General features: G+C 44.7%; 1 protein-coding gene and 1 long non-coding RNA gene across 4 annotated transcripts; both read right to left on the bottom strand.

Annotated features, from left to right (window-relative positions):
• Positions 1–6553: 6553 nt before the first annotated feature.
• Positions 6554–93174, bottom strand: LOC129697009 (ankycorbin-like). Of its 3 annotated transcripts, XM_055635194.1 has the most exons (10): positions 93116–93174; positions 89106–89202; positions 74776–74838; positions 45755–45905; positions 40641–40802; positions 39518–39627; positions 34031–34124; positions 12669–12697; positions 10460–10551; positions 6554–8196 (listed from the first exon to the last, which is right to left on the bottom strand). In XM_055635194.1, exons 2-10 carry the CDS (start codon positions 89142–89144, stop codon positions 8034–8036), a joined length of 903 nt encoding a protein of 300 aa, XP_055491169.1. In that variant the 5' UTR covers positions 89145–89202; positions 93116–93174; the 3' UTR covers positions 6554–8033. The 3 variants fall into 3 exon arrangements, with proteins under 3 accessions (XP_055491169.1, XP_055491170.1, XP_055491171.1); XM_055635195.1 differs by lacking the exon at positions 6554–8196 and having other exon boundaries at positions 10378–10551; XM_055635196.1 differs by lacking the exons at positions 6554–8196; positions 10460–10551 and adding an exon at positions 10562–12521.
• A 1635-nt stretch (positions 93175–94809) lies between these two features.
• Positions 94810–96446, bottom strand: LOC129697011 (uncharacterized). Its single transcript, XR_008723433.1, has 2 exons — positions 96223–96446; positions 94810–95157 (listed from the first exon to the last, which is right to left on the bottom strand). It is a non-coding gene; the product is annotated as an uncharacterized LOC129697011 (long non-coding RNA).
• Between the last annotated feature and the right edge of the window lie 14795 nt (positions 96447–111241).

Genomic DNA, 111241 nt, shown 5'->3' with positions numbered 1-111241 from the left:
CTGCCGCGATCGCGTGGCCCGGCTCTTACACATGGACGGCCTCGGCGATTGTAAGCCGTCTGTGTTAATGAACGAGATGCTGTAGCTCATGGATGGCCACCAGCCTTGCTACCTGTTTGAGTAGGCTTTCCTGGAGCAGATGCCCGACGACATCCACCTGCTCCTCACCTAGTGTGACCGCTGACCCCCTGCAGCTTGCCAACCGGGTAGACGAGCTGTGGCTCGCCAAGCAGCAGGACGGTGTTTTCATCAGCCGGGTGTCTGCGCCTCCGCAGCAGCCTCGACAGATCGTTCCACCATCGGCCAACAGCGCCGCACCATGACGCAGCCGAAATGCATCGGCCGATCGCCAGTAGAGGCGATTGCAGCCGACCAGAAACATTGCCTCTACGTCCGGGACTGCAAATCCGGGCTCCGATTTCTAGTGGACACTGGGGCTGAGCTCAGCATCTTACCTCCGTCCGGTAAGAGTGGCCCCACCCTGATCGTCGTCAACGGCAGCCCCTTCCACACGTATGCTACTTGCACCATTTCCCTTGTCTTTGACTCTCGGCGTTACTCGTGGCCCTTCATGATCGCGAATGTTTCCCAGCCGCTGCTAGGTACCGATTTATCCCTCCTGGCTGACGTCCGGGGCCAGTGCCTCATTCCTCCGGAGTCCCTCCAGCATGCGTCACCGTAGCCCGTGGTTTCCTCCAGCCCGCATCTCGGATTGGTGTCGGACGCTCCGATTCTGGCCGAGTTTCGGGAGATCCTGACACCTCAGTTTCATTCGGCCGCCCCTAAGCATGGGATCGTCCATCACATCCTTACCAGTGGCCCTCCGCTTCATGCACAGGCACGCAGGTCTCCCGCCCGACAAGCTGCGTTTGGCTAAGGAGGAGTTTCAAAGGATGGAGGACATGGGTATTGTGCGGCGCTCCGCAAACCCATGGGCTTCTCCACTCCTTATGGTTCCCAAGTCGTCCGGTGGGTAGAGGCCTTGTGGGGACTACCGCCACCGTAACACCGTCATGACCGCTGACCCAGTCCTGCACATCCAGTACTTCACGGCCCATTTGGACGGAGCTACAATATTCTCCAAGGTTGATCCGGTTCGCGGATACCACCAGATCCCCGACTACTCTGATGATGTGCCCAAGACCGCCATCATCACACCGTTCGGCCTGTTTGAGTGGCTGAAGATGCCATTCGGTCTTAAGAATGTCGCGCAAGCCTTTCAGCGGCTTATAGACATGGTTGGCCGGGGGTTGGACTTTGTCTTCGTTTACCTGGATGACATTCTGGTCACCAGCTGCTCCTGCCAGGAGAACTGTGCGCACCTCCGGGCGCTGTTCCAGCGCCTCCTGGACCACGGGCTCGTTATTAATGCCGCAAAGTGCCAGTTCGGTCTCTGCTCCATTTCCTTCCTCGAACACCACATTACCCCACAAGGCGCTACTCCTCTCCCCGGCAAAGTGGAGGCGATTCGGCAGTTTCCTTGGGCGTACACCATTAAAGGTTTCCAGGAGTTCGAGAGGATGATTAACTTTTATCATCATTTTGTGCCAACGGCGGCCCGGGTCATGCCTTTGTTCCAGCCTGGCCAGCAAGCAGTGGGACCTGGTGAGGGACGCCGAGACTACGGCCACCATTGACGGTGCCAAGGAGGAGCTGGCCAACACCACAATCCAAGATTGCGGCGCTGCCTTAGCAGCTGCAGCTCGCCTGCAATCCGTTGGTTTTTTCTTTTTTTGTTTGTTCTTTTGTCCTGTTTTAGTTCATTTTTCGCTTTATTATGTTGTGTATGTGTGTGGGTGGGGGGGGGGGGAGAAAACGTGTGTTTTGGTCTCTTCCTTCGGGGGGGGGATGCGACTTCTCTTGTCGTATCCCCATCTCAGTTTGCGCCGAGGCCTAATAGCGGAGCTGGCAGCCTCGGAGCTGGGGCAACGTTCCAGCGGCAGCGGCAGCGACGACCTGACCCGACCTCGGAGCTGTGGCATTCCGGCGGCAGCGGCGACCCGACCTCGGAGCTGTGGCGGCGACCCGGCGGCAGCGGAGCTGTGGTGTTCCGGCGGCAGCGGAGGCCCCATCTCGGAGGATTGGCCACGGGCCCGGTGGACGACATCGTCAGGAGCTCGCAGGTCACAGGTTGGTGACCTGTTTTCCGGAGCTCCCGCAACAACAGCTTCGTCCCCTGGACTAGAGGACGGCAGCTTTGGCAGCTTCGACCACCCCGGGCCGTGGAGTTTGAACCGGCCCGTTCACGGCGTTTGGATTCAGCCGCGGGACTGACATCACCCGGCGGGGGTCACAACATCCGAAGCCTGGATCGCCTCGGCGCAGAGGGAGAACTAGGAGGGAGGAGACTAGGACTTTAAGATTTTTGTCTTCCATCACAGTGAGGAGGTGCCTGGTGAACTCACTGTGGTGGATGTTAAATTTGTGTTTATTGTGTGTTTGTGTCATTTTTATTATATGTATGACTGCAACAAAATTTCGTTCAGACCGAAAGGTCTGAATGACAATAAACGCTACTTTGACTTTGACTTTGAATGCTCGTACACCCGTGGGCTGCTGCCCCAACCGCCCTCACTGTTGACGCTTCGGATACTGCCGTCTGGAAGATCCTCGAGCAGTTTATCGATGCTCGCTGGCAGCTGCTTGCCTTTTTCAGCCGGCATCTGCGCCCCCTGAACGGAACTAGCGTTCGACCTTGAGCTCCTGGCTTTTTATTTGGTATTTCCTGGAGGGCAGGCCCTTCACAGCGTTTACTGATCACAAGCCCCTCACTTTTGCATTGACGAAGGTGTCCGACCCCTGGTCTGCTCACCAACAGCGGCACCTGGGTTCGTCTCTGAGTTTACCACCAATGTCCAGCGCATGGCGGGCAAACTTAACCAGGTCACTGACGCTTTACCTCGTCCTGCGGTCCATGGCCCCGAGCTTTGATTATTCTGGGTTGGCTGCTGCGCAACGATATGGGGACGAGATGATTGCCTACCATAATGCTGTTTTGGGGTTGGTGTTGGAAGATGTCCCGCTCGGACCCTCGCGTGTGATGGTCCTGTGTGATGTCTCCACCGGGCAGCCGCGGCTCATCGTCCCTGCGGGTTGGCAGTGGCGTGTGTTCGACTCCATTCACGGGCTGGCCCACTCTTGCATTCGGGCGACTACTGCGTTGGTGGCGGCCAAGTTCATCTGGCATGGCCTCCACAAGCAGGTTGGGGCCTGGGCCAGGGCCTGCATTCCCTGCTAGACGTCCAAGATCCAGCAGTATGTACGTGCGCCACTCCAGAATTTTGTTGTCCCTCAACACCAATTCGAGCACATTAATGTCAACCTGGTGGGTCCTCTGCTGACGTTCCAAGGTGCCACCCATCTGCTCATGATTGTGGAACATTTCACGAGGTGGCCCGAGGCCATTCTGCTGCCTGACACCTCCGCCACGACTTGTGCTCGGGCCCTCACGGCCCACTGGATAGCACGTTTTAATGTTTCCTCTGACATCTCTATGGACCATGGTGCTCTGTTCACCTCTGCCCTGTGGTCGGCCATGGTTCAGCTGTACGGCGCTCAGCTGCATTATGTGACTGCGTACCATCCTCAGGCCAACAGGTTGGTTGAGCGGTTTCACCGGCATCTAAAGTCCGCATTGAAAGCGCGGCTCACAGGCCCGGGTTGGGTGGAGGAGTTGCCATGGGTGTTGCTGGGTATCTGCACAGCCTAAGGCGGATTTGGACACGTCTTCTGCAGAACTGGTTTACGGCTCCCCGCTGAAGGTGCCTGGTGATTTCCTTCCTGCGGCTCGGGGGATGCAGGAGCTCACTTTGTCTGTGCTGGCGCACCTTCGCGGGAAAGTGGGTCACTGGCTCCTGTTCCGACCTCTCGCCACGACGTTGCTCCTTCTTACGTGCCTGCGCTCAAGGAGTGCCTTTTTGTTTTCATCCGCAGGGACTCACACTGGACTCCGCTGCAGCGGCCCTATGAGGGTCCTTTCCAGGTGTTGCGGCCCGGCGTCGCGACTTTTGCTTTGGATGTCGGTGGCCGGGAGATCATTTTGGTGGCCAGCCTCAAGCCCACCCATCTGGATGTCGACAGCCCATTGTTGGGGCCCAACCCCGGAGTAGAGATCATCCGCTGGCCATCCCGGTTTCGCCGGTTGCACCTGTTGTGCCTGTTCCGCCTGTTCCGCCTGTTGTGCCTGCTCCGCCTGTTATGCCGTTTTCCCTTGTCTCCACTCGGTCTGGCCGCCTGATTCGAACTCCCGCTCGTTTTCTTTCCTCTGGTTGTGGGGGGGGGGGTTGGGGGGGGGGGGGGGGGGGGGGGGGGTGGGAGGTGCTGTAGTGGCACATAGTGGTGGGGCTGGGAAGTCAGAACCCTCATCATTGGTCGGCACGGTCACGTGACCGCGGGGGTTCATTTGCGGGCTTTTAGCCAGTTATCAGCCCCCCCAGCGACAGGAGCTGTGTTTGTAAGCTCAGCTAGGCACGCGGTTTTTACGAGTTTTGTTTTTGTTTTCTGTGAATAAAAACTATTTCACTCAACCTGCCTCGCTTCAATCTAGCTAGTTCAAGATGATAATGGTCCTCACACAGACCTATAGCTGGACCTGTAGTCTCTAAAGTTTAAAAATTTGTATCAGCATTAACCAGAAAAACCTTGGTTCTGGAGACAGTGTTCCTCAGGAAGGCTGATCTCGGATGGCAGTTCCTTCAATATACTCTTGGTGGGTAGGATTTCCAGACACCAGCTCCTTTAATTTCTGTTTTTTCAGGTCTCTGAGCATAGCACAGCTAGTGACACATGAAATTTAGATCTAATTCATGAAGAACACCCAGCAAGATCATCACAGATGTACTTATGGCAGTGCAGCTTACCCAAAATCTCTGTAGTTAGTGTTCACAATCGATAGTCGGTCTCTAGATTGTTTTGCAAAATGTATGGCTGATCCTTTAGAATGTACTGCTGCTTGCAATACAGAGTTATAAAAACATACTTTGTTGTGACTGGCCAACAAATCAAAGAAACGTGATACGCTGGCTCTTGAAACAAGGACTGACATAATTCAACGAGGGTCACGCATGCAAAAAGATCACTTGTGCAAGACACATTTTGTAATGGGAAATAACTAACCTAAATATGTAAAATATCAAGCTTCAAATCAGGGTAATATGAGGTAAAACAATTTTGGGGCTCTTTCCTCTGGATGAAGAATTTAGAACAAACTTTAATTTTAAAACTAGTTTTTTGGGAATAGAATCAAGAAACATTTCTTCACATTAAGGGTGATGGAAAATCAGAGCTTTCTCAATCAATAAGGAGGCAGATGCTGAGTCATCCAAAAACATTTTAAATAATTAAATTCTCTTAGCTATCAAAATTCAAAGAAATTGTAGGTCATACTTTTCCAAAACCCGCTACAATCAGGAACAGTAACTTTGGTTTGGAAATTTATGACCATCACTGTATTCTTTAAAAATATAAAGAAGGAGAAAGAAGGGAACTATAGATCTATCTGTTCAAGATCAGTCATGAAAGAATCACTGGGATCTGTCATCAAGCAAGGAGCAAATGGATACGTGGGTAACTACGAACTAATCAAAGAGAATCAAATTTAGATTTGTGCAAGTAGATCATGTCTGACCAATCAATTCATAATTTTTAAGAAATCTTCAACATGGAAAATAGAGATGTTATTTATACAAATTTCCAGAAGATTTGAAAATAGTTACAATACATAAAATTGGATGTGGCGTTAAGAAATGATTTAGTATTCCAAAATATTTTTTCAAAAAAACTAGATTCCACTATCACTAATTTTATATGGGACTACAGAACACATAGAATTCAACGAAAGCATTTGTGCAAATCTAAAGAAGTTGGGGGTTTATCATTACCTAACTTTATGTATTACTACTGGGCAGTGCATATTAAGAACATAATGTACTGGCTGGATAGTTCCACTCAGCAGTTGGAGTGGATAAGAATGGAGAAAGAGGAGTGCTATGCGCACGATATAGGAACGATCCTGCTCTCACCGATAAAATTGAATAGTATAATATATAAGAAGAACCCAATTATTCACAATATAATAAGAATTTGGAAACAAATAAAAGTATCCTTGAAATTAAATAATTTATCAGTACTAACCCCACTATTGAACAACCCCGCATTCAAACCTTCTCTCATCGACAACACATATCAACAATGGTTAACGTTGATATGTGTTGTCTGAAGAAGTGTTTCGGCCCGAAACGTTGCCTATCTCCTTCGCTCCATAGATGCTGCTGCACCCGCTGAGTTTCTCCAGCTTTTTTGTGTAACCAACATATCAACAATGGGATAGATTGGGGATTAGGAAAGTAGGGGATATGTATGAAGTGGGCAAACTGTTAACATTTCAACAATTAAAATTAAAATTTAAATTGAAGGATAATCAATATTTTAAATATATACAGGTATGTGACTTTATGAAGAAATATACACATAGATTTCAAACTATATTTTTAGATCCTTTAAAAGAAGCAATGAATATTAAGGCTGATTCACAAAAATTAATATCATACTTTTATAATAATATATTAAATAGAGAATCACCCTCAACAGAAGCATTAAGGGAAGATTGGGAACATGAGCTAATGATAAAGATCTCGAAGGATAGATGGGAAAAGTATTTGATGAATACACATAACTGTTCTATTAATGCAAGACATAATTTAATTCAATTCAAATTATTACATAGACTATATTAATCAAAAACAAGGTTGAATAAATTTTATCCAAATGTCTCTCCCAGATGCGATAAATGTTTGTTTCAAAACGCTAATATAACACATTCATTTGTAGGATGTACAAAGTTGAATAAATTTTGGAGTGATATATATTTGATATATTTACAAAGCTTTTCAAGTCAAGAATAGAACCCAAAACGGAATGGATTATATTTGGAATAATAGGAGAAGATACCAATTTAAATAAAGATCAAAATGTTTTTTTTAATTATGGGTTAATAATTGGAAAGAAATTGATACTTAAATTTTGGAAAAATACAACCATACCAACTGTTAAAATGTGGATTAGGAATATGATGGACATAGCACGCCTTGAAGAAATGAGACTCCGACTAATAGATAAATATGACCAATTCTTAAGGAGTTGGTCTCCTTTCATCGACTTTTTGGAATCATGTGATGCAGCGGTACCGTAAAGATTGCTGATTTCAGTTCATGACGCGGATAGATCTACATCTCCGAATACAGATTTGAAAAATTCTCTTTTAAGGGGCCTTCTCTTCTATTTCTACTTTCCACTTTCTCTTTCTTTTTTATTTTTTATATACACACTTCATGTTTTTCTACTCTCTACCATCTATTTTTCCACTTTTTCCTCTTTCTATTGTTTTCTTTTTCTTGTCTTGCTTACTTCCTTCTTATAACATAAAACTAGAGGTTGTACATAGAATGGATTACGGTATTACATAGTTGGCACCTAAAATTAGGTTCCACTGTACTGTTTTGTGCTGTATTAACTTCTAATAAAATAAACAAAACAAAAACAAAAAAAAGAAATGATTTAGTAATTGGTTGAAGAGTAAATGTGTGTACATACATATCTGTGTGTCTACAATTAATTGCAACAGATTATGCACCTCAACTATTTTGGATCTAAGAAGTTAAATCAGAATATTTTTTAATGTTGGGAGATAAGATGATAGAGAGGAGCTGGTTCTTGGTTTCTTGGTCCTCCAAAATATTCCAAATGGAATTTATTCTGGTCCATTTGACATATCACTAAAAGGCAGGTTTTAAATCTTATTCATATGGAACTTGATCAGATCCTATATCATGTCCAATGGGGCATTATCGAAAACATGTACTGACCTTGAAATGGATTTGGTGCATTGCATACATACCAAACTAAAACTCACAATAAAATAATTAATTTATGAAGATGTTGCATGGGTTTTATTCCCCAGAATTCAGAGAATTCATGATAATTTAATCAAAACGTTGAAAACGATACATGGACTTGACATGGACTGTTTAAATGCTTTAAGGTTTTAAAATGTTAATCATATTAGCATACCAAATGTTATTGTTACTTGCCTGTCTAAAATTAGTCAATCTGGATTTGTCCCTGGAGAACAAATGCAATAAAGTACTCCAGGTCACAAGGAATACAGTATTTGCCAGAATAAGAGTCAACGCTTGTGTACTATAAAATATAAATGTGAAATATTTCAACATTGAGCTGTCCTTGCTTGCTTTTTTAATGCAAAACAATATCACATTTTTACAAGTTATAGGAGAAAAATAAGGCCATTTGGTCCAATGAGTCTACTCCACCATTCAATTATGGCTGATCTCTGCCTCCTAATCCCATTTCCCTGCCTTCTCCCAGAACCCTTGACATCCGTTCTAATCAAGAATTTGTCTATCTCTGTCTTAAAAATATTAACTGACTTGGCCCTCTGTGGCAATGAGTTCCACAGATTAACCACCCTCTGACTAAAGAAGTTCCTCCTCACCTTTCTAAAAGAGCACCCTTTAATTCTGAGGCTATGACCTTTGGTCCTTGACTCTCCCACCAGTGGAAACATCATTTCCACATTCATTCTATCTATGCCTTTCATTATTCTGCAAGTTTCAATTAGGTCCCCCCTCAACCATTTAAACACTAATCATATGCTAACCCACTCATTCCTGGAATCATTCTTGTAAACCTCCTCTGGATCCTCTCTTGAGCCAGCACATCCTTCCTCAGATATGGGCCCACATTTCAGATTCAGATTCAGATTCAACTTTAATTGTCATTGTCAGTGTACAGTACAGAGACAACAAAATACATTTGCTCACAGTATCCTGGAGGACTGAGGGACAAATGCAGACAAATGGGAATAGCCCAGAATGTCAACCTCATCAGCAAGGTGGGCTGAAGAGTCTTCAAAGGAGAAAGCCTTCAAAGGAGAGAGACTGTTGCCATGCTGCATAGCTCTATGATTATATAAGCTACTGTATATTCATGAGGTCTCAAGATAATTACTTTTCCAGTTAAATGACTGTTTATAATTATTCTAAATATAGGAAAAAGACCACTTACATCCAAAAATGATTGTTTCAAAGCTCCACATAAAACTTTTGTGGAAAATTGTACTAAAAAAAGTGGAGGGTCATTCTATTCAAAAACATAGTCATAAATTTATCTCATAAAATCGTTGGCGTTTTGTGATACACACTGTGAGACATCAATATTCAGCTGACAAAATTATTTCTTGCCCTTTCCACAAATAAGAAAGACAATCCAGTGTTACAGATTCAGAAAAAAAAACTGCTGGAGGAACAGTGGGTCAGATAGCATCCATGGAGGAGAATGTAGCCCAATGCTCCTCAAATTCAGGCATATTATTCATCATCAGTTTTAATTGCCTTGCCAGTGCCATGCATGCCTTCAGTCATCTGGCTCCTAGGCTTTGGAATTAATCCCCTAAACCTCTCCATGTCTCTCACTCTCTCTCCTTTGAAGAAGCTTGCAAGGGAAGAAGGGGAAACCACAATTGGGACCGTGAAAAGAGAGATCGCAATGAGAAAGAAATAGAAGAGAAGCAAGGGAGAAAGTGAGAGGGGAAGGATATTTAATTAGGAAGAGGGACTACTGAATGTGGCAATGTAAGAGGCTGCTATTTGGAAGAGGTTAGGAGGGAAAATTGCAATGGGTTAAAAGGCTATGACCCAAGGTAATAAAGACAAGTTGTTATAAGGTAGGGGGAGGTTGGGTGTGTGGAGAGGAAGAATGAATTCTATCGCAGCCAGGAATTAGCAAAGCAGTGAGTGGGTTGGAAGTGAGGCCGTGACTGTTTGCAGGTTAATTGAGGGGGTGGGGGATATTCAGTGATAAGAAAAGGCACCGCATTAGGAGCACGAAGAGAGACAGCAATCTGGAGCAAGAAATTGGGACATAATAATGCTGTGCTGAATATAAAGAAGCTAACAATCCAAAGGATGGGGATAAAAGATGTGATTGGGAGGCTAGAAGAAAAGCAATGATTGGGGGGGGGGGGGGGGGGGGGGGGGTTCACAAGGAAGGTAGTAGTACAGCCCTCATTTGGAATGATGGTGAAAGGGAGCCACAACAAGGAGACAGGAAAAAGATTAGTAAATGACGATTGGAGAACCCATAGATTTCCTTTCTGTATGGCTATTTCAGCAGGCCAACCGAATGTTTTAAAATTTTGTCTGCTCCAACGAAACAACTTTTCAACTCACTTTGTGCAACCAACCATACTGGGCAGTTGGTAGTAAGGGCAAAATCTGAATAAAGTTTTCTTTAATCCTTGGATACAATTTCATGCTCTTACAAGAATAAATAAATATTTTTTTTTTCTGTGACAGTGGATTATAGGAAAACATTAATATAGTGTATAAATTGGTTTAGTGTAAAACTCAACAAAATTGCCAAAACATTAAATTAAAAAACTTACTATCCATAAGTGTTCCATTTGATCTCCACAAATTTCTTAATGACAGGATGTCTCACTAAATTGGTCAAATTGAACCAAACAATGAACTGCATCTGGTTGAATCAAAAAAGCTTACTTCAATATATGAAACAACTATAAAGCATTAATTTCAAAGTTCACATTAACAATCGTGATTCTATTCACCACAAGACTGTGATTGCCATTATGATACTTTGAAATTCCTTATGATTGTGATTCCAGTGGATGCATTTTTTGAATTGGAACTGCATTAGAAGTAGATAGAATTGGAAGTGCATTGGAAGTAAATTGTTGGAGTCTCAAACCAAAATGTCACCTATTCCTTTTCTCCACAGATGCTGCGTGACCTGCTGAGTTACTCCAGCATTTTTAGTCTATCTTCGGAGTAAACCAGCATCTGCAATTCCTTCCTGCACATGCCTTGGAAGTATGGCAGATAAAGCCAGGGACTAGAGGGGAAACTGGCCAGAAAGAAAAAAGTTGGCAGATATACAGGGAAGTAGATGTGTGTGCATTATTGATGTACAGGAACCCATTCTCCTATTTCTGACACTGATTATTGTGTGGTTGTTAATGAGTCTCCACACTGATTGTACTGCTCTTGCTCATAAGTCTCTTCACAATCACTGTTGTGTTTCTTCTTCTTGTTTTCTGTCATTGTCTTGGTTTTATTCCTGTTGTTCATGTATTTTGTCCCAATTAAATAATCTCTCTTGTACAGTATAAATCCTGTCTAGCAAGTATTGAAATGTAGTCCTTCCAATGTTTTCATTGTGCATCTGGGTGGCAACGAATCAAAATGTTTTCTCTTTAGCGAGTACCCTTTTATGCCACTTACATCAATGGGGAACTGAGCACAATCTAAATTCACAGAGAGTGATGTTCAGAAGGATCATATTGGTCCCCTTTCTCAAAGATGCTCACAATGACTTGGTTTAAAATTGCCTGGTATGTTCTTACTGTTAAATGAAACATACAAGAAAAATGGCCCTACACTAAAGATCTGTAAAGTAAATTACTTATACTATCCGACACCAACAAATTAAAGGCCATTAACTGACTGGAGAATGTGTACTATTCTCAGTTTCTCAGGAGCCAACCTTCAATGAGGCAGACATAAATGATAAAGTTTACCATCCATCACCTACCAACATACTCTTGGTTGAATGAAGAATTATTAATGATCCCCATTCTCCTTATATCACCTATATTCTCTCTACAAAATCCACTGACAGGATAAATGAACTGATATCATAAACTGCCAGATTAGTATCCCCAGATTTGAGATGCTAATTATATTCAACTGGCTCTGATGGTCTGGTCATATTGATCTAAAGCCAAAAGAAGGTAGTTATACAGTTCCTTCTTCTGAAAGACAAATCAGAAGAACTACTTATTCAAAGGATGGGATTGCCATCACGAACAAACAGCTCAGGCATAACAGTGATTCTCTCTGTTGTGATATACAAATGTCTCAAGTCCTTTTGGCTTCCGTAAGTGGCGACACTGTTAACAGCTGCAGCTCGCCTGCAGTCCGTTTGTTTTTACTTTTTTCTGTTGGTTTTTTTTGTCTTGTTTTGGTTAAGTTTTAGTTTGTTGGGTTGTGTTAGAGGGGGGGTGAAACATCTGTCTCTTCCTTCAGGGGAATGCAACTTTTTCGTGTCGTATCCCCCTTCTCTGCCTCCGTCTGCGCTGAGGCCTAATGGCGGAGCTGGCGGCCTCCAGCCTGCGACCGACCCCGAGGCTCCGGAGGCAGAGCCAGCCAGGACTCACCAACGAGAGGCTGGCCTTCTTCGGGGCTGAGGCAGCGGTGCCCGACTTGCTGGTGCGGCATTCTGGCTTTCGGCGGCGGCCTGGAGCTGATGCAGCGGGGCTCGGAGCTGAGACTGCGGGACCCGGAGCGGAGACTGTGGGACCCGGAGCGGAGACTGCGGGACCTGGAGCTGGGGCAGCGGCTCGGAGCGGAGACTGTATCTCTTTCCAAAGATTCTGCCAGACCTGCTAAGTTTTTCCAGTATTTTCTGTTTTAATTTCAGATTTCCAGCTGGAATTAGGTTAAATTTTGACTGTTTAGTTTGTCAAAACCGTATCAAGGTAACTGAAAATATATCAACTTGTGTTAATGAAACAAGAGACAGTTAGATCATTTTGTAACAATATCTATTGACAGTCTTGATCAAATGTTACTTACAGGCTTCTTTGAATGTTCACTTCTTATATCTGTTTGAAGTGGGAAAATGGTAAGATTGCATAACTTTATTAGTTTCCTCTTATCAAAGTAATTCACTTTTCTGTACACCTACTCTCACTGTTCACATTTTACAGATTCATAACATTAAAGACCAAAGCTAATAAAATCAAATCTAGAACACATTTCCATGCATCCCTTGTCAGTGATATCAAAATGGTACATTTTAACACTGATATACATGTTACTATAATGTTCTGTGCTCACAAGGGATGGAACCATGGACTTCCCATTGGATAACATAAAAGTGCTGATATGAAACGTATATGATCTCTGGATTGTGGCTCTGGCTTCAAACTTACTCATGTTCCCAATCCCAGTTCCAGCTGCACATGGATTATTAATATTTTACTACTTACTAACACAAGACTTCAACTACAATAAATCTCGTAGCCATCAGGATTCACCGGACAGGAGAGCAATCTAGAAAACACTATATGTTCCAATGTTCCCAGCAGCATATGCCAACTTTGTAAATACACTGACCCATGGATAATAAATCAACGAATAGCAATTTTTGTGATAACATGGATAAAATCAGACTAAATCAGTCGGCAGCTGCTTCTATAATGCTTTACTCTAGTTTGAACCACTACTTCACCACAAAGTAATTTTGTCATGTTTGATTTTTCTATATTAGGGATAAACTATACTTGACAAAGTTGCATTCTTAAACATCCAGTGGTATTTTATTTTGAGTTTCTGAACCCCTTTGTCTACAGAAATTAAGGCTGCTCAGATTACTATTTTTTCAAAAAAGGTGATTAATCACACATACCTTCAAGGAGCGGCAGGTGACGGAGTGAGATCCGGGATTGGCTGAGGAGGTAATCTCTTGGGGAGATTTTAAGTGTCTTTTCAGGAGCAGGTGATTTAAAAACCGGTCGGGGCCAGTCTGCAATACATACCTTCAAGGTCGGCAGAGGAGCGGCAGGTGAAGGAATAAGTGCGGGGATTGGCTGAAGAATTTAATTAACAAGTTGGTAAATTAGCTAATTAGTGAATTAGTCCGTTTATCAGCTAATATAATCCAGAGGATTGGGAAACTTTCATAGGACAACAGAAGGAAACAAAACGGGCTGAAAAGATGAAGTATGAGGTGAAGCTGGTCAGGAATATAAAGAAGGACTAAAATCTTTTGGGTAGGCTAATGGGACTGAAGAATGATAAATCCCCTGGGCCGGTTGGTCTGCATCCCAGGGTCCTCAGGGAGGTGGCTCGAGAAATAGTGGATGCATTGGTCTCCTAATTTGAGGAAGGACATCCTTGCTATTGAGAGAGTGCAGTGTAGGTTCACAAGGTTAATTCCCAGGATGGCTGGACTGTCATATGAGGAAAGATTGGAAAGACTGGGCTTGCATTCACTTGAATTTGGAAGGATGAGAGTAAATCCAAAGGGTTTCTACAGCTATATTAATAGCAAAAGGATAACGAGGGATAAAGTTGGTCCATTAGAGACTCAGAGTGGACAGCTATCTGCAGAGCCAAAAGAGAGGGGGGAGATATTGAACAATTTCTTTTCTTCGGTATTCACCAAGGAGAAGGATATTGAATTATGTGAGGTAAGGGAAACAAGTAGAGTAGCTATGGAAACTATGAGGATCAAAGAAGAGGAAATACTGACACTTTTGAGAAATATAAAAGTGGATAAGTCTCCAGGTCCGGACAGGATATTCCCTAGGACATTGAGGGAAGTTACTGTAGAAATAGCAGGGGCTATGACAGAAATATTTCAAATGTCATTAGAAATGGGAATAGTGCCGGAGGATTGGCGTACTGCGCATGTTGTTCCATTGTTTAAAAAGGGGTCCAAGAGTAAACCTAGCAATTATAGACCTGTTAGTTTGACGTCGGTGGTGGGCAAATTAATGGAAAGGATACTTAGAGATAATATATATAAGCATCTGGATAAACAGGGTCTGATTAGGAACAGTCAACATGGATTTGTGCCTGGAAGGTCATGTTTGACTAATCTTCTTGAATTTTTTGAAGAGGTTACTCGGGAAATTGATGAGGGTAAAGCAGTGGATATTGTATATATGGACTTCAGTAAGGCCTTTGACAAGGTTCCTCATGGAAGGTTGGTTAAGAAGGTTCAATGGTTGGGTATTAATGGTGGAGTAGCAAGATGGATTCAACAGTGGCTGAATGGGAGATGCCAGAGAGTAATGGTGGATGGTTGTTTGTCAGGTTGGAGGCCAATGACTAGTGGGGTGCCACAGGGATCTGTGTTGGGTCCACTGTTGTTTGTTATGTACATCAATGATCTGGATGATGGTGTGGTAAATTGGATTAGTAAGTATGCAGATGATACTAAGATAGGTGGGGTTGTGGATAATTAAGTAGATTTTCAAAGTCTACAGAGAGATTTATGCCAGTTGGAAGAGTGGGCTGAAAGATGGCAGATGGAGTTTAATGCTGATAAGTGTGAGGTGCTACATCTTGGCAGGACAAATCAAAATAGGACGTACATGCTAAATGGTAGGGAATTGAAGAATGCAGGTGAACAGAGGGATCTGGGAATAACTGTGCACAGTTCCTTGAAAGTGGAATCTCATGTAGATAGGGTGGTAAAGAAAGCTTTTGGTGTGCTGGCCTTTATAAATCAGAGCATTGAGTATAGAAGTTGGGATGTAATGTTAAAATTGTACAAGGCATTGGTGAGGCCAATTTTGGAGTATGGTGTAAAACTTTGGTCGCCTAATTATAGGAAGGATGTCAACAAAATAGAGAGAGTACAGAGGAGATTTACTAGAATGTTGCCTGGGTTTCAGCAACTAAGTTACAGAGAAAGGTTGAACAAGTGGGAAGGTGGGACCTGTACAGAAAGGATGGGTTGCACTTGAACCCGAGGGGGACCAATATCCTAGCGGGGAAATTTGCAAAGGCAGCTGGGGAGACTTTAAACTAGAATGGTTGGGGCGAGGGACTCAAATAGCGAAAGGTAGTAGACAGAATGGGAGGCAGGAAGCAGAAATGGGAAGCACTCGGACACAAGAGGAGAAAGGAAAAAAAGGAAATAAACAGAGAATAAGAGACAGGGGTTTTCTTAAATGTGCATATTTTAATGCTAGGAGCATTGTAAGAAAGGTGGATGAGCTTAGAGTCTGGATAGACACCTGGAAGTATGATGTTGTGGCGATCAGTGAAACGTGGTTGCAGGAGGGCTGTGATTGGAAACTAAATATTCCAGGATTTCGTTGCTTCAGGTGTGATAGAATTGGAGGGGCAAGAGGTGGAGGTGTTGCATTGCTAGTCAGGGAAGATATTACAGCAGTGCTTTGGCAGGATAGATTGGAGGGCTCATCTAGGGAGGCTATTTGGGTGGAATTGAGAAGTGGGAAAGGTGTAGCAACACTTATAGGGGTGTATTATAGACCGCCAAACGGGGAACGAGAATTGGAAGAGCAAATATGTAAGGAGATAGCAGAGATTAGTAGTAAGCACAAGGTAGTGATTGTGGGAGATTTCAACTTTCCACACATAGACTGGGAAACACATTCTGTAAATGGGCTGGATGGGTTGGAGTTTGTAAAATGTGTGCAGGATAGTTTTTTGCAGCAATACATAGAGGTACCTACTAGAGGAGGGGCAGTGCTGGACCTCCTGTTAGGAAATGAGACTGGACAGGTGGCGGAGGTATGCGTTGGGGAGCACTTCGGGTCCAGTGATCACAATACCATTAGTTTCAATATAACTATGGAGAGGGTCAGAACTGGACCTAGGGTTGAGATTTTTGATTGGAGAAAGGCTAACTTTGATGCGATGCGAGATGATTTAAAAGGAGTGAACTGGGACATTTTGTTTTATGGGAAAGATGTAGAAGAGAAATGGAGGACATTTAAAGGGGAAATTTTAAGAGTACAGAATCTTTATGTTCCTGTTCGGTTGAAAGGAAACAGTAAAAATTGGAAAGAGCCCTGGTTTTCAAGGGAAATTGGACATCTTGTTCGGAAAAAGAGGGAGATCTACAATAATTATAGGCAGCATGAAGTAAATGAGGTGCTTGAGGAGTATAAGGAATGTAAAAAGAATCTTAAGAAAGAAATTAGAAAAGCTAAAAGAAGATATGAGGTTGCTTTGGCAAGTAAGGTGAAAGTCAATCCAAAGGGTTTCTACAGCTATATTAATAGCAAAAGGATAAGGAGGGATAAAATTGGTCCATTGGAGAGACAGAGTGGACAGCTATCTGCAGAGCCAAAAGAGATGGGGGAGATATTGAACAATTTTTTTCTTCGGTATTCACCAAGGAGAAGGATATTGAATTATGTGAGGTAAGGGAAACTAGTAGAGTAGCTATGGATACTATGAGGTTCAAAGTAAAAGAAGTACTGACACTTTTGAAAAATATAAAAGTGGATAAGTCTCCAGGTCCTGACAGGATATTCCCTAGGACATTGAGGGAAGTTAGTGTAGAAATAGCCGGGGCTATGACAGAAATATTTCAAATGTCATTAGAAACGGGAATAGTCCCCGAGGATTGGTGTACTGCGCATGTTGTTCCATTGTTTAAAAAGGGTTCTAAGAGTAAACCTAGCAATTATAGACCTGTTAGTTTGACTTCAGTGGTGGGCAAATTAATGGAAAAGATACTTAGAGACAATATATATAAGCATCTAGATAAACAGGGTCTGATTAGGAACAGTCAACATGGATTTGTGCCTGGAAGGTCATGTTTGACTAATCTTCTTGAATTTTTTGAAGAGGTTACTAGGGAAATTGACGAGGGTAAAGCAGTGGATGTTGTCTATATGGACTTTAGTAAGGCCTTTGACAAGGTTCCTCATGGAAGGTTGGTTAAGAAGGTTCAACTGTTGGGTATAAATGCAGGAATAGCAAGATGGATTCAACAGTGGCTGAATGGGAGAAGCCAGAGGGTAATGGTGGATGGCTGTTTACCGGGTTGGAGGCAGGTGACTAGTGGGGTGCCTCAGGGATCTGTGTTGGGTCCTTTGTTGTTTGTCATGTACATCAATGATCTGGATGAAGGTGTGGTAAATTGGATTAGTAAGTATGCAGATGATACCAAGATAGGGGGTGTTGTGGATAATGAAGAGGATTTCCAAAGTCTACAGAGTGATTTAGGCCATTTGGAAAAAATGGGCTGAAAGATGGCAGATGGAGTTTAATGCTGATAAATGTGAGGTGCTACACCTTGGCAGGACAAATCAAAATAGGACGTACATGGTAAATGGTAGGGAATTGAAGAATACAGTTGAACAGAGGGATCTGGGTATAACCGTGCATAGTTCCTTGAAGGTGGAATCTCATATAGATAGGGTGGTAAAGAAAGCTTTTGGTATGCTAGCCTTTATAAATCAGAGCATTGAGTATAGAAGCTGGGATGTAATGTTAAAATTGTACAAGGCATTGGTGAGACCAAATCTGGAGTATGGTGTACAATTTTGGTCGCCAAATTATAGGAAGGATGTCAACAAAATAGAGAGAGTACAGAGGAGATTTACTAGAATGTTGCCTGGGTTTCAACAACTAAGTTACAGAGATAGGTTGAATAAGTTAGGACTTTATTCTCTGGAGCGCAGAAGGTTAAGGGGGGACCTGATAGAGGTCTTTAAAATGATGAGAGGGATAGACAGAGTTGATGTGGACAAGCTTTTCCCTTTGAGAATAGGGAAGATTCAAACAAGAGGACATGACTTCAGAATTAAGGGACAGAAGTTTAGGGGTAATATGAGGGGGAACTTCTTTACGCAGAGAGTGGTGGCGGTGTGGAATGAGCTCCCAGTGGAAGTGGTGGAGGCAGGTTCATTGGTATAATTTAAAAATAAATTGGATAGGCATATGGATGAGAAGGGAATGGAGGGTTATGGTACGAGTGCAGGCAGGTGGGACTAAGGGGAACAAAATTTGTTCGGCATGGACTTGTAGGGCCGAGATGGCCTGTTTCCATGCTGTAATTGTTATATGGTTATATGGTTAAGTTAGGGCTTTATTCTTTGGAGCGCAGAAGGTTAAGGGGGGACTTGATAGAGGTCTTTAAAATGATGAGAGGGATAGACAGAGTTGACGTGGATAAACTTTTCCCACTGAGAGTAGGGAAGATTCAAACAAGGGGACATGACTTGAGAATTAAGGGACAGAAGTTTAGGGGTAACATGAGGGGGAACTTCTTTACTCAGAGAGTGGTGGCTGTGTGGAATTAGCTTCCAGTGAAGGTGGTGGAGGCAGGTTCGTTTTTATCATTTAAAAATAAATTGGATAGTTATATGGACGGGAAAGGTATGGAGGGTTATGGTCTGAACGCAGGTGTATGGGACTAGGGGAGAATACGTGTTCGGCACGGACTAGAAGGGTCGAGATGGCCTGTTTCCGTGCTGTAATTGTTATATGGTTATATGGTTATATGAGAGGGATGAAAAACTTTTTCTCATAAGAGAGTTGTGAATTTGTGAAATTCTCTCCCACAGAAGGCAGTGGAGGCCAATTCACTGGACTAATTTAAAAAAGAGTTAGATAGAGCTCTTGGGGATAGCGGAATCAAGGGGTATGGGGGGAAGACAGGCATGAGTTACTGATCATGGGTGATCAGCCATGCTCACAATGAATGGCGGTGCTGGTTGGAAGGGCTGAATGGCCGCTTCCTGCACCTATTTTCTATGTTTCTACGATTAATCAATGAAAGTGATTACATTTCTAAAGTCTCCCTTCTCTAAAGCTAGTAAAGGATGGTATGAGAAATCCTTGTTTTGTAAATAAATGTTTGGTTGCTTTTCAGCCAGTTTATCCAGTAAAGCTTGGCAAAAGTAAACATAGTCAATCAGTTAAATGCGTTGAGAGCATTTCAAACGACAAAATGTTGAATAACTAGATTGATTTTCAAGGCAAGAAGTCGGATGTTTTGCACAACTTTCTTGTGAATGAAACGGATAGGAATTTAGTGAAGTCCAAGCATTCTGAAACAACTTTCAAATATCAGTCATCCCCGTTGTCATACAAATATCATCTGGAACACAAACATGCCTTTATATTTGATCCAATGTTTTCAAAAAAGTCAGTTGGAATTCCGTCCTGCACAAATCAAGGAACAATTATTTTGCATTTTAAGAAGAAATCAATAGAAACACCTAAAGACAGACACAAAAAAAGCTAGAGTAACTTAGCGGGACACACAGCATCTCTGGAGAAAAGGAATAAGTGACGTTTCGGGTCAAGACCCTTCTTCAGTCCCAGTTACTCCAGCTTTTTGTGTCTATTTTGGGTTTAAACCAGCGTCTGCAGTTCCTTCCGAAACACCCGAGTTTGTTATTGCACGTTTGACAACTTTGGAAAGTATTCCGTTTGCAACTTTGGCCAAATGAGTTGACAGCGAAAATGGCTGAAAAGCACAAGGTCTGAAAGTCCCAAGTACAAGAGACTGAATTTGTGATATGGTCATGAAGTTTGGAACACTGTTCCAGGAAGAAATGAAGCAGGTACAGAAAAATATACTGTAATCTGCGAACTGCTTCACACTCACTTCAGATGAGTGGACCTCAAAGAGAAATTGATGTTACATATGTCTTAATTTACATCACACTGACAAGCGTTTTGGCTCTGGGATGATACGAATCAATGGTTCAATGCCTGCTGAAAGAGCATAAAAACTGATCATTGATAAACTTGAAACTTTTGACATTGATTTGAAGAAACATGTAGTCAGGATGACCACTGATGAAGCCAATGTCATGAAGAAGCTCAATCAAAAATCTGATATTTTCCAGCAATTATGTAAGTTACATAGCATTCACTTAGCTGTAGTTGATGTGTTGTACAAATGGCCGCGTAACTCGTCTGCCAATGGTGATGAACATGAGAATGAAGAGGACGACGCCTGTGAAGAAAATAAAATTGAGGAGTCCGATGATGCGGACGAGAGCGATGATGACTCCATCGGTGAGGGAACAATGTGTGGATGCCGACGTTCAACTTGCAGGTAACATTGCTGAATTGATTTGAAATATCTGAAAAATGCTGTTTTTCTGCAAATCACCTGTGAGAAATTATTTACTTCAAAATCTAGTCAAACATGAAAAAGGAATTGAGATGGTATTGCAAAACACGTTGGAATTTAATGATGGTTATGCTAAGGTGGTTTTTAGAACTGTAAGATGTCATACTTAGTGAATTTATTTTCCTTTCTGGATTTGAATTGCAGCTGGCATCCGAATTAGGTGAAAGTTTGGATTTGATAGAAATCAGTGCCCTTGACCTTGGACGACGTGATTGCAATTCAGGCAAAGCTGACAAAATATTTGATTTCATGCTGACCAATCTGGAGCAGCAATCTGGTGATATTGGCAGAAAACTGTAAGAAGCTGTTTATGCCAGGATTATGCAAAGAAGAAACCCTGGACTTTTCAAGTACATGGATGATCCATTGGATTATGAGTCTGCCTAGAATTCCCAACATATTCCCACCAACGTCTTGCCTAAATTGCGAGAGATATTTACTTGTGGCTGTTCTCAACAAAAACGATGAATTATTTGATGACTCTGGTGAAGAAAGCTAATGGAATGTTAGAAACATAGAAACATAGAAAATAGATGCAGGAGTAGGCCATTCGACCCTTCGAGCCTGCACCGCCATTCAATATGATCATGGCTGATCATCCAACTCAGTATCCAGTACCTGCCTTCTCTCCATACCCCCTGATCCCTTTAGTCACAAGGGCCACATCCAACTCCCTCTTAAATATAGCCAATGAACTGGCCTCAACTACCTTCTGTGGCAGAGAATTCCAGAGATTCACCACTCTCTGTGAAAAATGTTTTCCTCATCTCGATCCTAAAAGATTTCCCCCTTATCCTTAAACTGTGACCCCTTGTTCTGGACTTCCCCAACATCGGGAACAATCTTCCTGCATAAACATAAAGCAGAAACAATTATTTTGAATGGATGTCCTCACTTGACCTTCATAACAAGAGGATTTCAATATGGGAATAAAGAGGTTCTTCTGCAGTCGTATAGGGCTCTGGTAAGACCACATCTGGATTATTGTGTGCAGTTTTGGTCTCCTAATTTGAGGAAGGACATCCTTGTGATTGAGGCAGTGCAGCGTAGGTTTACGAGATTGATCCCTGGGATGGTGGGACTGGTAGGGGAGGCCATTTAAGACTGAGGTGAGAAAATACTTTTTTGACCCAGAGAGTTGTGAATTTGTGGAATTCCCTGCCACAGAGGGCAGTGGAATCACTGGATGGATTTAATGGAGAGTTAGATTCAAGAAACACATCTCTCGCAATTTAGGCAAGACGTTGGTGGGAATATGGTGGGATACACAGTTCAAGATGGCTGCGCCGTTGTGTTTGGCTGCCCGTCGTCTCCCGCCTGGACAAAGCCCCAATCAAGGTAATCTCTACCGTTCGTATGGCCTGCAGTCAAAGCTGGCCTACGAACGGCAAACACTACTGCAAGGCCCCGGACTGAGCCCCGGACAAAGCCTCGGACCGAGCCCCGGACGAAGCCCCAGACAGAGCCGAGCCTCTGTCGTCGAGGTCTTCGTCCGAGTACCCGGACAAGACCCCAAACTGGGCCTCGGACTGAGCCCCGGACTGAGCCCCGGATTGAGCCCCGTACTGAGCCTCGGACTGGGCCTCCGACTGAGCCCCGGGCTGGGCCTCCGACTGAGCCCCCGACTGAGCCCCGGACTGGGCCCCCGACTGAGCCCCGGACAAGGCTTCCTTTACTGTTCGCTCCTCGCTCGGCTCCCGATGGATGTATGGGCTCGGCCTTGCGGCGGCTGCCGCATGCGCCGTGCCAGGAGGCGGGGTAAACGCGCGGGCGCCCTGGTAAGGTTGAAGAACCTCGCTCGCGCCCGTTTAACATCTGCTTACCTTGCCCAGCGCTGTGAGGACGGACTTGGTCGGCCCTACCGCACCATCCATCGGCAGTCCCTTGAGCCCAGGTATGCTTCTCTCCGGTCGATCTTCTCGGTCCCTGGTCTGTCGGCACGTGGGCTCCCAGCCAGGCCATGTGTGAAGCGCAGCGGCGTGGATTCCCTGGACCTCCGCCCGCTGGCGTGGGAGCCGCTACCGGACCACAATTCACCTGCAGTCCCTGCAAAAGTTGCCCTGATCAACGCGAGATCAGTGCTGAACAAAACCTTCATCCTCAATGACTTCTTCACCGCACGAGGATTGGACTTCCTACTGATCATGACAGGTAGTAGGTAGGGGGCGCTGCAGTGGCAGCAGCCTGTCAGCAGCGCGTTCGTTTTTTCAACTTTTTTTATTTTTTTAGTATGTTTTAAAGTATGGGGGGGTAAGGGGGAAACCGTTTCGGCCGCCTCCTCCACGGAGAGGCGACTTTTTCCAGGTCGCCTCCACCGTGGCCTAACAGCAAGGATCGGCGCAACCTTTCCCGGAGACGCGCCCGGGGCTTCAGCGACGGGTGCAGCGTGGACTCTCGGCGTGGAGCGGGTGAGTCCTCGCTGGGGCTCGCTGGAGGGGAGCGCTCCGTTTAGCTGGCCCGGTGGCAGCCAGCAGCCTGAAGCCGCGGTCTGCACAGCTCCAGCTGGCGCAGCGTCTACAGCCCGGGATCCCTCGTGGGGGACCCGGGGGAAGAAGAAGCCATCACTGCCGGCCCGCGGCCAACTTTTACCGCGGGTCCGGCATGGACTTACCATCACCCCTGGAGGGGAGCTTCGACCGCCGGCCCTGTGGTCTGCGGTGCTTCTGGCTGCGGCGCGGCGGGAACCTTAAATCTTCGACCGCCGGCCTGCGGCCTACACCAACCTGAAGCCGTGGTCTCTGGTGGGGAAGAGCCGATCCTGGACTTACCTTGCCTTTGACTTTGTCCCTTACCATCTGGACGCCCGCAGCAACGGCTGCGGAGGGTGGAGGTCCCGACCACGGGAGAAAATGGAGGAGGTCTGGCCAAGTTCTGTGCCTTCCACCACAGTGATGAATGCTGTGGTGGATGTTTATGTTAAATTTTTATTGTGGTTGTGTGTTCTTTATTATTGTATCGCTGCTGACAACCCAAAATTCCACTGACCCTGGTTGTGTGGCAGTAAATTCTATCAATCAATCAATCAATCAATCAATCAATCAATCAATCAATCAATCACACAGAAACCTGGCTAAATCCTGTGGAGCTTGCTCCACTCGTGGAACTCTGTCCTGATACCTATAACTTTTTCAGCTCACCTAGGATCTCAGGTCGCGGTGGGGGCCTAGCCACTGTGTTAAAGAAGCATTTCAACTGCCGCCTTCTGAACGCTGATCACGTCTCCAGTTTTGAACATCAACTAATCAGTTTGTCTAATCTGTCTGCTTTTAATTGTTCTTGTGTATCGCCCACCAAAAACGAATAAGGACAATTTGGTGATCTTATCGCTAGCTTGTTGCCAAAATTTGACCGGATCCTGATTCTTGGTGACTTTAACATTCATGTCTGCTTTCCCACAAAGCCTCTTGTGAGTGAATTTATGAACCTGGTTGAGTCCTTCAATCTGTCTCTACTCACCACTGGACCCACGCAGAAGCTTGGCCATACACTAGACCTAGTGCATTCGTCTGGTCTCCCAATTTGTAATACATAAATTATTGATGCCTGTCTGTCTGATCATAGTCCAATTATAGTCGATACATCTCTGCCTTACTCTCCCTCAAAATCCCATCTCCCTGCTCGCTACTCCCGCTACGTAAACTCCACGACAGCCAATAAGTTCTCCGAGGCTCTCATAGCCGCCCCCGACATCTCCACTATTAAGGCGTCTCCCCTCCATCTCAGCAGCGACGACCTCATTTCTTTATTCAATACTACTTGCTCCTCCATTCTGGATTCTGTTGTTCCTCTTAAAATGAAAAAGCCTAAGCCTAAAGGCTGGCCGTGGCTCAATGACACCACCAGAGCCCTAAGAAGAGAATGCAGGAAATCAGAACGGTACAAATCTGATGCTTTAAATTTCCTTTGAACTCCTGAAAAACAATCTTCACAAATACCAGGAAGCAGTAAAATCTGCAAGAAAAAAATACTTTTCCACCCTTATTTCCAAAACCACTCATAACTCCAAGGTGCTTTTTAGCACCATCACCTCCACCAAATGTCCTGCCCCCAGCACCAACCTAACTGGGTCCCCTGCTAAGTGCGAGGAATTTACTACATTTTAATGTACTACACCAGCAAAGTAAAGAACATCAGAACGAATATTTCCCCTCCCATCCGTAACCTGGCTGTCTCAATGGTCTGTTCAAAATTAGACTGTTTCCAACCCGTTACTCTACCCTCCCTTGTAAAACTGGTCACCACCATGAAATCTACCACCTGCCCCCTCGACACTATCCCCTCTGCCCTTCTAAAGGATGTCATTACAATAGCCGGTCCCAGCATCCTCACCATCTTCAACAGTTCTCTGGCCACTGGCCCTGTTCCTACCTGCTTCAAGCATGCGGTGGTCCAGCCCCTCCTGAAAAAACCTAACCTCGACCCCACCTTGCCAAGCAACTACAAACCCATTTCTGCCTTTCCTTTCAAAAGCCCTTGAAAAGGTAATTTTAAGTCAACTTATGCCTTACCTTCACCAAAATACTATCTTGGAAACTTTACAATCAGGTTTCAGGGCCCACCACAGCACAGAGTCTGCCTTGTTGAAGGTACATAATGACCTACTGCTCACCGTTGACTCCGCGACTGTGTAATCCTGCTCCTTCTTGACCTCAGCGCAACATTTGATACTGTCGACCACACCATCCTAATTGACTGTCTCTGGTACGGGGTTGGTATTGATGGCACTGCCCTGAGCTGGTTCATCTCCTACCTCAAAGGTAGGAGTTTCACTACTAACATAGGCAACTCTTTCTCCTCCCCAGCTAGCCTCTGCTGTGGGGTTCCACAAGGTTCCATCCTTGGCCCCATTCTCTTCTCCCTGTCTATGCTCCCCTTAGGTCAAGTCATTCAAAGGCACGGCATTTACTTCCATTGCTATGCAGACGATACACAACTCTATCTCCACCTGACGCCCAAAAACCAATCAAATCTGCTTAACCTTATCCGCTGCCTTGAGGATATAAAGTGTTGGATGGCCCAGACCTTCCTCCAACTAAACGAGAGTAAGTCTGAGGTCATCCTTTCCGGCCCTTCGGACTCAATCAAAATGATAGCAGGCAGTCTTGGAAGCCTTACCCCATCACTCAAACCTCACGTCAAAAACCTTGGCGTGATATTTGACTCAGCATTGAAATTTGACAAACAAGTCAATGCCGTGGTAAAAGCTAGCTTCTTCCAGCTTCGGACGATAGCTAAAATAAAACAATTCCTCCAGTTTACTGCAACTCCCTCTACACTGGCATCAGCCAATTTTCCGTCCCGCCTGCAAATGATCCAAAAAGCCGCAGCGAGACTCCTGACAGGCACCCGAATAAGGGATCACATCACCCCGATCCTGGCCTCTCTCTACTGGCTCCCTGTGCGGTTCCGAATAAATTTCAAGATCCTCCTTTATGTCTACAAAGCCCTAATGGGCTTGCCCCCACCTACATCAAAAGTCTGCTCACACACCACACCACCTCCAGGTCCCTCAGATCGGCCGACTTGGGGTTACTGAACATCCTGCGGTCTAGGCATTAGCTCAGGGGCAACCGCACCTTTGCAGTTGCAGCTCCTAGACTGTGGAACAGCATCCCTCTTCCCATCAGAACCCCTCCATCGACTCCTTTAAGTCGAGACTTAAAACTCATCTTTATTCTCAAGCCTTTCTTGACGTCCTCTGAGTGAGGGCTATATGTATGTATTTATGTATGTACTTAATCAACAAACCACTGTTGTATAATGTATAATGTTTCATAGCAAAAGGATTTGAGTATAGGAGCAGGGAGGTTCTACTGCAGTTGTACAGGGTCTTGGTGAGACCACACCTGGAGTATTGCGTACAGTTTTGGTCTCCAAATCTGAGGAAGGACATTATTGCCATAGAGGGAGTGTCAGAGAAGGTTCACCAGACTGATTCCTGGGATGTCAGGACTGTCTTATGAAGAAAGACTGGATAGACTTGGTTTATACTCTCTAGAACATCGCAGAGCCCTGGGATCTCTCGCCGAGGTCGCCAGCATTGAATCTCCGCCCAGCTCGGCCTGTGGACTTCGGAAGCTGTGCTCTCCGGTAGGAAGCGTCCAATTCGGAGGCTCCGGGCCACTGAGAGTGTTCAAGGGCCTGAAACATCGGGCCCGTAGCGGCGTCTGCAGAGGCCTCAATATGCCCCGGCCACAGGAGAACTGAGGAGGAGGACTGAACTTAGGTGCCTTCCCACACAGTGGGAAACGTTGATTCCACTGTGGGGGGATATTTTTTATGTCTATATAATTAAAAGTCTAAACATGACCGCTTCCTGTTTGCAATGCATATTGATTTTAGAAAAACATTACCACTTACGGCTGTGATTTTTAGCCACCTTACTCAGAGTCCCCCTCCAGCTGTCAGGGCAAGAGGGCTTTTCCCATCGATGAAAAATAAAAGAATTATTAAAGTTTAAAAAATGGTGAGATTCTCTCTCCTGTCAACCATGTCATGAAGGTCACGCCCCTTCCGGTGGGAGGGGGAGGTGCTATAAAACCAGTGGCTCAGTCTCTGCAAGCTGGGGGAGGGAGAGGGTCACGACTCTCAGTCTGAGCTGGAAATCTACAGAACACTGAGAATACTGACCTGTAAGTGCCCTTTATGTATTTTTAAACTGTGCCTTTTGCATCTGTGTGCCTCTTGCAACTGTGTGCCTCTTGCAACTGTGTGCCTCTTGCAACCGTGTGTCTCTTGCAACCGCGTGCCTTTTGCAACTGTGTGCCTTTTGCAACTGTAAAAGTGTTTTATGTCTATATAATCAGGAGTGGCGGCGCCTAAAGGCAGCGGCTCAACTACAGTCGTCTGTCTTTTTTTAATTTTTGTCTTGTTAAATGTATAGCTTGTCTTCAGTTAGTTTTTATTATCTTTTTAGCTGTGTATATTTGGGGGGTGGTGGGGGGGCTGTGGGGGAAACCGTTTTGAATCGCTTCCCTGTGCGGGGACCCGACTATTCCCTGTCAGGTCTCGGATATCGTTGGGCCTAACATCGTGGAGCCAGCGGCGACCTCCGGCCGGGACTAACCTGAGGGCTCCAGTTGCAGAGCCTGCGGAACTGACATCGCGGAGCTGGCCAACTTCGGAGCGGGAAGAGCTGTGGTGGCGTGCGGCTGCGACCCGACCTTTGGAGTTTGGAGGCACTGGCCGCAGACCCGGTGGACGGGAACATCGGGAGCTCGCAGGTCCCTGGTGGGAGACCGCTTTTCCGAGCTCCGCTACGGCGACTTCTCCCGCTGGAATCGCGGGTTTAAGGACATGGAGCCGGGGCCTAACATCTCCGGCATGGCTTAAATGGCCTCAGGACTTACCATCGCCCGCCGGGGGCTTTAACATCGGAGCCCCAGTTCGCCTCGACACTGCAGTTGGACTAAGGAACAAAGGGAAGAGATAAAGACTTTGCCTTCCATCACAGTGAGGAGATGTTGGAGACTCACTGTGATGGATGTTTATGTAAACTGTGTTAAGTGTGGGTCTTGGATTGTTCTGTATGTAAAAAACTGTAGAAATGATATTTCGTTCAAACCTAGGTTTGAATGACAATAAAGCATTCTATTCTATTCTATTCTATTCTATTCTATTCTATTCGAATCTATTCTAAAAAAAAATGAAAATGTCTAAAAATTCATTGTCCGCCCTCTCCCCCTTTTCTCTCAGTCTCTCACCTGCTTTCAGCAGAATTTCTGGCAGTTTCTGAGCTGCCAGCCTGCCAGGCCTGAGTGACTGAGCTGCCAGCCCAAGAATCCATTTGGCCCACAATGTCCATACTAGCCCTCTGGAAACCAGTCCCTTCAGCCCACAACACTGATGCTAGCGCTCCAGAATGCCCCCCCCCCCGCCGCACACTGGCCAGCAATTTAGGAATTTTCACGCAGAGAGTGGTGAATCTCTGGAACTCTCTGCCACAGAGGGTAGTTGAGGCCAGTTTATTGGCTATATTTAAGAGGGAGTTAGATGTGGCCCTTGTGGCTAAGGGGATCAGGGGGTATGGAGAGAAGGCAGGTACGGGATACTGAGTTGGATGATCAGCCATGATCATATTGAATGGCGGTGCAGGCTCAAAGGGCCGAATGGCCTACTCCTGCACCTAATTTCTATGTTTCTATATTTCTATGTTTCTAATTGGTGGACAGGTGGAATATTGCGTTGGGGGACCAACCCTCCCGTGTGAACATGGGACCCAACGGGTCCCACTTAGTGTAGTTATCTATATAATTAAAAGTCTAATCTTGACCACTTCCTGTTTGCGCTGTATATTGATTTTAGAAAAAACGCTACCACTTATGGCTGATTTTTGGCCATCTTACTCAGAGTCCCTCTCCGCTCATCAGGGCCAGAGGATTTTTCACATCGATGAAAAATAAAAGACTTATTAATGTTTAAAAAATGGTCAGATTCTCTCTCCTGTCAATCACGCCATGAAGGCCACGCCACTTCCGGTGGTAGGGGGAGGGACTATAAAACCCAGAAGTGTGGACGTGGCTCAGTCTCTGCAAGATCGTGGAGGGAAAGGTCACGACTCGCAGTCTGAGCTGTGAATCCACTGAACACACTGAATGTCTACTGAACTGTGAGTGTGGTTTTTTTGTGTTTCTTATGTGGTTTTATGGTAGTTTTACCCTGCCTCAAATGGTATGAAACTGCATTTGGATTTGGTGGCCTTGCACCCGGCTTGTTGTGGAATGAAACTGCATTTGAATTTGGTGGCCTTGAACCCTGCTTGAAATGTTACAAAATGGCGGCGGCGTGGGCACATCGCGATGTCCCGTGTCTCTCAAGAATTGGAGAAATAGCGACAATTCCCCTACCTGTCTCAAGGCTGCTCCATCACAGTGAGGAGCTATGTGGTTATGTAATGTTTTAAGTGTGGGCTCTGATTGTTCTGTATGGTAAAAAACGGTAGAAATGATATTTCGTCAAACCTAGTTTGAATGACAATATTCTATTCTATTCTATTCTATTCCTATTCTATTCTCTTTCGAATATGAAACACGGAGCAGTTTCTGAGCTGCCAGCCGGCCAGGCCTGAGTGACTGAGCTGCCAGCCCAAGAATCCATTTGGCCCACAATGTCCATACTAGCCCTCTGGAAACCAGTCCCTTCAGCCCACAACACTGATGCTAGCGCTTGTATCCCTTTCATACAGCCGACAGGAACTTCTGGACTATCTCGGCAATCTCCGTCTCGCTCCTGAGCTTGTCAGAGCGACGGAGCACCGGAGCCGCGAGGCTGGAGAACGCCACCGGAGCCGCGGGGCTGGAAAATGCCACCGGAGCCGCGGGGCTGGAGACCGCCAGCAGAGCCGCGGGGCTGGAGACCGCCAGCGGAGCCGCGGGGCGGCTGAACTCCACCAGAGCTGCGGGGCTGGAGAACGCCAGCAGAGCCGCGGGGCTGGAGAATGCCAGCGGAGCCGCGGGGCTGCAGAACGCCAGCGGAGCCGCGGGGCTGGAGAACGCCAGCGGAGCCGTGGGGCTGGAGAATGCCAGCGGAGCTGCGGAGCTGGAGAACGCCAGCGGAGCCGCGGGGCTGCAGAACGCCAGCGGAGCCGCGGGGCTGGAGAACGCCAGCGGAGCCGTGGGGCTGGAGAATGCCAGCGGAGCTGCGGAGCTGGAGAACGCCAGCGGAGCCACGGAGGCGCGGAGCAATGGAGCCGCTGAACACCAGCGCGCACCAAGCCAGCTCGGCCAACCGGAAGCACCAACAGACTGCGACGCGTACGAAAGCACCGCCGGGGACGCAGAGGTGGGTTAAAGACCAGGTTAGAGCTAGCCCCACACAGGCTGGCGATTTCTAGCCTTTTCCTCGCCAACTTGCGCTCACTGGCAGACAAAATGGACGAACTCCAGCTAGTGATCACCTCCCACAACTGGATCAAAGACTGCAACATCCTGATCTTCATGGAAACTTGGCTCAACATCGATGTTCCTGATAGCGCCATCCAGCTAACGGGGCGTCATTTACTCCGAGCGGACAGGACAACAGACTCCGGTAAGACCAGAGGTGGGGGTCTGTGCATTTATGTAAATAAAGCATGGTGCACGGACTCCACCATCATCGAGAGTCACTGCTCAGCTAACCTTGAGTTCCTCTTGGTTAGATGCAGATCGTTCTATCTGCCCAGAGAGTGTACCTCCACTGTTGTGACTGCAGCCATTATTCCTCCTGATGCTAATGCTAAGTTTGCAATGAAAGAGCTGCATACTGCCATTAGCAAACAACAGACTCACAACCCCGAGGCAGCCGTCATTGTTGTGGGTGACTTCAATCACTCCAACCTGAAGACTGTACTACCCAAATTCCACCAACATGTCTCCTTCGCCACTAGAGTAGACAAGACACTGGACAAAGTCTACACTAACATGGCTGAAGCTTACAAAGCCATCCCCCTCCCCCACCTTGGTCAGTCTGATCACCTCTCATTGTTCCCTCAAACGGGTGACCATATTCCCGAATCAGAAGCCGTGGATGAACAGCGAGGTCAGGCTACTGCTGAACGCACGGGACACCGCTTTCAGATCAGGCGATGCTCGAGCCTACAGTTCATCCAGGGCTAACCTGAAGAGGGGCATCAAGAAGGCCAAGCGCTGCCATAAGCTCAGGATTGAGGAGCACTTCAACAACAACTCCGACCCCCGATTCATGTGGCAAGGCATCCAGGCCATCACGGACTATAGACCCACCAACACCACCCCCACATCCAGCGACGCCTCCTTCCTTGAGGAGCTTAACCACTTCTATGGCCGCTTCGACAGGGACAATCTAGAGACAGCCATCAAGGCTGTTCTCCCTGCTGATCACCAACCCCTCACACTCACCCCCTACGACGCGTACGTGGCACTGTGTAGGACTAATGTACGTAAGGCTGCTGGCCCTGAGGGCATCCCCGGGTGCGTCCTCACGGCCTGTGCTGCGCAGCTGACAGACGTCTGGACTGACATCTTCAACCTGTCACTTGCCCAAGCAGTTGTCCCCACGTGCCTTAAAACCACCTCCATCGTGCCGGTGCCAAAACACTGCACTGCGGCAAGCCTCAACGACTTCCGCCCAGTTGCACTTACTCCCATCATCACCAAGTGCTTCGAGAGGCTGGTCCTGGCACACCTCAAAGGCTACCTACCCCCCACATTGGATCCCTATCAGTTTGCCTACTGCAAGAACAGGAGTACGGAGGATGCCGTCTCAACGGCACTTCACTCCGCCCTCTCCCACCTCGACAACAGAGACACACGTAAGAATGCTGTTCATCGATTACAGCTCAGCATTCAACACCATTATACCCTCTAAACTGATCACCAAACTCGGTGACCTGGGCGTCGACCCCTCCCTCTCCAACTGGATACTGGACTTTCTAACCAACAGACCCCAGTCTGTTAGGTTAGACAAGCACACCTCTTCAACCCTCACCCTGAACACCGGCGTTCCACAGGGCTGTGTGCTGAGCCCCCTCCTCTACTCCCTCTTCACCTACGACTGCACACCTGTACATGGTACTAACACCATCATCAAGTATGCAGATGATACAACGCTGATTGGCCTCATCAGCAACAACGCTGAGTCGGCTTATAGGGAGGAGATCCAGCTCCTAGCAGCATGGTGCACTGACAACAACCTGGCCCTTAACTCCAAGAAGTCCAAGGAGCTCATTGTAGACTTCAGGAAGTCTAGGGGCGGCACGCACACCCCCATCCACATCAACGGAACGGAGGTGGAACGTGTTTCCAGCTTCAGGTTCCAGGGGGTCAACATCTCTGACGACCTTTCTTGGACCCACAATACCTCAACTCTGGTCAAGAAGGTCCTCAGATTCTGGTGAACTTCTGGTGAACTTCTACCACTGCACCATCGAGAGCATCCTTACCAACTGTATCACAGTATGGTATGGCAACTGCTCTGTCTCTGACCGGAAAGCACTGCAGAGGGTGGTGAAAATTGCCCAACACATCACCGGTTCCTCGCTCCCCTCCATTGAGTCTGTCCAAAGCAAGCGTTGTCTGCGAAGGGCGCTCAGCATCGCCAAGAACTGCTCTCACCCCAACCATGGACTGCTCTCACCTCCTACCATCTGAGAGGCGCTACAGGTCTCTCCGTTGCCGGACCAGCAGGTCCAGGAACAGCTTCTTCCCTGCGGCTGTCACACTACTCAACACTGTACCTCAGTGACTGCCAATCACCCCCCCCCGGACGCTCCTCCCACAGGAAAAACACTATGACTGTATGCATGTAAATAGATTTATCTATTTTAATCATATTCTATGTCGCTCTTCCAGGGAGATGCTAACTGCATTTCGTTGTCTCTGTACTGTACACTGACAATGACAATTAAAGTTGAATCTGAATCTGAATCTGAAGTGGTATAAAACTGCATTGAAATTTTGTGGCCTTGCACCATGCTTGAAGTTGTATGAAACTGCATTTGAATTTGGTGGCCTTGCAACATGCTTGAAATGGTATGAAACTGCATTTGAATTTGGTGGCCTTGCACCCTGCTTGGAATGGTTGGAAACTGCATTTGAATTTGGTGGCTTTACACCCTGTTTGAAGTGGTAGGAAAATGCACTTGAATTTGGTGGCCTTGGACCCTGCTTGAAATGGAATTTCAAGGAATAGCCGTGACTCAACTGCCAGCCCACCAGCCATGAGTGAGCTGCCAGCACACCAGGCTTGAGTGACTGAGCTGCCAGCCCAAGAATCCATTCGGCCCACAATGCAATCTTATTTGTGTGCTGCATGGTAACTCAAATTTCACTGCACCAATTGGTGTATGTGACAATAAATGTCCTTTGTCCTTTGAAAAAGTGTACAGAGCACTCATGACAATTCCTCCCAGTTCAGTTGAATCTGAAAGATGTCATAGTGCTGCTGGCCTCTTTGTTGCAAAATTAGACACATCATTGAGTGATAAGGTCATTGATACCATAAGTTTTTTGAGAACTAATGACAGTCTAAAATAGGTTTACATTTGTGAAATAACAGTAACTTTGCCAAGAAAGAATGAGTTTTAATTTGAAAATCATGAAAATTAGATTTTGGAAAATAAATTATTTTAATTTGGGCAAAGTGATTAACGATTAATCACTTTTTCAAAATTAATCAATTAATCAGTTAATTGATTAATCACTTTTTCAAAATTAATCAGTTAATGAGAAAGCAGACTTAATAGGAATATAAATTGTGACAATCTTGTGGCATTTCAGCAATGACACATTTCCACTAGTAATGTTATGCATTTATGATTTTTTTTAAAACAATAACTTACTGTTGTTGTAAAATGGCTCCAAAGGCTTGAGATAAAAGTATGAGTACAGGTAGTCAGGACTGTATGAATAAAGCTGATTCAAGCCTTCCTCAACCTATGAAGAAATGTATTAAATATATAATAATTTTGCATACAGGAGGAGAGAACTTTGCTTAAGGAAATAGCAAATAGTTTACATATCACTTCACAGAAAAGCAATAACAAATCTTCCAATCAAACCCCCCTCTCCTGTATCCACCTATCACTTGCTAGGGTTTGTCCACCCCCACCTCTTCCAACTTTCTCTCCTCTACTACAATCAGTCTGCAGAAGGTTCCATTTTGAAGGGTACTCTACCATTTTATCCGTTACCACTTCAAACCGAAATCTTGGAACATTTTTTACATTTGAACCCTTATCAGAAAGGTTTAATAACGACTATTTATGAGTTGATTTTGAAATTACAAATAGATACATTTGATAAAATTAAGAATGACTGAGAAAGAGAACTCCAAATATCTCTACCTATAGAGAAATGGGAGAGGATGCTTCAATTAGTTAATACTTCCTCAATGTGTGGAAGACGCGCTCTGATACAATTCAAGGTGGTTCACAGAGCTCATATGTCAAAAGATAAATTAGCTTGTTTTTATGGTCATATAAATCCTACCTGTGACAGATGTAATTCTGAGGTGGCCTCATTGACTCGTATGTTTTGGTCCTGCCCACTTTTGGAAAAATATTGGAAAACATTTTTTGATACTATTTCCGCGGTTTTAGGTATTGATTTACAACCTCATCCTATTACTACAATTTTTGGGCTATCAATGTTAGATTCTAGTCATCTGTCCCATTCTGCCCATCGGCTGATTGCTTTTACTACATTAATTGGCAGAAGATCTATTTTATTTAAATGGAAAGACTCTAATCCTCCGACCACACTCCATTGGTATTCTGAAACGATATCATGTTTAAATTTAGAAAAAAACTAGGCTAAGTGGGTCCCGTTGGGTCCCATGTTCACACGAGGGCTGGTCCCCCGACGCAATATTCCATCTCTCCACCAATTCCAATATTGGTGGCCGGGGAAGGGGGTTTCTGGAGCACTGGGATGGGTGTTGTTGGCTGCAGGGACTACTGGTCTCCAGAGGGCTAGTATGGACATTGTGGGTCAAATGGATTCTTGGGGTGGCAGCTCAGTCCCTCAACCCTGATGTGCTGGCAGCTCACTCACGGCTGGTGGGCTGGCAGTTGACTAAGGCTATTCCTTGAAATTCCATTTCAAGCACAGTGCAAGGCCACCAAATTCAAATCCATTTCCTACCATTTCAAGCAGGGTGCAAGGCCACCAAATTCAAGTGCAGTTTCTTACCTCTTCGAGCAGGGTGCAAGGCCACAAAATTCAAGTGCAGTTTCTTACCTCTTCGAGCAGGGTGCAAGGCCACAAAATTCAAGTGCAGTTTCATACCACTTCAAGCAGGATACAAGGCCACCAAATTCAGGTTCAGTTTCCTACCACTTCAAGCAGGGTGCAAGGCCACCAAATTCAAGTGCAGTTTCCAACCACTTCAAGCAGGGTGCAAGGCCACCAAATTCAAGTGCAGTTTCCAAACACTTCAAGGAGGGAGCAAGGCCACCAAATTCAAATGCAGTTTCATATAATTTCATGCAGGGTGCAACTACACCACATCCAAATGCAGTTTCATACCATTTCATGCAGGGTGCAAGGCCACCACATTCAAATGCAGTTTCATACCATTTCAAGCAGGGTGAAACCACCATAACACCCACCATAAAACCATACAAAACACCACACTCACAGTTCAGTAGACATTCAGTGTGTTCAGTTGATTCACACCTCAGACAGTCGTGACCTCTCCCTCCCCCATCATGCAGAGACTGAGTCACACCCACACTTCCAGGTTTTATAATCCCTCCGCCTCCTACCGGAAAAGGTGTGGCCTTCATGGCGTGATTGACAGGAGAGAGATTTTTTAAACACTAATAACACTTTTATTTTTTATTGATGGGAAGAATCCTCTGCACCTGATGAGTGGAGGAGGATTGAGTAAGATGGCCAAAAATCACAGCCGTAAGTGGTAGCGTTTTATCTAAAATCAATATAGTGCAAACAGGAATTTGTCAAGTTTAGACAAACAACCATTTGCAGTGCCTTTTACTTCAACCCAAAACCCCCAAACAACCATTTGCAGTGTCTTTTCACTTTAACCCAAATCCCCCAAACAACCATTTGCAGTGCCTTTTTACTTCAACCCAAACCCCCCAAACAACCATTTGCAGTGCCTTTTTACTTCAACCCAAACCCCCCAAACAACCATTTGCAGTGCCTTTTTACTTCGACCCAAAACCCCCCAAACAACCATTTGCAGGGCCTTTTTACTTCAACCCAAAACCCCCAAACAACCATTTGCAGTGCCTTTTTACTTCAACCCAAAACCCTCAAACAATCATTTGCAGTGCCTTTTTACTTCAACCCCAAACCATTTGCAGTGCCTTTTTACTTCAACCCAAACCCCCCCAAACAACCATTTGCAGTGTCTTTTTACTTCAACCCAAAACCCCCAAACAACCATTTGCAGTGCCTTTTTACTTCAACCCCAAATCCCCAAACAACCATTTTCAGTGCCTTTTTACTTCAACCCCAAACCCCCAAACAACCATTTGCACTGCCTTTTTACTTCAACCCAAAACCTCTATACTACCATTTGCAATGCCTTTTTACTTCAACACAAAACCCCCAAACAACCATTTGCAGTGCCTTTTTACTTCAACCCAAACCCCACAAACAACCATTTGGAGTGCCTTTTTACTTCAACGCAAACCCCCCAAACAACCATTTGCAGTATCTTTTCCCTCTCTCACTCCAACTATTCTTAAATTCTGTCTTCTTGATCTTGCTTTCAAGTCCAGACATTTGTCAGACGTTTTGGCCAGTTGCCCGAAACACCTTCTAGCTCCTTCCCCAGTCTCTTAATCTCTTTAGACATTTCATTAATCGCAGATTCCATATCTTCCATAACCGTGTTGTATGCTTTAGTGGTCTTGAGAACAGAATCAAATTTCTTGTTGGAATCTTTTTCAACCCGTTTGATTTCTGTACTTAAATCATCCTCAATTTCTTCAACACGTTTCCTTAGAGTAGCGGTTTCCTGAATGACTTCCTCGTTACCATGCTTAATTTTTTTAGACAGACTTTTCTCCAGTGCAATATTCCCGTCTTGTATCATTTTAGCAAAGTCACTCATTATTGAGGTTCTTACCGATTGTTCCAGTTGCTCCATCTGTTTCTCCTTTGAAGCTATTTCAGTGGCTAATCTTTGAGATTCAGATTCCTTATCTGAACATTCTGCTGATGTATGCAGAGTTTTGCCCAGTTCTTTCAAATGGCGCCTTGTAGCAGGTCTTGTAGGTCTCTGGGGAAGATTCCTCTTTTGCATTTAAAACTGCCATTATTCTCCGTTATTTCACAGCGATTTCTGATGACATCACTTATGCGACATCAAGCTGCTCCGGTAAGTATTTTTAAATCGGTCCCGTCTTCCAAAACGTCTTTTTCAGCGATTTAACGGGAGCGGAGCTAAATGCTGTGCCTCTCACTGCTCCATGGCGCCACCGGAAGTCGTGTTTACTTCAACCCAAAACCTCCAAACAACCATTAGCAGTGCCTTTTTACTTCAACCCAAAACCCCCAAACAACCATTTGCAGTGCCTTTTTACTTCAACCCAAAACCCCCAAACAACCATTTGCAGTGCCTTTTTACTTCAACCCAAAACCGCCAAACTACCATTTGCAGTGCCTTTTTACTTCAACACAAAACCCCCAAACAACCATTTGCAGTGCCTTTTTACTTCAACCCAAAACCCCCTAACAACCATTTGTAGTGCCTTTTTACTTAAACGCAAACCCCCCCAAACAACCATTTGCAGTGCCTTTTTACTTCAACCCAAACCCCCCTAACAACCATTTGCAGTGCCTTTTTACGTCAAACCAACCATATTTTCATTTTTAAACCACATTAAGGGCACTCACAGTTGAGTAGACATGTGTTCAGTGTTATTCAGAGCTCAGAGAGACGTGACCCTCTCGCTTCCTCCATCTTGCAGAGACTGAGTGAGGCACATCACTTCCGGGTTTTATAGTCCCTCCCCCCTCCCACCAGCAGGGGCAGCAGAGAGAATGGCAAACATTTTTAAAACATTAATATCTCTTCGATTTTTCATCCTCTTTTCCAGTCTGGCAGAGGTGGGCTCTGAGCGAGGTGGCCTAAAATGATGGCCGGCAGTGGCGGTGTTCTCTTGGAAATCATATTGCAGTGAGTTAAAAGCGGTCAAGATCTTTAGTAATTTAGATATCACTTCACAGAAAAACAATAACAAATCTTCCAATCAAAACCCCCTCTCCTGTATCCACCTATCACTTGCTAGGGTTTGTCCACCCCCACCTCTTCCAATTTTCTCTCCTCTACTACAATTAGTCTGCAGAAGGTTCCCAACCCAAAACATTGCTCATCTATGTTCCCCAGAGATGCTGCCTGACCTGTTGAATAGCTCCATCACTTTGTGTCTTTTTTTAGTAAACCAACATCTGAAAACTTTGTGTCTCCAATGTTCAAAGTCCTGTTCATTGCTATGTGCTCCAGCACAACAATGTTTTCACAGCATGACTGCCACTGCAACAACACTATTTATTGAGGTGTCTAAAACAGGTCCTAGCCCAGTGTTAGAAACCTATCCCAGGTCAGTTAACTATATTGTTTTTCTGACATACCTGCTCTTCCCAAGTTACCTTGGACACTCCCAGTTCATAAATCTTGTCACCCCCACCAAGACCTGGATATCCAGGCCCCAGGTCACAATCTTTAGGCAACCATCTGATCAAAGACCCAATTCCTGAATGCCCATGTTCATACCCTAATCCCGATTTATTTTACTCATATTGTACTTTCACAACACCAAATTCCTTGAAGCCTAGGCTTAATCTCTGAGCACATTCTTGATCTCCAAGCAACATCGCCTGCACCCCTTTCACGGTCCCTGGACCATCTCTACTCACCCCAGGGCCTATTCTCCAGCCCCGGGTGTACATTTCTGGACAACCCCACAACAGGAGCCCTGACAATTAGTCACTTTGCTCCATGACTCCCTCTCCCCTTATTCTCTGGCTTTTGACTCATCGTATTTTCATTTGGGCATTCTTTAATATACACAGAAAAATTGCAATGAGCAAATAATTTCATCACACTCCGGGTCTCAAAAATCATGTTGTGGTAACCCCATGATCAAAGCTGCTGTTGCGGCAAAGATGCTTCAGCATTGAATTAAAGGTGAAGATTAATCTTTGGGCCACCAGCTTCATTATTATCTGTGGGATCATGCTATGAGCAAATCAAATATCTCTGCAATACTTTAAAAAAAAAACTAGCAGTGAAGCACCCTGTGAAGTCCACTGCTTAAAAAAAAAGAGTTAATAGTACTCAATATCCTTACCATAGCAGGCATATTCACCATCATAAGCGAGAAAATTGATTGACCTGAACTGTCACATGATTTAATATCAGCACCATAATCCATAAGTATTTTAGCTGACTCCTGGTGACCTGAGAAAAAATGATTACTTTCATTAAAGAATTAGTATAGTTTTAAGATGTTTTGATAAGCCAATTTGAATTTTATTATTCTATTGCCCTCCATTCAAACAATGCAACTTGCACGTTTTTGTAATGTTAATTTTTTCCTCCATCACTGTACAATTAAGGGAAAATTGTCAATTGCTACTGGATATTGGTTACAAATAAACTGTCATTCAAAATATAGTTACCAAACCTACCAAAATCCTATGGCAGTGGTTTTCCAAAAAATATAAGATAGTAAGGTGCACCAATAACAATATTAAACAATTGTTGATAATGATTGATAGTTTCCTTACATATAAAACCATTTACTTATAATTTTCCTAAAATTGTTTACAATGCAAAAAATATTGTTCCTTTCCCCAACCTCTGTTATTAACTTTATATATAATCTCTATCTATCTATCTATCTATCTATCTATCTATCTATTTATCTATCTATCTATCTATCTATCTATCTATCTATCTATCTATCTATCTATCTATCTATCTATCTATCTATCTATTTATCTAATCTTGACCACATCCTGTTGTTCTGTATATTGATTTTAGGAAAAATGCTGCCATTTACGGTGCTGCCTCCGCTGTGCAGGACAAGAGGATTTTTCCCATCGATGAAAAATAAAAGAGTTATTAGTGTTTAAAAAATGTTGAGATTCTCTCTCCTGAAGGCCACGCCCCTTCAGGAGGGACTATAAAACCCGGAAATGTTGAGTGAGTCAGTCAGTCTCTTCAAGATGGGGGAGCGAGAAGGTCACGTCTCACAGTCTCAGCTGTGAATAGCACTGAACACATGTCTACTAAACTGTAAGATGGCCAAAAATCGCAGCCGTACGTGGCAGCGTTTTTTCTAAAATCATTTTACAGAACAACAGGAAGTGGTCAAGATCAGACTTTTAGTAATATAGATTTTACCGAACAATTCATGATCCATATTTCGATCCTTAGTTTGGTTAATCAAATAAATAATCAAAACATACCATATTCTGCTGCTAAGAAAAGTGGTGTCCTTAATCGATAATCTCGAGATTGAATGTTGGCACCATGTTGGCACAGATATCGTAATGTTCTGGTTGCATTGTTCTTTGCAGCATGATGTATTGCTGTTTGGTCATCCCCAAAAGTTTTCTTATCAATAAGAACTGTGAAATATTATAAAGGCAAATGTTATACTGCAAAGGCAAAAGGCAAAGGCAAAAGGAAATCTCTAAAGCTGGTTGTGTAGGAAGGAAGTGCAGATGCTGGTTTACACCAAAGATAGACAAAAAATGTTGAAGTAACTCAGCGGGACAGCCAACATCTCTGGAGAGAAGGAATGGGTGGTGTTTCAGATCAAGATCTTTCTCAGTTACTCCAGCTTTTGTGTCTCTTGTCTAAAGCTGGTGCTTTGAACCAACAAGTATATTCTGCACTGATTAGATTTGGTCACCTAGTCTGGGTTGCAAGCTATCAGATATGTTTTAATTTTGTGAAATATAATTAATTCTGGTAATGTTATTAATCATGCAACTATTTTTTCCAGGTTTATATCACTGCTGCAATACTTTTCTATTCACTTCTTTTGAGATAACTTGTTACTCCAAAATCTGTATGCTTATTTAGATATAGTTTTGTTTTCATTATTTTTTTTAATTAAACCCCTCTAAGGATGCTGTACATCTACCTTGAACACTCCCACCACTTGTCATCTCTACTTATGGGGATAATTCTTATTTAGTTCTTTGACGATTGTGAAAATCAGGCAAATTAACATCATTTTAAGAATAAGGAGTAAGCCATTTAGAACGAAGACGAGGAAACACTTTTTCTCACAGAGAGTGGTGAGTCTGTGGAATTCTCTGCCTCAGATAGGCGGTGGAGACAGGTTCTCTGGATGCTTTCAAGAGAGAGCTAGATAGGGCTCTTATAAATAGCGGAGTCAGGAGATATGGGGGGAAGGCAGGAACAGGGTACTTATTGGGGATAATCAGCTATGATCACATTGAATGGCGGTGCTGGCTCGAAAGGCAAATGGCTTACTCCTGCACCTATTGTCTATTGTCTATTTCTATTGTCTATACCATAACTATTGGGGAAACTGGAATTATAAAGACAAAGTAAGATGTGAACATGTCAGACTGAAAACTGGGGAGAGCGGACATTTTTGTACAGATGAAAGATAAAGCAAATTACTCAAATAAAAATTGTTTTTCCACAGTTCATGATAATGTATAATAGTGAGGGTAAAACAGTTTATGGCCTGGATACCAACAATGAAAAGAAAAGGAAATTCAGATAATTTGTTATCTCAGGTTCGTCCGAGAAACGGAATCGTTCCTCGACAAGTCCTACAGCAAGATTGTTACACCTAAGGTACTGGAAGAGAGAAGGTGGGAGACGGTGAGAAAGGGAGGGAAGCATGGAATGCAAATATCCCCAGGTGTTGTACCTCTTGTGAACAGGTTCACCCACTTAGAAGCTGTCGGGACAGAAGACGTTGTTACACTGAGCGGCGGACTGGCTTGCGATGCGAATAGGGCTGTTGAGCCAAAACCAAAGAGGCCAAAGTCAGGCAACGCCATTGTAGTGGGAGACTCCATTGTGAGAGATACGGACAGGGGTTTCTGCGGCAACAGACGGGATTCGAGGATGGTGTGCTGCCTTCCTGGTGCCAGGATCCAGGATGTCACGGACAGAGTGCAGAAAATCCTCAAGGGCGAAGGTGAACAGCCGGAAGTCATAGTGCATGTCGGCACAAATGATGGCGGAAAGAAGGGGATGCAGCGTGACTTTAGAGAGCTCGGAAAAATGCTGAAAAGCAGGACCTCCAGGGTTGTTATCTCCGGTTTGCATCCAGTTCCTCATGCTGGCGAGAGCAGGAACAGGGAGATAAGGGACCTGAATGTGTGGCTAAGGAACTGGTGCATGGGGCAGGGATTTAGATTCTTAGATCACTGGGATCTGTTTTGGAGTGAGGGGGAACTGTACAAAAGGGACGGATTGCATCTTAACAGGTGGGGGACCAGCATTCTGGCAGGCAGGTTTCCCATTGGTACACGGGTGGTTTTAAACTGAATAAGGGGGGTGGGGTGTCAAATGGGATAGTTGAGGATGGAGTTAAAGGGAAAGGGTTTCTTAAATGTGTGAGTGGAGAGACAGAGTGGTGTCAAATGAGGGTAGAAGCAATAGGTAGCAAAGTGAAAAGTAAAAGTGGCAGGCAGACAAATCCAGGGCAAAAATCAAAAAGGGCCACTTTTCAACATAATTGTATAAGGGGTAAGAGTGTTGTAAAAACAAGCCTGAAGGCTTTGTGTCTCAATGCAAGGAGCATTCGTAATAAGGTGGATGAGTTGAATGTGCAGGTAGCTATTAATGACTATGATATAGTTGGGATCACGGAGACATGGCTCCAGGGTGACCAAGGCTGGGAGCTGAAAATCCAGGGATATTCAATATTCAGGAGGGATAGATAGAAAGGGAAAGGAGGTGGGGTAGCGTTGCTGGTTAGAGAACAGATTAACGCAATAGAAAGGAAGGACATTAGCTTGGAGGATGTGGAATCGATACACTAAGGGGCAGAAAACGCTAGTGGGAGTTGTGTACAGGCCACCCAACAGTAGTAACGGAGTTGGGGATGGCATCAAACAGGAAATTAGAAATGCGTGTAACAAAGGTAAAACAGTTATAATGAGTGACTTCAATCTACATATAGATTGGGTGAATCAAATTGGCAAGGGTGCTGAGGAAGAGGATTTCTTGGAATGTATGCGGAATAGTTTTCTAAACCAACATGTAGAAGAACCAACAAGAGAGCAGGCTATTCTAGACTGGGTATTGAGTAATGAGGAAGGGTTAGTTAGCTGTCTTGTTGTGCGTGGCCCCTTGGGCAAGAGTGACCATAATATGCAATGGAAGGCATTAAAGACTGCATGGATGAACTACAACAATTGTTCATCCCAGTTTGGCAAAAGAATAAATCAGGGAAGGTAGTGCATCCGTGGATAACAAGGGAAATCAGGGATAGTATCAAAACAAAAGATGAAGCATACAAATTAGCCAGAAAAAGTAGCCTACCAGAGGACTGGGAGAAATTCAGTCCAGCAGAGGAGGACAAAGGGCTTAATTAGGAAAGGGAAAATAGATTATGAAAGAAAACTGGCAGGAAACATAAAAACTGACTGCAAAAGCTTTTATAGATATGTGAAGAGAAAAAGATTAGTTAAAACAAATGTAGGTCCCTTGCAGTCAGAAACAGGTGAATTGATCATGGGGAACAAGGACATGGCAGACCAATTGAATAACTACTTTGGTTCTGTCTTCACTAAGGAAGACATAAATATCTGCCGGAAATAGCAGGGGACCGGGGGTCAAATGAGATGGAGGAACTGAGTGAAATCCAGGTTAGCTGGGACGTGGTGTTAGGTAAACTGAATGGATTAAAGGCTGATAAATCCCCAGGGCCAGATAGGCTGCATCCCAGAGTACTTAAGGAAGTAGCCCCAGAAATAGTGGATGCATTAGTGATAATTTTTCAAAACTCTTTAGATTCTGGAGTAGTTCCTGAGGATTGAAGGGTAGCTAATGTAACCCCACTTTTTAAAAAGGGAAGGAGAGAGAAACGGGGAATTACAGACCAGTTAGTGTAACGTCGCTAGTGGGGAAACTGCTAGAGTCAGTTATTAAAGATGGGATAGCAGCACATTTGGAAAGTGGTGAAATCATTGGACAAAGTCAGCATGGATTTACGAAAGGTAAATCATCTGACGAATCTTATAGAATTTTTAGAGGATGTAACTAGTAGAGTGGATAAGGGAGATCCAGTGGATGTGTTATATCGGGACTTTCAGAAGGCTTTCGACAAGGTCCCACATAAGAGATTAGCATACAAACTTAAAGCACACAGTGTTGGGGGTTCAGTATTGATGTGGATAGAGAACTGGCTGGCAGACAGGAAGCAAATAGTAGGTGTAAACGGGTCCTTTTCACAATGGCAGGCAGTGACTAGTGGGGTACCGCAAGGCTCAGTGCTGGGACCCCAGCTATTTACAATATATATTAATGATTTGGACGAGGGAATTAAATGCAACATCTCCAAATTTGCGGATGACACGAAGCTGGGGGGCAGTGTAAGCTCTATGGAGGATGCTAGGAGGATGCAAGGTGACTTGGATAGGCTGGGTGAGTGGGCAAATGCATGGCAGATGCAGTATAATGTGGATAAATGTGACGTTATCCACTTTGGTGGCAAAAACAGGAAAGTAGACTATAATCTGAATGGTGGCCGATTAGGAAAGGGGGAGATGCAACCAGACCTTGGTGTCATGGTACACCAGTCATTAAAAGTAGGCATGCAGGTGCAGCAGGCAGTGAAGAAGGCGATGGTATGTTAGCATCCATAGCAAAAGGAGTTGAGTATAGGAGCAGGGAGGTTCTACTGCAGTTGTACAGGGTCTTGGTGAGACCACACCTGGAGTATTGCGTACAGTTTTAGTCTCCTAATCTGAGGAAGGACATTCTTGCCGTAGAGGGAGTACAGAGAAGGTAACCAGACTGATTCCTGGGATGTCAGGACTTTCATATGAAGAAAGTCTGGATAGACTCGGTTTGTACTCGCTAGAATTTAGAAGATTGAGGGGGGATCTTATAGAAACTTCTTAAGGGGTTGGACAGGCTAGATGCAGGAAGATTGTTCCCGATGTTGGGGAAGTCCAGAACAAGGGGTCACAGTTTAAGGATAAGGGGGAAATCTTTTAGGACCGAGATGAGGAAAACATTTTTCACACAGAGAGTGGTGAATCTCTGGAATTCTCTGCCACAGAAGGTAGTTGAGGCCAGTTCATTTGCTATATTTAAGAGGGAGTTGGATGTGGCCCTTGTGGCTAACAGGATCAGGGGGTATGGAGAGAAGGCAGGTACAGGATACCGAGTTGGATGATCAGCCATGATCATATTGAATGGCGGTGCAGGCTCGAAGGGCCGAATGGCCTACTCCTGCACCTATTTTCTATGTGTATGTTTCTATGTTATGACCACAAAATCATATCAAAAATTCTAAACTACAAAAAATTCCATGCCTTTTGGAACTTTGGCATGAAGTTAATTTGATTTGCCTTACCATTTTTTTTCAATAACAATTCAACAGCATCCAAATTATTCATAGCAGCTGCAAAGTGAAGTATTGTTCGTCCCTGATTGTCAGTCTCTTTGAAATTAAATGTTTTTACGGACAACAAAGCTGTCAACTCCTCATTGCCTCCACGGACAGCCTGAAAGTACAGAAAATCAAAATGTGTACTTCTGTACTTCATAGGTGCTCTTTTATGCCAGTGCCATTTTACTGAACTAATCCCACACACCTTTACATTAAAAAAAAAATAGAAATTTCTGCCCCCCCCCCCCCCAATCTTTTCCACTTGTCACTTTAATTTCATGTTTCATGAACTGTATCTTGTGCTTAATAACTGTCGGCAAGTCAATTTCCCTCCTGGCATAAATAAAGTTCAACCGTATCGTACCCTAATATAATAACTGAGCCTCCACTGCTTTCTTGGGCAGAGAATTCAAAAAGTTTCTATCTATTAGATAAATAAATGTTCACTAATTTTAGTCCTGAATAGCCATCTGTATTATATTCCATGGTTTAGGTACCCCAACCAGGGGATACATTATCCCTGCATCAACTGTGTTACCTCTAAAATAATTTTACATGTATCAATAAGATCAATACTCATTCTTCTAAACTTTTTTAAAAGCCCCATTCTGTCTAATCAATCTTAATTGGGCAATTCCCTCATAAGAATCAATCTAACTAAATTCTATTACATAGTCTTTTTTTTCCAATATCCTTCCTTCGATAGGGAGACAGAACCTGTGCAAGCAATTGAAGAACTTTTAAATACTTTAAAACTAAACATAAATTATATTTTAAAAGCTCACCTTTTCTCTATCTTTAGAAATATGGGAAATCCTAAAAAGTTATGGAGTTTTTTGTGGCAGTAACAAGCAGGATAGTCAAAGGAGATGTTTTTTCGTTGGATTTTTTTATATACTCTTTTTAATATACTCTTTTATTGGCATTCCACAACAAACACATTTCCATAAAACGGGTTTCAGGTATAATACTATATGTATACATCATCCACTTATGTTTGTCTTGAATTGCCTCTTTTTGAGATTTGTACAAAACAAATACAGAAAAAAGAACACATTAAAAACTACGAACACATAGGGAGTGATCCTTTCTTTACCATATAATCAAACATTTGTAAAAATAAAGTCTGGCCTATGAGGCGTTACGTAGTTAACCCAATTTTCCCAGCGTGACACAAATAAATACAATTTAAAGTTAACATATGCTGTTATTTTCTCCATTTTATAAATGTCCTTCGTGATGTCCATCCATGCATTCAGTTGGAACATCCTGTGATAACCATTTCTTTGTGAGAGCTTATTTACCAGCTACCATCAATATATTCTGTAAGTCAAGTCAAGTCAAGTTTATTCGTCACATACACATACAAGATGTGCAGTGAAATGAAAGCGGCAATGCTCGCGGACTTTGTGCAAAAAGACAAACAAACAAACAACCAAACAAACTATAAACACAATCATAAACACATACATATTCTTTTATATATTAAATATTGGAAGGAAAAACGTTCAGTAAAGTTAGTCCCTGGTGAGATAGGAGTTTACAGTCCAAATGGCCTCTGGGAAGAAACTCCTTCTCAACCTCTCCGTTCTCACAGCATGGCAACGGAGGCGTTTGCCTGAGCCTAGCAGCTGGAACAGTCCGTTGCATGGATGGAAGGGGTCTCCCATGATTTTATTGGCTCTGGAGTTGCACCTCCTGATGTTTAGTTCCTGCAGGGGGGCGAGTGAAATTCCCATAGTGCGTTCGGCTGAACGCACTACTCTCTGCAGAGCCTTCTTGTCCTGGGCAGAGCAATTCCCAAACCAGATGGTAATATTTCCGGACAAGATGCTTTCCACAGCCGCTTTAGTCTTTTTTCCACCAGTCTTCAGGTATGTCCAAAAAACATGATCTTACTCTCCAGGGGCACGTGACATCTAAAAATGTCATGTAAGGCATCATGTAACTCTCTCCAAAAATCTTTAATAACAGGGCAAACCCAGAGAACATGGTAATAATCTGCCTTTAAATATCCACATTTCCTCCAACAAACTGGAGAGTTCCCACCACAATGGGATTTCTGAGAAGGCATAATAAAATACCGTATCAGGCTTTTCCAACTGAACTCCCTCCAGTTTTGTGAACTGGTACACTTCCATTGATACCTTCATATTGCAGTCCATTCTTCCTCGGATATGATTATCCCTCCTTCCTTCTCCCATTTCATCTATATATTACTAAAAGTCTCATCTTGACCACTTCCTGTTGCACTGTATATTGATATTAGAAAAAACGCTGCCACTTACGGCTGTGATTTTTGGCCATCTTACTCGGAGTCCCCCTCCGCTGCGCAGGACAAAAGGATTTTTCCCATCGATGAAAAATATAAGAGTTATTAGTGTTTATAAAATGTTGAGATTCTCTCTAATGAAGGCCACGCCCCTTCCGGAGTGACTATAAAACCTGGAAGTGTGAAGTTGCCTCAGTTCTCTGCAAGATGGGGGAGCCAGAGGTCGCAAATTATCACTAATGCATCCACTATTTCTGCGGGTTTTCTTCTCTGTTGTCAGCCGGGCAACCTTGGCAGCTTTTTAAGTTGCCAAATGACAGTTTGGATGGCCATTTAAGACGGCTTGCATGGTGCGTGCGATAATGTGCTTGGACGAAGCACGTAGTTACCAGTCGGAATTATGCTCAATGAAGCATTCACATATTATTTCTGCTTCAAATAATGCCACAAACTAAACATATTCACCACTCAATACATGATATATACCACAATGACATGCAGCAAAATTATAATACTGTATCTCAACACTTTTTACACGTTGCAATGAATACAATTTCTATTATTTCTTTCCACTTCCAAACAAAAATGTGGTTGGATTATTCAGCGTATGATCAACCTCGGTGAGACCAAGCGCCGGCTTGGCGATCGCTTTGCACGACACCTCCATTCAGTTCGAAATAACCAACATGATCTCCCGGTGGCTCAACAATTCAACTCCCCTTCCCATTCCGAATCCGACCTTTCTGTCCTGGGCCTCCTCCATGGCCAGAGTGCGGCCCACCGCATATTGGAGGGGCAGCACCTCATATTTGCTGGGGAGTTTACACCCCAGTGGTATGCACATTGGCTTCTCTAATTTCAGGTAGTCCTTGTTTTCTCCCTCCTTCCCCACCCATTCTCAGCTCTCCCACAGCCTACTGTCTCCGCCTCGTCCTTTCTTTTTCATGTCATCCCTTCCCCCCCCCCCCCCCCCCCCCGACATTAATCTGAAGAAGGGTCTCGACCCGAAACGTTGTCTATTCCTTTGCTCCACAGATGCTGCCTTACCAACTGATTTTCTCCAGTTTTTTTGTCTACCAATGGGATCCCACCACTGGCCACATCTTCCCATCTCCTCCCCTGTTGGCTTTCCACAGAGACCGCTCCCTCCGTAACTCCCTGGTCAATTCGTCCCTTCCCACCCAAACCACCCCCTCTCCTGGCACTTTCCCTTGCAACCGCAGGAAATGCTACACTTGTCGTTTTAATTAAGTTCAAGACTATGGGGCTGTACATTGGCCATAAAGTTGCTGCCTAAAAGTGCCAGAGACCCGGAATTGATCCTGAATATGGGTGCTGTCTGTATGGAGTTTGCTCCTTTTCCCTTTGATCACGGGTTTTCTCCGGGTGCTCTTGTTTCCTTCCACATTCCAAAGGTGTGCAGGAACCAATTTCAGACCCAACCCAAAACTTAATATTTTCCTTTTGTCCAGAGATTCTGTCTGACCTGCTGAGTTACTCCAGCTTTTTGTGTCTATCTTCAGTTTAAACCAGCATCTGCTGTTCCTTCCTACACACACAATACTATATGATAGAACTTTATTAATTCCAGGAGGGAAATTGTGTGTGTGGGTATATATATTACAATTACACACACACACATGCACACACACACATATATATATGTATTTATATAGTTATATATAAATATACACCACACACACACACATAAATGTACACAGTTTTGTTTTCTCATTTATAACATTGTTTACAGAGTACTATGTTTACATATTCTGTTGTGCTGCTGCAAGTAAGGATTTCATTGTTCTAACTAGGACGTGAGAGAATAAAACACTCTTGCTTTACACCGCTAATGTATGGGAAAGAACTAGTGTATGGGTGATCAGTGGTCGGCGTGGACTCGGTGGGCTGAAGTGCCTGTTGCCACGCTGTATCTTTAAATTAAACTAAAGATACTAAAACCAGAGGGAGTCTAAAGAAGGGTCTCTACCCGAAACGTCACCCAATTTCTTCTATCCTGAGTTGCTGGCTGCTCCATGGAGTTCCCCCGCACAATTAAAGCATGGAATATTCATCACCCTACCATAGTTACCCAACCAGACGCAACAGAATTTAAGGTACCTTTTTTTTCCCCAAGAACCGTTTTTTTGCTTAAGTCCAAGTCAAGAGTCAAGAGAGTTTTATTGTCATGTGTCCAAGATAGGACAACAAAATTCTTGCTTGCTGCAACACAACAGAATATGTGAACATAATACAGAACAGGACATAAAAGTTCAGTGTGTTTATATACCATAGACCATATATATACACAATAAATGAACAGATAAAATGCAATAGGCTGTTATTGTTCAGCCCTCTACCACCTCCAGTTTAAATTCCATTTAGAATATTTATGGAGGACCAGGAAACCAGAAGCAAGAGTTACTCCAGGGAGTTACTCCTGATCCAGGGTCAGGGAGTGATTCTGCGTTAGTTTTCAGCGGTTACGGGAATGCAGCGACCGGACAGCAATGGTGGCCAAATCTCCCACAATTCAAAGCGAGGGAGAAAGTACCCAGCACCGTCCAGTTGCCGTAGCAGTGCGCATGCGCAGGGCGGCCGATGATGTGCGGGTCGTGGTTGTGCGCATGTGCAGAAGGAGGACGTGCTGGCCGTAGCAGTGCGCATGTGCAAGGCGGCCTGCCAGGCTGGCCAAAGATTATAGAGGATCTTTGATGCTGGCGGATGAGGAGCGGGCAGAGAGCGGAGCCCGGCGGCCCGGACACAGATAGCGGGGGGAGATAGAGAGAGAGATAGAGAGACAGAGCTGGGGGCCGCCCAGAGTTGCACAACAGGTCCTGCCTTGGCAGGAGGCCCCCTAGATTTCGGCTCTGCGAGGCCACCCTAGACCTCGAGGCCCTAAACTGAAGCTTGTCCAGTTTATACGTAATCCGGCCCTGGCGTCCCTTCCCCTCCCCTTAGTGATGATATGACAAATAATTCAATTCAATTCAATGAAAACCAATGAAAATACAACCTGACAGGCTGGGGAGGGCGGGACGGTGGGGCCAGCAGACAGGCTGGGGGGGGCGGGGCCAGTTGGGCCAGGTGCAAAGGCATTGTGAGGTCAGCAGGCGAGGCCGTGGGGGTCCACCAGGCATGCTGGGGGGGGGGGGGGGGGCGGGGCCGGGTTGGGCCAGGTGCAAAGTCATTGTGAAAGGGAGGGAGTGGGAGAGATCTCCAACCCCTGTCCCATTGTGATTAGACATCTGTGAGATGGCACTCATGCAGAAGTTTGATTTTAGTGGGACCACGTGAAGGTTCCGATCTCCCACCCCTGTCCCATTGTGATGTCATATCATATGTAAATGAGATCCATTGTGATTGGACATCTGTGAGGTGGCACTGACTCATGCAGCAGTTTGATTTTAATAATTTTTGATGTTTTGTGAACAATTTAATTCAAAATCTGGGGAAATAATTGACCAAATCTAGAGAGGAGTGCATTCATAAAATCGGAAGTTAATTCCCGACCGAAATGGTAAAAATCTCCGCGTTTTTGCGTCTGGCTTTCGAGGAGATACGTTTCACATGCAAAATACCACACACACACACACGCACACAAACACACACACACACACACACAACACACACACAAACACACACACACACACAGAGTTTTAATAGATACTAGACCAAGTGCAGACCCGTTCATCCAACGCGGGGGGGGGGGGGGGGGGGGCGACATCACACACACACACACATACTAACCACCACTCCCCACCACACACACTCATCACACCCCTTGATATTATCTTAATTTTATTCATTGGCTTCTTTTAACCCATCCCCACCCTATCCACTGACGAATAGCCATCTAGCAGGTGCGTCTAGAGGGGGGAGGGGGGCTGAGAGAGGGTGCAGAGACAGAGAGGAAGAGAGAGAGAGAGTGCAGAGAAAGAGATAAAGATCAGAGAGAGAGAGAGAGAGGGGGGCAGAGAGAGAGCAGGTGACAGGCACTACAAGTGGAAAAGGGATTTATTAAATCTTAAAATGTAAATAACTTAAAATACAACAATTTAAATGCTAAAGATAAAATGTATTCAGTTACTGTGAGATTCAAAAATCACAAATGCTCTTGAGACAAATTCAGACAAAGAAGTGTTTTTATTAATTTCATATTCTGCAGAATAGGTGTCTCTCCTCTGATGTCCCCTGGAGGCACAAAGAAAATGGAGATGCTTTCTATCTTTATACCCTTCTTCACTGTGGTCACTACCTCAGGTCTCCCCATCGAGTTTCGTCCAATCATAACATAAAGCCCACATTCACACGAGAAAGTCCAGGAATGTCTCGGACCATTTCCTGACGTCAAGACTCCCAAGGCCTTCTGCTGAAGTTGTTATCTGTTTGCTACTTTTTATCTAGAATTTCTCTCTGTTCTGTATATTGTTACTACCAGCAGTCTGGCTTCTGCGGATAAGCTCATTTATTTCTAAGTTATATTTTTCACACTTCTAGTATAATTCAACCATCCCTATTAACCCTTCTCTCACAGTTACGTTCATTTTCGTTATGTCTCTTGTTCCCTGTTTTGTGTTCTTTCTCGTTGATCCTCGACATATTCAGTTATTTCTTGTTGGGTCTCTTGCTCCCCTCTGTTTTATGTTCTTTCTCATTGATCCTCGAGACATTGTTTCTCTTGTCACGGCTGTTCATTACTTTTGGCTTGAATTCCTTTTTTTGGAAACATTTCTAAAGGGCCTGTCCCACCAGCATGCGATTGCATGGGTCTAGCGCAACCAAACTCGGTCGCTTGAGGCCAGTCTCACTTCCAAGCGCGGAGGCATATGGAGTTGTGTGGGGCTTTTCCCGACATCGTGCGGGGCACCGTCGGCCCGCAGGCGCATTGACGGCGTACGCAGCCTCTCAACGGGCATACGCAGCATCTTGATGGCATACGCAGCATCTTGATGGCATACGCAGCGTCTTTACATCGTGCGCAGCGTCTTGACTGCGTACGCCTAGTGAGTGGCGTTGCGCGATAACGTCACCGCCCATCATGCCGTTGCGTGATGATGTCACCGCCCGACGCCGTGCGACGTCCAAATTCAGTCGGCCCGCCTCCTGCCCAGCTGATTGGTGAGTATGATGTCGGGACCAGCCCCACACAACTTCATACGCCTCCGCGGTGGTGCCGCGAGCGCAAGGGCATTGTGACGTCCGCAGCTGCTGATTTAAAGAAAACAGTAGGTTTTATGAAGGTTTTTATTGAAAATGTGTGCAGAAAAATGACCATATTTAATGAAGAGTAGATATGCGAATGTAAAAGTAAAATCGGTAGCGAAATGGTAAAAATCTCAGCGTTTTTGCGTCTGGTTTTCGCGGAGTAATGAATCAAAGGCAAAATGCCATACACCCACACACACACACACACACACACACAGTTTTAAAAGTATATAGATAGTCAAGTCAAGAGAGTCAAGAGTCAATTTAATTGTCATTTGGACCCCTGGAGGTCCAAACGAAATGCCGTTTCTGCAGCCATACATTACACACAAATAGACCCCAGACACAACATAATTACATTTTACATAAACATCCATCACATAGCTGTGATGGAAGGCCAAAAAAACTTATCTCTCCACTGCACTCTCCCCCCCCCCCCGATGTCAGAGTCAAAGTCAAAGCCCCCGGCTGGCGATGGCGATTGTCCCGCAGCCATTAAAGCCACGCCGGGTGGTGCGAGGTCGCACACCGGGTCTTGGTGTTGGAGCCCCCGGTGTGCGCTCGCAAAGTCCCGCGGCCATTCCAGCCGCGCGGGGCAGTGATGTCAGGCCCCGCTCCAGGAGCTCTTCAACCCCGCAACATGGGCGGGAGAATTCGCCATTGCAGGAGCCCCGAAAAGCGGTCTCCCTCTAGGGACCCGCGGGCTCCCGGTGCCGCCGTCCACAGACCTGTCGTTGGGGCCTCCGACTCTCCGGTCGGGCCGCAGCAGCAGCAGCAGCAGCAGCAGCGCTCCTCCACCGCTCCACCCGCTCCGGTCTCGGCCAGCTCCGCGACGGCAACGGTGAGTCGGCACCAGAGTCCCCGGCTTCTTCCCGTTGGAGGCCGCTCCTCGTTGCGGCCTCAACGACACCTGAGACCCGACGAGAAAAGGTCGGGTCTCCAGTGCAGGGAGAGATTCAAAACGTTTTCCCCCCCCTCCCAACCCCACCCCCATCCCCCCACACACACACCCCAACATAAAATAACAAAAACTACATAAAAACGCAGACAAAAAAATAATAAAACGCGGACAGGCTGCAGAGGCCGCTGCTGGCCAGAGCCGCGCCGCCTACCTAGATATGAAGGTTGAGTGTGATTTACGATTCAGTAACCTTTTATACATGCATGAAATAATTTTACTACCAGAATTTGAGTTACACGCTTTCCTAAATAATCCCATCAAACCTATACTTGACTCCATTTTATTTTTTACATTTTTATTAACATAGTTCCGCATCTGTAAGTATCGATAGAAGTCTTGTTTTTCTAACAGGGATTTTTCTTTAAGCATTTCAAAACTTAAGTGTTCCTTCTTTCATTATGTTACTAAGAGCAGTTATGCCTTTAACTGTCCACTCTTTAAACCTACTATCTAATTTATTAGGAGTAAAGTTTGTGTCATATGCGCACCATTTAAGAATTGTAATGTCTTCCTCTAAATTATACTCTGTTATAACTGTTTTCCATATTTTAAGTCAATTTTACCCAAGGATTTTCAATAGCATTTATATAGTCTTGTAGGTTGCTGTCAGTTATGATCACTTGTACAGGATGGCGAGTGTTCTCTCTTCAATATTTTTCCATTGGGCATCATATGATGGGTTGCACCAGCATATCATAGGTCTTAACTGTGCTGCTCGATATTAGTGTTGTGAGAGGGTAGACCCCATCACCCCTTTTCTTTTGTTAGCTGTAAAGTTTTGAGACGGATCTTAGGTCTTTTACCTTGCCATATATATCTTAACAATATTTTGTCCCATTTCTTAAATAGTTTTTGATTAATCTCTATTGGTAGAGTTTGAAATAAATATAACAGTCTTGGCAATATGTTCATTTTAATAGATTCAATTCTCGAGCAGAGACTTAAGAAAGGAATTAGATTTCACCAAGCGATATCCTCCTTAGAAAGAGATTAGTTAAAACAAATGTAGGTCCCTTGCAGTCAGAACAGGTGAGTTGATCATGGGGAACAAGGATATGGCGGACCAATTGATAAACTACTTTGGTTCCGTCTTCACTAAGGAAGACATAAATAATTTGCCGGAAATAGCAGGGGACCGCGGGTCAAAGGAGTTGGAGGAATTGAGTGAAATCCAGGTTAGCCGGGAAGTGGTGTTGGGTAAATTGAATGGATTAAAGGCCGATAAATCCCCAGGGCCAGATAGGCTGCATCCCAGAGTACTTAAGGAAGTAGCTCCAGAAATAGTGGATGCATTAGTAATAATCTTTCAAAACTCTTTAGATTCTGGAGTAGTTCCTGAGGATTGGCGGGTAGCAAACGTAACCCCACTTTTTAAGAAGGGTGGGAGAGAGAAAACAAGGAATTACAGACCAGTTAGTCTAACAACGGTACTGGGGAAACTGCTAGAGTCAGTTATTAAAGATGGGATAGCAGCACATTTGGAAAGTGGTGAAATCATTGGACAAAGTCAGCATAGATTTACGAAAGGTAACTCATGTGTGACGAATCTTATAGAATTTTTCGAGGATGTAACTAGTAGCGTGGATAGGGGAGAACCAGTGGATGTGGTGTATCTGGACTTCCAGAAGGCTTTCGACAAGGTCGCACATAAGAGATTAGTATACAAACTTAAAGTACACGGCATTGGGGGTTCAGTATTGATGTGGATAGAGACCTGGCTGGCAAACAGGAGGCAAAGAGTAGGAGTAAACGGGTCCTTTTCACAATGGCAGGCAGTGACTAGTGGGGTACCGCAAGGCTCAGTGCTGGGACCCCAGCTGTTTACAATATATATTAATGATCTGGATGAGGGAATTGAAGGCAATATCTCCAAGTTTGCGGATGACAATAAGCTGGGGGGCAGTGTTAGCTGTGAGGAGGATGCAAGGAGACTGCAAGGTGACTTGGATAGGCTGGGTGAGTGGGCAAATGTTTGGCAGATGCAGTATAATGTGGATAAATGTGAGGTTATCCATTTTGGTGGCAAAAACAGGAAAGCAGACTATTATCTAAATGGTGGCCGACTAGGAAAAGGGGAGATGCAGCGAGACCTGGGTGTCATGGTACACCAGTCATTGAAAGTAGGCATGCAGGTGCAGCAGGCAGTGAAGAAAGCGAATGGTATGTTAGCTTTCATAACAAAATGATTTGAGTATAGGAGCAGGGAGGTTCTACTGCAGTTGTACAGGGTCTTGGTGAGACCACACCTGGAGTATTGTGTACAGTTTTGGTCTCCAAATCTGAGGAAGGACATTATTGCCATAGAGGGAGTGCAGAGACGGTTCACCAGACTGATTCCTGGGATGTCAGGACTGTCTTATGAAGAAAGACTGGATAGACTTGGTTTATACTCTCTAGAATTTAGGAGATTGAGAGGGGATCTTATAGAAACTTACAAAATTCTTAAGGGGTTGGACAGGCTAGATGCAGGAAGATTGCTCCCGATGTTGGGGAAGCCCAGGACAAGGGGTCACAGCTTAAGGATAAGGCGGAAATCCTTTAAAACCGAGATGAGAAGAACTTTTTTCACACAGAGAGTGGTGAATCTCTGGAACCCTCTGCCGCAGAGGGTAGTCGAGGCCAGTTCATTGGCTATATTTAAGAGGGAGTTAGATGTGGCCCTTGTGGCTAAGGGGATCAGAGGGTATGGAGAGAAGGCAGGTATGGGATACTGAGTTGGATGATCAGCCATGATCATATTGAATGGCGGTGCAGGCTCGAAGGGCCGAATGCCTACTCCTGCACCTAATTTCTATGTTTCTATGTTTACTTTTTTGGTGTATAGGTGAATAGTTGCATTCGGATAATTCTGTAAGATCCCTTGGTATAATGATGCCCAAATATTTGAGATGTTCTGCTCGTCATGCCAGTGGGTACCTACTTCTGACCTCCTGATGGGCAATAGTTTTATGTAAGCTGTTGTGTTTTACCTATATTAATCGTGTATCCTGATAGTTTACTATATTGTTCGAGTGATTGCATCAATTTAGGTAGATAGTTTGTTGGTTGCCACAAATAAATCAAAATGTCATCCGCATAACAGGCCAATTTATGTTCAGTCCCCTGAATAGTAATACCTTTCATTTCTTCATTTTACATAGAGACGTAGAAAATTGGTGCAGGAGTAGGCCATTCGGCCCTTTGAGCCTGCATCACCATTCAATATGACCATGGCTGATCATCCAACTCAGTATCCTGTACCTGCCTTCTCTCCATACCCCCCTGATCTCTAGAGCCACAAGGGCCACATCTAACTCCCTCTTAAATATACCCAATGAACTGGCCTCATCTACCTTCTGTGGCAGAGAATTCCAGAGATTCACCAATCTGTGTGAAAAATGTTTTTCTCATCTCGGTCCTAAAAGATTTCCCCCTTGTCCTTAAACTGTGACCCCTTGTTCTGGACCTCCCCAACATCGGGAACAATCTTCCTGCATCTAGCCTGTCCAAGCCCTTAAGAATTTTGTAAGTTTCTATAAGATCCCCCCTCAATCTTCTAAATTCTAGCAAGTACAAGCCGAGTCTATCCAGTCTTTCTTCATATGAAAGTCCTGACATCCCAGGAATCCGTCTGGTGAACCTTCTCTGTACTCCCTCTATGGCAAGAATGTCTTTCCTCAGATTAGGAGACCAAAACTGTACGCAATACTCCAGGTGTGGTCTCACCAAGACCCTGTACAACTGCAGTAGAACCTCCCTGCTCCTATACAATTCAATTCAATTCAAATACTCAAATCCTTTTGCTATGAATGCTCACATACCATTCGCTTTCTTCACTGCCTGCTGTACCTGCATGCCTACTTTCAATGACTGGTGTACAGCCTATCCAAGTCGCCTTGCAGCCTCCTAGCATCCTGCTCACAGCTAACATTGCCCGCCAGTTTCATGTCATCCGCAAACTTGGGGAGATCCGCAAATTTTGTCTTATATATTGAGCTTGCAAAAAGTAATGGTGACCACGCACATCCCTGTCTTGAACCCCTTTCTAGAGAAAAACTCTTTGATAAATATCCGTTAACTTTATTTCTAGCTGTGGGCTTATTATATAGTGCCTGTATGGTTTTAATAATAGTGTCATGCAGGCCAAATCTATGAAGAACTTGATAGAGAAAGTTCCAGTTCACAGAGTCGAATGGCTTTTCAGCGTCCACACTTATCACTATTGCTTCAATTTTTTTTTTAATGTAGTCCACAATTTGTAGTGTCCGTTGTATATTGTCCTATGTTTGACGTTACCAAATAAACCCTGTCTGGTCATTGTGTATTAATTTAGGCAAGAACTGTTCTAACCGTTTGGCCATGATAGAAGTGAATAATTTATAATCTACATTAAGAACTGATATCGGTCTAAATGACCCACATTCTGTTTTATCTTTACCTTCTTTTGGTATAGCAGAGATAATTGCCTCCCTCCAGCTCGGTGGTGTTTTTGCATTTTTTTAAACCCAGTTTATTGTACTGAGTATAATAGGTGTTAATTCCTTGTACCATCAGATCCTGGTGACTTGTTCAGCATGAGCCTACTAATTGCAATTTAATTCACCCTCTGTTATGTCTCCAGTCATTATTTTGTTTTGTTCTTCATTTAAGATTGGCAAGTCTAAGGAATTCAAAAATGTGTCTGCTTGAGTTTGGCTGCCTAGAACTTCAGAATACAGAGTTCTGTAGAATACTTCAAAGGCTTCCTGAATTTCGCTTAATTTACTTTTTAATATTTTTGTTCTTGGGTCTCTGATTCTGTGAACAGTATTTTCAGCCATCTTTTTTTCAGTTTCCACGCCAATACTTTCATGGATTTAGAACCATTTTCATAGTGCCTCTGTTTAAGGAACATTAACTTTTTCTTGTGCAGCCAAATTGTTGATTTCATTTCTAGTATTTCTAATTTCCTCCAAAGTATTCCGCACCAGCATCATTTTGTGTTTCCTTTCTAATTCCTTCAGCAGTAAGTCCTCAAATGTTTTATTCCTGATTTTTTTCTTATATGAAGATATTGCTATAATTTTACCGCTTATAACAGCCTTCAAGGCATCCCACAAAATAGGGGGCGAGACCTCTCCGTTATCATTGAGTTCTAAATAGAGACTTATCTCCTTTTTAATTTGTTCCTAAAAATTAAGATAATTGAGTATGCTTGAGTTCAGTTGTAGCATTTTTTGGACGTAGTTCTAAATCAACAGATAGGTAAATAGGTGCATGGTCACTTAAATCTATTCTTCCAATTCCACAGGTGTGCATTTTATCTTTATCCTTTCCAAATGGTATAAAATAATCTATTCTTGTGTATAGAGAGTGTGGGGCCGAGTAATGTGTGTAATCCCTTCTATTAGGGAAAAGGTCCCGCCATATATCAATTAACCCGACCTCTTTAAAAATAATTTTGACTTTCTTATGTAAAGACTTTGTATCATGAGTTTTTCTACTGGATGAGTCTAGTTCTGGTTATAAATGTATATTTAGGTCTCCCCCATAGGTCTCCCCCCATTAATATCATGATAATGGAAACGGAAAGCCTTGTAAATAAGAAGGCTTTCCGTTTCCATTATCATGATATTAATAATTCTCTGGAAGAAATTAAAATCACTTCCAGGAGGTGCATATATATTCATCAACGTCGCTTGATTCCCATCTATGTTCCTCCTTACTAAAATAAATCTACCCTCCTTATCACTCCTTTCAAATACTTTCTCAAAATGTAACTTGCTTGAGATGAGAGTAGCAACTCCTCTCCTACGTCCCGATATATATGAGGAGAAAAAGAGGTTAGTGAAACCCATTCTTTTAAGTTTTTCGTGTTCTTTGTCATTTAGATGGGTTTCCTGTAAGTATACTATATGGGCTTGTTCTTTCCTCATTTTAGTTAGAATTTTGTTGCGTTTAATTAGGTTTAACAGTCCATTCACATTAAAAGAAATGAATTTTATCTTACCATTAGCCATTTGTATTTCACTTTTTATGTATCAGTAACATGGTAAAATTAGGCATAACAAATCTACTTCCTGAACATACAAAAACAAAAGAACATATGAAAAAACAAATGCGTGGTTCCAAGGTAGGGGTCTCCTGTGGATGACCCTGGGCTAGGCTTGAGGAAATGCCTAGTTGTGGGGGACAGCCTCTCTCATCTGTGAGCTGAGGGCCCCACTGCAACATCCAAAAAGAGAAAAAACTTGGATTACTTGGATTTTCAGAAGCCCTTTGATAAGGTGCCACATGTTGAACATGATAGGAGCCCATGGTATTAAAGGTAAGGTCCTAGCATGAATAGAAAATAGGTTGACTGGCAGAGGCAAAGAGTGGGAATAAAGGGGCCCTTTTTTGGTTAGCTGCTGCTGAGTAGTGGTGTTTTGCAGGGGTCGGTATTAGGTGTACTACTTTTCACGATATATGTTAATGATCTGGATGAGGGAATTGTTGGCACCCCTTGCTTCCTCTGCACTGCTTGCTTCTCAACCTATCTTAGCATCATCTGCAAACTTGGCCACAAAGCTTTCAATCCCCTTACTCAAATCATTAATATCCAATTCATTGCCAAATAATCCATTGCCACAGACAGTTGTGGAGGCCAAGACATTGGGTTTTTTAAAGTGAAGATTGATAGGTTCTTGATTAGAAAGGGTATCAAAGGTTTTGGGGAAAAGACGGGAGAATAGCGTTGAGAGGGAAAAATAGTCAACCATGATTGAATGGCATTGTAGACTCCATGGGATGAATGGCCTATTTGGGGCTCTTATGTTTTATGGGATTACTTCATAGTTCACTTTCTAATCTAATACATCGCACCCATAGATTTAATCAGAATTGCATACATAAATTAATTGCTTTGATCCAACATGCATAAATGTTGTTATTCCATATGAGAATTCTGCAGAGGAGAAGGCTAATATTTTCTGCTGTCATTTATACTGTGTTTAGTAGTAATTAGTTCTAAAAATGTTACTCTCCCATTCTCAATACAGTGTACTCTCAATCATCTGGCACCCAAGGGGAAACAGAGGGGTGCCCGTTGCATGAATATGCTGATTACATAAGAATTACTGAGAAAAAATATTTCTATACATCACTTACTATCATCAATGTTTATCAATGGCTCTATTTCCTTAGAAGATTGCAGAGATTTGGTATGTTGACGAACACTCCCCTGAACTTCTACAGGTGTATGGTAGAAAACATATTGACTGGTTGCATTATGGCTAGGTTTGGCAACTCATATGCCTATGAATGACAGATTACAAAAGGTGGTGGACACAGCCCAGTCCATAATGGGTACTGACCTCCCCAAAATCATAGGGATCTATAGAAGCACTGCCTCAGAAAGGCAGCCAACATTATCAAGGACCCACATCGCCCTGGCCATGGTCCCAATTCACTCCTGCCATCGGGAAGAAGATATAGGAGTATGAAATACGTGGCCTCTAGATTCTGAAACAGATTCATCCCAACAACCACTAGGCTATTGAAGGTCTCAATGCCCTCTAGTTCTACCTCAAACAGAAATCCAATCAATTTTCCTTTGCCTCCACTCTTCTCCACCTGGTGGAATGTCTTCACCCTCAAAAACCTCTACAACTTCTCTTTTTACTCCTCTCAATTTCTCCAAGTTAAAGATGCAGCCATGGGCAATCACATGGGCCCCAGTTATGGCTGCCTTGGTTGCATCAACAATCCTTGTTCCAAACATACACTGGCACCATCCCCCAACACTTTCTCTGCTGCTTCGATGACAGCATGCCTTTCTTCACATGCATAATTCGTTGATTTCATTAACTACACCATTAACCCACCTGCCCTCAAATTCACCTAAACTATCTCTGCTACCTCTCTCCCCTTTCTTAATCTGTCTCTGTCACACGGGACAGACTATTGACTGATGTCTGCTGCAAATCTACCAACTCCCACAGTTTCTTACTACATTTCCTCCCACCCTGCCATAATGTTGCTCTCCCCTACTCCCAATTCCTCCATCTCTGTGCATCTGTTCCCAAGATGAGGCTTTCCAATCTAGGACATCCGAGATGTCCTCTTTCTTTAGTAACCGTGGTTTTCCCCTTGCTGTCATAGATGGATCCCTCATTCGTGACTCCTATATGTTCCATAGTTCTAACTCCCCCTTCCCCCAGATGGAACAAGGATTGAGTTCCCTTGGTCCTTACCTTTCAATCCATAGCCTCCGCTTGATCCTCCTACATTCCCATCACCTCCAATGTGACCCGATGACCAGTCACGCCTTCCAACCACTCCTTTCCACCTTCTGCAGAGACTACTCCCTCAGCAACTCCTTACTTCACTCATTCCTTCCCACCCAAACTGCCAACTCCCCAGATATTTTCCCTTGCAACCGCAGGAGATGTAACACTTGTCCCTATACCTCCCCGCTTGCCTCCATCCGGAGACTCCAGGAATTCTTCCAGGTGAGACAAATGTTCACATGCACCTTCTCTAACCTCATCTACTGCATCTGGTGTTCCCAATGTTGCCTCCTCTACATCAGCGTGACCAAGTGTAGACTCGGCTACCACTTTGCCGGACACTTGCATTTGGTCCACCAAGGCTTACTGGATCTCCCAGTTGCTAACCATGTTAGCTCCCCTTCCCATTCCAATACTGACCTTTCTGTCCTGGGCCTCCTCCATTGCCAGAGTGAGGCCACTTATAAACTGGTGGAACTGGAGCACCTCATATTCCACTTGGGTAGCTTACAACCCAATGGTATGAACATTGAAATTTCCAATTTTAGGTCATCTCTAACCAACTCTGCCCACCTTCCTGCTCCCTTTATTCACCCACAACCTCCTTCTTCATCCCCCCTCCCACTACCCTCTACCTATGTCCATTCCTCTGGCTTCACAATTGACAACTCTTCAATCCTTTGATCTCACGCATTGATTTTTCATCTCTAGCCTTTCAAACCGTCAGCATTTCAAAAACCATCCTTGCCTATGTTTACCTATTTCCTGCAATGCTTTGATAGATGCCTGTAGATTTTACTTCGGAGTCACGTGAGTGACTACGTGAGAAGGCCGTCAGCCCGCATGCGCGCCATTTATGTCTAACGCAAGGCGCGCAACTGGCTGGCAGACGTGCTGCTCTTCCAGCGGTAAGTTTCAAACCTGAAGGTAAGTTTCAAACTTATTTTTCAGGTTGTGCTTTTACCTTGCAGGAAGCTCTCTACAAAGTTCCTGCTGGATGTCGTTCCGGGGAATCCTGGCTGCGGAGACCGCGGGAAATCCCGACTCCGCGAGGAGAACCCAGCTCGGGGACAACCCGGCTGCGAGACCGCGGGAAATCCCAGCACCGCGAGGGGAACCCAGCTCGGGGAGACCCGGAAGCGGAGATCGCGGGAAATCCCGGCTCCGCGAGGGGAACCCAGCTCGGGGACAACCCGGCTACGGGTGTCCCAGCTCCGTGAAGGAAAACTCGGCTCGGGGGGAAACAGGTTTCTTGCCTGTTTGGCTAGGTATCCTCCAAGGAGAAGATTCGGCGGCTGGACATTGCTGGCCTCGCGCTCCCCAGATAGCGCTGTTCACTGCCGGCACTCTGTAATGATGTGACGTGAGGTCATAGATGCTTACCAAGCTCCAGGTTTTCTGCCATAGGCTGGAAGCCAACTTTTCCTTGCAGCGGCTCCTCCGTTTGTGTGGATATCGCAATCCTTAATGCCATGACAGAATTCTGACAACACGCATGCAATCCAGTATGTTTCACGGACAGTCGGGCTGACAGCAGTGCCCAGACGGGAATGTCCAGTCGAAGTTCGTAGACGGACGACCTGGCCCGGCTGTAGAGGCTCGAGTGGTCTGCTGGAGCTGTTGTATGATCGTTTCTGGATGTTCTGCCCCTCTTGGAGACGTCTCTGGATAGTGGCAGGCTCCAACGCACGAGGAACCAGCTGCTGTTGTGCGGTGGGGACCGGAGACCTCGTCAATCTCAACATCAGGCGCTGTGCCGGCGATCCCAGGGTTCCGTCCCTGGCAATGTTTCTGAGATTCAGGAGATCGAGGTAGACGTCCTACTTTGAAATGCGTGCTCCCTCCAGCAAGTGCTTGGCACTTCTGACAGCGCATTCAGCGAGTTCATTACTCTGTGGATACTCGGGACTGCTCGTGACGTGCTGGAAGTTCTATCGGTCTGCGAAAAGTGGAACATGTGGCTGGTGAACTGCCGACCATTGTCGGTTCTCAGGCAAACAGGAACGCCATAGGCGGAGAAGTGTCTCTTCAGCTTCTTGATGACCATCTCAGACGTGAGGGAGGTCAGTTCGTCAAGTTCAAAACAGTTAGAAAAGGAATCGACCAGAACGAGGTAGTGCTTTCCGCACCATTCAAAAATGTTTGCCGCCAGCGACGTCCAGGACAGTGCTGGCGGTGGTTGTTGCAGAAGGGGCTGCCGCTGCTGCGGAGGCGCAAGGTTGTTGCAAGTGGGGCAGGAGGCTCTGCGGTCCTGAATGCACTCAGCCATCCCCGGCCAGTAGAACAGACCACCAGCGCGTGCCAGTGTGGAATGGGCCCCTGGGTGACCGCTGTGTGCTTCTTTGAAGTATTCATCTCGCAGTGACGACGGTATCACCACCTTGTGACCCTTAACCACAACACCATCCTGTACCACCAGTTCATCATGTACCAGGAAGTATGGCTGTGCCTCTGTAGGCGTGTCGGATCGTTTGTCAGGCCAGCCTGTTTTGATGATGGAGTAGAGGGTTTGAAGCGTATAATCAGTGGCAGTGTGCGCAGTGGCAGGGTACGCAGTTGTTTACTGGGGACGAGGTCGACACCGAGGACCATGAAATCCTCCTGTTCATGGGGGTGTTGTTCGCAAGATGCCCAAGGTGCACGAGAGAGAGTGTCAGCAACATGCATGTCCTTACCCTTCTTGTAGGTAATGGTGAAGTCGTACCGCTGCAGCATCATGCGCTGCAAGCAAACTGGCGCGGCATGGATGGGCTTGTTCAGGATTGTCACCAGCGGTTGGTGGTCCGTCTCGACCGTGAATGCATTGCCAAGGACGAAATCACGGAATTTGGTGCAGGCAAAAATGACAGCCAGTAGTTCCTTTTCGATTTGCGCGTAGTGCTGCTCCATGTCAGTCATGGTGCGGGAGGCTTACACGACAGGTAGTAGGGTGCCATCAGCAGATGGTTACATGCAGGCTGCGCCGAGCCCAAATTTCGAGGCATCGCATGTGATCGTCACCGGATGTTTCAGGTCGAGAAAAATCAGTGTCGGTGCACTGGTCAGTTTGGATTTTAAAACATCAAAGGCAACCTGATGTTGCGGGAACCATGACCATGCAGTGTCCTTTTTGGTCAGCTGCCGCAGTGTGAAGCATAATTCGCTGAGGTTTGGTATGAACTTTCCGAGATAGTTTACCATGCCCAGAAAACGTTGCAGGCCTTTTACGTCTGTGGGGGCAGGCATCTCTGTGATGGCAGCAGCTTTCTTCGGATCGGGTTTGATGTGGCCGACGTAGGAAACCGCTGGAACCCGGAACATACACTTGTCAGGATTGAGCTTGAGGTTGATCTTGCGAGCACGCTCCAAGATGAGCCTCAGATTGTGATTGTGTTCTGCTGCATCTTTGCCATATACAAGGATATCGTCAACAATGATAGCACAAGGTAAGCCCTCAATTAATTGCTCCATGGTTCTCTGGAAGACTTCACTGGCGGAGTTGATTCCAAATGGCATTCTCAGAAACTTATATCTACCGAATGGGGTGGCAAATGTAGTGAGGCTTGATGACTTCTTGTCCAGCGGGATCTGCCAGAAAGAGTTCTTTGCATCGAGGACAGAAAATAGGGTGGCCATTCCGACCTTTGCCGCAACATCCTCAACAGTCTTCATGGGATGGTGTGGGCGCTTAATGGCAGCGTTCAGGTCTTTCGGGTTGATGCACAGACGAATTTCGTTCTTTCCCTTCTTGAATGTGGCAATCATGGTCTATACCCAGGCAGTGGGGTCGCTGACTGCTTCAATTACGCCTATGGAGGCCATGTCCTTCAGCATAGAGTGAACCCTGTCAGTCATGGCAAATGACAATCAGTGCGGGGTTTGGATGACGGGCGTCACATCGAGGTCAGTAATAATCTTGTAAGTCACAGGCAACTTGCCTAGGTTGTTGTCGAAAAGATCAGGGAATTCACTCAGCGAGTCAAACGAAATTTGCAGCTTGTGGACAGTTTTGTCAAAGGAAATCAGCCCCAGCTCCTGACAGGCACGATTGCCAAGCAGGGTGGCTGAATCAAAGTTCAGGATATAAAAGTTAAATCCCTCGTGGATTTTTTCAGTACACATTTCAAGTTGGTTTTGCCCAGAGGAACCAATACCTCCCCTCCGAAACCAATACCTCCCCTCCGAAAACATGGATTTGTCCTTGATAAGAGGCTCCTTAGTTCTAATCTTGATGAAGAGATTGATTGACATTGTGTTTACCTTAGATCCAGTGTCTAATTTCGCGCCGAAGTCCACATTGTTTACAGATATCATCACGGTCAGTTCTGAGTTCTTGGCAGCAACATGCTGTAAAGAGTAAACAGTCGAGTCATCTTGGAAATTAATTGGGCTGTAGGCTGGAGCAGCTTCGAGTTGAAATTGGGGAGTAACACTGTTGCTGTCTAGTTGCAAAAAATTGAGATTAGACTTGGAGCTTGGCGAATTCCTCCCCCGTGACCGGATTGAGGCCCTACACACTGAAGCAAAGTGATTCAACTTTTTGCAATAATTGCATGCTTTCCCGAGGGCGGGGCAGGCTGACTGTCTGTTACATAGAAACATAGAAACATAGAAATTAGGTGCAGGAGTAGGCCATTCGGCCCTTCGAGCCTGCACCGCCATTTAATATGATCATGGCTGATCATCCAACTCAGTATCCCGTACCTGCCTTCTCTCCATACCCTCTGATCCCCTTGGCCACAAGGGCCACATCTAACTCCCTCTTAAATATAGCCAATGAACTGGCCTCAACTACCCTCTGTGGCAGAGAGTTCCAGAGATTCACCACTCTCTGTGTGAAAAAAGTTCTCCTCATCTCGGTTTTAAAGAATTTCCCCCTTATCCTTAAGCTGTGACCCCTTGTCCTGGACTTCCCCAACATCGGGAACAATCTTCCTGCATCTAGCCTGTCCAACCCCTTAAGAATTTTGTAAGTTTCTATAAGATCCCCCCTCAATCTCCTAAATTCTAGAGAGTATAAACCAAGTCTATCCAGTCTTTCTTCATAAGACAGTCCTGACATCCCAGGAATCAGTCTGGTGAACCTTCTCTGCACTCCCTCTAGGGCAATAATGTCCTTCCTCAGATTTGGAGACCAAAACTGCACGCAATACTCCAGGTGTGGTCTCACCAAGACCCTATACAACTGCAGTAGAACCTCCCTGCTCCTATACTCAAATCCTCTTGCTATGAAAGCCAACATGCCATTCGCTTTCTTTACTGCCTGCTGTACCTGCATGCCTACCTTCAATGACTGGTGTACCATGACACCCAGGTCTCGCTGCATCTCCCCCTTTCCCAATCGGCCACCGTTTAGATAATAATCTGCTTTCCCGTTTTTGCCACCAAAATGGATAACCTCACATTTATCCACATTAAACTGCATCTGCCAAACATTTGCCCACTCACCCAGCTTATCCAAGTCACCTTGCAGTCTCCTAGCATCCTCCTCACACCTAACACTGCCCCCCAGCTTAGTGTCATCCGCAAACTTGGAGATATTGCCTTCAATTCCCTCATCCAGATCATTAATATATATTGTAAATAGCTGGGGTCCCAGTACTGAGCCTTGCGGTACCCCACTAGTCACTGCCTGCCATTGTGAAAAGGACCCGTTTACTCCTACTCTTTGCTTCCTGTTTGCCAGCCAGTTCTCTATCCACATCAATACTGAACCCCCAATGCCATGTGCTTTAAGTTTGTATACTAATCTCTTATGTGGGACCTTGTCGAAAGCCTTCTGGAAGTCCAGATACACCACATCCACTGGTTCTCCCCCTATCCACGCTACTAGTTACATCCTCGAAAAATTCTATAAGATTCGTCAGACATGATTTACCTTTCGTAAATCCATGCTGACTTTGTCCAATGATTTCACCACTTTCCAAATGTGCTGCTATCCCATCTTTAATAACTGACTCTAGCAGTTTCCCCACTACCGATGTTAGACTAACTGGTCTGTAATTCCCCGTTTTCTCTCTCCCTCTCCCTTCTTAAAAAGTGGGGTTACGTTTGCTACCCGCCAATCCTCTGGAACTACTCCAGAATCTAAAGAGTTTTGAAAGATTATTACTAATGCATCCACTATTTCTGGAGCTACTTCCTTAAGTACTCTGGGATGCAGCCTATCTGGCCCTGGGGATTTATCGGCCTTTAATCCATTCAATTTACCCAACACCACTTCCTGACTAACCTGGATTTCACTCAATTCCTCCACCTCCTTTGACCCGCGGGCCCCTGCTATTTCCGGCAGATCATTTATGTCTTCCTTAGTGAAGACGGAACCAAAGTAGTTATTCAATTGGTCCGCCATATCCTGGTTCCCCATGATCAACTCACCTGTTTCTGACTGCAAGGGACCTACATTTGTTTTAACTAATCTCTTTCTTTTCACATATCTATAAAAACTTTTGCAGTCAGTTTTTATGTTCACTGCCAGTTTTCTTTCATAATCCATTTTTCCTTTTCTAATTAAGCCCTTCGTCCTCCTCTGCTGGTCTCTGAATTTCTCCCAGTCCTCCGGTATGCTGCTTTTTCTGGCTAGTTTGTACGCATCATCCTTTGCTTTGATACTATCCCTGATTTCCCTTGTTATCCATGGATGCACTACCTTCCCTGATTTATTCTTTTGCCAAACTGGGATGAACAATTTTTGTAGTTCATCCATGCAGTCTTTAAATGCCTTCCATTGCATATCCACCGTCAACCCTTTTAGAATTAATTGCCAGTCAATCTTGGCCAATTCACGTCTCATACCCTCAAAGTTACCTTTCTTTAAGTTCAAAACCATTGTTTCTGAATTAACAATGTCACTCTCCATCCTAATGAAGAACTCAACCATATTATGGTCACTCTTGCCCAAGGGGCCACGCACAACAAGACTACTAACTAACCCTTCCTCATTACTCAATCCCCAGTCTAAAATAGCCAGCTCTCTCGTTGGTTCCTCTACATGTTGGTTTAGATAACTATCCCGCATACATTCCAAGAAATCCTCTTCCTCAGCACCCCTGCCAGTTTGATTCACCCAATCTATATGTAGATTGAAGTCACCCATTATAACTGCTTTGCCTTTGTCGCAAGCATTTCTAATTTCTTGTTTGATGCCATCCCCAACTTCACTACTACTGTTAGGTGGCCTGTACACAACACCCACCAGCGTTTTCTGCCCCTTAGTGTTTTGCAGCTCTACCCATACCGATTCCACATCCTCCAAACTAATGTCCTTCCTTTCCATTGCGTTAATCTCCTCTCTAACCAGCAACACTACCCCACCTCCTTTTCCTTTCTCTCTATCCCTCCTGAATATTGAATATCCCGGGATGTTCAGCTCCCAGCCTTGGTCACCCTGGAGCCATGTCTCCGTGATCCCAACTATATCATAATCATTAATGGCTATCTGCACGTTCAACTCATCCACCTTATTACGAATACTCCTTGCATTGAGACACAAAGCCTTCTGTTGTGTAAGTAATTGTAGTTTGGACATCTCTGCTGTGAACTGCCTGACTAGCTCGGGTCGTAAATCGCCTGTTATCTGTGTTTGTTCGCTGCCTGGTGAGGCCCGTCTCATTGATGGTTTCTGTTTCATGCGAGCCGTCTATGGGGTCGGTGAATTCAGCAGTTCTGCACGCATCCACAGCTTCGTCCAGCGTCAAAGCTCTGATCTGAGCTTTAAATCGCTCATGCCATTCACTAAAATGTCCTTCGTTAGCTGATCAGTTAGCTGATCAATCGGCATGAGCTCGAACCTCCCCCCCTACGACGTATACGTGGCACTGAGTAGGACTAATGCACGTAAAGTTGCTGGCCCTGACGGCATCCCTGGGCGCGTGCTCAGGGCCTGTGCTGCGCAGCTGACAGACGTCTGGACTGACATCTTCAACCTGTCACTTGCCCAAGCAGTTGTCCCCACGTGCCTTAAAACCACCTCCATCGTGCCAGTGCCAAAACACTCCACTGCGGCAAGCCTCAACGACTTCCGCCCAGTTGCACTTACCTCCATCATCACCAAGTGCTTCGAGAGGCTGGTCCTGGCACACCTCAAAAGCTGCCTACCCCCCACACTGGATCCCTATCAGTTTGCCTACCGCAAGAACGGGAGTACGGAGGATGCCGTCTCAACGGCACTTCACTGCGCCCTCTCCCACCTCGACAACAGAGACACTTACGTAAGAATGCTGTTCATCGATTACAGCTCAGCATTCAACACCATTATACCATCAAAACTGATCACCAAACTAGGTAACCTGGGCATCGACCCCTCCCTCTGCAACTGGATACTCGACTTTCTAACCAACAGACCCCAGTCTGTGAGGTTAGACAAGCACACCTCTTCAACCCTCACCCTGAACACCGACGTTCCACAGGGCTGTGTGCTGAGCCCCCTCCTCTACTCCCTCTTCACCTATGACTGCACACCTGTACATGGTACTAACACCATCATCAAGTATGCAGATCATACAACGATGATTGGCCTCATCAGCAACAACGATGAGTTGGCCTACAGGGAGGAAGTCCAGCAATTAGCAGCATGGTGCGCTGACAACAACCTGGCCCTTAACTCCAAGAAGACCAAGGAGCTCATTGTAGACTTCAGGAAGTCCAGAGGCGGCACGCACACCCCCATCCACATTAACGGGACGGAGGTGGAACGTGTTTCTAGCTTCAGGTTCCTGGGAGTCAACATCTCCGATGACCTCTCTTGGACCCACAATACCTCTACTCTGATCAAGAAGGCTCATCAGCGTCTCTTCTTCCTGAGGAGACTGAAGAAGGTCCATCTGTCTCCTCAGATCCTGGTGAACTTCTACCGCTGCACCATCGAGAGCATCATTACCAACTGCATCACAGTATGGTATGGCAACTGCTCTGTCTCCGACCGGAAGGCATTGCAGAGGGTGGTGAAAATTGCCCAACGCATCACTGGTTCCACGCTCCCCTCCATTGAGTCTGTCCAAAGCAAGCGCTGTCTGCGGAGGGCGCTCAGCATCGCCAAGGACTGCTCTCACCCCAACCATGGACTGTTTACCCTCCTACCATCCGGGAGGCGCTACAGGTCTCTCCGTTGCCGAACCAGCAGGTCGAGGAACAGCTTCTTTCCGGCGGCTGTCACTCTACTCAACAACGTACCTCGGTGACTGCCAATCACCACCCCCCCCCCCCCCCCCCCCGACACTTATTATTTTTTATTCAAATCGTTTGCTATGTCGCTCTTCAAGGGAGATGCTAAATGCATTTTGTTGTCTCTGTACTGTACACTGACAATGACAATTAAAATTGAATCTGAATCTGAATCTGAGATATTGCCTTCAATTCCCTCATCCAGATCATTAATATATATTGTAAATAGCTGGGGTCCCAGCACTGAGCCTTGCGGTACCCCACTAGTCACTGCCTGCCATTGTGAAAAGGACCCGTTTACTCCTACTCTTTGCTTCCTGTTTGACAGCCAGTTCTCTATCCACATCAATACTGAACCCCCAATGCCTTGTGCTTTAAGTTTGTATACTAATCTCTTATGTGGGACCTTGTCGAAAGCCTTCTGGAAGTCCAGATACACCACATCCACTGGTACTCCCCTATCCACGCTACTAGTTACATCCTCGAAAAATTCTATAAGATTCGTCACACATGATTTACCTTTCGTAAATCCATGCTGACTTTGTCCAATGATTTCACCACTTTCCAAATGTGCTGCTATCCCATCTTTAATAACTGACTCTAGCAGTTTCCCCACTACCGATGTTGGACTAACTGGTCTGTAATTCCCCGTTTTCTCTCTCCCTCCCTTCTTAAAAAGTGGGGTTACGTTTGCTACCCGCCAATCTTCAGGAACTACTCCAGAATCTAAAGAGTTTTGAAAGATTATTACTAATGCATCCACTATTTCTGGAGCTACTTCCTTAAGTACTCTGGGATGCAGTCTATCTGGCCCTGGGGATTTATCGGCCTTTAATCCATTCAATTTACCCAACACCACTTCCCGGCTAACCTGGATTTCACTCAATTCCTCCAACTCCTTTGACCCGCGGTCCCCTGCTATTTCCAGCAAATTATTTATGTCTTCCTTAGTGAAGACGGAACCAAAGTAGTTATTCAATTGGTCCGCCATATCCTTGTTCCCCATGATCAACTCACCTGTTTCTGACTGCAAGGGACCTACATTTGTTTTAACTAATCTCTTTCTTTTCACATATCTATAAAAACTTTTGCAGTCAGTTTTTATGTTCCCTGCCAGTTTTCATTCATAATCTATTTTCCCTTTCCTAATTAAGCCCTTTGTCCTCCTCTGCTGGTCTTTGAATTTCTCCCAGTCCTCCGGTATGCTGCTTTTTCTGGCTAATTTGTACGCATCATCCTTCGCTTTGATACTATCCCTGATTTCCCTTGTTATCCATGGATGTACTACCTTCCCTGATTTATTCTTTTGCCAAACTGGTGTGAACAAGTTTTGTAGTTCATCCATGCAGCCTTTAAATGTCTTCCATTGCATATCCACCGTCAACCCTTTTAGAATTAATTGCCAGTCAATCTTGGCCAATTCACGTCTCATACCCTCAATGACATACCCTTACATTCCAAGAAATCTTCTTCCTCAGCACCCCTGCCAATTTGATTCACCCAATCTACATGTAGATTGGTCACCCATTATAACTGTTTTGCCTTTGTCGCACGCATTTCTATTTTCCTGTTTGATACCATCTCCAACTTCACTACTACTGTTAGGTGGCCTGTACACAACACCCACCAGCGTTTTCTGCCCCTTAGTGTTTCGATCATATTATTTGCAGCTGTAACCATCCTGTCCAGTCGTAGATGTCTTGGTATTCCTCTCAAAGCGATATTTCACGGGAGATGGAGTTATACATATTGTGCCAGTAGTGCCTTGTGGTCATACGTCCTGCTGGGGTCGGTACACCACGCTGTCGGGTCTCGATCTCTGGTATCCAGATTTATGAAGGGTATCTTCAACTCAAATTCCCCCCAGGCCCAGGTACTCAGAGATATGTGATGTTTATGTCCTGCTGACGCTGCGTCGCCGGTGGGCTCCAGCTACATTCCTGTCCCCGGTCTATTCACTTACAAAGTGGTTATCCTCATGGCACTAAGTTCAGCGCAACGGGCCCAGTCGCTGCATAAGCTACGACTGGACAGGATGGTTACAGCTGCAAATAATATGATACTTTATGTTCATGCCTTAGTCTTGCTGAGTAGACCGGGGGCGTCAAGTCTCAAACTAGTCTCATGGACCTTTGGTTGTGTGTGTGGTCACACATCTACAACAGTCATTATGTCACCTAAAGCCTTAGAGGCTCTGAACTAGCAATGGTTGTTAGTTACAAAAAACCTCATCATCAAACTATATTCAGTTCATCAACTGTTATCTATGATTTCACACCGCTGCTTTGAAGATTGATGCGCATGCGGGCTGACGGCCTTCTTCACTTAATCCCTCATCAATTACTCATAAAATAAAGATCAAACTTCAAACTGGTATGTTCTCATTTATCTTACTATTAATGCTACCCAATATTTTGCAGGTGTTACTTTAGCAAAAGAACTGCAATAATTCAATAAAATAGTTATGCTTGTTTCAAGGGCAGTTAGGGATGTTCAAAGAATATTTGAGGCAGCATCTGCCTTGAAAATGAATGAATAAATGAAAATCTCTAAAATTAAATAATGAACATTTAATCTTAAATTGTTCATACTTCAAGTCCCGGAAAAGTGTTCTTCCTTGTAAATGCTTTGTAATCGTTTAGGTATGATGGAAGTCATCAGTGTGATCAGATTTCGGAAGAGGACTAAAAGTGTTGGCTGCATAATCAACGTCCTTTGAATAAAAGTCATAGTTCATTTTAAATTACCTCTTTGGATACCCCTAACATATCCTGCAGTGTAAGAAACCAACACAAAGCTTATGGTTGGCTTAATAAAGTGCACTTCAATTAAAGAGATAAGAGGCAGGATTAAACAATCAATTTAATGTAATTTTCATCAGTGCTTCTGTCCCATACCTATAGCTACAAGTCTGCATTATTTTAAAAGGAACTTTTAGCCTTTTGAGCTCACCCATCTTGTAGAATAATCCCATATTTATGCATTGAAAATTTAAATAATATTTCATATGTCTAAAATGGTGTACAATACCAAACATTCTATCATCCAATGATCAGCATTGAAAAATCATGATTTAAAATGTATTCTTAGGGTAGAAATCATTTGCTGATAAAATGTAGAAATAATGCAAATCATAATTTCAACATGACCACAACTAATTCATTAGTAATCTTACCGTATGAAGTTCACTTTGAATGTATGATTCAATGGCAACAGGGTCAAATACTTTGATTGGTATCTGGAGATTTTTGGCAGAAACAAGTTTGAAAATATCAATTAGAACATAAAATATAGAATAGTTCATCACAGGAACAGACCCTTCACCCACAATGTCCATGCCAAATATGATGTCGATAAACTAATCTCCTTTGCCTGCACTTACGGCTGTGATTTTTGGCCATCTTACTCAGAGTCCCCCTCCAGCTGTCGGGGCCAAAGGATTTTTCCCATCGGTGAAAAATAAAAGACTTATTAATGTTTTATAAATGTTGAGATTCTCTCTCCTGTCAATCACGCCATGAATGCCACGCCCCTTCCGGTGGGAAGAGGGATGGACTATAAAACCCGGAAGTGTGGACGTGCTTCTGTCTCTGCAAGGTGGGGGAGCGAGAGGTCACAACTCTGTCTGAGCTGTGAATAATACTGAACACATGTCCACTAAACTGTGAGTGTGGTTTTACTGACCAGTGAGTGCCTTAATGTGGTTTGAAAATGAAGTTTGAAAATGAAAATGTGGTTGGTTTGAAAATGAAAATGTGGTTGGTTTGAAAATGAAAGTGTGGTTGGTTTGAAAATGAAAATTTGATTGGTTTGAAAATGAAAATGTGGTTGGTTTGTAAATGTGGTTGGTTTGAAAATGTGATTGGTTTGAAAATGAGGTGAAAATGAAAATGTGGTTTGAAAATGAAAATGTGGTTGGTTTGAAGAAAATGCGGTTGGTTTGAATATGAAAATGTGGTTGGTTTGAATATGAAAATGTGGTTGTTTTGAATATGAAAATGTGGTTGGTTTGAAAATGAAAATGTGGTTGGTTTGAATGTGGTTGGTTTGAAAATGAGGTTTGAAAATGAAAATGTGGTTGATTTTAAAATGAAAATGTTGTTGGTTTGAAAATGTGGTTTGAATATGAGGTTTGAAAATGAAAATGTGGTTTGAATATGAGGTTTGAAAAAGAAAATGTGGTTTGAAAATCCATATATTTAAAAGTCTAAACTTGACCACTTCCTGTTTGCACTCTATATTGATTTTAGAAAAATCGCTACCACTTACGGCTGTGATTTTTGGCCATCTTACTGAGAGTCCCCCTCCAGCTGTCGGGGCCAGAGGATTTTTCCCATCTATGAAAAATAAAATGATTAAAAAATGTTGAGATTCTCTCTCCTGTCAATCACACCATGACGGCCACGCCCTTTCCAGTGGGAGGGGGAGGGACTATATAACCCGGATGTGTGGACATGCCTCAGTCTCTGCAAGGTGGGGAGGAAAGGTAACGACTCTCAGTCTCAGCTGCGAATAACACTGAACACGTGTCTACTAAACTGTGAGTGTGGTTTTACTGACCTGTGAGTGCCCATAATGTGGTTTGAAAATGAAATTTGAAAATGTGGTTGGTTTGAAAATGAAAATGTGGTTGGTTTGAAAATGAAAATGTGGTTGGTTTGAAAATGAAAATGTGGTTGGTATGAAAATGTAAATGTGGTTGGTTTGAAAATGGCAGTAGAGACGGGAGGAGCTTGCATGATTTGTCGTGCGACCATTTCTGAATATCGTGTTTCTCCTGAATATGCTTTTGGATTAAAGCAGGCTTCAGCACTTGAGGTATCAGCTTCTGCTGAGCAATCGGAATCGCAGGTCTTGTTGTCCTGGACATCAGTCGCTGGGTTGGTGATCCTAGGGTCCCGTCTCTGGCAATGTTTCTGAGGTTCAGGAGATCAAGGTAAAAATCTGAATTGGCCCGGCGCAATTGGTCCATCAGTTGTTTAGCGCTTTTGACAGCCCGTTCAGCGAGTCCGTTACTCTGTGGGTACTCAGGGCTGCTCGTGACATGGTGGAAAATCCATCGGTTAGCAAAGAGCTTGAAATCGTGGCTGGTAAAATGTCTTCCGTTGTCGGTCTGCAAACGGACGGGTGAGCCGAATGTGGAGAAGTGTTTCTTTAATTTTTGAATGACCATCTCAGATGTGATGGAGGTCAGGAGGTCGACTTCAAACCAGTTTGAATATGAGTCGGCGAGGACGAAGTAGTGATTACTGCGGAATTCGAAGATGGCTGCCGCCACCGACGTCCAGGCCAGAGCTGGTGGAGGTTGTTGCAGTAGGGGCTGCTGGTGTGGTGCAAGATTGTTGCAGGTGGGGCAAGAAGAGATACGGTCCCGTATGTATTTGGCCATCCCAGGCCAGTAAAACTGGTTTTGTGCGTGGGTCAGTGTGGCATCGACTCCCGGGTGACCGCTGTGCACCTCGTTGTAGTATTCCTCATGTAATGATGAGGGATCACGACTTTGTGGCCCTTGATGATGACGCCATCCTGTATGACCAGTTAATCGCAGACTAGGAAGAACGGCTGCACCTCCGTTGGTGCGCTAGAGCGCCTGTCTGGCCAACCCCTTTTGATCACTGATGAGAGTATTTGGAGGGTGTCGTCAGTGGCAGTATGTTCGGCTAGGCACTGCAGTTGTTTAATAGGAACAAAGTCAACACCGAGGACCATTAGCTCCTCCCATTCATAGGGGTGTCGTTCGCAGGATGCTCAAGGCGCACGAGAGAGAGTATCCACAAAGTGCATGTCTGTACCCTTTTTGTAAACGAGAGTGAAGTCGAAACATTGTAGCTGCATTATCATGCGTTGCAGGTGGGCTCGCGCAGCATGGATAGGTTTGTTCAGAATCGTCACCAGTGGTTGATAGTCTATCTCGACCGTGAAGATGTTTCCGAAGATAAAGTAATTGAATTTGGAGCAGGCAAAGACGACAGCCAGAAGCTCCTTCTCGAACTGTGCGTAGCGTTGATCTGTGTCGATCATGGTACGGGAGGCATATGAAACAGGGAGCAAGGTACCATCAGCAGATGGTTATAGGCAGGCTGCACCTAGCCCGAATCGCGAGGCACCACAGGTGATAGTAGCGGGAAGTTTCAAATCGAAGAATGTCAGAGTTGGTGCACTGGTCAGCTTGGATTTTAAAGCGTCAAATGCTTGTTGATGTTGCTGGAACCATGACCTAGCAATGTCCTTTCTGGTCAGATGTCGCAGGGGCAAGCTTAGTTCACTGAGGTTTGGTATGAATTTTCCAAGATAGTTCACCATACCCAGGAAACGCTACAGGCCGAGCACGTCGGTGGGGGCTGGCATCTCAGTGATGGCAGCAGCTTTCTGTGGGTCGGGCTTGAGGCCATCGGGAGTGAAAATGTGCCTGACGTAGGTGACCTCTGAAACCCTGAACTTGCACTTGTTAGGGTTGAGCTTGAGGTTGATCTGACGTGCCTGGTCCATGACACGCCTTAGGTTTTGATCATGGTCTATCGCATCTTTGCCGTACACCAGGATGTCGTTAACAATGATAGAGCACGGTAGGCCTGCGTTCTCTGGTTCCATGGTTCTCTGGAAAACTTCACGGGCAGAGTTGATACTAAATGGCATTCTCAAAAACTTGAATCTGCCAAACGGGGTAGAAAATGTGGTGAGGTTTGATGAATCGTTGTCTAGCGGTATCTGCCAGAAAGAGCTCTTTGCATCGAGGCCTGTCTGACCTGTGCTGCAACATCCTTAACTGTCCTCATGGTATAGTGGGGGCGCCTGATGGCATAGTTCAAGTCTTTTGGATTGATGCACACACGGATTTCATTTTTATCCTTTTTGAGAGTAGCAACCATGGTGGACACCCAATCGGTGGACTCGCTGACTGTTTCCAGCACGCCCATGGATACCATATTATTTAACATGGACTCAACCCTGTCCCTCTTGGCATGTGACACACGGTGTGGTGCACGAACAACAGGTACCACATCAGGGTCGGTGGATATCTTGTAGGTAACAGGCAGCTTATCTAGTTTGTCATTGAACAGATCAGGGTATTCTTTTGTCGGGTCCATTGATATCAACAGCTTGTGGACTGTTTTGTCGAACAAAATCAGTCCTAAATCTTGGCAAGCATGGTTACCCAGCAGAGTCACAGTTCAAGACGTAGAAGGTCAAATCCCTTGTGGTTTTTTTCAGCTCACATTTAAAAGTGGCTCTTCCCAGTGGTACCAGCACTTCCCCCCCGTAAGCATGCAAAGTGGAGCTGTCTGCAATCAGGAGCTCGTTATTTCTTATCTTATTGTAGAGGTTGATAGACATTACATTGACTTTTGCACCGGTATCTAATTTAGCATGGAAGTTGAAGTTGGTGACAGTTACCAGAACTATTAAGGTCGGGAAACTTGCCAGCTGCATGTAGGAGTGAGTACACATTTGACTCCCCTTGCAAATTAATTGGACTGGTGTCGGGGGCAGTGTCGAGCTTGAATTGGGAGTCGTGGTTGTTATTGTCTTGCAACAACATGTTTAGATTAGGTCTGGGACTGAAGGGCTTCTTCCCACGAGAACGGCAGGCAGCAGAGAAATGGTTTAATTTATTGCAGTAGTTACAGGCCTTTCCATAAGCAGGACATGGTGATTGCCAGTTATGCAGATAATTACAATTGGGGCATCCTTTGGGAGGCTCACTATTAGGTGCAGGGTTGGCCTGGGCCATAAATCCTGTGTTTTCTGTCTGAGCTCGCGGTCTATTAAATCCAGTTAGATTAATGGTCTTGCTGTCTGACCTGCGCTGACTGTTTAATGGGTCAATGATTTCCGCCATTCGACAAGCGTGCGCGGCTTCGTCTAAGGTTAAATCAGGTTTACGCAGGAGCTCAGACTTCAGCTTTTGATCATTCATCCCAGTCACCAGAATGTCTCTTGTTAGCTGGTCAGTCATGTTTTCGAAATGGCACCTCTGGGCCATATATTTTAAATCTGAGATGAATCTTTCGACAGGTTCACCTGGCAATTGTCTACGAGTAAAGAATCTTGACCTTTCCAAAATGTGATTAGAGGGCAGGTCACAAATCTCACTAAATTTACGTAACAAGACATTGGGGTCGTCAGCGGATTCTGCGGGTGTCACTACCTGATGGTTGGCGCCCAGGATTTCTGCAGCGTATCGGAAAGTGCTGGATCGTTTCATAGCATCTGGGCCAGCGAGGTTAAGTAGCAGGAAGGCTTTGACAGCGTCTGGTTCATTTCAATGCACAATGTTCATGTAGTGTCGGTAATCCATTTCAAAAGTAGCCCAGCGCTTACCGATATCCGAATCAAAGATAAGCTGTGCAGGCTTCCGGCAGAGGAAGCCATCGTGAAAAGTGAAAATAAAAACTTTGCAAAAGAAAATAACAACCGATATACAGGAGAAGTGGGTTAAGTGTTAATCGCAGCTCAGACTGAGAGTCGTTACTTCTCCTCCCCATCAAGCAGAGACTGAGGCACATCCACACTTCCTGGTTTTATAGTCCCTCCCCCTCCCACCGGAAAGGGTGTGGCCGTCATGGCGTGATTGACAGGAGAGAGAATCTCAACATTTTTTAATCATTTTATTTTTGATCAATGGGAAAAATCCTCTGGCCCTGACAGCTGGAGGGGGACTCTCAGTAAGATGGCCAAAAATCACAGTCGTAAGTGGTAGCGATTTTTCTAAAATCAATATACAGTGCAAACAGGAAGTGGTCAAGTTTAGACTTTTAAATATATATATTCTCAAACCACATTTTCAAACCAACCACATTTTCCTACCAACCACATTTTCAAACCACATTTTCATTTTCAAACCTCATATTCAAACCACATTTTCATTTTCAAACCTCATATTCAAACCACATTTTCATTTTCAAACCTCATATTCAACCACATTTTCAAACCAACGACATTTTCATTTTAAAACCAACCACATTTTAATTTTCAAAACCAACCACATTTTCATTTTCAAACCAACCACATTTTCAAACCAACCACAGTTTCAAACCAACCACATTTTAATTTTCAAACTTCATTTTCAAACCACATTTTCATTTTCAAACTTCATTTTCAAACCACATTTTCATTTTCAAACCTCATATTCAAACCACATTTTCATTTTCAAACCAACCACATTTTCAAACCAACCACATTTTCATATTAAAACTGTAGATTGGCTTATGCATGCAACCAATCATATATAGGTTAGCATCACTAACCCCGCCTTACTGTATCATTTATATTAACACCTACTTCCTATGCTACGCAGTTCGGTAGCAGACAAGATGCAGTGACTACTAACATGCTGTTAAGTCTGTATGTGGATTAAAGATGATCTTAAACTACGTGTTGTGTAATTGTCATATTTACATTTACATCTACTAAACTGTGAGTGTGGTTTTACTGACCTGTGAGTGTCCTTAATGTGGTTTGAAAATGAAGTTTGAAAATGAAAATCTGGTTTAAAAATTAAGTTTGAAAATGAAAATGTGGTTGGTTTGAAAATGAAAATGTGGTTGGTTTGAAAATGTGTTTGGTTTAAAAATGGACCGGTTTGAAAATGTGGTTTGTATGAAAATGTGGTTGGTTTGAAAATGAAAATGTGGTTTGAAAATCTATATAATTAAAAGCCTAATCTTGACCACTTCCTGTTTGTGCTGTATATTGATTTTAGAAAAAACGAATTTGGTGGCCTTGCACCCTGCTTGAAATGGCATGAAATTGCACTTGAATTTGGTGGCCATGCACCCTGCTTGAAGTTGTATAAAACTGCACTTAAATTTGGTGGCCTTGCACTCAGCTTGAAATGATATGAAACTGCACTTGAATTTGGTGGCCTTGCATCCTGCTTGAAATGGTATGACTTGAGGACCATGTCGCTTTACCTCCACCCTCGACTCCATTCAAGGACCCAAGCAGTCAATCCAGGTGCGACAGAGGTTCACCTGCATCTCCTCCAACCTCATCTATTGCATCCGCTGCTCTAGATGTCAGCTGATCTACATCGGTGAGACCAAGCGTAGGCTTGGCAATCGTTTCGCCGAACACCTCCGCTCGGTCCGCATTAACCAACCTGACCTGGTGGCTCAGCACTTCAACTCCCCCTCCCATTCCGTGTCCGACCTCTCTGTCCTGGGCCTCCTCCATGGCCAGAGTGAGCACCAGCCACTTGGGGAGTCTGCATCCTGGTGGCATGAACATTGAATTCTCACAATTCTGTTAGCCCTTGCTGCCTCCTCCCCTTCCCAGCTCTCCCTTAGCCCTTGGGCTTCTCCCCCTCCTTTTTCCTTTCTTCTCCCCCCCCCCCCCCCCCCCCCCCCCCCCCCCCCCCCTATCAATCTGAAGAAGGGTTTCAGCCCGAAACGTTGCCTATTTCCTTCGCTCCATAGATGCTGCTGCACCCGTTGAGTTTCTCCAGCATTTTTGTGTACCTTTGAAATGGTATGAAACTGCACTTGAATTTGGTGGCCTTGCACCTTGCTTGAAATGGTATGAAATGGCATTTGAATTTGGTGGCCTTGCACCCTGCTTGAAATGGTATGAAACTGCACTTGAATTTGGTGGCCTTGCACCCTGTTTGAAATGGCATGAAACTGCACACAATGTCCATAGTAGCCCCCTGGAAACCAGTCCCTTCAGCCCACAACACTCATACTAGCGCTCCCGAAAGCCCCCCCCCCCCCCCCCCTTCCCCCCCACTGGCCACCAATATTGGAATTGGTGGAGAGCTGGAATATTACGTTGGGGGACCAGCCCTCCTGTGTGAAAATGGGACCCAACGGGTCCTACTTAGTCTAGTAATTTCATATATTTCCATCAGGTCTCCCCTTAACCTCCTACATTTTAGAGAAAACAATCCAAGTTTGTCCAATCTCTCCTTATAGCTAATACCCTCTTAACCAGGCAGAATTCTGGTACCTCTTTTGCAACCTCTTCAAAGCCGTCCTGTTATGAGGTGACTCTAACTGCACACAATACTTCAAATGCAACCTAACCAAAGTCCTATAAAGCTGCAACATGGCTTCCTGACTTTTACACTCAATGATCATATGCCTTCTTTACTATTCTATCTGCTTGTGTTGTCAATTTAAGGGTTGTTCCTCTGTATATCAATGCTATTAAGGATCTTGCACCTAACTGTATACTTTCCCCTTACATTCGATCTCCAAAAGTGTAACACCTTAACACTCGGATTAAAGTCCATCTGCCATTTCAAGAGTCAAGAGAGTCATTTCAAGAGTCATGAGTCATATTTCTATTCAAAACAGAACAATGAAATTTGTACTTGTAGCAGCATAATGGGTCTGTAAACATGGTACCCAATAGACAACATAATAAAAGCAAACAAAAAAAAGTTCACTGAATTAAAAAAAACAATATTAGGCAAAACAAAACAAAAGCTCGAAGATCCCAGTGCAACCAAGACAGTTTGTGGTTCAGAGTTTACTTGGTATATGTAGTGTTCAATAGCCCGATGATTGTTAGGCAAAAGCTGTTCCTGAATCTGGAAATTACTGTTTTCAGACGCCTGTACCTTCTTACCGATAGCAAAAGTGAAATGAGGCACCTGTACTATCGTAAACTATGAGTGTTGCACTTATATCCCCGATGAGACTACCAATATCGCTGACCTTGCTACCCACATCTCCCAAGAAATTGAGAAAATCCATAAGGTTGACAGTGACATGCATGGGTACAATGAAGTAAATGGGAGATGCTGGCCATTCAGTTGGCTTGATGGAGTTTGGAATACTATATTAAACAATGGCTCTATCGTATTAGTAATCATTGCTCTAATTGTTATTGTTAATTGTTTGCGACCATTATGTACCTACGGGGGATTGTGAATGTTATCATGAACTGATAAAGAGGAAGGAATGTGGAAGTTAATAATGATTTCAAAATACAAAATAGATTCCGATGAAACTAAGACAAGCTTTAACCTTCTTCTGTTAAATTGCAAGGCCAGCGAAATGCACTAACATTTGCTTTCAGTACATTAACAAAGCTAGCAGACTGTTGATGTTCCCTTTCCAATAACATAAGCGAGATCACAAGCACAAGTTTCACGAATGTCTCCTTTATAACATAAACAGAGGAACTAACCCTTGTTCCACAAGATTATGATGTGCGTTATAAGTAGAATAAAACCAAAATGCTTGTTCTGCAGAAATATAACCTTCTTCCTCTGTCAGAAGAACCTGTCAATCTTTTTATGCTGTCAATCTTTAGGATCTGTCAATCTTAAGAAGCAAGAGGCTGTGCTAAGCTTTATAGATAATGTATTGCTGAATCGTCGATTATTGGAGTGTATATATGTATTTCGATCACTGCCCCTTTGTGTGGGAATGAGAACTCTGAATAGTCTGTAATCTGCATACTGTTAAGAGTTTTACACACCCACCAGGCAACATAAAGATTATACTGCTTGATCACTGATTTTATTTGCGTTTCTGTCTGTTTAAGCATATTTGGGCCATGACACAGGAACTTTACTGTGGAACGACACAGTTGTTTACTCCCTCCACTATCGACCTACTGATGAAAGCTGGTTTGTGTATCCTCAGCCTTGCTCTTCGAAAATCAACAATCAGCTCCTGGTCTTACTGACCTTGAGAGCGAGGTTGTTGTTCTGGCATCATTTAATCAGACAATCGATCTCCCTCCTGTACTCTGACTCATCATTACCCACAACTTTCAAACAACAGCAGTGTGTTCAGTGAATTTGAAGATGGAGTTGAAACTGTGTCCGGCTACACAGTCATGGGTATATGATGAGCAGAGCTAACTGGCTGAGCACACAGCGTTGAGATGCCTCTGTGCTGATCATTACTAAGGGGTAGGTGTTGTTGCCAAGTCATACTAATTGTGGTCTGTTAATGTGGAAACCGAGGATTTAGTTGCGAAGCGGTGCACAGAGATCCATTTCCCTGAACTTGGTAATGTTTGGATGGGATGATGGTATTGAATGCTAAACTGTGGTCAATGAACACCCTGACATGTGTGCTTTTATTGTTCAGTTTCCAGTGGCGACCCAGTGCGATTGCATCTCTGTTCATTCATTGTGGGGATAGACAAATTGGCAGCTCAGGTTCTTAAGGTAGGAGTTGATATGTGCCATAACCAACCTCTCAAAGCACTTCATTACCGACATTAGTGCCACCAGTTGGTAGTCATTACCTTAGATAGAAACAAAAAGCTGGAGTAACTCAGCAGGACAGACAGCATCTATGGAGAGAAGGAATGGGTAACGTTTCAGGTCGAGACCCTAAAATCACCCATTCCTCCTCTCCAGAGATAACCGGGTTCATTCTGACTATGGGTGCTGTTTTACAGAGTTTGTACATTGGCCACTTGACAGTAAAGATATACAGGTTTGTAGGTTCATTTGTCTTCTGTAAATTTAAAATTGTCCCTAGGATGTAGGATAGTGTTAGCATACGAGGATCGCTGGTTGGCAATCTCAGTGGGCCAAAGGTCCTGTTTCCGCACTGTATCACTAAACTAAATTAAACCCGTCTTAATTTACATGCAAGTGGTTTATATGTAACACAAACAATGGAGGTCCCAGCACAGATTGCTATAAAACTTCAAAGACCAATAAACTCCAAACAGAATTACACCCTTCCACCACAACCCTCTGTCTTCTATGAGTAGGCCAGTTCTGAATCCAGAACCGGAACATGTGATCAAATCACTGAGGATCCCATGCATCTTAATCTTCTGGATCAACCTACCATTATGAACTTTATCAATTGTCTTACTAAAATCCATGTAGACAACATCCACTGCCCTCATCATCACCTCATTCAAGTATGTAAGACATGATCGTCTGTGGACAAAGCCATGCTGTCTATCCCTAATTAGCCCATGTTATTCCAAATGTGAGTAAATCCTATCCTGAAAAATCCTTTCCAATAGATTCTCAACCACTGATGTGAGGTTCACCAGTTTATAATTTCCTCTACTTCCCTAAAACAAAGGACTTCGGCTATTTTCCAGTTTTATAGGGCCTCACCTGTAGCTGGAGAAGATACAAAAATCTTTGTCAATACTCCTGCAATCCCCTCTCATACCTCTCGCATTAACCAAGGATAGATCGCTTTTGCCCTGGTGATTTATCCACCTTAATCCTTAATAGGGCTTCTTTAAAATGGTCCGCAACATGGCGTACAAATGCAGCTAGTCATGTAGGGCAATATGCTTAATAATAACGAATATTATGCATCCAATATTTAATGATTGTTTTTCTTTTAAAACAAAGCCAGTCTAAATTGGCTACAGCTGTAAAACAACCACTGGCATCATGATGCATAAATACTCTGCCTCCTTCTAATCTGGGTACGACAAACAAAATTAATGTTACAACCGTCTTAACATGTTTTCAATAATCAGTCAGCACTGGATATTTTGCCCGTACGGAAAACTGCTAACATCGATTCAAGTGCCACCTGTCACTTTGGAGGTGGTGCTTTTCGATTGGAAGATATATACAGTACGTCATTCTAAGGGCTTTGGCAGCTCAATGGAAGAGATGGCAGAGCAGCAGGCACCCAGGTATTTCCAATAGCATTTAATATCCTGAGGACAAAGTGGTGAAGATAAAAGTTCTCTAAGCCCTTTGCTGTCCATCCTTCAAACTTAAATAGAGAAGTGATAGGAGGCAAAATTCAAGAGTGTTCAATCGTCAACAGAACAATTAAATTCTTACTTGCAGCAACATAGCAGGTCTGTAAGCAGATACATTTGACCATAGAACAGAGAATGGTACAGCACAGGAACAGGCCCTTCGCCCACAATATCACACCAAACATGATGCCAAGACAAGCACTTATCGACCTGTAGATAACCTATTTCCTCCATTCCCTGCATATCCATATGCCCATCTAAAAGTATTTTAAATGTCACTTTAAATGTCTGCTTCAACCACCACCTCCACCAGCACGATCCAAGCACTCACTGTGTAAAAAAACATGCCACACACATCTCCTTTAAACTTTGCCCTCTCACCTTTAGACTATGCCCTGTAGTATTAATTTTTCCATCCGGGAAGTATGATTCTGATTGCCTACCCTATCCATGCCTCTCAAAATGTTATATACTTCTATCAGGTCTCCCCACAACCTCCGTCACTACAGAGAAAACAATCCAAGTTTGTCCAACCTCTCCCTGCAGCTAATCCAGGTGTAATTCCGGTTCTAATCTTACCCCCCTAGTCTGGCCCATTCAAACACCGAATACAAAACACTGGAATCCAACTCTCATTATTATACAACACCAATACAATACCTAATCCAATACCGCGGGTCCGATCCTTGTCTCTACTCATTCGAGCCCATCAGCCTCATGCAAATAGAACACTTCCAGAAGATAAGCACACTCCAATGCGCTATCCCAGAAGATCGGCACACCCAATGTGCTCTCCCCTCTTTTATATGCTTCAGGATCCTTGGCGCGAAAATACATGGGGGGGGGGTGCAACCCCTACAAGCCAATTATCAATAAGGATTACAAAATTCGTTAATTGACAGTTCCCTAACCCAATCACAAAACATCACATAACATAGTTTCGATAGAAAGCACTTAGTGGGAAACAATTCTATTCAGTAAAGAAACATTATACCAGGTAAAGTAAACAGTTTGGGCAAGGCCCCTCTCCTTGACCAATCATAATAGCACGAAGACCGTGCAACATAGTTCGCAATATTAACACAGAAACATAGAAACATAGAAAAAAGGTGCAGGAGTAGGCCATTTGGCCCTTCGAGCCTGCACCGCCATTCAATATAATCATGGCTGATCATCCAACTCAGTATCCTGTACCTGCCTTCTCTCCATACCCCCGATCCCGTTAGCCACAAGGGTCACATCTAACTCACTGGCCTCAACTACCTTCTGTGGCAGAGGGTTCCAGAGATTCACCACTCTCTGTGTGCAAAATGTTTTTCTCATCTCCTAATTTTCTCCTAAAGGATTTCCCCTTCATCCTTAAACTGTGACCCCTTGTCCTGGACTTCCCCAACATCGGGAACAATCGTCTTGCATCTAGCCTGTCCAACCCCTTAAGAATTTTGTAAGTTTCTATAAGATCCCCCCTCAATCTTCTAAATTCTAGTGAGTACAAGCCAAGTCTATCCAGTCTTTCTTCATATGAAAGTCTTAGCATCCCAGGAATCAGTCTGGTGAACCTTCTCTGTACTCCCTCTATGGCAAGAATGTCTTTCCTCAGATTTGGAGACCAAAACAGCACACAATACTCCAGGTGTGGTCTCACCAATACCCTGTTCAACTGCAGTAGAACCTCCCTGCTCCTATACTCAAATCCTTTTGCTATGAATGCTAACATACCATTCGCTTTCTTTACTGCCTGCTGCACCTGCATGCCTACTTTCAATAACTGGTGTACCATGACACCCAGGTCTCGTTGCATCTCCCCTTTTCCTATTCGGCCACCATTTAGATAATAGTCTACTTTCCTGTTTTGCTGTGCTGGGAGCCCAGGTATTTACAATATATATTAATGATTTGGACAAGGGAATTGAATGTAACATCTCCAAGTTTGCAGATGACACGAAGCTGGGGGGCAGTGTTAGCTGTGAGGAGGGTGCTAGGAGGCTGCAAGGTGACTTGGATAGGTTGGGTGAGTGAGTGGTTATCCACTTTGGTGGCACAGGAAAGTAGACTATTATCTGAATTAGGAAAAGGGGAGATGCAACGAGATCTGGGTGTCATTGAAAAGTAGGCATGCAGGTGCAGCAGGCAGTGAAGAAAGCAAATGGTATGTTAGCATTCACAGCAAAAGGATTTGAGTATAGGAGCAGGAAGGTTCTACTGCAGTTGTACAGGGCCTTGGTGAGACCACACTTGGAGTATTGCGTACAGTTTTGGTCTCCTAATCTGAGGAAAGACATTCTTGCCATAGAGGGAGTACAGAGAAGGTTCACCAGACTGATTCCTCTGATGGCAGGACTTTCATATGAAGCATGACTGGATAGACTCGGCTTGTACTCGTTAGGATTTAGTAGATTGAGGGGGGATCTTATAGAAACTTACAAAATTCTTAAGGGGTTGGACAGGCTAGATGCAGGAAGATTGTTCCCGATGTTGGGGAAGTCCAGAACAAGGGGTCACAGTTTAAGGATAAGGGGGAAGTCTTTTAGGACCGAGGTGAGAAAAACAAATTTCACACAGGGAGTGGTGAATCTGTGGAATTCTCTGCCACAGATAGTAGTTTTAAGCCAGTTCATTGGTTATATTTAAGAGGGAGTTAGATGTGGCCCTTGTGGCTAAAGGTATCAGGGGGTATGGAGAGAAGGCAGGTACTGAGTTGGATGATCAGCCATGATCATATTGAATGGCGGTGCAGGCTTGAAAGGCCGAATGGCCTACTCCTGCACCTATTTTCTATGTTTCTATGTTTCAAGATAATCTGGTGTGGACTGACAGTAAAATAACACTATGGCATTTTATAATTACCTTCGGTTTGGAGATTAATTTTGATATCTTAGCAAACATCTTCTTGAAGTAATGTTTGGCAATTTAAGAATCAGACAATTATCGCAATGGTCGAAAGCTGTGGATAAATAACATACGAAGAAAATAGTAGTTTTCTGATCAAGACATTTCAGGTGATTAACACTTCATCTATCAAGAAAAATGATAAAATAGTTGTGCTTTAAATCATAGAGAGGAGGAATGGTGGAAACAATATAACAATGGCTGTGATGGAATGCAAATTAAAATTGCCAGTGACAATTACTTTAAAAAATGGAAATCAGGGATAGAAAAATAGAAATAGATATAGAAAGATATAGCCAAATGTGTGGAGAGAAAAAAGAGTGGTTACTGAACTAGTCTCCTAATTGAGTCTTGAGGATTGCAATGTGCCCAAATTATACTTTAATCTTGCATTGTATATCATTGGAGCAATGTAGGAATCCACTCAAATCTCTTGTCTTTTTTTAAAAAAGGACACAAAATGCTGGAGTAACTTAGCGGGTCAGGCAACATACATCTCTGGAGAACATGAATAGGTGACGTTTCGGTTTGGGACTCTTCTTCAGACTGTACAACCAAGGAACTGCAGATGCTGGTTTACCAAGGAAAGACACAAAATGCTGGAGTAACTCAGCGAGACAGGCAGCATCTCTGGAGAAAAAGGATGGGTGATGTTTCATGTTGGGATCCTTCCTGAGACTGATTGTATTGGTGGGAGGAAAGAAAGCTATAGGTGTTCTAGACATTTTGACTATTCTCGCTTTCTAAGGGGAGTAAGAGGCGACCTGGCTGACAAGGGAAGTCAAGGACGGTATAAAAATAAAAGGGAAGAAGTATAACATAGCAAAGATGAGCGGGAAGCCAGACAATTGGGAAACTTTTAAAGGGCAACAGAAGATAACTAAAAAGGAAATACAGGGAGAAAAGATGAGATACAAAGGTAAGCTAGCCAAGAATATAAAGGAGGATAGTAAAAGCTTCTTTAGGTATGTGAAGAGGAAAAAAATAGTTAAGACTAATGTGGGTCCCTTGAAGACAGAAACAGGTGAATTTATTATGGGAAACAAGGAAATGGCACATGAGTTGAACAGGTACTTTGGCTCTGTCTTCACTAAGAAAGACACAAACAATCTCCCAGATGTACTTGTGGCCAGAGGACCTAGGGTGACGGAGGAACTGAAGGAAATTCATATTAGTCAGGAAATGGTGTTGGGTAGACTGTTGGGACTAAAGGCTGATAAATCCCCAGGGCCTGATGGTCTGCATCCCAGGGTCCTTAAGAAGATGGCTCTAGAAATTGTGGACGCATTGGTGATCATTTTCTAACATTCTATAGATTCAGGATAAGTTCCTGTGGATTGGAGGGTAGCTAAATTTATCGCACATTTTAAGAAAGGAGAAAGAGAGAAAACAATGAATTATAGACCAGTTAGCCTGACATCGGTGATGGGGAAGATGCTGGAGTCAATTATAAAAGATGAATTTGCGGCACATTTGGATAGCGGAAACAGGATTGGTCCGAGTCAGCATGGATTTACGAAATGAAAATCATGCTTGATTAATCTTCTGGAATTTTTTGAGGTTGTAATTAGGAAAATAGACAAGGGAGAGCCAGGGGATGTAGTGCACCTGGAATATCAGAAAGCCTTTGATAAAGTCCCACATGGGAGATTAGTGGGCAAAATTAGAACACATGGAATTGGGGGTAGGGTATGCACATGGATAGAAAATTGGTTGGCAGACAGGAAACAAAGAGTAGGGATTAACGGTTCCTTTTCAGAATAGCAGGTAGTAACTAGTGGGGTACCGCAAGGCTCGGTGCTGGGACTGCAGCTATTTACAATATACATTAATGATTTAGATGAAGGGATTAAAAAGTAACATTAGCAGATTTGGAGATGACACAAAGCTGGGCGGCAGTGTGAACTGTGAGGAGGATGCTATGAGGATGCAGGGTGACTTGGACAGGTTGGTAGAGTGGGCAGATGCATGGCAGCTGCAGTTTAATGTGGATAAATGTAAGGTTATCCACTTTGATAGCAAGAACAGGAAGGCAGATTATTATCTGAATGGTGTCAAGTTAGGTAAAGGGGAAGTACAACGAGATCTGGGTGTCCTTGTACATCAGTCACTGAAAGTAAGCATGCAGATACAGCAGGCAGTGAAGAAAGCTAATGACATGTTGGCCTTCATAACAAGAGGAGTTGATTATAGGAGTAAAGAGGTCCTTCTGTAGTTGTACAGGGATTTGGTGAGATCACACATTGAGTATTATGTGCAGTTGTGGTCTCCAAATTGGAGGAAGGACATTCTTGCTATTGAGGGAGTGCAGCGCAGGTTCACGAGGTTAATTCCCGGGATGGCTGGACTGTCATATGTTGAAAGAATGGAGCGAATGGGCTTGTATACACTGGAATTCAGAAGGATGAGAGAGGATCTTATTGAAACATATAAGATTATTAAGGGATTGGACATGCGAGAGGCAGGAAACATGTTCCCGATGTTGGGGGCATAAGGGGTAGGCCATTTAGAACGGAAATGAGGAAAAGGTTTTTCACCCAGAGAGTTATGAATCTGGAATTCTCTGCCTCAGAAGGCAGTGGAGGCTGATTCTCTGGATGCTTTCAAGGGAGAGTTAGATAGAGCTCTTAAAGATAGCGGAGTCAGCGGATATCAGGAGAAGGCAGGAACGGGATATTGATTGTGGATGATCAGCCATGATCACAGTGAATGGCGGTGCTGGCTCGAAGGGCCGAACGGCCTACTCCTGCACCTATTGTCTTTCTCCACATCTCTGCAATCAGTCTGAGGAAGGTTCCTGACCCAAAACATCACCGATCCATATTCTCCAGGGATGCTGTGTTCCTCCAGCATTTTGGACCTACCCTTCTTCAGAATCTGTCTTTAGCCATATCTCTACACATGCTCTACTTCTTTTTCTCTTGTCTCCTAATTGCACTTTTTCAAAGTAATTGTTACCTTGATACCTTATCTGTTTGTGTGAGAGTCCTGTGTCTGTCAGAGACCTTGATGTCTGCACGTTAGAGACCTGATACCTGTGTGAAGGGACCTATCTGCAGCAGGCAGTAAAGAAAGCGAATGGTATGTTAGCTTTCATTGGAAAAGGATTTGAGTATAGGAGCAGAGAGGTTCTACTGCAGTTGTACAGGGTCTTGGTGAGACCACACCTGGAGTATTGCGTACAGTTTTGGTCTCCAAATCTGAGGAAGGACATTATTGCCATAGAGGGAGTGCAGAGACGGTTCACCAGACTGATTCCTGGGATGTCAGGACTGTCTTATGAAGAAAGACTGGATAGACTTGGTTTATACTCTCTAGAATTTAGAAGATTGAGAGGGGATCTTATAGAAACTTACAAAATTCTTAAGGGGTTGGACAGGCTAGATGCAGGAAGATTGTTCCCGATGTTGGGGAAGTCCAGGACAAGGGGTCACAGTTTAAGGATAAAGGGGAAATCCTTTAAAACCGAGATGAGAAGAACTTTTTTCACACAGAGAGTGGTGAATCTCTGGAACTCTCTGCCACAGAGGGTAGTTGAGGCCAGTTCATTGGCTATATTTAAGAGGGAGTTAGATGTGGCCCTTGTGGCTAAGGGGATCAGAGGGTATGGAGAGAAGGCAGGTACGGGATACTGAGTTGGATGATCAGCCATGATCATATTGAATGGCGGTGCAGGCTCGAAGGGCCGAATGGCCTACTCCTGCACCTAATTTCTATGTTTCTATGTCTATCTTTGAGAGGCCCTGCTGTCTGTGTGATACCCTGATGTGGTATCTGTGTGAGACCCTCATATAGCTGTCTGTGTCAGACCCTGCTGTCTGTCTGTGTGATAGCCTGACTTGAGTGTCCAGGGCCTGAAGGGTCTGTTCGTCCCCCCCCCCCCACCCACCACACACACTCCACTGCCTCCCCTGCCCCCTCGCAGTCAAACGGCGATGACAACATCTCACGGGTGGGTTTGTATGTACCGAGTCCTGCAGCCGGCGGTGCGGTGAAGGTGCGGGGAGAGCCGGTGACGGTTGGACAGGTCAGAGGAGGCGGGCGCGCGGGTGGACGGACCGGGTGGAGCTGGCGGTTACAGCGGGCGCGCGGGTGGAGCTGGCGGTTACAGCGGGCGCGCGGGTGGAGCTGGCGGTTACAGCGGGCGCGCGGGGAGGATGCTGGCAGTTACAGCGGGCGCGCGGGTGATGCTGGCAGTTACAGCGGGCGCGCGCGGTGGACGGAGCTGGCGGTTACAGCGGGCGCGCGGGTGATGCTGGCGGTTACAGCGGGCGCGCGGGTGATGCTGGCGGTTACAGCGGGCGCGCGGGTGATGCTGGCGGTTACAGCGGGCGCGCGGGTGGAGCTGGCGGTTACAGCGGGCGCGCGGGTGAGCTGGCGGTTACAGCGGGCGGGCGGGCGCGCGCGCGGGCGGGTGGACGGAGCAGGTTTGGTTCGGCGAGCGGACACAGTGCGAGCCCGGAGTGTAGTGAGCACCAAAGATCTTATAGCGGAGCAAGATAGGCCACTCCTGCGAAATGCAATGGGCTGACGTGTAGTACGCTCCGGAGCGGATCGTGGGCATTTTTGTCGTCCATTCCAGTAACCAGAACCTACCCGACCCGACTCGCAGTGTAATCAATGTTGTGGGGGGAACAGTGAGTATGTGTGTGATATAGGGTTAGATTCGTAATTATGTTAGTTCATAATTCTGTCAATTCTTGTTAAAGAATAAAATTTGACTGGTAATTTTCTTTTTTTAATGTTTTTTAAATCATTTATTTTTAAATGGCTCATAAGCTGTGTTTGAGTTGATTTTGTAGTAACCGGAACCTGCCCGACCCGACTCGCAGCGTAATCAACAGTTTGTGTGTGTGATATAGGGTTAGATTTATAATTCGGTTAGTTCTTTTTAAAGAATAAAATGTTTATAAAATTTGACTGGTAATTTTCTTTTTTAATGTTTTTTAAATAATTTATTTTTAAATGGCTCATATGCTGTGAGTTGATTTTGAAGTAACCGGAACCTACCCGACCCGACCCGCACTCTGTAATTCATTCATCTAATCACACTGTTCACAACTGCAGTATTTGGGAAAATAATAGCAATATGAAGATTCCAGTTGCTCTAGCCCTGGGATGTTACATAATGTTTTTGTGTCTCTGGAGTTGTTTCTTCCCAATTGCCAGAGAGTAGAATGGGATCTGTCTGCAAATGGTGGGGTTATCTAAATTAAGTATTTCACAAAATTAAATTTGTTTAAGCAAGATTTACAAATGATGTATAATTTAAGGATGGTTTCATTCAGCGAGCATACAACTGATTAGATTGTGCTGGAAAGAACACACATACATGAATGTGATATAGATGTATATAATAATATAACACACACATTTACATTTCTTCCGATTTTTATATCCAATGATAAACTTTATTTCAGACTAGACAAGAGACAACATTAAATAAAAAACATTGTAAACCTCCCCACAACTTCACTTTGGTGTCTCGGCCGTGCTGATCCAGGCTAGACACCCTGCACGCTGTGGAAGGAACATCTTTTCGCTTTTATTGTGATTTATTTCTCTTTTTAGCACTGAGTATCTGATAACGACACATTAGCAGCACATGGCACCAATATTGCACCAACCCACTCAATTTTAAATAATTCATAATAGAAATCCATTAACATGGTTAACACTTTATTTCTGACATGCATAGTAAGATTTACATAATTCACATTATTCTGTGTGCGAAAGATACAGGGTTGCAGTGATCAGCATATTAGCTAACCAGTGAAAGTGATGTACAATTCAATGTATGTAACACAATGATAGCCCCACTCCTGCTTACACCAAAGAGCAAACGTCCAACGTAGATACAATAATAAATAAATCGTCATTTGCATTGTTTTGTGCAGCTAACAAATCACAATTTCACACAATGTACGTAAGATGGCAGTTATTTGACAAATACTCCGCAGTTCAGTGTAGGAGATCATGTCGGCGAGTATTCTGGACACACTGTCGACATCTGAAATTACAGAAAATATCATGCAGTCAATATGTTCTTATTCTGCATTAAATAACAAAGAGGTAGAAAGAAAATGCTCTTGAGAAGATTTTTACAAGGATGTTGCCATGAGGAAACTAGTACTCCTGCCCCTATTCCAGCACTATCTAAATGGCGTCAAGTTGGCAAAAGGGGTAGTACAACGGGATCTGAGGTTCCTTGTACATCAGTCTAGGAAAGTAAGCATGCAGGTAATGGAGCAGCTGGGCTTGTACACTATGGAGTTTAGAAGGATGAGAGGGCATCTTATTGAATCATATAAGATTGTTAAGGGCTTGGACACGTTAGAGCCAGGAAACATGTTCCTGATGTTGGAGCAGTCCAGAACCAGGGGCCCCAGTTTAAGAATAAGGTGTAAGCCATTTAGAACGGAGACGAGGAAACACTTTTTCTCACAGAGAGTGGTGAGTCTGTGGAATTCTCTGCCTCAAAGGGCGGTGGAGGCAGGTTCTCTGGATGCTTTCAAGAGAGAGCTAGATAGGGCTCTTAAAAATAATGGAGTCAGGGGATATGGGGAGAAGGCAGGAATGGGGTACTGATTGTGGATGATTAGCCATGACCACAGTGCTAGCTCGAAGGGCCAAATGGCCTACTCCTGCACCTATTGTCTATTGAGGCCTCGACTGTACCTGAGACAAAGGGGAGCACTCAGTTCTAAGATCTGATCTATAGTGAGAGTTCGGGCAGACTTAATAAAATTCTCAGTACTAAACAGTCAGTACAAGGATGGTGCCATGAGGCCTCAACTGTTTCTTAGACAAAGGGGGGCACCCAGCTCTAAGATCTGAACTATAGTGAAAGTTCGGGCAGACTTTATACAATTCTCAGTACAAAACAGTCAATATGATCATATTCTGCATTAAATAACACGGAGGTAGAAAGAAAATACTCTTGAGGAGAAGATTTTTAAGAGGATGGTGCCATGAGGACTCGACTATCTGAGCTCAATGATCTAACTACAGTGAGAGATTGAACAGGCTAAATAAAATTTTCAATATGCCACAGAAGTAATAAATGTTTTCTTACCTTTCCTCCTTAATGGGGAACCTGGAGAAAGACAAGTCGGGTCGCCTACATTGACGATGGGAACAATTTACCACAGGACTAGTAGATGTGGACGCCGCCATGGACAAAGAGAAGATACTTTAGATTCCAGAGCGGAGGCGGAAGCAAAGATCTGATCTTTGGGCGGAAGCAAAGATCCGATCTTTGGGCGGAAGCAAAGATCCGATCTTTGGGCGGAAGCAAGATGGCGGAGGCAAGATGGCGGAGACTGGTTGCTAAAATGGGTCCTATAATCGCCCATGAATCTGCCCATGACCTTATTACGTGTTTTGCGTAGGAGTAGGCCATCTTGCTCCGCGATAAGATCCTTGGTGAGCACGGTTAACTCCCGGGGTGTAGTGAGCGGATAATGTGATCGCCCGGGGTGGAGCGCAGACGGTTCGTGGATGACGCAGTGTCCATAAGGCCAATAACCCCTCCTCTTTCAGGTGGTAGTTTGGAAGCAGAATTATATGGGTAGACAAAAGTGCTGGAGAAACTCGGTGGGTGAGGCAACATCTAAGGAGCGAAGGAAATAGGCAACGTTTCGGGCCGAAACCCTTCTTCAGGCCCCTTCATCTGAAGAAGGGTTTCGGCCCAAACGTTGCCTATTGTCTATTATTCATCGGGGTTTTTTCTCATTCAAGTTAAATTATGTCAAAGGGATAAATTCAATGAAGAAGGTGATCAGATGAACAAACCATCGCTATGGCTAAATTGAACATCCAGCTGCTAAAATAATTTAATTCCATTCTTATCCTTTTTATTTTGCAGCTCCTCCATTTCTGGCAGCTGGCAACAAAGTGGCAGCAGTTGAACGTCGTTCTGGAAATCAGCAACTGGGAACACATCTTGGGATGTCCACGTTGCAGACAGTGCTAGTTCATTTCAGTTGCTGGTGTCTCTCCTCTACGCTCCAAAATGCTAAAGCAAAGCTAGTCTCTTTTTAAAATTATGAAAAATATTTTATTCATCAATTTAAAAGCATGTAATACTGCACGTATGAGTTAGCATGGTAAGGATAAATCATGGTTAATCCCATTATTTAACACTAGTACATCTGCAGTGATTCTTTTTCAATCTTAAAGAAAAAATAATCATGGTGGTTGTAAGGCAGATTGCAACCAATGATTGCGCAGTGGCAAATGGAATATAGTTCACTGAGGATAGTTTTTATTTAACAAATTTTCAACTAACAAAAGCATATAATTGATACAATCATATCTATCTATCTCTATAATTTAAAAACTCTGATCTTGGATGTGTGTGTGTATAATCACATCTTCTCGAAAAAACGACGACCGACGGTAACATTTTTACATATTCCAGTACAGATTTATCCCATGGATTCCAAAATCGCCTTATCTAAAAAATTCATGCTTTATTTCTAGAGTTATTAATGAAAATGTTCACAAATCTGAAACACTTTGAAAAAAAACAACGTCTTTTGCTGATGACATCACAATGGATCTGCGCACTGTGTTCCACGCACTGTATTCCACACACTGCGAGTGAAGAACGAGCAAGTCAGGCCCTGTACTAGAGGTCTTGGGTCGGTCCCTCTCCCCCCCTCCTCCTCTCCCCTCCCCCTCCTCTCCCCTCCCCCCTCCTCTCCCTCTCCCTCTCTCCCCCCTCGCCTCCCGCCTCTCCCCCCCCTCCCCTCCTCCTCCCTCCCCCTCTCTACCCTCCCCTCCCTCCCCCTCGTCTCCCCCCCTCCTCTCTCCTCCCCCCCCCTCTTTCCCGGCCTCTCTCCCTCTCCTCTCCTCTCCCCCTCCTCTCTCTCCCCCTCTGTCTCCCCCCACTTTCCTCCTCCCCCCCCTCTCTGCCCCTCTCTCTTTCTGCCCCTCTCTCTCTCAGTCTCTGCCCCCCCCTCTCTCTGTCTCTACCCCCTTTCTGTCTGTCTCTGCCCCCTCTCTCTCTGTCCCTCTCTCCCTCTCTGTGCTCTGCTCTCTCTCTCTACCCCCCCCCCTCCCCTCTCTCTAGACGCGCCTGCGAGTTGGGGTCTATGTTTGAGTGGATGTGGCGGGGGATGGGGTATGCTCTCTCTCTTTCTCTGCCCCCTCTCTCTCTCTCTCTGGCCCCTCTCTCTCTGCCCCCTTCTCTCTCTCTCTGCCCCTTCCTCTCTTTCTCTCTGCCCTCTCTCTCTCTTTGCCGCTCTCTATCTGCCCCCTCTCTCTCTTTCTGCTCCCTTTCTGCCCCCTCTCTCTTTCTGACCTCTCTCTCTCTCTCTCTCTCTCTCTGCCCTCTCTCTCTCTGCCCTCTCTCTCTCTCTGCTCTCTCTCTCTCTGCCCTCTCTCTTCCTGCACTCTCTTTCTCTCTGCCTCTCTCTCTGCTCTCTCTCTCTCTGCCATCTCTCTACCCCCTCCCTCTCTAGCCGTGCCTGCGCAGTTGGGGGCTATGCATGAGTGGATAGGGCAGGGGATGGGGTAAAAGGAGTGAAATGAATAATATTAATATAATATCAAGCGGGTGGTTAGTGTGTGTGGAGGGGATGGTTAGTGTGTATGTGTGTGTGTGCGGGGGAGGGGGGTGGTTAGTGTGTGTGATGCCGCAGGCCGCCCCCCGCAACCTTGCTGTGTTCCATGAGCTGCGAGTGAAGAACGAGCAAGTCAGGCCCTGTACTAGAGATCTCGGGTTGGGTCCCTTTCCCCCCCTCCTCCTCTCCTCCCCCCTCCTTTCACCCCCCCTGCTCACCCCCCCCCCCTGCTCTTCCCCATCTCCCTCCCCCCCTCATTCCCCATCTCCCCCCCATCTCTCTTCTCCCCCCCTCCTCCGCTCCCCCTCCTCTCCTCCTCTCCCCCATCCTCCTCTCCCCCCCCCCCCCCCCCCCCCCTCCTCTCCCCCCTCTCCTCTCTCCCCCGGCCTCTCTCTCCCCCCCCTCCTCTTCCCCCCCTTCCACTCCCCTCCCCCCCCTCTCTCTTATCTACCCCCTTCTCTCCCCCACTCTCCCCCCCCCTCTCCTCCTCCCCTCTCTCTCCCCCCACTATCTCTTCCCCCCTCTCTCTCCCCCCACTATCTCTTCCCCCTCTCTCTCCCCCTCTCTGCCCCTGTCGCTGCCCCTCTCTCTGTCTCTGCCTCTCTGTCTCTGCCCCTCTGTCTCTGCCCCTCTCTCTCTGCCCCTCTCTGTCTGTCTCTGCCCCACTCTCTCTGACTCTGCCCCCTCTCTCTCTGCCCTCTCTCTCTACCCCCCTCCTTCACCCTCTCTATAGACACGCCTGCGAGTTGGATAGGGCAGAGGATTGGTTATGCTCTCTCTGTCAGGCTGATGGTTATGCTCTCTCTGAACAGGCTGATGGTATGGATAAATAGATGGCAGATGCTGAGAAATGCACAGTTTATATTGACAAGAGGCCATACAAACTAAAAGGCACAATTAAAAAATGGGTACAAAAACAGCAAGATTTGGATATACGGGCACATTGTGTATTGAAAGTGACAGAGCAGACTGAGAATGTAATTAAAAAAACACATGGGATCCTTGGCTTAGAGTACAAAGCCAAACACATCATGATGAACTTTTTTTAAACACTGGTTGAGCCTCAAATAGCATTGTGGTACTTAGAAAGTTAGGAAAGTCTTTGGAGCAGCTTCAAAAAGAGATGGTTTAAAAGAGAGCTGAATTGTTCTGAATTGCACTAATAGCATTATGAGAACTGCTTCTTTTTAAACCTTAACTGATCTGTGATTCTGGGCAGGCCAGCATTTATTGCCTCTCCCGAACACCCTTGAAAAGAAGATGATGCATATTCTCATTGAGACACAAGAGGCTGCATGATGGGACCTTTAGCAAAAAAAACAAATTGCTGGAGGAACTCAATGGGTCAGACGGCTTCTCTGGAGGGAAATTGCCATTTTTCATCCTTCTTCAGATTGATTAAGTAGGAGGGAGAAAGCTGGAAAAAAGAGGTAGGGACAGGACAATGCCTGGCAAGTGATAGAAGAATACAGGGGATGGAAGAGGGGGTGATAGCAGATGGGTGGAGATATGATAGAGACTAAAGGTGAAAAGGAGACAAAAGGATGTCATTTAAGGAAAGAAGAGTGAAACATAAACTCAAAGGGAGGGTTATACGTGGAACGGGAAAGGCAGGAGAGGAAAGGAGGGGGGGGAGGCGGAGTTAACAGGGAAATGACAGACTCTGGGATGGGTGGGATGTGTAAGCAGGAAGAGAAAAGAACAGGATGATGGGGTGGTGGCGGGAAAAATATGCCCGCACCTGGGTGGGAGAGATGGCAGTATTACTTATAACTGGAGAATTCAACGTTCATGCCATTCGGTTATAGACTACCCAAGGGGAATATGAAGTGCTGTTCTTCCCGTTTGCATGTCAGAGAGTCATACGGCATGGAAACAGGCCTTTCGCCCCAACTTGTCCACACTGACCCAGAGGCCCCATATCTACATTTGTCCACATTTGTCCTACCTGCCAGCGTTAGCCCCATATCCTTATAAACCTTTCCTATCTATGTACCTGTCCAAATTTTGTTTTGTTGTTATTGTACCTGCCTCAGCTTCCTCCTCTGGCAGGTCTAGCCTCACTTTGGCAGTGGAGGAAGCCAAGGATGGCAATCATATGGGAAGAGGAGTGCCGTCCTGTACGGGTATGGCTGCCCAGCCTGCAGCTATCCGTTTTTTCTATCTTTTTTTAATTTTTAGTTAGTTGAGTTTTTTGTTTTTGGAGTTCTAGCCTGTTTATGTGGGGGTGGGGGGGAGGGGGAAAGTTTTCTAGGGTCCCTACCTGGTCGGAGAGGCAGCTTTTCTCTGGGCTGCACCGTTGACCCATCCTCGCGGCCTACCAGCGGGCCTGGAGCGCCGTTTCCTTTCGGGGGACCGCACAGAACCTCGGCTTCGGCAGCGGCACAGCGCAGGAGCGCTATCGCGGAGCGGGCGATGCCTTGCCCGGGTCGCCGCGCTGGAACTCCGGTGAGCTGAAAACCGCCGAGTAAAACATCGCGGAGCTGCGGGACTGTGGAGCGGCCAGCTGCGGGCGGCAGCGCTGTACTTTTCACCGGGAGCCTGGGATCTCTCGGCGAGATCGCCAGTGGTGGAACTCCATCGAGCGCGGCCTGTTGGCTTCGGAAGCCGCGGTCTCCAGTAAGGAAGCGGCCGTTCCAGGTATCCCAAGCCGCTGAGAAGGTACCTCCCGACGCCGGAGCACCATCACCTGGCGAGAACGGCCTGGAACATCGGGCCGTCGCAGCGGCGACTGCGGAGGCCTCAATAGGCCCGACTATGGGTGTACATGGGGATGGGGACTGGACATTGTGCCTTCCCTCATAATGGGAACCATTGTGGGGGGATGTTTTTTATGTTTATTGTTCAATTCTTTAATGTTGTGTCTTATCTTTATCTGTGTGCTGCATGGCAAGACAAATTTCACTACACCAATTGGTGTATGTGACAAATAAATGTCCTTTGTCCTTTGTCCTTTGAGTAAAAGTGGCTAGCAACAGGGAGCTCCAGCATCCCAAAAGGAGTTTGTGGACGTTTGTGACTACTATGTATAAACAATGCGCGTACAGATGAGTATGGCATAACCTGAAGGTGATTTTATTAAGAGCATAAGTGTGCTGCCTTCACTGAACATAGGCTGCTCAGCTATTCAGTCTAGTTAAACACTCCTTCCATCTCCCTCCAAAGGAAAAGGCAGTTGTGTATTTTGTGAGTTTAATGGAATAAAGTGTGAAAACACAATGCTGTGTTAGGGATTGACAGAGATGAGGATGGCACTAGATTTTGTCTACATCTTGACAGAGATGAGGATGGCGATTTGTTTTTAAATTTGAAAGATGGCCACCCAAACCGTTTCACAGAATAACCACTAGATGGCCAACTAAAGTCCAGGAGGTCTGTAAATAAATAATGGTATCTAAGGAGCTGTTAAGGCCAACTAGAAAGCAAAGAAAATCTGAAAGAGGATACATACAAAATAACATAAACTGAAAATATTGAAAGAGGATAATAGCCTTGGAACATTCATTCAAAAAGTAAAGTTGTAACAATCTATAATCCCAGCAACTAATGTATTGAGTTATCACTTGAAGGTTGCCCAAATTCCTCATAATCAAAAGTTGCTGTATAATTGTGTTTGTCATAATCAGGGTTTGCATTTTGCATGTTGTATTATTATTTTTTTGCCTTTGTTTCATAAAGCAAACATATTCTCAATTACCACATTGAGCAAAAAATACACATTATTTACAGTGGGACTCTTTTTTACACACTATGATTAAATAATTGTTAAGTGAAGTAATTTCATCCATATTTTTTCCCTCAAGTTGGGCTTGTGTTATGATTGCATTTTCTGTCTTTTTAGAAAATGATTTTGCATAGTAAAAATGTCAGGACATCTGTCCTTGTATTGAACTCTTTATATGCAAGCATCATAGACTCACTAAACTGCCTCTATGGCGTGGTGCCGTTAATGAGTGACCTTGCAAACCAGGGAGTGTGAAGCAGTGAGTTTGGATTTATGAAAGATTGAGGCAATCCATTTTGTAAAACACCTGTCTCACGGTGCGAGTCGACCAACGAGTGACCCCGAGTTTAAAACAAGTTAAACTTGTGGTAATCACGTACAATTAACGTAGCGGGAACGTCTGAACTCGTGGAGGCAACTTAGCGACTCGTAGCTCTAACGGCAGGTACCCGGGAAACTTGTTAACTCTTGGAAAACTTTCAACATGATGAAAGATTTCCACGAGTCAAATTTACTCTTGAAGTTAAAATTTGAAACATTTAAACTCGTTGTAAGAACGTGAGTTTACCGTAGTTACTCGTGAGTAACTCATGGGTTTGGCCTGAGTGCCAGAAGTGAAATGTTGAAGATTAGTCAGATCTTAATGGAAAATTTTCAGTGAAGGAGCAAAAAGCACTCACCGGGGATCTGAGAAACAGTGGCAAAAAGAATGAGCCATGCAGTGTGGAGAAAGCCGCATTGCAAGAGTTAATTACTTCCCTTCAGAACTTTAACTTTTCACATTGAAACGGTGCCATGAATCCTTGTTAGATTAATGCACTTTTTATGGAGAAGCAGGCATATGGGACAGGCGTCCCGTCTCAGGATTTATATCCGACAAATGTTATGCGTTTATACAGGGTATTTTCTCAGGCATCACTTTCCACCCAGTCTGTCCACGTTAAGGAGGCTTTCAGTTGTGAGCCCAGACTGTAGCCACTTGTGAAGTACACTTGATGCCCTGATGGTGAATCATTTCCTTTCAAGCTGAGGTGAGAAAAAACTTTTTCACCCAGAGAGTTGTGAATTTATGGAATTCCCTGCCACAGAGGGCAGTGGAGGCCAAATCACTGGATGGATTTAAGAGAGAGTTAGATAGAGCTCCAGGGACTAGTGGAGTCAAGGGATACGGGGAGAAGGCAGGCACGGGTTATTGATAGGGGATGGTCAGCCATGATCACAATGAATGGCGGTGCTGGCTCGAAGGGCCGAATGGCCACCTCCTGCACCTATTTTCTATGTTTCTATGACAAGGTGCCTCCTAGTTTTTCAAGGTGTGTAGGATATCCGTTGGTTCACACATCACCCAGCCTGCAGTTCTAGCCCACCACAGTTCCAGGGAGGCCCCGTGAAGCCGGCTGGTTGGTCTGTCTTGTGTTCCCAAGCCCATTGCACGCAGCACCTGAAATTACTGCCGGAGTCCACTCCACTTGGTTTCCTCAAGTAACCAGTAAATTACTATTAAACCTTGACATGCTTTACATAATGACATATTCTAACATCCAGACAAATTGTGAAGTTTGCGTAATGAAACAAATAATTGAACTACCACTGGTACAAGACCCATTGACCAAACAGTGCTTCGGCAGTGAAATACAAGAAGGTTTGGTAAACAATAGTTTTCAAAGTAATTTCTTCCAAAAGAAGCCATCAAGAAATAATGCGATGGAAAGAAGGGGTGGGAGGATGGGGTGGTGGGAGAAGGGGAAAGGTACATGGGTGAGCTGCACACTTTCCCCTCTGTGGCTGACAGCAGCTTCAGTGCCTTACTGTGAAGGTGGCTGGAGCTGGTGGCACCAGTAACCGTGTGGAAAATTGCCTCATTGTGTTTCTGGCTTCAGCAGCGTGGATGAGGTATGGATCCTGCAGTTGATTTGCCTGGGAACGGTGGTGCAGAAGGTTGCACATGGCACGTGGATAACAAGGGAAATCAGGGATAGTATCAAAGCGAAGGATGATGCGTACAAATTAGCCAGAAAAAACAGCATACCGGAGGACTGGGAGAAATTCAGAGACCAGCAGAGGAGGACGAAGGGCTTAATTAGGAAAGGAAAAATGGATTATGAAAGAAAACTGGCAGGGAACATAAAAACTGACTGCAAAAGTTTTTATAGATATGTGAAAAGAAAGAGATTAGTTAAAACAAATGTAGGTCCTTTGCAGTCAGAAACGGGTGAGTTGATCATGGGGAACAAGGATATGGCGGACCAATTGAATAACTACTTTGGTTCCGTCTTCACAAAGGAAGACATAAATAATCTGCCGGAAATAGCAGGGGACCGCGGGTCAAAGGAGTTGGAGGAATTGAGTGAAATCCAGGTTAGTCGGGAAGTGGTGTTGGGTAAATTGAATGGATTAAAGGCCGATAAATCCCCAGGGCCAGATAGACTGCATCCCAGAGTACTTAAGGAAGTAGCTCCAGAAATAGTGGATGCATTAGTAATAATCTTTCAAACCTCTTTAGATTCTGGAGTAGTTCCTGAGGATTGGCGGGTAGCAAATGTAACCCCACTTTTTAAGAAGGGAGGGAGAGAGAAAACAGGGAATTACAGACCAGTTAGTCTAACATCGGTAGTGGGGAAACTGCTAGAGTCAGTTATTAAGGATGGGATAGCAGCACATTTGGAAAGTGGTGAAATCATTGGACATTGTCAGCATGGATTTACGAAAGGTAAATCATGTCTGACGAATCTTATAGAATTTTTCGAGGATGTAACTAGTAGCGTGGATAGGGGAGAACCAGTGGATGTGGTGTAACTGGACTTCCAGAAGGCTTTCGACAAGGTCCCACATAAGAGATTAGTATACAAATTTAAAGCACACGGCATTGGGGGTTCAGTATTGATGTGGATAGAGAACTGGCTGGCAAACAGGAAGCAAAGAGTGAGAATAAACGGATCCTTTTCACAATGGCAGGCAGTGACTAGTGGGGTACCGCAAGGCTCAGTGCTGGGACCCCAGCTATTTACAATATATATTAATAATCTGGATGAGGGAATTGAAGGCAATATCTCCAAGTTTGCGGATGACGCTAAGCTGGGGGGCAGTGTTAGCTGTGAGGAGGATGCTAGGAGACTGCAAGGTGACTTGGATAGGCTGGGTGAGTGGGCAAATGTTTGGCAAATGCAGTATAATGTGGATAAATGTGAGGTTATCCATTTTGGTGGCAAAAACGGGAAAGGAGACTATTATCTAAATGGTGGCCGATTGGGAAAGGGGGAGATGCAGCGAGACCTGGGTGTCATGGTACACCAGTCATTGAAGGTGGGCATGCAGGTGCAGCAGGCAGTAAAGAAAGCGAATGGTATGTTGGCTTTCATAGCCAAAGGATTTGAGTATAGGAGCAGGGAGGTTCTACTGCAGTTGTACAGGGTCTTGGTGAGACCACACCTGGAGTATTGCGTACAGTTTTGGTCTCCAAATCTGAGGAAGGACATTATTGCCATAGAGGGAGTGCAGAGAAGGTTCACCAGACTGATTCCTGGGATGTCGGAACTGTCTTATGAAGAAAGACTGGATAGACTTGGTTTATACTCTCTAGAATTTAGGAGATTGAGAGAGGATCTTATAGAAACTTACAAAATTCTTAAGGGGTTGGACAGGCTAGATGCAGGAAGATTGTTCCCGATGTTGGGGAAGTCCAGGACAAGGGGTCACAGCTTAAGGATAAGGGGGAAATCCTTTAAAACCGAGATGAGAAGAACTTTTTTCACACAGAGTGGTGAATCTCTGGATCTCTCTGCCACAGAGGGTAGTTGAGGCCAGTTAATTGGCTATATTTAAGAGGGAGTTAGATGTGGCCCTTGTGGCTAAATGGATCAGGGGGTATGGAGAGAAGGCAGGTACGGGATACTGAGTTGGATGATCAGCCATGATCATATTGAATGGCGGTGCAGGCTCGAAGGGCCGAATGGCCTACTCCTGCACCTAATTTCTATGTGTCTATGTTCTCTCACAGCTTCAGCGATCAAAAGGTTCGATCCTGACCTCCGGTGGTATCCGTGTCAGGGTTACACCTTTTCCCTGTGACCAAGCGGGATTCCCCCGGCCGCTCTGGTTTCCTCCCACATCCCCAAAGAACGTAGGTTAATCTGCCGCTGTAAATTAACCTGAGTGTGTCGGTGAGTAATGGAATCTGGGACAGTTGACGAGCATGTGAGAGAGAATAAATTACAGGGAAATGAATGTGGAATGTGATTGATGGGATTGCTGTTAGAGCTGGTATCACCTGGATGGGCCAAATGGCCTCCTTCCATGTTGAAAGAATGATAAGCCAGAAAGTCAGCTCTCTGCCGTTGATTTACGGGATATTCATGAAATATCATGTGCCGGCCGATAGCTTTTGGAGATTTCATGATGTAATGCAATGATGTAACCAGTTGTAATTATGGTACCAATTATGGTATCTACACCGGATGATAGTCTACCGTACAATATAGGAATATACTCTCATATTTACAATTAAGGGCCAATTGTATTCGGGTTTTTAATACAAATTCAGTTTACCCGAGTTTAAATTAAAACTTGGGCCAGGCGTTGGGAATGCCACTGCTGAATGGATGCCACTGCTGAAGAGAACATCTGAGCTTTGTCTTTCATTCAGAGGTTCGCGGGCGGGCTGGGGTGACTGTAGGGCTCTGAAAACGTTGTTTCCCAGGCCTGGGGTGAGTGTGAAAGGGGTGGTTTCTGGGCAGATCTGCCCAATCAACAATGTTTTGAGCTACTGCTTTATAGAGAGACACACACTGCCGTCCCTCCGGTCTACGGACCTTGCTGTCGGGGGGGGGGGGGGAGGAATAACGTTAATGTTCAATTTACCTAATTTTTTCGTTAGTAGTTTACCAACGTTTTGATGAGAGATGAATTAAAGGAATAAAACAATCTTACTTGACACAAATAGCTGGAGTAACTCAGCCAAGCCGGCAGCATCTCTGGAGAGAAGGGTCGAAACGTTTTTTCAGTCTGAAGAAGCGACTCGACCAGAAACGTCACCCATTCCGTCTCTCCAGAAATGCTGCATGAGTTACTCCAGCATCTTCGGTGTAAACCAGCATCTGCAGTTCCTCCCGACAAAAAAAAAAACAGCCTATGATTGATGCCAGACCTTGAACAAATGCAGTTTAAATGGACTTTTGAATGCAATTTTGGAAGGATTGTTTCTTGAAACAAACTGCTCTAAAAGTTTGAAGGAAGGAATTGCAGATACTAGTTTAAACCATAGATAGACACAAAATGATGGACTAACTCAGCTGGTCAGGCAGCATCTCTGGAGAAAAGAAATAGGTGATATTTCGGGTCGAGATCGTTCTTCAGGCTGGGTCTTTTTATAGTGAAAAAAACTGCATGACATCACTTTTACCATGTGATGATTTTTCCACACGTCGGTAGACGTTGTTGGCTCAAGAGTAACTCGGGAGAGGAACTTGGTAACTCGGGAGACGAACTTGGAACATCGCAGAAATGAGAAGTAAACGGCAAAAATAGACATACCCGTGGGAACTCGGTTAAACTCTTGAACATAAACTTGGAATCTCGTACACAACCACGAGTCTGATTTTTTCTTTCACTCGGGGTCACTCGTGGGTGGACCCGCACCGTGAGACGGGGGCTTTAATCTGGGTGCTAACATACAAGTAAAGCATTTCCCTTTTCTGCTCATTCTTGGTCACACAACAGTGTGTTCAATGTATGCCGAGGGAGCATGCAGGATGGCTGGTGGGCAATGGGTAAGGGTGTTTGCTGTGGTTTCTGGTATGTTTACATTTTGCCCTAATTATGAGGATGAAGCGAGACCATGCAGGTTGAGTAAAGTAATTTTTATTCACAGAAAAAACGGAACTAAAACGCGTGAAAACCGCGTGCCTGACTTAGCTAAGAAACACAGCTCCTGTTGCTGGGAGGAGCACTGAATAACTGGCTAAAAGCCCATGAGCGAACCCCCCGCGGTCACATGACCGTGCCGACCAATGACGAGGGTTCTGACTTCCCACCCCACCACTAGATGCCGCTACAAGGAATTCATTTTTATAGCAATTCATTTCAGAGATCAGCAGCACAAACTGATTGACAGCCTCAACTTAAAGCAAACAGCTTGCTTTACGTAAAAATAACATGAAAAGTAGGAAACACATAGACAGCATCTGCATTAACAAAATAGCATTTTAGATTTGGTTGGCACAGCGACACAGTGATAAAGTTGCTGCCTTACAGCGCCAGATACCCAGTTTCTATCTTGACTACGGTGCTGCCTATATGGAGTGTGTGCATTCTCCCTATACCGCAAGGGTTTTCTCAGAGTGCTCCGGATTCCTCCCACACTCCGAAAGACGTACAGATTTGTAAATTAATTGGCTTAGGTAAAATAGTAAATTGTCCCTAGTGTGAAGGATAGTGTTAGTGCGTTGGGTAATTGTTGGTCGGTATGAACTCAGTGTTACTGCACTGTATCTCTAAATAAGACCCTTAGTCAGATGTTATCCGACCAGCAAGAGGTTTCCAATAATTTTTGTTTGTATTTCAGCATCTTTTGTGTTTTGTTTTGCAAACCCCTCGATATTTTTATGTATATTAAAAATATGAATGCTATATAAGCAAATTAACTAAAAGGCTTGCAACAAAAAGGCATATTTCACTTTTGTTAATGGATTATCCCAAGCATGCAAATCATCCACAAACAACAATGCGATAATAATATTGAATCTGTGTTACTAATGATAAATATTGTACAAGACTCTATGATTGATGATAAATATTGTACAGGACTCTGCAGAGGACTTATCTGTTCTTCTTTAAAATAATGCTATAAGGTTGAATAAGTTAGGTCTTTATTCTCTGGAGCGCAGAAGGTTACGGGGGGACTTGATAGAGGTCTTTAAAATGATGAGAGGGATAGACAGAGTTGATGTGGACAAGCTTTTCCCTTTGAGAATAGGGAAGATTCAAACAAGAGGACATGACTTCAGAATTAAGGGACAGAAGTTTAGGGGTAATATGAGGGGGAACTTCTTTACTCAGAGAGTGGTAGCGGTGTGGAATGAGCTTCCAGTGGAAGTGGTGGAGGCAGGTTCATTGGTATAATTTAAAAATAAATTGGATAGGCATATGGATGAGAAGGGAATGGAGGGTTATGGTATGAGTGCAGGCAGGTGGGACTAAGGGGAAAAAAAAGTTGTTCGGCACGGACTTGTAGGGCTGAGATGGCCTGTTTCTGTGCTGTAATTGTTATATGGTTATATGGTTATAAGGTAACCTGAAAAGGAGGCCATTTAGTCCCTCAAGTCACAGTGTGGTGGTGCACCATATCCCTACCAAGGGTCTGCCGACGCACGCTCACACGCTGGCCTTGCGGTGATTACAGGTGGCTTAATGCGGTAACCACGCCAGACCGGCACCCCATATTCAGGAATTTTAGGCACACCTGGAGGATGCGACCTTCTATTCGAAGGTTGACCTGGTCCGGAGTTACAACCAGATCCCTGTCCACCCCCAGACAGCCACCATCACCCCATTCGGCCTTTTCGAATGGTTGCGGTGACCAAAACTGTTGCCAATACTCCATGTGTAGCCTCACCAATGTCTTACACAACTGCAACATTATATGTAGGAAGGAACTGCAGATGCAGGTTTGGTATGTTAGCATTCATAGCAAAAGGATTTGAGTATAGGAGCAGGGAGGTTCTACTGCAGTTGTACAGGGTCTTGGTGTGACCACACATGGAGTATTGTGTACAGTTTTGGTCTCCTAATCTGAGGAAAGACATTCTTGCCATAGAGGGAGTACAGAGAAGGTTCACCAGACTGATTCCTGGGATGGCAGCTTTCATATGAAGAAAGACTGGATAGACTCGACTTGTACTTGCTAGAATTTAGAAGATTGAGGGGGGGTCTTATAGAAACATACAAAATTCTTAAGGGGTTGGACAGGCTAGAAGATTAGGATGCAGGAAGATTATTCCCGATGTTGGGGAAGTCCAGAACAAGGTGTCACAGTTTAAGGATAAGGGGGAAGTCTTTTAGGACCGAGATGAGAAAATCACTTTTTACACAGAGACTGGTGAATCTGTGGAATTCTCTGCCACAGAAGGTAGTTGAGGCCAGTTCATTGGCTATATTTAAGAGGGAGTTAGATGTGGCTAAAGGGATCAGGGGGTATGGAGAGAAGGCAGGTGCAGTATACTGAATTGGATGATCAGCCATGATCATATTGAATGCTCTAGGGGCCGAATGGCCTACTCCTGCACCTATTTTCTATGTTTCTATGTTAACCTGTGCCAGACGAACTTCGCCGCGATCAAGGCAGAGGTTGCACGAATGGACGGGTGCGCTGGGCTGTGGATAGTGTCGAAAATCTGACACCGCCAAGCGACTGGGACAATGGGATGGGCTTTGCCCGTGGAGATATCGCAAAGGACTTGCACGCCGGCAGCGCCACAGGGCACCTTAATTCAATTCAACTTCAATTCAACTTTAATGTCATCGCACAAATACAAGTATCAGTACAACGAAATGCAGTTTTGCGTCAGTCCGTAGTAGTTGTGCATAAAGAAAAACAAAAAAAATAGAAAGAGGGAGGATACAGAATAATCAGGAAATACAGAATGATTAAACAAAGGGGACGGAGGGACCAGAGAAATCTATCGTCGGGATTCAGAGTTCAGCAGTGTGATTGTGTTGTTATAGAAGCTTTTCCTCATCCTACTAGTACGTGACCTGAGGCTCCTGTACCGCCTCCCTGATGGGAGGAGGGCAAACAGTCCATGGTT

Source organism: Leucoraja erinacea, chromosome 5, assembly GCF_028641065.1.
Source record: "Leucoraja erinacea ecotype New England chromosome 5, Leri_hhj_1, whole genome shotgun sequence".
NCBI classification, from domain to species: Eukaryota; Metazoa; Chordata; class Chondrichthyes; order Rajiformes; family Rajidae; genus Leucoraja; species Leucoraja erinaceus.
This window is presented reverse-complemented; position numbering and strand designations above follow the sequence as displayed.

Bases quoted from the DNA above. Each gene is read 5' to 3' on its own strand.
- LOC129697009 (XM_055635194.1), bottom strand. From the start codon at position 89,144: ATGTTTGCTAAGATATCAAAATTAATCTCCAAACCGAAG. The intron at 34,125-39,517 runs GTAAGGATATTG...ATTTCTTCATAG, and splicing joins TGGTGAATATGCCTGCTATG to GTTGAGGAAGGCTTGAATCA. The intron at 12,698-34,030 runs GTAAGTTATTGT...CACTTCAAACAG, and splicing joins GGAGCCATTTTACAACAACA to ATATAAGAAGTGAACATTCA.